This window comes from Mesocricetus auratus, unplaced genomic scaffold, assembly GCF_017639785.1.
Source record: "Mesocricetus auratus isolate SY011 unplaced genomic scaffold, BCM_Maur_2.0 Super-Scaffold_100021, whole genome shotgun sequence".
NCBI classification, from domain to species: domain Eukaryota; kingdom Metazoa; phylum Chordata; class Mammalia; order Rodentia; family Cricetidae; genus Mesocricetus; species Mesocricetus auratus.
In genome coordinates, this window is record NW_024429202.1 from 31,887,703 (window position 1) to 32,031,881 (window position 144,179).

General features: G+C 45.3%; 1 protein-coding gene across 2 annotated transcripts; it reads right to left on the reverse strand.

Moving 5' to 3' along the window:
* Nucleotides 1-4,092: 4,092 nt before the first annotated feature.
* Rfx8 (regulatory factor X8) lies at nucleotides 4,093-62,641 on the reverse strand. Of its 2 annotated transcripts, none has more exons than XM_040729510.1 (15): nucleotides 62,515-62,641; nucleotides 59,918-60,041; nucleotides 54,262-54,323; nucleotides 53,247-53,333; nucleotides 34,183-34,243; nucleotides 28,032-28,142; nucleotides 26,250-26,327; nucleotides 22,399-22,512; nucleotides 20,967-21,117; nucleotides 19,967-20,025; nucleotides 17,967-18,123; nucleotides 15,875-15,969; nucleotides 11,364-11,478; nucleotides 8,673-8,989; nucleotides 4,093-4,448 (listed from the first exon to the last, which is right to left on the reverse strand). In XM_040729510.1, exons 1-15 carry the CDS (start codon nucleotides 62,577-62,579, stop codon nucleotides 4,254-4,256), a joined length of 1,791 nt encoding a protein of 596 aa, XP_040585444.1. In that variant the 5' UTR covers nucleotides 62,580-62,641; the 3' UTR covers nucleotides 4,093-4,253. The 2 variants fall into 2 exon arrangements, with proteins under 2 accessions (XP_040585444.1, XP_040585445.1); XM_040729511.1 differs by lacking the exon at nucleotides 62,515-62,641 and adding an exon at nucleotides 56,745-57,006 and having other exon boundaries at nucleotides 59,918-60,042.
* Nucleotides 62,642-144,179: the final 81,538 nt, after the last annotated feature.

Consider the following 144,179-nt stretch of genomic DNA (forward strand, 5'->3'; position numbering starts at 1 on the left):
TGTGGCAGTTTCACAGGTTGGACGACCCCCATGCCCTCATTAGTCAATGCCACTTTCTCTCTGGCTCTGCGTTCAGCAATGGCACAGGTATAAAATAAAGGTACCATGCTTGTGTGTTTTTTCTCTGCTTTCCTCAGAGCTCCCTCTGTAAGGACAATATACACAGGCTAGCTTGCTAGAAGCTCCCCAGGGGACAGCCAAGTCATCCCAGCCAAGGCTATCCTAGCCCAGTCAGCCCCTAGCAAGCCTATTAGGGACCACATCTGAGATTCGAGGCACCCAAGCAACCTGTGGACTGTAGGAACACTAAGTGAACAGTGGCTGCGTCAGAGCTCGGAGGATCATTCATGATGCTGCAGAACAAAGCAGTGTACAGTGACAGCAGAAAACAAGCTTTGAATCTACTCTGGGAGCTATTTCTGGCCCTTGGGTAAAAAAAAATCAAAATTTGAGGAATGGGGTAGAGAGGTTTCTTGTTCCCATTTGTGATCAAGGAACAGGAGGCTTCCATATCCCACACTTCCTTCTGTATCCCACACTTCCTTTCATACCCCACACTTCCTACCCCACACTTCCTTCCGTATCCCACACTTCCCTCCGTATCCCACACTTCCCTCCATATCCCACACTTCCCTCCATATCCCACACTTCCTTCCATATCCCACACTTCCCTCCGTATCCCACACTTCCCTCTGTATCCCACACTTCCTTCCGTATCCCACACTTCCTTCCATATCCCACACTTCCCTCCATATCCCACACTTCCCTCCGTATCCCACACTTCCTTCTGTATCCTACACTTCCTTTCATACCCCACACTTCCTATCCCACACTTCCTTCCGTATCCCACACTTCCCTCTGTATCCCATACTTCCCTCCGTATCCCACACTTCCCTCCGTATCCCACACTTCCCTCCATATCCCACACTTCCTTCCATATCCCACACTTCCTTCCGTACCCCACACATACTTCTGTATCCCACACTTCCCTCCGTATCCCACACTTCCCTCTGTATCCCACACTTCCTTCTGTATCCCACACTTCCTTTCATACCCCACACTTCCTATCCCACACTTCCCTCCGTATCCCACACTTCCCTCCGTATCCCACACTTCCCTCCGTATCCCACACTTCCCTCCATATCCCACACTTCCTTCCATATCCCACACTTCCCTCTGTATCCCACACTTCCCTCTGTATCCCACACTTCCTTCCGTATCCCACACTTCCTTCCATATCCCACACTTCCCTCCATATCCCACACTTCCCTCCGTATCCCACACTTCCTTCTGTATCCTACACTTCCTTTCATACCCCACACTTCCTATCCCACACTTCCTTCCGTATCCCACACTTCCCTCTGTATCCCATACTTCCCTCCGTATCCCACACTTCCCTCCATATCCCACACTTCCTTCCATATCCCACACTTCCTTCCGTACCCCACACATACTTCTGTATCCCACACTTCCCTCCGTATCCCACACTTCCCTCCGTATCCCACACTTCCTTCTGTATCCCACACTTCCTTTCATACCCCACACTTCCTATCCCACACTTCCTTCCGTATCCCACACTTCCCTCCGTATCCCATACTTCCCTCCGTATCCCACACTTCCCTCCATATCCCACACTTCCTTCCATATCCCACACTTCCTTCTGTATCCCACACTTCCCTCTGTATTCCACACTTCCTTCTGTACCCCACACATACTTCCGTATCCCACACTTCCTTCCGTATCCCACACTTCCTTCCATATCCCACACTTCCCTCCATATCCCACACTTCCTTCCATATCCCACACTTCCCTCCATATCCCACACTTCCTTCTGTATCCCACACTTCCTTCCATATCCCACACTTCCTTCCATACCCCACACTTCCTTCCGTATCCCACACTTCCTTCCATATCCCACACTTCCCTCCATATCCCACACTTCCCTCCGTATCCCACACTTCCCTCCATATCCCACACTTCCTTCCGTATCCCACACTTCCTTCTGTATCCTGCACTTCCTTCCGTGCCCCACACATACTTCCGTATCCCACACTTCCTTCCGTATCCCGCAGTTCCTTCCGTATCCCACACTTCCTTCCGTATCCCACACTTCCTTCCGTATCCCACACTTCCTTCCGTATCCCACATTTCCTTCCGTACCCCACCCTAAGTGTCTAGTGGAGAATAGGACCCCACTCAAAGCACCCTAGTTGACAAACAAGCATCTGTCTCCTCTGTCCTGCTGAGAATGTCTGCAGGCCTGAGTCCAGTAGAGGGAGATTAATATGACTGCACAGCCCTCCCAGCCTCCTGCCTGGCTCAGCAGAAAGGAGCATTGGGAGTTAAAATGCAGCACTCCTCTGGGGCAGGGTACTTCTGTCCACACTCCAGGGCATGCGGCCCTAGTGGCTTTTCAAGCCTAGCTTATTGTCTTTTGGAATCCTTCTGGGTGTCTTTCAGATCCACTCTCTCCAGGAACCTCCAGGCCCGTTCTCATCATGTGGGCAATCCATCCTAGTAAGTGATGAATTAATTTCTGATACTGGAGACAGAGCCCAGGATCTTGCACACGTTATACAAGTGCTGCACCACCAGCCACATCCCCAGTACCTCAATTTCTCCGTTTAGTATTATTTTTAAATTTTATTTCATTACTTTCTTTTACATTTGATTGATTAGTTGTGCATGTGGGAGTGGTCAGAAGAGAACTTGTGGGAGTCGGTTCTCTGCTTCCACATGGGCTTCAGGGATTGAGCTCAGGACATCAGCTTGGGAGCCCTGGCTGTCTCACCAGCCCCTGTTGTAACCCCCCCCCCATGACTCAGCTACCAACTATCTGTGTACACGTGACCCCGCCATGACTCAGCTACCAACTATCTGTGTGTACATGTGACCCCGCCATGACTCAGCTACCAACTATCTGTGTACACGTGACCTGCCATGACTCAGCTACCAACTATCTGTGTACATGTGACCCCGCCATGACTCAGCTACCAACTATCTGTGTACACGTGACCCCGCCATGACTCAGCTACCAACTATCTGTGTACATGTGACCCCGCCATGACTCAGCTACCAACTATCTGTATACATGTGAGCAAACAGGAGACACGCAGAGCCTCTGAATGTCAAGGAGAATCAGTGTCTGAATTCACCTCTAGGAACCTCTACTTCCAGAGAGAGAGATGAGAATGGAGATGATGGAGTTCCAACTGGGTCTAAAATAGGATTACTTCTAAAACTACTATGATGTATATTTTAAACAATTTTATTTGAAATTTTAATTTGTGTGTATATACAAATGCACATGAGTGTAGTGAACATAGAAGCCAGAAGAGGCCAATGGGTCCCCAGACCTTGAGCTACAGGGGTTGCAGGCTGTCTGACATGGGTGCTGGGACTAGAACTCGGGTCCCCTGAAAAAGCAGCAAGCCCTCCCACCTGCCCAGCCATCTCTCCAGCCCCAAGGATGAAAAATTCTGGTGTGACCCAATTCCTGTTTCTTAACATTTCTATGCATATAGGAAAATTAAACTCATTTTTGTAGGTAATTCTAATTCACTTGATATGTGGAACTAAAAGGAATTTAATTCATTTCACATGTAATAAGAGACCAATAAAATTTCTCAAGTCATTTCATTTACACCAGAAATCACATTAATCATGAATTCTAAAATTCATTTGAAACATCATAACCAGATGCAGAAAATATATCTGTATGGCATTGATACACAACATTTCAACAACTTTAGGATTTGTTTCACAGAGGGAACATGGACGCCTGTTGGAGACATTCTTGAATCTACAATTCCACCTCATGTTTTGGAAACTGGGGTAAGGAACCAGGCATTTAGCCACACCCGGGAGATACCCGGAGATCTCAGTGAGCTTCCTCCTGCCTGGTGGAGCTTTCTACAAGATCTGTTTTGATTGGGTCACAACAAAGCGGGAGAGCATCCTTCCTCACATTGTATCCTTCCCTGGAAGCAGCTGTTTCTTACCCCTAATGAGATTTCTTACATTGGCCTTCTGTTCTGTCCCCAACAAGAACCGTCCGACAAGATCCAAAGGAAAAGCAAGAGGCAAAAAGAATTATTCTCCAAATTAGTTTATAGTTTGATCAAAACCAATTCCCCAAAATACGGACAAACATAAAGTGCTTCATCTATTATATACATAAAATCTCTCATGTCAATATAAAAGCTTTAGGATTTAATACATATTTTAAGAATTCAAGCCTGCTTCCTCACGCCCTATTCCAACAGACCACTTTGCATATTCGCATTGATTTTTCTGCAGTAAGAATTTTCCGAGCTTTGGGGCATGTCTGATATGTGAATCACGAATCTCTGTCCATTGCTTAGGGTTATGAGGGCCTCTTGTCCCACAGGAAGACTGAGTTTAACGGTGCTTTCGGTGGCCTTGTCTTCCAGCAATACCTGGATGAGCTGCAAGGGGAAAGCGTTAGAAAGGAAAAGACAAAAGGACAGTGTTATACTAGTCCTGCATGCAGAAGCCACCCACTTGGGGACCTAAGGAAAGTGTGTGCGTGCGCATTTACTATGTTCTTGCTAGAGGATCCTAATTTCTCAGTGGAATCCTTGAGGTCTGGTGGAGATTTCATGGGAGGACACCCGATCGGGAAAAGGCAGGAGAGATGACTCATGTCAATGGATTGCTTTAAGAAAGGAGTGAGGGTCTGTAGTTTTCAAGAAACACCCTAGAGCTGACAACTTCCCATAAAGACACCCCCTCTACCATTCCTCAAACGTACAATTAAATTGGGGGGAGCTGTGAGTTGACACTAGGTTGAGAGGTAATGGATTGCAGAGGTTCACAGGCTCTGATTTACCTCATGCGCCCTCTCTCACGGACCTAACAACACCAGGAAGACCGGCGAGAGTTGGCTGTGATTCCCTCAGCTCTGGGGGACTTGGAAGATTTGCAAAGTTTTGAGTATGACTTTAAAGTAGAACTGAGTGTGTCATCTTGGTCTAATTTCATCAACAAATCCCCCATAAGTGGACATAATTTTACAGAGATGTGCACAAGATAAATATTAGATGTTAAGGCTCACAGAAGCATTTCTCTCCACAACAGTAACACCTTTCCCCGCACCACACCTCAAAAATCTGTCTTTGGACTCGTGAGATGGCTCAACTCGTAAAAGCAGTTGCTACCGAGACTGCTGAGTTTGATCCCAGAGACCTATGGAAGGAGAGAACCAGCTCCCACAAGTTGTCCTTTGACATGAGCACCCCCCTTTGACATGAGCATCCCCCCCCCCCCCGCCTCACCCCCCAGGAAGAGAAACAGAATAGACAAAACAACTATCTTTATCTTTGCCCCCAGGATGGATACAATAGTGTGTTTTCTCTCTCTCTCTCTCTCTCTCTCTCTCTCTCTCTCTCTCTCTCTCTCTCTCTCTCTCTCTCTGTCTTTTACATGCTTGTGCGTGTGGGTGCACATGGGCACACACACTCTCTCTCCCCCTCTCTCTCTGCTTTAAATCTGAGAAGATGAAAGTAAAAAATAGTTTGTCTTCAAAAAAAGATTTTCCTTATTTGACATCATCAACACTTTTGATTTCTCTCTTAAACATGCCTTGGCGTCTTAGCATCTTTGGAATGTCGCCACAGCGCACAAGACTGACAGATGGATCTGTCAGTCTGGAATGCTGACACAGTTGTTATCCTAGGTGCAGGGCAGTGCTAAATAGTTCTGAGAACGAGGCTGTCACAGATGTGCAGTGCACGGGGCGTTAACTCTCAGAAGATGAGTACAGATGGGACTGGGGCGGGCGGTGTGCTTTTTTCTTGTTGATGATGAGCATACTTGCTGAATAATGAATGCAATGAAAATTAGAGGCGTGTAACTTTTCGGTGTTAGCTTGTTTAAGTCATTACAGCTAATTCAGCAGGCGTGAAGAAACAGCGGGGCTTTAATTAATCTCTAATGCATATTACCTTGGATTATCTGTCATTCGTCCGCTTGTACTGCTTTAGTACCTAGTTCAATTAAGTTTTTAATATCTTCTCTATTGTTTCTGCCAATTAAACATAAGTCAAAGCTCATTGTGATGAACTTCTGGGTAGCTATGGGATTGGGTGGAATGTTAAGGATGGGTGCTTGGGGCAGGAAGCTTGATGGGAGAAATGACAATAATTCCTAGTGGTGGGTTGGACTATGTTCTAAGCATTTTCCAGTGATTGGCTTATTGAAACCTTAGAGCCCTAAGGAATTAAGCTGCTTGCTCTGGCTTCTCAGGTAGCAGGTGAGGAGGTGGAATTCTGAAATTTATGTGCACAAACTGCACACTTACCAAATCACTAAATTAAGAATTAATCCCATCAGTGGAAGGCTCACTGAAGAGGGTTGCTGAAAAAGTCAGCCTTGGGAAGGATGTGAACCCTGCACTCTGCTAGATAGTTCTCAGGGAGGCGACCTTGGGAAAAATCTCTCCACCATCCACAAGCCCCAGTCATGTCACATGTAACACACAGCCAGTAACATCATCTTTCCCACATGGCTCAGTGATGCTCCATGCCCGGTCTCCATCCTGTGCAACTGGAAAAGTTCACTGTTCAGCTTGTTGGCTAAGAGGGAGCAGCCAAGCTTTGACATGATTCTTCTCTGCCTGGCCAAACGTAACTCTGAACCTTCTTCTAGAACCATCTGTACGCTTAAAGGAATCTCTAGTCAGTTTGGGGAGATCCTACCAGCCATGATACTCTAGTATCTTCCATATATGGTTCCTCAGCCTTCACCACTCCCCAGAATAAATATGGTCACCATGGTCTATCTTCAGGAACAATCCTGTGAAACTAATTTACCCAGATCCCTCCTGACTTCTGATGTCCCTTCTTAGTGATTTCCATTCACTGGCTGCTCCTTGATCCTTATCTATCCTTTTCATGTTTTCAGAGTTAAGCAAGACCCTACTCAGTGTTCCTTATTATGTTTCAGTCAATAGCATTGGATGATACACCTTTTCTTTAACAAATCCTCATGCTGTAGCAATACTCTTACTAGAAGCTGAATACTGCAGCCCAGTACTAACACTGGTGGTCCTAGTGGGTTCTACAGAACTCCCTAGAACAGGTGCAGATGGGTCATTGTCCAAGGAGAATGATTCTCCTGTTACAGTCTCCTTCATAGAGGTCTAGGCCTCCTTTCTGCCAATACTCCTGGGACACTGGTTCTAGAACTTCCTCATCTGAAGAGACTCAGCTCCCACTATAGTCAGGTATCTGACTTGGGTCAATACTCAGTTTTTCCTGACAGAAGTGTGAGAAGTCAGCTCTTTCAGGGACACACACTGCAACACCACTGTTATGAATTGTAATGTAATCATTTGATATTTCTGATGGTCTTAGGTGACCCCTGTGAAAGGATCAGTGGCACACTCTTGTAATTCAGTGACGGGGAGGTAGGGACAGAAGGACCCCTAGCTTAATCAACAAGCCCCAGGTCTCAATGAGACCCTGTCTCAAAATAAAGGTAGACAGCCCCAAGAAATGACACCTGAAGTTAACCTCTGGCCTACACACACACACACACACACACACACACACACACACACATACTTGCACATGTGTACCACTTCACAAGAAAATGAAGTATATACACATTCATACACCAAGATCATTATTATTATTACCATCATCATTATTATTAAGGGTAGATTTCAAGTGCCATAATGAGAAATCTAAAGTGTTGCTCTTCCATAGCTAGATTAGAAATTAGAATAAACCCTGCACCAGCCTGTCTGTAAATGATAAAGATCCACAGACTGCCTGACCTAATGCCAACATTAAAGATGAGCCAATTGCAGGGGTTTCACACCCGACACAGAACTTAATATGACTAGTGAGTCCTTCCTAGCCCAGAGCAGCCCAAGCTAAAAGGTAAAGTTAGATATTATTCACCCACCTTACATACACCCTGGATTCTAGGCTACACAGGTTAAGCAAACAAACAAACAAAATACTGTGGTTAAATAATTATTCCTTGGTTGGTCTGAATGATGGAATCTGTTTTCCTCCAACCACCTTGGAGGAAGGAGATCCTTTGCTCCCTTGAGGGACAAAGTCTCTGGGCCCCTGTTCTTTCTCTGCCTCAGGGATCTGTATTGCTCCCCATGGCATCTTTTCTACTTTTATTTTAACAAAATATACATTTTAAATCTCTAGACATGACTCCTACCCACATCTTTTACCATTAATCTCAGAACACTCTCATTCCTAGTAACCCCAATAAAGTGTCAATTTCCTATCTCTGTTTTAAATTCCTTCATCAATGAGATGGAGAACTGACGGGGGGGGGAGCTCTGGGAGAAAATGACACTCACAGTCAGGTTACAGTGGGTGAGCACTGTGAATGCAAACTCACAATTTACAAATTTCACCTTTCTCTCACACCAGGCATGCCACTGTACTACACACGACACACCTGTCCTGACCAGCAGTGGACAGACAAGATATCATAACTGCCCTTGACAAAAATGACTACAGAGAGTTCCGGAACCCCATGGTCAGTCTGTGTGGTCTTCTTGAGTTTCCTATTTCTTATGCATTATTAAGTCTGTCTCTCTGTCTTTCTCTCTCTCTCTCTCTCTCTCTCTCTCTCTCTCTCTCTCTCTCTCTCTCTCTCTCTCGTGTGTGTGTGTGTACCTTATTGCCTGTGGCGGTGTCCACCAGGAAGCCCAGCACCTGGAGAACCATGCTGCTCACACCCATGGGACCGCAGCTCTGGCTCATGTGTTTCAGCGTCACCTGAGGTGACTCCACACTCCGGCTCGCACATTCCGATGTTGGCAAAGTTTCCAGAGGGTGGAAAAGGGCCTGGTCGGGCTGGGTGAGGAACTGGTCATCTGACAGCAAGTCCTGGAGACTCCCCAGGTCCTCCTCTTCCTCTTCTTCCTCTACACACGACTCCAGTATATGAACCACATACTCCAGAAGCAGCAAATGAAACAGATGCCAGGCGCCTACATTTCAGCAACAGCAGAAATGAATACATAAGAGAGACGGCAGACACACAGGCGTAAGCCAGTCTCTCCCAGACACATGGCTTTTAACTCCTCAATACCACAGAATCAACTGAATGGCTGGGGTGGTTGGTGGTAAGGGACCTTTGAATCTTGTAACCACACACACTCAAGGAATCCTCCAGGTCAGCCCTCAGACAGAGAGGGCCAAAGCCTGGAGATGACTCCATAAGAAAGAGCTGAAAACCCATTTGGTGTGGGGCAGGAGAAAAGTACACCATATGGGGGATGGGTGCTGTCCCTTCTGCTCTTCCAGAGAGGTCTGCCCTTGATGTTTGCCCAAGAAACAGAACAGGAGATCTAGCCTGTGCAATCTCTAAAGATACCTTTTAGACAAAGGCAAAACCATGTCTCTGATGTGCTTTAATTATGTCATTAGTGAGAGAGAAGATGAGGGAGATGTTGCAGAAGGACGGAAGGAGATTTGGAATTACAAGGCAGCGCAGTCGTGCGGACTGGTGACAAGGTATTTTACAAATAGATGCAGATGTGATCTGTCCTCTGGGCAGTGATCAGCTTCACATGAGGACACCAGCAATGTGGGCATGTGTGAGTGGCAATCATTAGGGTCTCAGTTGACTGCAGTTTATGGAGGTGTAAAATGATGAAAGTATATTCCAGAAGTGTGGATGCCATCTTTAATTTTTTTCTTGAGACAGGGCTTCTCTGTGTATCTTTGGTGGACTCCATCTTCTTATTGCTTCTGTCCACATCAAGGAATGTTTTTGTTCATTTCAAAGCTACCACAGTTTCCTTTATCCAGTGTTCACCCATCCTTGATGGATGCAGGGGGATGGGCACTGCCTGTGAGACAATTGTTGACTTCTCTACAGTAAAGTCAACAATGCCCAGCCTTCTAAACCTTGTGAAGACTACAGTCTACAAGAGCAGGGAGACTGCTGGTGTGAATACCTTGACTTTGAATGACAGGCAGGGAGGGTATACCAGGAGATGGAACGACACCCTCAGAACTGGGCATTCTTCTGTGCCCACACATTGGTTTCTCTACTTCTTTACTAGGCATGAGTGTTAGCAACAAGTTTGGAGCTCATTAGAAGGGAGTGCCTCATTAAAAATGGTGTCACCCACATGGCTACTTCTAGCAGCAATCCCCCGAAGAGCAAACTGATCTAGAAAAAGGCTTGCCTTCTCCCTGCTCTGTTTGTGTGGGGCAAGGGCACCTGACAGCTGGTGGGGCAAGGCTGTGTCTGCCTAGCGCTAGGCTGTAGGAGTGGAGGCTTAATTCCTGTGTTAGTTATCATCAGTGGGACTAGACACCCGACAGAGGCAGCCTAAGGGAGGGAGGGCTTGGCTCACAATTACAGAGGGCTCAGTCGTGATAGGAAGGCTTGATGGAGCAAAGCAGTTCACGCCACAGTGCACAGACTACCCTTTTGCCTGTACTCCGCAGACCCTCCGTGGTGGGAGACAACACCACACATTTTCAATGCAGACCATCCTTCCTCAGGTAGTTTATTCTGGGAGTGTCTTCACAGACACACCTGGAGGTGCGCCTCACCAATCTCCTAGGAGATTCTAAATCCATGAAAGTTGACTTGTTATCTGCCCAGTGCCCGTGAAAATGCCTTGGACATTGTGGGGGTGGGGGGTTGGGGGAGTTGTTCTTCACTAAATGATTCATCCCAGGAAACTGGAGAAAAAAAGGCTCCCTCCTCATAACTCCTGTTTGCTTCATCTTCATCAACGACACGGCTGGCCAACACAGAGGAAGACCAGCAGGAAATCTGCATTACCTCTTCATTCGTCCGTCATGTGCACACAGTGGTGGCTTTACGGATTGCTGTTCCTAACAGTTAAAAACAGTGTTCAAAGAACGCGTTTCCCCTCCACCTCTGAACGCTCGTCTCAAAATGTCACAATTTATGAGTCACAAGCAGGGATAGTTTTCTCTGTGGCCAGCTGTGAGGGACTGAGAATGAATCACAGTCTGTTTATTCAACCGACAATCACCTCGCTACCAATGAACAGATACATAGCCATGGTTCTGTGTCTGTGTTGCACATTATACAAAACATTAAGAGAAAGATGAATAGATTCTACAGAGCAACATTAAAATTTGTACTATGGTAACATTTTCATTTATTTGTTATTTGGCTTATCATTTATCTATTTATTAATATCTATCTAATAAAACATTTATTATCTGCAGTTTTATCATTGCGTTGCTTGCTTTTCAGTGTCAGGACTTGAACTCAGGGCCTTGAACACGGTAAGCAATTGTTGTCTCACGGAGTCCACCCCCACCTCAGTGCTATACTAGCACCTTATACCTGTCTCCGAGTCTTGAACTTACCAAAACTGTCTCTGTGGCTCAGGGTCATGGCTTTGCTCACGGCGGTGAGAAGGAAATTCCATCTTAGCTGGAAGCTGGCGGCCAGCTTGACAAACTCCTCTTTGCTTTTGCTTGGCTATTATTTTTGTGTGTGTGAGAGAAAAAAAGCTGGCATTTATGATAAAATAAAAAAAAACACCACCACCACCCACCAACAAACCCCATGTTTCCAAATGCACATATTTGTCACGAGCAGACATTTTAAAAGGAGAAAGACAAAGAGGCAGACAGAGACGGCTGAGTTAGAAAAGAGGCAGCCGAGGCGTGAGGGCTGTTGCCTTGTCTTACTGTGTTTTGTTTTATCATGTTTGGTGTTGTCTCCTGGAGGCCTGCTCTTTTCTGAAGGGAGATGGAGGAGGAGTGAATTGTGGGAGAGCGGGGTTGGGGAGCCTGAGAAGGGTGGAGAGAGGGGAAACTGTAGTGGGGATGTATCATATGAGAGAAGATTCTGTTTTCAATTAAAAACAAAATAAGAGGACCAAAGCAGAGGGAAGCAGGCGGGCAATTTCTAGTCTTATAAGGAGGACGTAGTGGCTGCTTTTGCTGTTCGTCCTGACCTACAGATACCTATGAGTCCTAAAATTAGGCTTAAAGTTGGGCTCAGGAGACAGCTGTTGATAGTGTTTGCCCCGTAAGCAAGGGGACCTGAGTTTGGTCCCCAGACCACATGTGAGAAAGAAGAGTCCCGACAGCCCAGCCTACTGGTGAGTTCTTGCCCAGTGAAGGACCCTGTTTCAAAGAATTTCCAGGATGTCCAAGGCCAGACAGCCACGGCAGAAACAAAAGAGACCCTGCCTCAAACACAAGATAGAAGGAGAACCAACTCCTAAAAAGCTGACCTCTGACTTCCTCACACAGTCTGCTTACTCACTGCCATCCCCCAGCCTCCCTGCCATAAAATTTTTACAGTGTTTTCAGGGAAGGGGGGCAGGCGACTCTGTCTCAAGAATAAAACATACAGTGCCCGAGGCACAGTACTGCCCCATCCACAAACAAGTCTGAAGCTTGACATTTCTGCTTCCATTTGTCTCCTTTGCACTGAGTCATTTTTTAAGGAAGTCCCCTTTGATTCCAGAAGCAACTCGTGAGGTGGATAAGCCTCTTGTGACAAGACTCACCCTCTGCCCACAGAGCAGCAATCTTCTTATGACTGACAAAGCCCAGCCTGACTAACCCTGACCAAACCACAACTTGATCATGGCTGGTTAATTATGCACACTTCTTAGCCATCTCCCCCACATCCCTACCCGACATCCCTACCCCACATCTCACCCCACATCCTTACCCCACATCCCTACCCCACATCCTTACCCCACATCCCTACCAGGCATCCTTACCCCCACATCCTTACCCCTCATCCTTACCCCACATCCTTACCCCACATACCTACCAGGCATCCTTACCCCACATCCCTACCCCACATCCTTACCCCACATCCCTACTCCACATCCCTACCAGGCATCCTTACCACCCCCCTCCCGCATCGTTACCCCACCCAGTTTTTGACCTTTCCTTATATAATCTAGGAGTGCATGATGGTAATCTAAAAATGGGGCTGAGGAGGCTATTCCCATCTCTCTCTGTCTCTGTCTTTGTCTCCCCCCCCCGTGTGTATGTGTGTGCGTGCACGAGGTCACTGCTACAGGTGTGGAGGCGAATATATTGCTACACATTGGGTCACATGTGAACTATAACCACGGAATGCTGTGAATTTTAACTGTGTATTCCCTATGAGTGTCCCCAAGCCCTTTCTAAGTGTCATGCCATGTGGTCCATTTATGTCTGGCAACTGTATGCCTTTGAAGAGGAGGGGGAAGTCTGGCTGCAGACAGTGAAATGTCTTTTCTTCTTACTGCTTTTCTCCCTGCCCCCACAGAAAACCTATACAGGACAAAGGGCCTCTCTGAAGGACATCGTGTCTATGAAAACGCAGGAGCACATCTATCTATCTATCTATCTATCTATCTATCTATCTATCTATCTATCTATCTATCCATTTTTGAGATAGGTCTCATGTAACCCCACCTGGCCTCAAGCTTGGGGATGAATTTCTAGTCTTCCCACCTCTACCTCTGAAGGCCAGCATGACAGGGGTGCATCACTGAAGGCTGGGATTGCAGGGGTGCATCACTGTGTATAGTTTTTATGAGCTGCTGGGGATTAGAGCTCATCTATGCTAGGCAAGAGTTCTCCCAACGGAGACACATCCTCAGTCCACAGGGCTGGGCTGCTTCCTAAGAGCAACTGAGTGGCCATGAGCACAAGAGAGCATTCGTCCCACCACTGTGGCCCCAAAGTACTTCTTGTTTCTACATTTAGAAAGCATCCTTGGGTCCAAACTGAATAAAACGAGAACAAAGTTGGACATTTGCCTCTGCTAGCATCCAGCCAGATGCTAACAACCAAAGCCATTAGTCATCTTTGACAGGCCCAAGGCTCTGCACTGACTGCTTTATTGACAATCATCTGGATCTCTTTTTTAATCAGCTAAACTATTTCATAGCAACAAGCCCTTCCAGGGAATGCTCTTACAAAAACACCATTTTTCCTAACACGTCTCATTGGTGAAGACTGCAGAGAGGGTGGTGGAGATGGGCAGCTCATGGTGCTAAGTGGTGTCATGTGACTTGCAGGGTGAACAAGTCAGTCTGGCTACTTAGAGACAGGACTGGCATTAAAGATTTCTTGGTTAAAGATGGAGACTGAGTGAGTATGCAGATCCTTGAAAGTCTGTATCCTTGACATGGTACAAACCTCCAGCTGCCCGGTCTATCGCTGTCCAGTATAGAATCTGGAACAATTATTATTAGTTGTTTTTTTTTTTTTAACCACAGGGTTTGTCTATGTAGCACAGGCTAGTCCTGAATTAATAATGCTCCGGCATCAGTTTCTTAGTCATAGGTGTGCACTCGCATAGCTTGGGGCGATTATCTTTTAAAAGCAAAGAATGAGAAGAACAACTGGAAAGGGCTTCCAGACTTTCCTACGGCACTTTTCTGGCTCATCTCTTGGAGATGCAGATCCTGGTCAGGGCTACCAGGAAGATTAGGCGGGGAGGGACAGAGTAGGGGGGGGGGGTGGGAGAACGCCTGGAGCCTTTTCCAGTTCTCAGGCCCAAGGTCCTGGTTCCAGCCTGCAGTGTCTATTCCTTATTCCCCATGCCCTCATCTCTGCCAGGGCTATCATCTCTCAAACTTTGCCTCTCTCGCAGCTAATATTTACGCTGTATACTTTTCACATGTCACTTCAAGTCTCATGTTTTCTCCAAAGCTCTCTTTGTCACCTTGAAGAGGAATCCTTAATTCCATCTAAGCTCAGGTCCAAATCCCCGAGCTGCCCCACTCAACGGGGACCACAGGCATGGTGCTATAGCTTCTCTCTTGGCATTCTTGCCTCTTCATGGCTTGCTGTCCACTTGGATGGTGATGGAAGACAAGCCCAGAACCCTAGAGGCACACTTGCCAGAAGAAGCAATCCACGAAGTCCAGTGACAGAGGGTGTGTATGTGTGTGTGTGTGTGTGTGTGTGTGTGTGTGTGTGGTCCTAGAAGTAGAAATGTCAACTTCACACATACTAAGCAAGTGCAGTGCCACTGACCTACACACAGCTGCAGCCCACCTTTCAGCTCTTCCTTTCTTCTTCTTTTAATTTGTTTGTTGTCGTTTGAGACAGGCTCTCTCTATGTAGTCCTAGCTGTCCTGGATGGAGCTCACTATATAGACCAGGATGGCTTTGGACTCATAGAGATCCTCCTGCCTCTGCCTCTGCCTCCTGAATGCTGCGATTAAAGGTATGAACCACCATGCCCAACCTTTGAGCTTTTCCAAACCACTTTATTGGGACATAAAACACCCAGATGGACACTGGTTTCCCAAAGGCAGACCCTTCCTCCTTCTCAACAGTCCACCTGGTGCTCACACCCGCACTACCTCTCTCTTTCCAATGTTTGTGTGCACAGCCACCTGCATTCATCTGTAGACGAAGCCCGTATTCTAACATGTACCTGTTTACCCAAATACATGTACGTGCACAGCCATGTACCTTGCTTCCTCCCATGTCACATGTCTACTCACACACGTGTGCTACCCCATGGTCACTCAGATACAGTACACACACACACACACACACACACACACACACACACACACACACACACGCTGTGCTATGCCACCTCCTCATTTTGTACCTTGTCAGAGAGGTGAGAGGCCATGTCCCTTTCCTAACACCCACACTACCACAACATACTTGTGATCATCAGGGAGCCTCTTTCTCATGCCCTCAGGACAGACAGTACTTCAAAGGGTTTCTCCCAAGGCCTACACTCCTTGGAAACAAAGGATGAATTCTGAGTTTACCAGTCTGTGGCCATCAAGGTCAGAGTCATACAGGTTAAGTGATGGGTACTTGAGGCTATAATTTAGCTAGAAGGACCAACACCCACTCCTTTCCTGTAAAAATTCAGAGTTTTGTACCTGGAAGACAAGCACTTGGAGGTTTGAAGACACACAGTTCAGGAGTTCAGCAAGATCTGTTGAAGTTTCCAGCAAAGAAATCAGACAGCCCAAGCCTGCAAGGAGACAGCGGAATAAATAAAAGATTGAATGAAATAGGTACTCATGTCCCAGCAGCTGTGGAGACAGACCTGCAGAACAGTCCAGAGGGGAGTCTCAGGATCTTGTATTCATCTTGAACACAAAGGATCAGGTCTCTGGCTGGAAATGTCATTTCTGGGGCCACCTTCTTGGTGATAATCATAGTCCTATCTATGCCACTTGTTGCAGTGGAAAGACATGTTTTGAGACAATAGCTCCACCTTGCAATTATACAGAGTCTGGCTTCAGATGAGCTCATTGCACGGTACAGACATGACTTCACCTATCCCTGACAGTTTCACAAACGAGCTAGTTTATTAGTATCATGCAAATGATGGGGTCATCAAAGGCAGTGAGTGCCTTGCCTGGGGTGATGTACTCACACAGGTGGAACCCCTGCCTGTGTGTGACATCAGGTCTGGGTGTCCCAGGTAGCATTGGTGGAGGATGAACTCCCCTTCCTTCCTGGGGGCTGCAGTCCAGTAAGCAGAGTTTAGGAGAGCAGCAGGGTGCTGTGGCCCTGGATTTCAGAGAACCTGCAGGTACCAACAGTAACTAGCAATGCACCGGCTGGATTCTGCAACCTCTTTGAGGGACACACGGGATGCTAGTGGGCACACTTACACCCTAGGCAGGCCAAGAGGAAGTCTGCAGGCTTCTGGGGCTCATGTGCCTTCATTGGGCTCTATAGATAACTGGGGCTGGGGACAAGAACAGTGTATGGATGCCCTCCTGGGACTTCTGGGGAAGCCAGTGCCCTTGGAGGGAGCCCTATAAAGCTCCTACTATTGGGAACTGACGCACAGAGCACTGAAGCTTGCTGGGCTAAGGGAATTGGGGCATTCCAGGAGCATCTGGATTGGGGACAGCCAAGGTCTTAGGGGCAGGGGACATAAGTGACAAAGGGGCCTGACAGACACTATTACCAAAAGCATGGGTATTTCAGTAGCTTAATAACTAGCACGACCTTAGCAAGGTCACCTCTACTTCAAGGTCAAAGAAAAGGTTATTTTGCAGGTGGTTTCTTTTGTTACTGAATCCATGTGTCCATTGGGTCACAGAAACCGAAGTGCTGCTATGTGGCAGTGACACTCTGTGTATAATAGGTGTTAGTGACACTCTGTGTCCAATAGGAGCACAGCTGACACCAGAAGGAGCTTGGATCTTTGAAAGCAGCTTCAGCCACGTTGAGAAAGCTGCCGAGGGGGTTATGCCTTCAGAGGGAGAAGCTGCTAGATCTTCCTGGGGCATTCTGGCTGGACATGGAGCCCGGCACCCCTTGCCACCTTCTGGTAGAGATCAACTCCCCTCCTGAAAGATCCTCCAATCACTCTCTCCACCCCTGCTTCATCCTCCACACTCAATGTGCCACCAGCAGTTGGGCCTCTTCATAGAGAAGATATTTCCCTTTCTTGGAAGATGATTACAGTTATTGAAAGTCAACTGGGAGGAATCTGGCGCTCTGCATCGGTTGTTTGTGGAGTAGTGCCGTGGTGAGCAGCCGGACCCTTACACTGCGAATTGCTAAAATTCTATGGGGCTAATAGCAGGTCAACAGGACTTGGTAAGGCACAGTGCTAACTCCATCCCATCACACAGGGTGGAAGAGACACTTGGATTTGTGCGTATACAAGACCAACACAGAAATGACTCCCCGCCCCCCCCCACACACATGCACTGTTCCCTTGAGGAGGGCATCTGCAAAGAGACGCTGTCGAGCAGCAACACTGAAGCCTCATCTCTCTCTGCACTGTCTCCTCAAACATGCATTGGCACTGACACCCTGACTGACACTCAGGAAGGTCCTGCCAGCCGATGCCATAGGGGATTTCCTGGGTTGCCTGTCGCCCCCTACAGGAAGACATGCATGAACCCAATCCATCAGGTAACTACTGCTCTGCTGTCCAGAGACCTTCTTAGTGATGACCATGCTCACTCGCCCCAAAGGGAAAGATTTGTGAAGGAGGGTTACATTTCATCTCTGTGTGGCTCTCCAGATCCTCTTCATGGCCCGAGTCACCTGCCAGGACCTTCTTCGAAATATGCAAAGTGCCTTCGCTGATGATGGCACGCAGATCTGACTTCAGGAGGCCAACCCGCCTGCTGTTCTTCAAGACCGTCTTCATTGTCTAAGGATACAGAGGGAGGATAACGATGAATTGGGGTCATGTTACCATGACTGATCCCCATGGACATCACAGAGTTTCCTGCCCATTGCTGTTGAGGGGAAGGAGAAGTGGCTGTCGGTACAGCCATTCACATCAAATCTCAAATGACATGGAATGTATGCTCTCGAAGCCACAGCTGCCAAACTTCCTCTTCCTCAGCACCCCCACCCAGGCTCAAGTTACCCTAGAAAGGAAACTGGAGGGTAACTGATCAGTATCTTAGAGTGTTGTCCTTGATACTAAGCAGATGGTTGTGGGGTTTTGGAAGCCCGCCTTCTCTCCCTCTTCCTTGTTCTGGACATCAGATTCTGGGTCTTGCACATGCCAAGGAAATCACTCTGCCTTGGAGGATTTGCATTCCCAGCCCTGTCTCTGCTTTGTGTTGAGAACCTTCAAATATGAATGTAACCTTCTAAGAGCTGATTAACCGAGCTATTGGGCAGAACTATAGAAACCTTTTCATCTCATGACTTCATAGTATAGGCGCTTGGTCAGCCTTCAGCTGCACCAATCCCCATTTCTCAGAGAAGGAAGCAGCATTGGGCTGTTGATTAAATATCCTTAAAGAGTCATAAGAGCAGAGATAAGGCTCGGAGCAGGGCTCACTTTAGAACCCAAACGTGTCACCCTGATGGGTGAAACCAAGGACACAGTCATTTCCAGACGGATCCATGAATGTGTATATGCTAGGGACTAGGGATGGCCTGAGGACCAGCTCAGAGCCCAGTGAGGGTTTCTTGCTGGATGGAGGGGCTGGGTCACAGAGGACACTATGAGTTCCTCTCCAGCTCTGAGGACTTGGGGTGTAGTGCTGGTGTCCAAGCTCTCTCCTCAAGGATTTCAGGCTCACATCCAGAGTGCTGGCATTATACCACTGCCCATCGGTATCAACGTGGGCTTGGTTCCTAGATGCTGTGTATACCAGTGTACAGAGATTGCCGAGGTGACTAGAACCTCTCGGAGCTTCTTGTTCACCGCCATGAGATCGGGGGGGGGGGCTCCCCAGCCAGTGGCCAGCAGACTTTCCTGTCTACCTTTTGCTTGTGGGTGGGATGGAACGGATGCCAGGTCTTGCAGGTGCTCGAGCCCCCTGTATATGTAGTGTTTGTGCGCAGTCCACGCAGTCTTTCTTACAGCTTAGACCATCTCTAGGGCACTTGGAACACCCATTACAGTAAGTGCTGTGCTGCGTCCTGTTGTTGAGGGAACGATGACAAGGAACGTCTATCCCCACTCGGTACAGATGCAACTCACTCAAAGGCCTTTGAATCGTTTTCAGTCTGAGGGGAGTTGAGCTTGTGGGGAGGAGCCTACAGATCCAGGAGGCTTGAACTGTGTCACCATCCTCCAGCATGTACGCCAGCCATGTAATCACCACAGAGGCCAAAGGTTCCGAGCTGAGGAGACTGGAGCTCCAGACACACGGAGTCCAGAGGGCCGCATGTAGAGGGGAAGGGGGTCTGTCTGTCTGCCCATTCGTCTGTTATAGGGTCTGCTATGGTGCCCTTTCACCTCTCGCCTCTGACACCAGCTGGCCTAGGCCCATGGGGCGCCCCTCCCACATCTGTTAGACGATGTTCTACTTTCTCTCTTGTGCAGAGAGATCAGAGGTGACTGGAATCTTTCAGCGTAATGGGTTTCCCACATTGCACCATGGGACCTGAGGGCTGCCCTGTCTGCCCTCTGCCTGTGGGTGGGATGAAACGGCCTCCCTCCTGCAGGCAGTAACCATCAGGTTTCAGGGAACATGTGGAGCTTCACCAGGTGCCTTGGGAACACGCAGGGATGCTGAGCTGCAGCGTACCTTTGCCATGTTGGAAAGGTACGTCTTTCTCCTGAGTCTTTTGACAAATCCAGTGACTTCTGTGGAGAACAACACATGGGGCTGTTACTAGATCTGCACGTTCTACCAGTGCAGGCGGCAGGGGAGGTACCCATGGCTAAGTGGGAGAGCTGGGTAGCCTGGGTCTGGGCCTCCTCCTCATCACCCATCACCCAGTGGCTGAGGGATTCTGGTAGGGACAGCATGGCTGAGACTTGTACAATCCTAGCATCGGGATTGGGCTGCTAAGGGGTGGCGTGTTCCCCTTATTCACACGGTGAAGCATCACTCCACGGCGATGGTGCTCAGGAGGGATGCCTCTGTGAGTGAATTAGGAATGAACGTGGAACTTTCTGAAGGGGTTGGTAGAGTCCTCACCTCTTCCCCAGTGTGACGGCAAAGCAGACCGTCTACGAGTCAGAAAAGAAGCCCTGCCTAGACCAGCTCTGCCACTGCCCTCACGCTGCACTTCCAACCTCTTCAACATCCTTCATCCATTCCTCACAAGCAGCTGAGGAATGAACCTCACCTGCTTGGGACTGCCCAGGGCCTGATTATTACAGCAATCAGAGCTAGGACGGGCATTCCAAGGAGTTTGGAATTTTTACCCAAGATCTCCAAAATGCCCCAACTTCCTCATCTCTTTGGAAAAAAACTATTTTAGGAAAGGACAGAAGGGGAAAGGTGTGTGTGTGGGGGAGGGGGTAGTTGCTTACTCTTTACCTCTCCTCCTGAATGAACCAGGGTATTCATTTAATGGCCACTGAGAACACACCCAGGCAGTGATTGTTGGGTGTGGCTCAGCCAGGGAACCTATAAGAAGCACTAATGACAAAATCGTCCAGGCAGACAGGGCTCTGCCCCCATTTCCTGGGTGAGGGGCAGAGGGTTACTGCATATGACCTATTGCTGGATGGAGCTGCCTTAGTGGCAACGTTCAGTTCTTCATCTTGCAGAGTCTGTGTTTCGTGTGGAATCCTACCTTTGAGTTTGGAGATCTGTAAGATGGCTGGAAAACCTTCCAGAGCACTGAGGAGCCACAGTTTGAATCTCTTACTGAACAGCCGGACAGATTTCAGGTACTGGATACTAACGTCCTCCAGGAAGTCGGGGAGGAGAGTCTCTTCCAGGCCCTGCAGAGAAAGGATCAAACAGCATGGTCCAGACTGCTGCTGCAGATACAGCCACCAACAGACACAGGGACCTGGTAGGTCATGGCAGGAAGGAGGGAGGTCACTAATGACCTAATGCAGCCACCCTGCCACCCTGTGTGCCAGAATTGGAATCTGGATTTTCAGATATTGATATTGGCGTCTTTATTTTCCCTTTCTGATTCTGTGACTGGATTGTGTGTACCAGGCAAATACTGTGTCATCGAGACCTACTCTCGCCCCTGATTCAACAAAAACAAACAAACAAAAACCCAAAGCAATACCAAGCCAGACAACAAAACAGTCGTCGTGCTGGCTAACACCAGCAGGGTCCAAATCTACATGTGTAAGGACCAACTCGACTCTTCTTAATCTATTTCAGCAGTGAAAAACTAGAAGCACCAGATCCTGAAAACCTAAAAGGTGAGATTTGTGATGAACAGGACAATCCCACCACAGGAACGATGCCTGTCTGACCTTCAAAATCCAGTGACTGCTCTGGAAACAGGCGCCCCATCCATGGCTCTGGATTCAAAAGCATCTTTTGTTTTCTGAAATTCTATTTGCTTTTATTTTATGTGTACAAACAAGTGTTTCCCTGAATGCATGTCTGTGCACTACATGTGTGCAGTGCCCAACAAGGCCAGAAGATGGCGTAAGATCCCCCTGAAACTGTAGTTACAGAAGGTTGTGAGCCGCCATGTGGTTTCTGGGAATCAATCCTGGGTCCTTAGGAAGAGCAGCCAGTGCTCTTAACCTCTGAATCATCTCTCCACTCCCCACCCTGAAAATGCCTTTTTTAAAAAAAGACTGGCCTGGAAACACCTGTAATCCCAGTACTCCAGAGACTGGGGCAAGAGGATTGTGAGTTCAAAGCCAGCTTTGACTGCACAGTGGGATTCTAGCTCCAAGAAACAAACAAAAAATAAAACATCTATGGCTGATATGTTTAGAAATGGCAATTGGCTAAATTCTGAATCATGGATCATTATTTTCTTTGTATAAGGAAGTTCAAAAGAGCAAAAAGCCCTGACCCATTGTGCACTGGTGTGTGTGTGTGTGTGTGTGTGTGTGAGTGTGTGTGTGTGTGTGAAGGGCTAAGGGTTTGTGTGGGCTGGTGTGTGTACTGGGGGTGTTCTATTCTGGGATGGTATCTATTGAGATGTGCTGTTCTGGGGTGGTGTATATTGGGGCTGCTGTTCTAACTTGACCACCGGCATCTGTTTCTGGAAGGGATTCACGGGGGGATCAAGGGTCTCTCACCTTAAACAGCTGCATGTCATAGCATCCAAAGAGCTGGCGCACGTCAGGCAGTGACATGAGCATGACTGTGTCTTGCTGCAGAGACTTCCAGAAGGATGTTATTAAGTCCTCCACCTGATGTGACAGAACACATCATCAGAGACCCAGGCTGAGCCTTGTGGGCCTCACCCCCATGCAGTCAGAGGCCCCGAAGGCCTGGCATGGACTTCACACCAGGGCACACAAAGCCTCACCAGCGTGTTTCGAGACTACTCTTTCTATTTCATGTGCACTGGTGTTTGTCTGCATGTGTTTCTGTGTGAGGGCACCCAGTCCCCTGGAGCTGTGGCTACAGACAGTTGTGAGCTACCATGTGGTTGCTGGAAATTGAACCCGGCTCCTCTGGAAGAGCAGCCAGTGCTCTTAACCACTGAGCCATCTCTCCAGCAGGAACTACTTACTCTCTTTAGCAACCAAAGCAGGCCTGCCCAGCCTTGGTCCCATGCTGGAAAACCTATTTCTTTGAGGGTGTTTCCTAGATGGAAAACTGTTTCTGACCACCAGGGGGCTCCAGCTGATCATAAGACGATGACGCTTGGGCCACTGGGATCAAGGGCTGAGACTGAAAGTCCACTGACCGACTGGACTTGACTTTGCTCATTTTCCAGCTCAAAAGGAAAAGTAACAGCATAGCACCTAAGGCCTCGTCCTCAGCACCGACTGTGATGTCATGGGAGCCTTCTCAGAGATCAAGTGGACAACATGTTGAGGGGCAAAGTGTCAGTTTCCTTCTTTTCCTGTTTTATCCACCCCTTTTCATTTTTTTTAAACGAGATTGGCAGTTGTCAGCCATTAAAGGCTGCCCCCTTTAAAGGTTTACTATTAATCATGTATGTGTACATGCGTATCTGTGTGAGAGTATGCACGTGTGTGTGTGTGTGTGTGTGTGTGTGTGTGTGTGTGTGTGTGTGTGTGTGTGTGTGTAGGCCTGCAGAGTCAGAAGAAGGTATCAGATCCAGGAGTCACAGGTGGCTGTGAGCCACCATGTTGGTTCTGGGAACGGGACTCAGGTCTTCTACGAAAGCCATGGGCGCTCTTAACCACTGAGCTATCTCTCCAGCCCCAAGAGTCTTGTCCTGTGGGATTTCCACAGGCAGAGATATCCTGAGGCATGACAGTGCCCTCCAAGGACACCAGGCAGGAAGCGAGTCCCAGTACAGGCTATTAAGGAAGCGAGAGTCACCCAGAGGACCTTGACTTGGGATCCTATTGGCAGGAGACTTCTCCAAGGAGAGTCAGGAGTCTCCATCCACTTACGGCCTGGGTGGTGACTCATGTCCCAAGTCCCCTGCTCCTGCTCACTAGTGAGTAACATTCACAAGTGTTTCTCCAGTGTGTGCCAACCCCCAATATCTGTTACTGACCAAGATGGAAACCTGCCCCTTCTCATCTTGACCATGATGAACCTTCTGTCCAGACACATCCAAAATGGTGGCCTTCCCTATTTTACCATGGGGTTGGAGCTTTGGGAGCAGAAACCTTGCTAACGCAGCCTCCACCATCATCTCCTTTAGGTGTGGACTCTTTGACCATCATGCCATCTTGGGGAACATCTTGCTGCCTCTGCCCGCAGCATAGGCTCCCCCGGAGTCCCTTCTGTCCCCAGGCTTTGGCTGCTCAGCCTCTGGCCTCTGCTTTTCCTACTGGCACTGGCAGCAGCATGGTGACCTATTTTGGGGTTCTTTCAGCTTATGCTCTTCCTCTCTGGACACCCAGAGCATTCTAACTATGCAGCCTGCTATGGTTTGTCCTCTGCTGAACTTATGCAGGGATGTAATACCTACTGTGGAGAGTGAGGGCATTAGAAGCAGGGTCTTCAGGGAACTGACTTGGATTATAGAAGGCCATCAGGGTAGAGGCCTGATGATTGGATGATCATGGCTCTAAAAGAAGAAGAGAAATACAGACAGACAGATTCTCTCTCTCTCTCTCTCTCTCTCACACACACACACACACACACACACACACACACACACACACACACACACACACACGATCTGCTGTTGCTCTGGGCTGCCAAAAAGAAAGCTATCACCAGATGGAATCTTTAAGACCTTGAACCTTTAAAACTAGGACCCAAAATAAACTTTTTTTTCTTTATAAAGGAGCCCTTCCCAGGTATCTTGTTATAGCAACTGTGACAGTTTGAATGTGGAATATCTCCCAGTGGCCTATAGGTTAAAGGCCTGGTCCTTGGTTGGTAATGCTCTTAGGAGGTGGTGGCGAATTTAAGAGTTAGGCCTAGGAGGCAGCATCCCAGACACTGGGGGTGTGGCCTTTAGGAGGACCCTGGCACCTGGCTCTCTTCCTCTTTCTTTCTCAGTGTCTCTTCACCCAAGAGGAACACTTTGTTCTGTCTTGTACTCCCTGTCTTCAGGTTCTGACTCCTCACAGATGCAAAACGATGAGGCCAATCAAACACGGACCGAAATTTCCCAAACAGTAAGTGAAAAGAAATGCCCCTTCGTATCAAGCTCTTATCTCAGGCATCTGCTGCAGTTCACAGCCACTGGCCAACACCGGCAGGAAAGGTGACTAATGAACAACTAACTCTACCACCCACCAGATGAATTGGGTAACATTATTCCTGTCATTACCAAATTCTACATTTCTCAAGCTTTGGGGGAAATGCCTTCCTAGTCCCAGAAAAGGAGTCAGTCATAGGACACAATTCAAGCAAGCATCTGCTGAGCGTGTGAAGGAAGCTGTGAGACTCAGTGTCACCATCCTGCAGACAGAACAAGGGCGCACTGGTCCTCTCCTACACTGTAATGCTTCACATGGGCTCCACGGCGCGTGTGTGCACGCTGAGCAACTTGTCGCTCCAAGCTGAAATGCTTAGATCCCAAAAGCTTCAGGAAATCTTTCCTTTGAGTGTGCCCCTGTTTGCCTGGAATTTTGTCTCGTACCGAGACAAGTAGAATCCAGGCAGGCAAAATGGCTCAGTGTATGCTGGCTGCCATTCATGGTTTCTTGAGTTCCACCCCTGACCCCCACAGGGGAAGGACTGAGCTGATTCCTGAAAGCTGTCCTCTGACTTCACACAGAATAAATCAACTGTAATTTTAAATTAGTATTTTTTATGTGAGGCAGTGGTGGCACATGCCTTTAAGCCCAGCACTTAGGAGGCAGAGGCCAGCAGATATCTATGAGTTCGAGGACAGCCTCTTTTACAGTTAGAGTTCTAGGACAGCTGGAGCTACACAGAGAAACTCTGTCCTGAAAAGCCAAAACAAAAAAAAATGTGTTTCCCACAGCCAGTTCTACACCCCTCATTCTGTAATAGGGGGACCCCAGAGCTTTACACTATAGGTAGTGATGTCACTGAGCTGCCACACAGAGGTTCTAGAATAAATTCGGCCAGCACCCATGCCAGATCCTGTTTCTTTTTTCTTTTCTTTTTTTTTCTTTTTGGAGCTGAGGGCTGAACCTAGGGCCTTGTGCTTGCTGGGCAAGCACTCTGAGACTGGGCAAAATCCCCAGCCCCTAAATCCTGTTTCTTTGGGCATGGCATGTGCTGATAAAATGGCTTGGGCATTACTGGGGAAAGACAGCTATTACTACCCACACTTTATTCAGGCCCAGCTGAATCTGTTCTTCAAGCACCGTGATGCCCATATTAGAACTCTGTAGGTTTTCCAAATGCCTGTGCTGCGACTAGACCACGTTCCAGACCTCACCAATGACTGGGCAGTTGCGTGATAAGCCGTTTTATGCAGTGGGAAAGCTCTGGGTATCCCTGGAGGGGTCTGATCAAGCTCAGAGGTTGACAGCCGATCATAAGTACTTGTATTTTATAGATAGACGCCCACCTTCTCCAGCTCTTGGTTCCTCACATTCTGTAAAATGTCTCGGCAGTAGTTGCAGTACTCATCGGCAAGGAAGACCACCTAGGAAAGCATTGGACGTTAGCTCAGCTGTCAGGCCGCCCCACGAACAACTGTCCGCAGAGACCCCGTGGAATCGGCTTCTCAGGCCTTTCTTGTCCCCGTTCTGACATGTCTGTAGCCGGGCTTTTCATCCGGCCAGTGCTCTTTGTGTGCATGGAGTCAGCACAGCTTGCTCTCTGACAGCTCGCGGAGCTTCAGCTTTGCTGTGTCAGCGCATACATTGCCAGGGTGTAGTGTGGTTTATGTGTATACGTGTGTGTGTGTGTGTGTGTGTGTGTGTCAATATACACATGTGTGTGTGAAGGCCAGAGGGTGACATCCAATGTCTTCTATAATGTTCTTTATATTTTTAAATTTTTAAAAGAACTTTTATATTTATTCATGCATATGGGAACATGCATGCTACAGCACATAGTAAAGTTATATTCATGTGTGTGGGTGTGTATGGGAACACGCATGCCACAGCACATAGTAAAGTTATATTCATGTGTGTGGGTGTGTATGGGAACACGCATGCCACAGCACATGTGTGAGGTTATATTCATGTGTGTGGATGTGTATGGGAACACGCATACCACAGCACATGTGTGAGGTTATATTCATGTGTGTGGGTGTGTATGGGAACACGCATGCCACAGCACATAGTAAAGTTATATTCATGTGTGTGGGTGTGTATGGGAACACGCATGCCACAGCATATAGTAAAGTTATATTCATGTGTGTGGGTGTGTATGGGAACACGCATGCCACAGCACATGTGTGAGGTTATATTCATGTGTGTGGGTGTGTATGGGAACACGCATGCCACAGCACATGTGTGAGGTTATATTCATGTGTGTGGGTGTGTATGGGAACATGCATGCCACAGCACATGTGTGAGGTTATATTCATGTGTGTGGGTGTGTATGGGAACACCAATGCCACAGCACACGTGTGAGATCAGAGGAGTTGGCTCTCTCCTTCTACTGTGTGAGCCCTAGGAATCGAACCCAGTTTGTCAGGCTTGGTGGCAAGTGCCTCTCTCTGCTGAGCCATTTCACTGACTCCTTTTTGAAGTTTGTTTTTGTTTGGTGTTGGTGTTGACGGTGGGGGATGCAGTGTACTTGTGCAGAGAGGGCATTGGGTATCCCTGTCTATCACTTTTGCCTCGCTCCTTGAGAAAGGGTACCACTGAGCCTGAGCTACTGATTGACTAGAGGAGTTGGCTAATGAGTTCCCGCAGTCCTCCTGTCTTCAGCCACCCCAGCACTGGGATTGCAGACTTGTGCCTCTGTGCTGGCTTTTCAAGGCTGTTGGGATCTGAACTCAGATCCTTGTGCTTGTACAGTGGACACTTCACTGACTGAACCATTTCTCCATAGGCCACCAGGTTTTGACATCTTTCTTCCTAAACCTAGACCCCTGCATTAATCCCCAGCTCCGGTTTCTAGAGAGCCCAACTCTCTTGACTCCTTGTTCTTGCCCCTTCTTTCATGCAGGAAGCCCTCCCTTTAGAAGATGAATGACAGCAGTCCCGGGGAGCCTTGCACCGGCTCTGAGGGGCAGACCTCAATTCTCAGGCCCAGGAGGAATGCTGGTCCTCGATGGTCTGAGAGGAGAGAGGCAGTATCCCAGGTGATGAGCACATCTCAGGCAAAATAAGAAGGCGCTGGTGTAAAACCCACACGGACTGCAAGGCTGATGTCCCTCAGGACGCAAACCTACCAGCTTGCAGGAGTACTTGTTTGCCAGCTCTTGCTCCCAAAACGGACACCTTCTGAACGGAGACACAGGTGATCCCATCAGGTCGGTCTTAATTGGTGAGTGATTTTCACACTGCAAGTCATTTATGCAATGATTATTTCTCTAAAATAAAATGCATTCTCTGGTATATAAACTAAGTCACAATCAGAGATACAAGTAACTCTATCCAGTCTTCGATGTGGTACTGTTTCTGCAACTTCTCGTAGTTCACTACAATGATAATGATTCCTAGAATACTATCAACTACATGGCCACAAAGGTCAGGCTTTGGTATTTAATATTGTCTTAGGTAGGGTTTCTATTGCTGTGAAAAGGCACCATGACCGACCGCAGCAACTCTTAGAAAGGAAAACATTTAGTTGTGGTGGCCTCTTACAGTTCAGAGGTTTAGTCCATTGTCATTATGGTGGTAGAACAGGACCACTGGGAGTTTGGCAGCGAGCAGGCAGACATTGTGCTGGAGAATTTTACAACCTGAGCCAAAGGTAGCAGGAAATAAACTGTAATACTAGGCATGGCTTGAACATATATGAGACCTTAAAGCCAGCCTCCACAGTGACACACTTCCTCAAACAAGACCACACCTACTGCAACAAAGCCACATCTCCTAGTAGTGACACTCCCTTTGGGGGGCATTTTCTTTCAAACCACCACGAATACATTACCCAAACTGATCGTTCTTGGGGGGTCCTGTGTTACAGTCAAGACCTAAGTAGTCATATTCAATAAAAAATATCATCTAGCTTGCCATGTGATCTCTCAGGAGCAATGGTGCTCAGGAGTGTGTCCTCAAAAAGATAAGTTCTTATAAAATATATATTAGTAATTATGGGTTAATAATCAAATCAGAGCTAGCTGATAAGAAACCAAGCAAACGGCTAACAGTTTCATAATTAATGTAGTTTCCTGTGTGTTCAGTTGGGTTGGCATGGCTCTGGGACCTAGGTAGGATCCCACAACAATATGGTGCCAGCAACGTGGGTATTAAGAACTTCCACTCAAACCTTAACAAAGGCTTAAAAAGGAATTTTACAATCAAAAGAACAGAGGCAAACACAGCTTCTTAGTAGCAGCAATTTTCTCAGGTGAGCTCTGTTTTGCTAAAGACAAGCAGAGACTCACGAGGCTCCTTTAAGGGAGGTTTCCTGACTCAGCATAAACGGAAAGAGGACATGGCTCTTTTAAGAGGCCCTGCTACCAACAGAAAAGCATAAATTTTTACAGTAAAGTCAGATTAAGATGCAGTAAAACCTCTGGGAGGTTTACAGTGTGTTTAAAAAAATAAGTAGGCGTGTGGAAAAAAAAGAAACAAGGTAAAGTGGTTAAAGAAAAATAAAAAATAGAGAGAGAAAATGCCTGGGCAGTGGTCACACACACACACACACACACACACACACACACACACACACACACACACACACACCTTTAATCCCAGCACTCGGGAGGAAAACATAAACAAAGAGAGTAGCTGGGTGTGGTGACACACGCCTTCAATCCCAGCACTTGGGAGGCAGAGGCAAACAGATCTCTGATTTCAAGACCAGCCTGGTGTACAGAGAGTACAAGGGCAGCCAAAGTGCCCAGAGAAACCCTGTCTCAAAAAAGGAAAAAGTAAAACTAAAAGAGAGTAATAATAATAAACAGATAAATAAAAAGCCACGTAAAGATGGAAAATACAGAGTCTGGATACTGTATGCTATTGTGTGGTCTTTGAATTGTTTCACTGCTAAGGAAACGCCAGCAACATGGCTTTAGCAACAACTGCTAAAACAAATGCTATTAAATTAATCCAACTTATATACTTTAAATATGCTTTGACTTCTAAATTTAAATATAAGGACAGGTTACTTGGGAAAGGAATTTCTGCTCTTGTTTCCACAGAAAATGGAAAGCTGTGAAGCTGGGCAGTGGTGGCGCACGCCTTTAATCCCAGCACTCGGGAGGCAGAGGCAGGTGGATCTCTGTGAGTTCGAGGCCAGGCTGGACTGACAGCCTCCAAAACAATACAGAGAAACCCTGTCTCGTAAAACCAAAAAAAAAAAGGAAAGCTGTGGATTCCTTCCAGGCTTCTGTGGTTTGATGAAGCAAGACCTCCTAAAGCAATGTCCCAAGTGATCCAACATCTAAAGCAGCTGAGATGACGCAGCCTTACAGACTACAAAAACAAGGTTTCTGAGTTTTGTCATGATCCCCATGGTATGGACAGCACCCTATCAGCAGGAAGCAGTTTTGAATGAACAATGCCCAATTTCCCAAATATTGTTTATAAATTTTTGTTTTCACTTAAATGAGCTGCTTATAATTGGTTAATGATCACAACCAATCTCTTTTTAAAGGTAAAAGGGGGTGGTATGGAAATGAATACTTTGTATTGGTATGGTTTTTCATTTATTGATACAAATTTAAGGTCAATTTTGTGATATGTATATTTCTCCTCTTGTTTAGGTATTGTGTTTGTATAATTCATTTAAAAATGTAATGTATAATTAAATACAGGTTATAGATACTATATAATAGTCAGAACTTATAGTTAGGTAAGTTAGGTTTTCTAGATATACAGAGATATATTTAAGATAGATAGTCTCCAAACCTTTCAAAGATCTTCAGACAATGGCTTTTAAAATGGTTTAGGGTTTTTCTTGACAATGAGAAATGTTTGTTCCTGGCAGCACCAATTATGTCTGAGAAGAAGATGGGCATCGAAGAAACTCGTTATGGAATTTGCTTTCAACATGGCAAGATTAGCTATGTGGGCAAAAAATTGCTCTTGCCTAGACTGTTTGACTGTTGCTGTATAATCTGGGCATGCAGGACCCACAGAAAAGTGACTACTAAATTTGGACGGTCCTTCAGGGTTCCTGCTTCATGGAAGAGTCTACCAGACTTTCTGCAGGACACAGAAAAATGACTGACAGATTGCCAATACAGATGGATAGTTTGAAACTTCCTGCTTTGCTGAGAAGTCTTCTAGACACACGTGGCCTACGGGCTGCAGATGGATGTCCCAATGTTACAGAGAAACTTCGGGTGACTGCCCAGGTAGCAAGATATCTCTGTCAATTCTAGTGTTTATATATTATCCTTCTGTGGTCTTTGATGGAGTTGAAGACAGTTGTAATTATATAGTTTTCCTTAGTTATGATAAAAGATAAGACTTTAGACCCACACAGATAGAATAGATAATAAAATATTTTCTTTAAATCTTACTAAATGTTATGGACAAAATATTGTAACTATAGTTCTTACTTGATAACTGTTCTATTATTATATATAATTTGACTATGTTAAAGTTAAAATCTTTCTTTTATTTTAGACGGAAAAGAGGAGATGTTGGGAGACGACATTCTGTAAATATGTGTCTCATTTGTTTGAATAAAGCACTGTTGGCCAATAGGGAAACAAGATAGGTAGAACTAGGAGTCTAGGAGGATTCTGGGAATTGTAGTGAGGAGAGCTCTCGCCATGTGATCTCCTCGGAGCAAGGGTGCTCAGGAGTGTGTCCTCAAAAAGATAAGTTCTTATAAAATATATATTAGTAATTATGGGTTAATAATCAAATCAGAGCTAGCTGATAAGAAACCAAGAAACGGCCAACAGCTTCATAATTTAAAAAAATATCATCTATGAGCAGCCTAATGTCACTATGTATTTCTAGAACCATCATCAGTAGAATTATTGCTCCTTGAAATAAAGTGGAGTCCTGTCAGATTCATGGTACCTCAGTGGTAAAGAGAGTTAGCTGTACGGGAAATCCTGGGCTGACAGGAAAATGACGGTCATGGGCTTCACTTTTGAATTTCAGGTTAGAAGGGAAGGGGACAGAGATATGACAGAAAGCACACAGGCCCTCCTCACACTGCTGACCATCTGGCCGGGGTGGGGCTGCTCCTGGCCAAAGGACACCAAATTTATTTAGAACGATTTCTTCAGGATTTTTTGAAAGGTTTCTTTTAATCAAACGGGCTGAAGTGAGATCCACTAATTGAACTTTGATGCAAAGCCAGCCACACGGAATTGAGACTTTTCATCTCTCTCCATCTTAAGGGTGTGCTGGTTTCTGGCCTTGGAATTCTGGCCAAACCCCTGGCTTTCTCAGTTCCTATGTGTGCATGGCTGAACTCAGCTTCTAGCTGGTCTGAGGATTTGGGGATATTGTTGTCTAGCAGGCTCCTGAGGGTCAGCACCCCCTTCCATCTCCTGGGCACTCTTGCTCGGGGCAGAGGGTTGTGCTCAGTTATCATCCCACAGTGTGCCACACACAATGGCAATTACCCCCTGGGGGCGTTGCTCCTCCTTAATGACACCTCTTGTCACTTCTGAGTATCACGCTGAGAGGTTGGAGAGACCACCCAATGGCCAGTGCTCCTGAACTCCTTTAGCATCTGATAAAAGCAGTAGGGACATCAGCATCTACACACACACACACACACACACACACACACACACACACACACACGCACGCACGCATGCACGCACGCACGCACGCACGCACACAGCAGTAATGCAGAGTTGGATGCTGCCTGTGCCCCAGTCTCAGCGTTCACTGCTCTAGGTCTGTGGGGGATGGGGAGGAGATCACCTGTCAGGAAGAGCCTGTTTCACAAGCCCAGCAGCCTGACTACTGGAGCTTCTCTTAAAGAGGACCAGAGAGCTCTCCATTCCAGCTCCAGACAGCTTCTCACAGTGAAAACCCCGCCATCTGCTCCAGAGCCCAGGCTGACCTGGATATAGCTGCTCCCTGGCTGCTACTACTGTCCCCAAGGCCATATTTCTCAAAGTGTGGTCCTGAAACCACACCTTGGTAATAGGGATCCATAGTCCTAGTCCCCGGGTGATTCAGAGGAGGACAGAGATCTAGCGTTTCAACCACCTTTCTGGCTGGCACACGTATTGAGAGCAGGTAGGTGTATGGGTGTGCCCACACATGTGCTCCCATGTAGAGACCAGAGAGGACGCCTGGCACCTTCCTCTATTGCTGTTAAACTGGAAGCCCGATGTTTTGTCTAGGCTTGCTGGTCACTGAGCCAACTGGATCCACCTGTCTCTGCTCCTTAATGCTGGCTTTATAGGCATGGGCAGCTGTGCCTGTCTGTTTCTGCGGGTGCTTGGGATCCAGTATCAGATTCTCATCAAGCACCCCTACTCACCCAGCCACCCCAGCCTCTCTAGGCAGATGCTCTCTCTCTCTCTCTCTCTCTCTCTCTCTCTCTCTCTCTCTCTCTCTCTCTCTCTCTCTCTCTCTCTTTCTCTGTCTCTCGCTCTCACACCATGCCAACTGTAGCTGCCTGCCCACAGATAGTGTTTCTCAAGTACAAGGCCATGGGATTTTGTCTTTATAACTTTTGGGTTATGTCCCATGCAGCCCTCAACAGTACTGGTAACAAAACAGATGTTTAAAAAATGATTCTTAGTGAGATGTGTATCTGTTAGGGACAATGTTTCTGTCCCTCCAATTCCCATGCTGATATCTTAATCAAACTGTGCTAGAATTTAGAAGTGGGACCTTGGGAGGTGACTGAGCCAGGAGGTGGGACCTTCATGAACTGGATCACTCACCAGTGAGAAGTCAGAGAAGGCTGTGCTACCCAAGGTCAGGAGGAGCACCCTGATGCTTGCAACTCAGCATGGAGCCCTCGCCAGCATTACCCAGAACCTTGAGAAACAGTGTGTTCAAACTGCTCAGTTTAGAGTAATTTGCTTTAGCAAACAGCTAAGATATGAATCAAAGTACGGTCATGATGTCTTGGCCAACTAAAGCAAGGTTCAACTCAGTGTCACAGATTAGCTATTAATAGTTCTGATGTCCTGATTCTAAGAGTTGAAAGAATACCACAGAGGCTCATTGCAGCAAATTTATCACTAACCACCTATGCATCCTTTAGAGTTATACCTCAAGAAACACATCTCAACCGTGACCGCAGCTGAGCAGTGTGGTCCTCCCGGCCAGGGGCAAGGTCGGTTCTACCTGAGTGTAATATATGCTGGACACTCAACAGCAAGAACAAATGGGTGGTGGATTAAGGATTGTCCAGAACACCACACACAACAAACACTTATAACCCCTAGATACAAGTAGGCCTATTAAAGCCCGTCTATTTTATACCATACTCACTGTTTCTTCCTGTTGGATAACGTTGCTAAAATCAGAAGATTTTCCAAAGGCAACATCACCACTGTGGAAGAACAGACAACAGAGAAATCACATGACTAAGATACCACTCTCTGAACCCAAGAATGGGATTTCTTCTGCAGCAAGCTTATTTGTTTAAGATACAACTCTTTATCAAATACATATCCTCCAAGACCCTATCCACATATGATGATTGTCATGTGCTTGGGATTTTTTTTTTAAATCTATTTCTGTATCTGGGACAACCTTGCCTTTTAATTTTAAATTTTTTATTCCCTTCAGAATCAAGGTTATGATAGCATCAAGGTTACAACTTCATTCCTGTGGAAAAAGAAAAAAACCACTGTGAAAAAGGGGTCTTTACTACCTTTTGGTTCGGGTGTTTTACATTAGCAACCCAGATATGACAATGCCACTAGGTGATGGAGGTAACAGAGCACTGTCGCAGAGCAAGGGACCTGGGGGTTAAGAGTAGACTCTAAGCTTGTTGGGCTGCTGTGTTTAAGAGGCACACATGGTAGAGAATAGATACAGTTCTACTGAGTGGTGGGGAATGTTTCCCCTTTAGTTATGAGCATAAGACAAAGCAAGGTCCAGGGTCTCCCACTTGCACCAGGAAACATGCCTTCTCTGGGTGTGAGAGAGCAGAGCATCTTCCTCCCTTGTCTGCTCCAGGGCTGTGGCTGAGCTGAGGGACAGGCATGGCTCAGGAGCTTCGTCTACTCCAGTCGTCATCATCATCATCATCCCCTTTGCCTCAGAGTGTGGGGCTCTCTCTTCTCAGAGCAGGGAGCCATCATCAGGTGGATACTGAGGGAGTGGGCTGGCAATGACTTTCACGGCACCAGAAAACGCCATCCCTGCCCAGCCTCCCAAAGCCCTGGGTGCTCGCTTGTAAAGGTTTGTGTCATGGTGTCTGTCATTCTGTTCTGCTGCCTGAGTCATGAAAACCTGGGCAGAGTATTTGATATGTATCTGATGGTGTTTCTCCACAGTAACTCTATTCGATCCCCAGTTGTGATGGACAGATTGAGAGCCTGGAGACAACCCTCCAGGGAGGCACACCCTTCATCCTTTAGCATAAATTGTGAATTAATCCTCAGAATAAAACAAGACAGAAGGGCATCATCCATTACACCCTAGGGGTTTTTTTTAAGGAAGTAGGAGGAAATGCAATTTTTCTACAATTGTACATTGTGTCAACATAGAATTCCTAGTATCTTTCCTATGTAAAAATAAATATAAGACCACGATGTGAATATTGGGTCCATTTATCCATCCAAGCATCCTTCTCTCTAGTCACCTTCTAATCCATCCATTTATCTATTCATCTGTCTGTTCAACCATCCATCTATCCACCGAGTCACCATCCATACATTTAACTATCCATCGATCTGTTTCTCATTCAGTCATCATACACTTGTTAAATGTCTACCACATGACAGGCATTTTGTTGGCTCTTGCCAGGTATAGCTGTGATTGAGACACACATCTGTTCTCTCAGAGCTAATCTACTGAGGAAGAAAACAAAACGTAAAGATATTGAATGAGAACCATGGCAGCTGACCTGTGGGGCATCATGATGTATGCTGGGATAGTCCTAAGCCTCTGTGAATTCAGTTCATAAACATGTCCACTAGCAGCTAGATAAGCTCACATGCAACTAGCTAGCCTTATTTGGCTGAAACTTACCCAAGACATCTGGATGGTACCCATTAAACCCTTTGGATGGTGAGAGTGAACGTCACCGGGCCTTCCTTATGATATTCAGGAATAAGAAAGTAGCAGCTAGCAGATCTGGGTCAGACTGAAGGGAACAATGATGGGACATGTCCCTCCTCCCTCTCACCCCTCTCCTACCACTGACTCACAGCCTTGGAGCAACTAGTACCGCTCATTATGGCTGAGTCATGCCCTCAAGTATTTCCAGCTTTTACACGAAAACTCCCAAATTCCTGCCAGGTGATCACTGTTGGATATGGGTTTAACTCAAGGATAACTGGAAGGAGGGTGGCAAGACCAAGGGGACCTTAAGAGAATACAGGACCCGCGTGTGGCGGTGCTCCCCACTATGGGAGCCCCGTTATTCTTTTTTTGTTAATGAGGGATTTTGTGCATTGAAATACCAATAGTGAGAAAGCCAAAATGTTTCAGCCTCATGGAGGGATGGGACCATTCAATAACAATATCCATCGTGTCACAGAAACAGGGGGGTTGTCCCTGCCCTGTCTGGGATGCCCAATCAAGAAAACAGCTCAATACGTAGAGCAATCAATAGGTTTAGTGAGCTCAAACCAGTTTTTTCTTCAAAGTCACCTCCTTTAAGAGCAGTGGTTCTCAATTTCCTACTGCTGCAAGCCTTGAATACAGTTCCTCATGTTGCGGGTGACCCCCAGCCATAAAATTATCTTTGTTGCTGCTTCATAACTGTTACTTTGCTATGGTTATGAATCTTCACATAAATACCTGTGTTTTTTGATGGTCTTAGGTGACCCCCGTGGGGTCATTTGACAACCCCCCCCCACAGGGGTCATGGCCCACAGGTGGAGAACCACTGTTTTCTAGCCTTGTGCAAACAAAGATGCACAGAAGAATGCACGGGGCAGTGGTGTAGGTGGGGTTAAAGGATGTGCCAGACATGCTGAAGGACCCGAGACGATCTCCATATGTGTACTGTCGATTACATAAAATACACATGGAAGTGGAGGGGAGGCGGTCAAGAGAGGGTAACGAGGGGGTGAATGTGATCAAAATACGTCATATCCACGTGTGGAAATGTCATAACAAAAACCATTATTTTTTTTTACAACGAGTATATGCTAATTAAAAAATTCAGCATGACTTAGGATGTGAACTGGAGGTTACCATACAGCTGAGTCACGAGGCCGACGAACAGAGAACCTCTGCTTGGGTCTAGCCTTCAGGTCTGGTGTGGGACCCGGAGGTCTCGGTCAAAAGTGCTGGTGCAGTGAGGACATGGTACACTGGACACTTGCTGTGCATGAACCTGGAAAACTGGGCTAGGAAGTGAGGCTGTGGGAGACCTGAGTCCACTTTTCCTGCACTGGAGTCTACTACCACCCAGGAGCAGCCACAGCGACAATAAGGTCAGAGAGGGTCTGTCCAGGGTGCCAGCCGCAAGGGCTGTGTGTCTTTGCACTCCCTTGCCCCTGAGCCATTTCCCCAGTGTGGTTCTGATTCAGACCATGGGGACATTTATTAGGCTCTGAGTCAAAGCCACACAGAATACTTAGAGGGCCTTGCTGAGAATGCAGGGATCCCCCCCCACCCCCTGTGTCTGACTCCTTAGCAGTTTCACCAAAGCAGAACCAAGAGCAAGTCTACGGCACAGGGGTGGTCCTGTGTTAGTATGTCCCATGAGTGAGGATACATGGTTCTTGTGGGCTAACCCTTTAGCTAACCTAGGCTATTAGGATTTAATAAACAATGGGCAAGGGCAAGGACAGATATATCAGGAAAGGGAGGAGATGACATCCTGCTGTAGTACATGATGGCTACACTTCTTCAGCAAGATTCTTGGGCTCAGGGGTCCTGGACAGGAATGGCGTGGGGTCAGATGATTCTAAGTCCTATTTAAGGCCCAGAGCCTCTAAATACTTGGTAATATGTGAACTCAGACTTCCTTTCCAGGCTCCCCTGTAGTTAGACTCTTCTGAGTCCCCCATGGAGAAAACCCAGGGAACTCTTTGTTTCTTTGGGGACCAGCAAATGCCCACATGCTTTATGTAGTATGAAAATCATATTACTTTAATCAGTTTTCACAATCATTTGGCACCGAGGAGACCAAGACATTCTTCTAGGACAGAGGGTTACTCTTAATTAAATAAATAGATAAATAGATGAGCATCCCCACAAGTCTTTTCAAGTGTGGTGTTAGCTCTAACTCTGCTTTGCCTCCACATTCTCAGGCTTTAACATCACTGCCATTAATCTAGACTTCCATTACATCACTCTGGCACCCCGATCTCTCTCACACATCGCTCTAACAGTGGGGAAAACAACTCGAAGCAATTATAAAGGTAAGAGGATAAAAATGTAGTAAAATCCAATTCTCCGACCAGGCTGGTCTAGCGTGAGCACTGTGGCAGAAGCATGGTCCCCTAGTCACTGTGGGTTCACCTGCAGGGCTCTCACCACATGTGAGATAATTATTCTGGTATTGATTGAAAGGCACTCTTCACAGATAGCTTCGGATGTAGAGTTAAAATGTAAACATAGATTTATATAGGGACATGCTGTTACATCACAATTGCAATATTTGTGCAGCTTTGATTACCTTAACTATAGGTAATCAAATACACCAACCACTTACTTATTTGGTGCTATTCTTTGTTCATCCTAACCCTTAGACCACCCTGCAAAGGTGGAAGCTAAGAACTGTTGTCCCTTTTTTGTCTTTTGTTTTTGTTTTTCGAGACAGGGTTTCTCTGTATTGCTTTGGAGCCTGTCCTGGAACTCACTCAGTAGATCAGGCTGGTATCGAACTCACAGAGATCCGCCTGCCTCTGCCTCCTGAGTGCTGGGATTAAAGGCGTGTGCCACCAACGCCCAGCTGTTGTCCCTTTTTTCATTGGGCAGAAGAATTCAGAGGAGGATGTTTTGATCTGAGTTGAAAGCAATTGCCTATCATCCTGTTCTTGAGGGCACACATGTGTCAGACGAGGTGATAATATTAATATTATAGGAGCTGTGGATATAGCTGAGTTGTAGATTCCTTGCCTACTATGCATGGGGCACAGGTTCCATCCCTCCTAGAACACAGACACAGACACAGACACAGACACAGACACACACACACACACACACAGGGACACACACACAGGTTCCATCCTTCCCAACACACAGACAGAAAGACAGACAGACAGACAGACACACACACACAGACACAGACACACAGGGACACATACACAGGTTCCATTCTTCCCAACACACAGACAGACAGACAGACACACACACACACACACACACACATGCAGAGACACACAAAAAGTGTTTTGAAACTAAAACTGTACAATAATTATGCTACTGGAAAGAACATGCTGGCAGACTGAGCACCGTAGCTTAGTCATTTTCTTCATGGAGGGAGGTTGCTTTTCAACTATTTAACTGTCTCCTGACCCATTAGATTTAATGAACAACTTAATTGCAAAATGATGACCTGTGGGAAAGCCTCCGTAAGTGTTGAAAGTGTAGGTTATCCACATTTGCTTTCTTGATGCAAACTTTCAGCCTCTGGGGGTGTATGTGGGGGGGGTCAAGTTTCACCGGCAGACAGCAAATAACAGCAGACACTGTAGTGGGTGGCTTTCCAAAGATGGGCCAGGGAGGGGTCCTTGGAGCAAATGATAAGTTCCTGAAGGTGTCAGGGAAGCTTGGGGTGGAATCTGCTTCCAAAGCCTTTGCGGAGCCAGGGTGTCATACTGGGGCATGATTCCTCATACACAAGTTTCTTTTCTTCTTTCTTTCTTTCTTTCTTTCTTTCTTTCTTTCTTTCTTTCTTTCTTTCTTCCTTCTTTCCTTCCTTCCCCTCCTCCCCTCCCTCCTCCCCTCCCCCTCCTCCTTTTTTGAAAAGCTGCCTAAACACAACTGGGTAATACATATGTTTAACCTTAACAAGTTCTAACCAGTCCTGGAAACCATAGGGTGGACAGGGCCAAAAAGCTGGTTGCAACTTGGACACCTCATTAGCAGGGAGACTCATCAGCGGTCTCGCTGGGGGGTCCTGGCCCCAAAGGCTCTGTTTTCATCTTGGCCCCTTGTACACTGGCTGCCTAAATAGAAGGAAAAGAGGTGCTTACTGGGTCGGGGACCCTCTGGCAGAGCTGCTGTGATCTGGCATCCTCGTTTGGTGGTGACCACAATTGCCAGGCTGCAGCTAACTTCCAGTGAGTTTGCTTTCCCCAAGGGGTTGGGGGAGGCTGGAGTGCTCTGCCTGTCCTGCTTTGTTGGGACATGGATCCAGCTGTGGACCCACAGTCACATTCCACGGGCTCAGGCTGCCACCCCAAGGCAGTCCCCTGAGCTCATGAGCTGGCAGAAGAACAAAGAAACGGAAGAACAAAGGCTCAGCATTTGAAGGACAGCTTAAACACTTTCAAAGGCCTTTAGCTGGAAAAGCTCTGTGTGTGTGTGTGTGTGTGTGTGTGTGTGTGTGTGTGTACATGTCTGTGTGCTGGGATGGATAGAATCAGTGTGTGTGTATATGTGTTGTATGTGTATGTTTGTGTGTGTGTTTATGTTTGTATGTGTGTACATGTCTGTGTGCTGGGATGGATAGAATTAGTGTATTGTGTGTGTGTATGTACATGTCTGTGTCTATGTGTTGGGAGGTTGTGTGCGTTGTGTGTATGTTTGTGTGTGTATCTGTATATGTGTATGCCCATTTCTGTGTCTGTGTGCTGGGAGGGATGGAATGTGTGTGTGTGTGTGTGTGAGAGAGAGAGAGAGAGAGAGAGAGAGAGAGAGAGAGAGAGAGAGAGAGAGAGAGAGAGAGAGTCTGTTGTGGCAGGGAGGAGGACAAAGATTAGTTCCATTACATCCTGAAGAGAAACATGAGATCACATGTAATTCTTTTGGGAATTTATATTAAGTAGAATGGAAAAGGACAGACAAGTTTTCTTTAAAATGTTTAAACTTGGGATTTAAGTTAAGCAGGGCCACTTCCCCAGGTATGATTAAACACACACTCACATGCATACATGTACACACACACTGCACCCTGACAAGAGAGGGAAGCATTTTGCACCTTGGCTTCAGTCTGATGAATTCCTAGGTCAGCAGTTATACTATGTCCAGGTCTCAGTCTGGGGGCCGGCTAAACACAACGGGACTTTGGGAGGCCTGTGCCCTGCAAAATCACACCACCCTGGAGATGGAGAGGAGGAGAGGGACTTCCAGACTTCATGAGGGGGTCTTTTTCTTATGGTAAGGAGCAAACAAAAGTCTCAAGTTTTTACTCAGGTCTTGGCCTCTCTTGAGCCTAGGGTGAGAGTTACCACACCCATCCCATCCCATAGGTACTTCCGTCTATGCTCTGTCCCCTTTGCAGGTGGTAAGCAGACACTGTGTCCTGGTCCCCAAGATGGCTCTTTATCTTGGGGCATTTCCCCCCAGCACAAGTACGGAGAAAGGGATGTGGTGGTATTCCAAGGACTTGAGTGCAGACTGTTTGAACTGATGAGGTGTCTATATCAAAGAGGTAGAGAATAGACAGGCTTGTCTTGACATCAAATATATTTTAGCTAGGTTACATGCCTCTTTGAAGTGTTTGGGGACAGTGGCATAATGCTGAAAGTCATCTTTCCCATTCTTGGCCAAATTTCTGTAATAATGCATGTGTGCGCCCGCGCGCGTGTGTGTATGTGCGTGCACGCGTGCGTGTGTATCCATCCATTTCCTTCCCTGACACACAGTACAGAAAATGTGTGCGTGTTGGGGCAGGGCCAGGGTATGTGTTTAAACCAGATCCTAGAACAGCCTAGACACAGGTTAGTGTCCCAGCCAGTTGCTTTAGAGAGATCGGATGCTCACTTATCTTTCCTTCAGCTGTGGGGCTGTAGCTTGGGACTTCACAAGTGCACATGCTAGGCAAGTTCTCCCGTTGAGCTACATCGCCAGCCCAAGGCTACCTCCCCGGGGAACTCTCCATCCTACTCCTCAGTAAATATCAGAGCTGCTGTACATTAGCCGTCATTCCTGAACTCATAAAGAACCGCTGGCCTCAGCAAGGCAGACAACTTTGGGGGAACCTCAAAAACTCGCATCTGAAGCCTCGCCCAGGGCTCTCCCTTGAGCTTTAAATATGGGGAAGCAAGTGTAAGCAGACCCAGCTGTGCTCCCTTGTCTCTCCCTTCCCATGGGGGGGGGTGATGACTTCCAGGTGTGCAGAACTAGGCTGCTCGTTGCTGGCTTCCCTTTGCTAATGAGTCTAGGGCACTACTCATATATCTGTTAGAGGCAGACAGTTCATGCATCTCCCAGGCACTATCACCTCGCCTCTCCTATGGGGCGAAGGGTAGGAGAGTTTTGCAGGGGAGCAAGGATTGGAATGGGAGTAGCCTATGCAGCTTTGAGATCCCTGGCCGCCCTGAGGACTGGGCTGGGAGATGTCGTGGGGCTTACCATGCCTTTGCTCCTGGATTATGGAGTTATGCTTGCTTTATTATTTTTAATTGAATTTTTTACTGCTATAATTACAGATTTATATGTAGTTGTAAGAAATAATTAGGGGAAAGATCCCTTTTATGCTCTGCTTAGTTCCACCTGGTGATAACATTGTTTGAAAGCTATAGTACAGTCATCCCCTCAGATCTACTGGGCATTGATTCCAGAACCCACTAACCCTCTAAGGAAACCTAATTCCACGGCTGCCAAGTTCCCATATGAAATATGTAGTATTTGCAGAGACCTTGAACACACCTCTGAACATTATGAATCAGCTCTAGTTGACTCACGGTACCTAGGACAATGGAAATTTATCTGCGACACTATATTATGTAGGGAATAATACTTTAAAAAAACAGTTCTTGTATTCAGTGCAGACAGATTTTTTCCAAATAATTTCCACCCATGGTTGATTAAATCTGAGGCTGTGGGAGCTGCAGGAATGAGGGAGTCAGCTGTATCATATCACAGCCCAGATATTGCCATCGATATAACTCACTTGTCTTACTCAAGTTTTCTGTTTTCTCTCTCTCTCTTTGTGTGTGTGTGTGTGTGTGTTTCTACACGTTTTTATCACCTTCATAGGTTCATATGTCTCTCACCACAGCTGAGATATTGTGCCAGGGAAACCCATGGGACAAGGATGGAAAGACAAGTCACAGAATTCAAGAAAATATTTGCAAACCACATAAACAACAAAGGCATAGTATCTAAAATAGAGGAAAATAACCCAGAAGTACAGAAAGAAGGATGCCTCAAGGGATGACACTTCTGAAGTCAGGCTCGTCTCCAGCTTCCCTCACCCCTGGGCCACTCAGTTCTGTCAACCACTGCTCTGTCCCTCATTTCATCATTTGCACGTGTCAAGTGGGATCTTTTCAGGTTGGGGCTATTTTCACTTCAGCAAAACTCCGCAGAGATTTATCAGAGTTTCGATGTGTGTCAACGGTTTGCTCCTCTTCACTGCTGGCTGGCAGTCTACGGCACACAGGTACCACAGTTAGATGAACCAGTCACCGGCTGCAGGGCATCTAGGCGACTCCAGTTCGAGGCTGTTAGCACTGCAGCTGTCATGGACATTGTTGGGTGGATTCACATGTGGAGAGCAGTTTGCATTTCTCAGGGACAAATGTCTAGGAGATCAGTGGAGGGTTAGACAGTACTCATGTGCCAGTCTTTATGAAAAACTGCCAAACCCATTTTTCAGGGTGACTAATCGTTTTATGTTCCCACCAGAGATGTGAGAACAGTCAGGTTCTCTGCATCCTCTTCAGGATTTGGTCTTCCTATTTGGACTTCCGTTCCTCTCACAGGTATGTAGGCACAGCTCACAGCAGAAAGGGCTGACTGTGTGTGGTGTGTGTTTGTCTTTTGTCTGTTTTCTAACAGGATCATTTTTGAGTTTTCATACTATTGGGTGTCACACGCTCTTTCCAAACCCTAGCTTCAGGGCATCTGACAACTGCGTGCATTGCAAATATTTTCTTTCCATCTGTGTCCCTTCTATCCCCTTTCCAGGGCTTTTGAAATAGATCAACTGAGTTTTTCCTTCCAGGGTTAGAGCATTTGGTACTAAGTTTGGGAACTTTCTGCCTAGCCATGGGTCCCACTGAGCTTATTCTACTTTTAAAATTGAATACTCTTATATTTTTATTTGCCTTTTTGCTGTTAATTTTGTGATAAGATTTTGCAGATATTACCTATCACAGTCTCAAACTCTCAGACTCAAACAGTTGGGAACCTCAGCCTCCCTACTGGCTGAGGTACAGCTTTATTCTTTTGTGGGGGTTGAGATAGGGTCTTTCTACATAGCACTGGATGTCCTGGAACTTACTATATAGACCAGCTTCACCTCTAACTCATGGATGACTGACTGCCCCTGCCCTTTGAGTCCTGGGATTAAAAGTGTGCACCACCACAATTAGTATAGCTTTCTTCTTATGCATATATTTTAAGTTTAAGCCTCTGACCTCTCTTGAGTTAATTTTCATAAAAGTTGTGAAGTTTATGTTGAAGTTCATTTTTCTTTTGCCTGTGATTTTCTAACTGTTAAATGCCACCCTCTTTATCAGTTCTCAACCTGTGGGTCACCTATGACCATGGGAAAACACATTTACATTATAATTTGTAGCAGTGGCAAAAATTACAGTTATGAAGTAGCAATGAAAATAATGTTATCATCTTAGTGGTCATGGTGCACGTCTTTAATCCCAGCACTTGGAAGGAAGAGGCAGGTGGATCTCTGTGAGTTCAAGGTCAGCCTGGTCTACAGAGTGAGTTCCAGGTCAGGCTCCAAAGCAACACAGAGAAACCCTGTCTCAAAAAAACAAAAACAAAAACAAGAATTATGGTTAGGGTTACCACAACATGACAAACCGTATTAAAGGATCACAGCTTTAGGAAGGCTGGGAACCAGTGCTCTTCTATTAGGTGACTTACGTATCTCTGCCATCACTTGAGGGACTGGCAAGGTGGCCCAGTGGGTAAAGGGCTTACTGCCAGGCCTGAGACCCAAAGTGGGATCTCTGGAAAGATCACCTATGACTTAACACAGCATGCATGCACATATAGTAATAATAACATGTAATAATTTTAAAATTAAAAACTGGTTGGTGGCATTTGAGGAGTCTGTTTCTAGATTCTCCCTCCTGCTCTGTGTCCCTGTGCTGCCAGTGAGCCACGAGACCTTGACTGTCGCAGCTACACAGAGCTCTCGGGAAGGTGGAGTGCTTCTGTGTTATTCGGCTTCGTCCAGGCTGTGTGAGCTACTTGCCTTCCCACACAGTTTCTGGATAAGCTTTTATAGGACAAGAGAAAAATCTTGCTGAGATTTTCTTTTTTCTTTAAAACAACCTCAGTGAGAGACACAACTGAATCATTTAAAGAGAGAAATTCAACACTTAGTACATTCACGGACTCGTGCAACTGTGTGGATAAAAGGTAACCCTGCGGGTCAGGGGCACTGAGCATTAGAAAGGCCTGCGCAAGGCTAGCTCTGGCTGGAGTCTGGGAACTTGGCCTGCGGAGTGTTCCCAGTGGCAGTTTGCTGGTAGGAGTGGCTCACCGTGTGGAGACTGTACAAATAATATGGCTTAAGCAGGGCTCCTGCGCTCTTTCGGGGGTTACTTTTGGGTGTTCTTTCTGTTATTTAGACATGTGCTGTATTATCAGCTCCTGATAAAAAGTTGGAATATCAAGTTTCTAGTGTGCTGCCTCTGGCAAACACACACACACACACACCATATGGCTAGCTATATTTTGTTGGCTGAGGAGTGGGCTCTGCAAGACTGAACGTGGAGAAAGATGGCATAGCACAATCTCATAGACGTTCCCTCCACTCTTGCCGTTTCCGTGTGTGTGTGTGTGTGTGTGTGCGTGCGCGCACGTGCACACATACGAGTGCACATGCATGTACACGTGTGGAGACCAGAGGTCAATGCCAGATGTCTCCCCCTATTGCTCTCCACTTTTTTTTTTGACAGTCTCTCACTGAACCTGGGGCTCACTGATTTAGCTAGACTTGCTAGCTAGCAAGCTGCCTCCCAGTGCCGGAACTGCAGCCACATGGCCCCCGCTTTTATGTGGGTTAAACTTGATGCTTTCAGACCTTCCCTCCTTTTCCCTGCAATCTGGCTATCTGTCCACCACTGTCACAAATCTTAGCTGCAATACAATCTTATACCGACTCCTATGAGCCCTTCCACCAGATCCCCCAAAGTGGAGATGGTCTTGGGGATCGCTGACATAGTGGTAGCAGTGATGAGGGACCCCAACTCAATGAGGCCATGCTATAGCAAATTTGGGTTAAAGGAGATGGGCTAGATTATTAGGTGGTACACATTTGGAATGATCATCTTTTTACCATTGTATACGGCCCCCTTTTGTCCCAGGTATTCTTAAGTCTATCTTAATGAATATGAACATAGCTATTCTTGCCTTTATAGAATTGTATATATTGGAAATATATATATATACATACACAAATGTAAATATGTATATGTGTAATTAATTTTATATTATATACAGTTATTTTTATTTCTTTTAATTATGTATATGTGTGTATATCTGTGTGTGTATGGGCATCTGAGTTCAGCTTGCAGAGGCTGGAGGTGTCAGATCTCCCTGGACCTAGAATTATAGCCAGTTATAGGACACATGGAGTGGGTGCTAGGAATTGAACTGGGGCCCTCTAAAAGAGCAGTGCATGCTGGTCACCTCTGAGCCATCCCTCTAGCCCCCTGTGTTAAATAACTTCCATTTTTATGGGGTTTTTTTGGACAGGGTTTCTCTGTGTAGCTTTGTAGATCAGGCTGGCCTCGAACTCACAGAGATTCACCTTCCTCTGCCTCCCAAGTGCTGGGATTAAAGGTGTGTGCCACCACCACTTCATTTTAAAAATCTTTTAACTTGTCTCTGGCATCAAATTTGAAGTATACTTCTTGTCAGAAATCTTTTTCTTCTGAGCAACTTTTCTTTGTTTCAAATCCACTCTATCTTCCAATTGGTCTTTGTAGAGAATTTACAATTAATTGTTGGTATGCAGGCTCTTAATTTCCCCTTTATGTGACTTCTTTTATTTTTCCTTGGGTTCTCGGTTCTGCTGCTGAGTTCCTTCCTTTCAGACAGTTAGCTTTAAGCACAGGATCCCATTTTGCTTTAGTTACAGGGCTTCTGGTACAGGTCACTATTGTTCTCCTGGCAGCTGTTTGAGTATCAATTAGAGTGTTTACATCTGAACCCCCAGCCTGGTGTTCCTGAACTTCACCGTTTCAGATGAAATGTGGAAATCTCTTCCCATTTAGGGCCCATTTCCCTCTCCGCTTTAATGTGTCGTTGTACAGAGTGCAGGTCTCTGCCAAAGTAATGAAATGTGACACAAAGACTCAAAAGAAGAGGACAGCCGATTGGACACTTCTGTGTCTCCATTCTGGCCACTGTTTCTTCTTCCCGACGTCCCAGGATTCCTTCTGCTGCCTCCCCCTTGCTCTTTGAAGGATTTCTTTTCGCTCACCTTCAGGACTGAGCTGGCAAGTCACCGTCCCCCCTCATCTTCATTTTCCCTTCATTCCTGAAGGATACTTTCGTAAAGTTTTATTTTAATGCATATGTGCAAACATGCGTGTGCACGTGCACACGTTCGGCGCACACTTGGCATGCACACATGCCCGTGCAGGTGCCCAAGGAGGGCAGAGGTGTGACATTCTCTAGAGCTGGAGCCTCCCAATGGGGTGGTTGTGAGTCAAACTTGAGTCCTCTGCAAGAACAGCAACGCTTGTTAGCCCCTGAAGGACAATCGTGCTGCTTACAGAAGTTGAATGAGTCTTTCTCTTCCAGCTCTTGAGAACCATGGGGCCACCTCCTGGCTATGGTAGAAAGGAGCTATTGGGAGCTGTTGCAGGTCATGTGTCATCATCTTGATAGATTTCAGGTTTTCCCCTTCCTTCCTTCCTTCCTTCCTTCCTTCCTTCCTTCCTTCCTTCCTCCCTCCCTTCCTCCCTCCCTCCCTCCTTCCCTTCCTTCCTGTCTTTCTTTCATTGTTGTTTGTTTGGATTTTTGCTTTTGTTTTTTGGGGGTTTCAAAGGCTTCATTTTCAGAGGCACCCCCATTTTATTTCTGCTTAGTGGTTTAGTTGGTTCCTGCCAGTGCTATTTGTGGCGTGGGCAGAAGGGTTTCTCTGGCTGGACTTGGGAACTTCTTCCACAGTGTGCTCTGTGGAGGAAGTGCTCATCTTCCTGAAGTGCCTTGGCTCTTTGGGGAGGAGAGACTTGGACTGTGGGGCAGGTGGGCTTCCTACACCAGGAGTCTTACTGGATCTGGATCTCTCTGGACAGACTGGCTCACATTCCTCAGTTTCTTGTGGTTGGAAAGAGGTAGCTCAGGCTCCCGGAGAAAGGCCAGTGCTGCCTGAATGGTTCATTTTTGACAAGAATTCCTCATAACCCCCAAGAATCAGAGAGGACTTCAAAACCTTGGACTCTTACTGGGTTGTGTTTGGGGACCACTGCTTCTTGGTGTAAGGATGAAGGAGGATTGAAGATGTCCTGATCCTGCAGTGGGCCCACAGCCCTGGGGTTCCAAACCAACCCGTCTTTCCACTCCAGGCCCCTGTGGTTGCTCTTGTCTCCAGGGTTTCAAGTTGTGCCCCCGAGAGCAGGGTCAGGGACAAACAGGTACATCTTTATCTGACTGTTGTCCAGCTGGAAGTCCAAACACCACATTTAAAGGCATGTCTAAATGTACTCTGCACAAGTTGGGTAATTAAGCATTCTGCTAATGAGCAGCTTCGGTCTATAAGGTAGACACACTTTGCTTCCTAGAAGTATCTGAAGCGGCTTATGTAGGCAATAAGAGGATGCAGGTTCTAAGACGGTGTGAATTCATGCTGCCTCACTTCTGTCCTGATCCAACTACACATCTGGAGACACAGGATGGACAGTGTGCAGGAAAGGAGCTCTAAGTGCTGTGAAGGAAGGCAGGTGGCTGGGGACTGTGGGAGCAGAAAGAGACCTAAGGAGGAGAGGGAATTCTAGTTCTCTCGGCAGCAGGACACAGGCTGGTGACCCAATGGCATCAGCAGCAGTCTCAAAGTTCTAGCTGTGACAGCCCCTAGACCCCACCCAGGGGTGACCCATCGGCCGACTCAGCGCCCATTCCACACTTGGGAGCACCACATGGGCAGGTTCAGCCCTCCACAAGGTCTAGGAGAGCTGGCAGAAGCCAGGCCCACCTCCCCACTCTACAGGACATAAAGAGAACCGGCCCCTGAGGAGCTACATCCCCATGGAGAGCGGACTGGTAGATGTGCCAGGAACCCTGTAAGGACGAAGCCTAAGGTGGCATGCCAGTATAGGGAGGGGAGGAAGCCCTTAGTAAATGCGTGCTCTTGACACAGGCATTGTCATGTCAAGGACCCCAGAGCCCAGATGCATGGAGGAATGGCATAGCCTTCCTCTGATCCGAGTGTAGGTGTTGACAGTGGGCGCAGAAATGTCTACCATGGCACGTGTGTATGTACACACACACACACACACACACACACACACACACACACACGTACAGCCTAAAGACTGCTCACCCACAGAGACTGCCCCTACCAAGAACTTTAGAAACAACCTCTTCGTGGGCCAGACTTCCAAGCTCACTGATGATTACTCCTGGGTTGGTGACACAGCACAGGGATAGGTCATGTCGCCCTGTCGGTATTTCTGCCCATGGGTGACACTTCTCTCTCAAAGTGATGATGAAACCATTGCCATCCCTCCCCCACCCTAACCCTGACCTTGTCTCCCTCATCATTCCTTATGGCCTCCTGTCAGGATGTCTGTTCCCCTTCTCATGGGGACTTTGTGCATTTCTGACACTTAGGTGATGCTTGGGTCACATTAAACATGCATCTTAGCCCAGCTACTAAGCAGGCAGAGGGAAGAGGCCGTGTCTCAATCAAATGTGACTTCTCAACTTAGGAACTTGCGGCCACTCTCCATAGAGGGCCCCTCATACAAACTTGTTTACTGTGCAAACCAGAGGACTCTGTGAGTGGCCAGGATGCTGCTGCAGCTGGTGACAATGATGGCATGCTACAAGTGTAAAAGAAGTTGCCCTTGGTTTCCAGGACACACAATCACCTGTTTGTGCCAAGGGAAGGCCCAGTAGATGGCTAATGAGCGGAGCAGACTTGCTGGCTGGGTAGTCTGTGAGCAGCGTGAAAGGGTGGGGGAGGGGGCTTCTCTGGAGCTGGCACTGTTGAGGATGGTCCCCCTGATGCCACCAGGGGCGTCAACGGGAATGGCAGATTAAGGGAGACCCCAGCAGAGAATGAGGAGTAGGGCTGTGGGAGGCCAGGATGACGAAAGCAAAACAGCCACGCACACCATGGTCACAGGAAGGCGAGTATGGCTGACAGTATGGCTTATATTATGAGGAAACAGAAAGTATTGTCAGAAAAGGAACCAGGATTGGAAGGCTGCCAGCGGTGCTTAGTGGGTGGTCTCTACCTCAGGTGCTTCTGGGAAGGGAAGAAGAAGGCAAATTAGGAAGCCTGGTCTAGTGGTTGTGTTTGGAGTAGGGGGAGGCTGAAAAGAGGGAGGCCATACGAGGCCCATGGGAATCTAGCGACCCTCAGTATCCACACGATACTGACCCCAGACTTCCTCCAATGCTTAAGTCCCTTATATAAAATGAGTGTCTGCGAAGAATGTAAGTGACTCCTCATGTAGGCTTTAAACCACCTCTCGATTATGTAATACCGAAAACAATGTGCTGTGCAAGTAGCACTTAGGCTGTATAGTTTAGGATACAGTCATAAAACGAGATGTCTGTGCATGCAAAGATCATAGGCCTAACTGCCAGCACATGGTCTAGGTCTGGTTCAATGTGGTTCAATCTGTGCATATTGAATCTACCATTCCTGTAGACGCATCCACTACCTATGTTTAATCTGCAGATATGGAGCCTTAACACAGCCGCTATCTGAGAAGGATGACAAGGGCTTACATGAAATGTCAGTATCCCAAAAGGGGAAGAAAAAACAAAGGTTTATAGTCCAATGGAGTCAGTGATGGTTTAGGGTGACTGTGGGTAACATAAATGGAAAAATCCAGAAGCAGAGACGATTTTCAGGGAGGTTCTGAGTTGAGGTTTCCACACCCTGAGTGTGAGGTTGCCATGGGTCATCTCAATGGGACTGTCAGGAAAACAGCCAGAGAGGGTTTCCTAGGGAGTGGGCAGGGAAAGGACGGGAGATAATGAGATAGCATCACCCTTGTGGAGGGAAGGAATGGCGGAAGACCAAAGGCTCCAGGGGCTGACAGAGAAAGCCTGTACTTACTGGGAAGGGCAGAGGTTTAAAGGGCAGTTCTGGGGAAGGGGACAGCTGGAGTTCTGAGGGCAACGGAGGTTTCTGAAAGGGGTAAACTAAACTTAAGGGCTTCACTTCTAATAATTTAGAAATAAAGGAACCAGACCCTCACTCAGCCCCCTGCTCTAGCAGCCATGCCAGGCTACAGAAAAGACATGTAGGTCTCTGACACAAGGAAACTCCAGATCCTCTGGCCTCCCAGAGTCTAGGGCCAAAACTGAACACAAAGAACTCCAGATGCGGCCGGGCATTGGCGGCGCACGCCTTTAATCCCAGCACTCGGGAGGCAGAGGCAGGCAGATCTCTGTGAGTTCGAGGCCAGCCCACAGAGCGAGTTCCAGGACAACCTCCAAAACAATACAGAGAAACCCTGTCTCGAAAAACCAATAAATAAAAAAAAAAGAACTCCAGACACTCCATCTCCCCAACCTCCTAGATACTTTGTTCCTGGGAACTGTTTGGCCACAAAAGAAACTCCATGGGGGACCAAAACCTCCCCTGTAGTCTCCAGGATATAGTTCTGAAAACTACTGGTATCTATGTACAACAGGCCACCTGCAAGTAACAAGACAATGCATAGAAACCACAGAATGTTCTCTCTCAGCGCTGACCAATGAAAATAATTGGTACACAGGTATTTCATGCCAAAATATGACTTTGAAAAATGTTCCTAATTGTACCCAAATGTCAACCAATCAGAAACCAACCCACACCTACTGACATAATCCTGTAACTTTTGTCTTTAAAACCTAGCAGTAGACAGGGAACTTCACTCCCTGTGGAGGCTGCTGTGACAGCTTGTTAGACGGGGTCCCTGTCATGGGTGGATGAACAATTAAAACCTTGCTTTTGCAGTTTAGTGGGTCTGTTTTGCTGGTGGTCTCTGAGGACTTTACAACTTGGGCACAACAGTTTCCAGGAAGACTTGACCAGAAATGGCTTAGGTGACTAGGAAAATGATTAGAATGAGTTGCCTAAGGAAGTCAACCGGAAATGGGTTTTCTCTGGCCAATAGCATTGCCAAAGGCTGACAAGGTGTGTTGGCCACATGTTGTGTGTGCTTCTGCCCTCCCTAAGGACTTGAGAGGTAGAACAGCCCATCAATCAGTCAGGTACAACTAAAATTGGAATGACTTTCATAGAAACCAGTGTGAGAGAGCTGACCCCAGGGTCACGAGGATGAGAAGCCTAGCCCTCATCTACACCGGCTACAGGACACAGGAGAGCTGAGCCTGCCCCCCACACCCCACCTCCTGTGCCCCCTACAGCAATCTGGAGAGAGGACCCAGCTCTTTGCTGGGCAAAACAGTAGAGTTGGCCCTGTTGATATGAGTGAGGGGAACCAGGGCAGGAGAACTGACCCTGCTTCTCCTTGCAGGTTGCCTTGGGTGAGCCGTGGTGGAGATCTCACCTGAGTATTGACAATGAGAGAAAGCTAATGAGCTGACCAACCCAGCCACCACCCAGGCCCAGAACCAGGACTATCAGTTGGCCCACCCCAATATCCACAGAATCTCTGAACTGTTGGAGCATATGAAGGGGATGAACCTACAGATCATCCCCTTCATATGCTTCACAGATCATGACACAGGACAACAACAGGAGATCCAAGATGAGCTCCAGTGAGAGCTCATTATTGGTGCCTTAGCAGAAACCAGAGGCTTCAAGCCAGACCCGTGACTCATGGCAATGAACATTTACAAGCCAAGATGAAAAGACTAAAGGGTACTGTGTTTCTCAATGGGCCACACTGCAGCTTCCACTACAAGATTCTTCTTTTTGTTGATTTTATTTTTGTTCTGTTTCTTTGTTTTGGTTTTTCATTTAAATTTAATTTTGTTTTTGGGGGAATGTTGCAAGGGCAGAGGGTGGATTTGAGGGGACAGGGAGCTACGTAGGAACGGGAAGCATGATGTGAAATCCACAGAGACTCAATCGAAATAAACGAAGAAAAAGAAACCAGGCTTGTGTCCCGTGACCAAGGAACGCAAGGACAGACACTAACCTGTGACAGTTTTTTTTACCCAGGAGGTAGCAGTAATGGGAGTAGAAGAAAGAACTTTTCTTGATATAGATTCCATCATAATGATACCTGAAAAACAGAGGGAGCTCATTAGGGATGGCCAAGTACATGACTTGTGTACACAGTTCCTATCAGTGAGGACAGGGTAGATGTACCCACCGCACCTCCGGCCCATCGCAAGCCACAGCCCGTCATTAAACACATTTCGACAGCCTACAAAAGGCATTCTTCATTTCAAGCTTTCTCATCTAAAGAGATGTCCCGGGGCAGGCCTCCTGTCCCACTCCCGCCTTTCCGAGGACTCCGACTGCAGAAAGAAAGCCAGACTCCTTCCTCAGGGCTCTGTCTCCTCTGCGGAGTCTGTGAAATGACAGCAGTGTGCCCAGGCTAACAACAGAACCAGACTGCTTCAACTTAATTACTGCCAAGGTTAGATTTGGCAAACTCCCCACTGTCTCCAATTTCTTCATGGGCAGCCAGTCCTTCCTCTAAGCTGGCTTCTGTCCCTGCTCACTGATTTCCTGCCTTGATTTAAAACAAACAACAAATGACACTGATAATTGCCTGGCAATTATGATAAGGACACATTTGATGGCACTGGAATTTCCTGCTAAAACTGTCACCTTAGGCCCCAGCCTCCTGATTATAACTGATAGACTAATTGACCAAATACTTAGACATTTCGGTTCAAAGAGTAAGTAAAACAATTGACATTATTCTCTGTGTGTAATTATTTAAACATTTTGATAAGTGGACATGTTTCTAGGCATTTAAAGTATTTAAAGTGATTTTCATATTTTAATGAGATTTTGAAGGAAATGAATGCGGTGTTGCTGCCTGAATGACTCCAGACACAGGGACTCCGTCTGAGCCACGGCACCACTTGGTAAGAGATGTCACATACAGCTTATTCTGTGTTACACATTTTGTCATTTATTGTGATTTGCCTACATTTCATTTTCACCGTCTAACACAAAAACAATCATCACAACTTTACCTGGCACTTCCTCGAGTGCCCAGCCTCCGGGTGCCCAGGTCAGGGAAAACCAAGCGCACGAGCTGTAGGAACAAGCAGATTGAAAGATGCCATTTGAAAACTGAAGACAAATTCATTTCTATCTATACTTGCCAAAAAGTTATAAAAATTATTACAAGTGATTATAGGAAGAAGAAATGCAAATAAAATTAGGAGACCACATCAGGTAAGTAAAGTATGACACAGAGTGAAAAGTGTCATTTTAAATAAACCTCGTTGTCTGGGCTGCGGTATGTAATGTCCTGGCTTAGCTCCTAGCACCAAACCTCTAAGACAGTCGTTCTCAACCTGTGGGTCGCAACCTGCTTTTGCGGGGGTTGAACAACTTCCACAAGGGTCACCTAAGACCATCAGAAAACAGATATTTACATTAAGATTCAAGATAGTAGCAAAATTATCCTTTTGAAGTAGCAACAAAATAATTTTACAGCAACATGAGGGCCTGCATTTAAGGGTCACAGCACTGGAAAGGTTGGTAACCACTGCTCTAAAACAAAACTCTGTTTCAGAGCCTCAGCATTTGTATGCCTTCTCTGTGTTTGTAGATTAAGTCACTGGCACCTGCCGGCGTGTGTGGCCTTGCATTCTGCTCTCTTCAATGTTACATCGCTGACTGGAGTCATGCAAGTTCTCGAGAAGTTGGATTGTCCACAGCGGCATAGGTCTAGCCTGTGGGCTGCTGCCATTGTTCTACAGCTCTCCTCTTCTTCTGGGGTCATAGTTATTTCACGGTTCACCCCCTTTCTCACTCCCAAGGATTTTTAGGAAGAAAATGGCACTGAACTGTTGAAGTACCAGCTACTTGGATTCAAATTCCCATCTCTGGCTGAGTAGCCTTGATGTGCCCGTGTCCAGGGATGCTCAAGTTCCATCTATCAACAGGAATCTATCATAGTTGCCTTAGTGAGGGGCTAACTACAGGCACAATATCTGGGCTCACACCTGCTAGGAGAAATCTTGCATGTAGGGCCACCTCGGAGGCCAGAACAGGGAAAGCCACACCACTGCCAATGGTGTCTGTGCTTTCTCTGCAGAGCTGCTGGTCCAAGCTCCTGCTTGGCTTTGTACCACCTGCCTCCCTTTTGTATTATCTTCCAGGGGCAGCATTTGGGGGAAATGAGAAAGGGTTTCCTCTCATCTGAATTGTTATCTTTCTTTCATCCCTATCTGTCTGTCCATCTATCTACTTACCTATTATCCATCTATCTATCTATTGTTCGTCTGTCTACCCATCAGTCCACTATCTATCCTTGCAGTAACTCTATAACAGGACAGGGAAAAAGGGGGAAGAGAAGGATGAACAATGATGTGTGAGGCAGGGGCTTGCATCTCTGGGCACTTTGTTATAAAATGGGCATTCACTTATAAAAGTAAAAAAAAATACTGAGCTCACTCATATACAGTGAAGTAGAGATGAGGAAACAGAAGGACTTCTCACTAAGGGAGGACCCTCTCTGCTGTGAGGGTGTGGGGAAGGGTGGTCCAGACACTCAAAGCGTTTGGCCACTGCAGTTGCCACCTTGTGACAACCAAGAACTCAGATGGGTAGTACAAGAGGGGCCTCGAGGCCACTGCTCTAGGTTTTGTGACTGCCGTCCACAGTCTGCTCAGGCCAAGAACGGCCAAGCACTTTCTGTGGCCACAAGTCGGCCACGTGTGACAAAGCTGGAACTGGCGAGAGCACAAACTTTTCCTGTAGAGTTGCAGAACATAAAGAAAGCAGGCAGACACCAGTAAACTTATCTACCAAGCCAAGGGACACATAATGAAATGTGCCCAAGGCAGGTACTGAAGAACCTATCACCAAAGGGTCCAGCTGGGTCTGGAGCGATGGCTCAGTGGCTAAGAGCACCATCTGTTCTTTCAGAGGATCCTGGTTCAATTCCCAGCACCCACATGGCAGTTCACAACTGTCTGGAACTCTGGTAACAGGGTATTCCATACCCTCACACAGACATGCGTGCAGACAAAACATCAATGCCCATAAAATAAAAATAAGTAAATCGCTTTTAATAAAAGGATCCAGCTGGCTCTTAAAAGAGCCTCGCTGTCCTTCCTCTCTCCCTGCTTCCTCCCAGAAAGGTTCAGCCAACACCAGCCAGCACGGTGAGGTGAAGAGGTAGAAAACAAGCCCCCACACCTAGGTCTTTGTGGCATTCCAGAGCTGGGCACTCTGTGAGGCTGGGCATTTCAAGTGCCGAGCTGCTGCGGTTGAACCACATACGTGGCCATACCTTCCACAGTGAGGCCACAGCCAGCATTTATTTTCCCCTTCTTAACACTTTTCCATTTCCACATTGCTCACAAAGGAGATGCAATCCTTTTCCAACCAGAAAAACATTCGTCAGTGTTATTTTTGCAGAGGAAGTCGGTCTCCGGAAACTCCCCAATCCATGGAAGATATGGTTTGCAGCCAGAATGCGCATCGCACACTGCATACCCACCCGAATCATCTGTGCAGGAACTCCTTGGGAATAGACTCAGGTCCCAGGGGAGGAGGGAGGAAGTGAGGACTGGATATTCTGTTGTTTCTCTTGTAAACACGCTCTGTGCTCATATCCTTTTCCCCTTCCCTTCTCCATTTAGCCACGGCTTTGGCACACAGGATACATTCCCAACAATCAGTCCCCATTCCACTGGCCTATTCTCCAGGCAACTTGCCAACCAAACTTCATGTTAGAACCTTGGCATCTTGGGGAGTGGATTCTAAGGGAAACATTAAGACAAAGAATTCAAAATAAATGCAGAGGTCAGACTGGAGTCTCATTTCTTTCCTTTGGAATGCTCTGTAGTGTAACAGCCCACGACAAGCTCTTTTTATTTTTCTGTTTGGTGCAGAGACTGGACACACAGGGGTTCCTCGTGCTAAGCAACAACTCTACCACTGAGCTATATTCCAGACCCTAGATCTTAAGAGGAGGCGGAAGAGAGTCTTCTTCTAGAACTGAACAACTTCTAATGACACCATTCAGAGAGATGGGAAGCCATCTCTGCAATCTTAGCCAAGGAAAGATCAGGCCCTGCTGACGTCACCCATTTCCCTCTGAGAAGACTGGCAAGTGGGCGGATAAGAGGAGGCGGCTATGCCAGGCTACCCAGTACTCTGCAGCACCTTTGATGATGTTTCCTAAAATTCTGAGCGATGAAACCACAAACATTTCGGCTGTGTGATAGCAGGTGGGAATTCCCAGCTGGCTGGAAAACCTTTCTGAGTCACCTCGGAAGATGTTGTGATAAACGGACCTTAAAGGTAGTTTTCCTCTTTGGTTTTGATCTGTTTATTTACATGGGGTGTTTACAGCTTATAAAGCAGTCTTGGGAGACCTAGCTTGCTTACACATACGTGAAAAAATATTTATTTTTGTTGGTGACAAATTTAAAGTGAAATTAAGGGAATGGTAAGAAGACTAAAAGCCCCCAAAGAAAATAAAAAACAAGCGGAAAACAAACAAACCAAAGGAAAAAAGAAAACACTCCTGTGTCTGAGGACACTACAGAGGCACTGGGTGGCATCCCTGAAGCCACTTTTAGGGGGGAATATCCACAAACTGAAGTCACAATGAAATGGGTGGGCAGGAAGGTGGCCTTTTAGGAGCCAAGAGGAGGCATGATCAAGACATGGCGACAGGAGCAGTTGCTTCCTCTATTCAAGCAGCTGTCACATTGGACGATTCAATCACATGTCACAAGCACAGAAAAGTCACCAGAGTCTGGAAGCTTCAGCTGTGAGGACTGAGTTGGAAGAGTAGATCTAAATATACTTCAGGTTTGGGAGAACACACCAGCATCCTCAGGATTACTAGTGAAGGTGAGGAAGCCACCGACAGTGCGGTCCTCATGACCTCACACCTTGTGACGTTCCCACATCACTCTTCAGGTTCATGCCCAAGAGGAGATTTTTCACATGCACACCTGAACACCAGTACATGCTTGGTCACGGCAGCGACATCAGGGAACAGTCCTAGGATCCCCACAGATTGCATGAAGCACAGGAGCACACAACGATCAAGTGAGCTCTTCATATAATATGAAGTGACAAAAAGCTAGAGGTGAATCAGCTAGAGGCCAGTAATCCCCCAGGATCCATGTGTCTCTGTCTCCTCGGTGCTGGGGTTACACACACGCACCACGACATCCAGATTTTTGCCTGATTGCTGGGGATTGGAACTCAGGTCCTTATGCTTGCTCTTCAAGTACTTTTCCTTCTGAGCCATCTCCCAGATTGACAGAGTGCTTCTTCATCAGGCTCTTTGGTTTTCTTACCCAGACAAGACGATGATGCCAATGATTAATATTTTTAACCATCAGGCTATACCTTCACCAGTGTCCTTACGTATACAGAATTGGATTTATTTAGGATGTCCTTACGAAGATGGGAGAAACAGAATTGGCAGCTCTGTGACCCCCATGAGCAAACTCCTTGTCACCCTAGTCATCTAAGATCAGCCTGAGTATGCAGTGCAGGTTGTCAACTGTGCCCAGCCCCCTGATGACAGGGTAAGTGATTTTCATCAGCTTGTGTTCTGCCGTTGGAACCACAAATCCTGCCATGGGCTGTGAATGTCCAGAGGAATAGCACCTCCCTTCCCTTTGCAGAAATGTGCTGTTCTTCACTTAGCGTCAGGTCTTAGCCCAGAGACGTCTCACTGCTCTCCACATGAAGTTCACAGCCATGGTAAGGTGCTTAGAAGGCTCCTTTGTACTGAGCATCCCTCAGACCAGTTGACTGCCAATGTCTCCATGCTCAAGGGTTTTGGTGGAATCAACAAGTGGAGAGAACTCTGTGCCTGCTTCAGGAGGCCAGATCTGCAAGCCATGCATTATGGTCAGCTGTGGGACCCTTCGCTTTAATGGCTCCAGGTTTATTTTGCTAACAATGAAATAGCATCAAGGATCTCTGCCTAGGCCTGGCAGCCCGAACAACTAGGATGCAGTGAGGCCTGGACTTGTTCTCTGTCAACCCAGCATCTAAAGCAGGGTCTACCATTAAGTAGTTGCTCAGAAGAGTTGTTAAATGAGGAGATTCTTGGATTGTCATTTTGTTGTGTAGTAAGTGTTCTCAGATGAAGTTCATGGATATGAGTACCAACTTCCAAAGTCAATGAGTTCTCTAAATCCACCTCAAGTGCAGGAAGCATCAATTGTTGGGTACCAGCATGACTCGGAACTGTGTTCTGAGAGCTTTGGCACTTCTACTCAGGAGTAAGTACCTAGCAAACCAAGCTCTTTCGCAAATGTTGGGGTTGCCACGAAAAGAGCACATCAACTTTCCCCCAGACCACTGTAAAGTGTGGAGATGGAAAGCTGATTTTCAACACAAAGGAAGGCTATTGACTGGTGGCTCCCGAGAGCAAAGCCTACCAGATCTCCAGAGACCCCACTGAACCCAAATGCACGTTAGACTTTCCTCAGAGGCAGTCAGTAGCGGTTTACACATATGGGGTTCCATAAGGCTTTACCATCATTAACACTGTACCTATCTCAGTCTGTGTTTGAACAGTGACATAGCCTAACAACATTTCTCAGAAGGTATCCTCACACTTAAGCCACCCTGGGGCTGTAACTTACAAAACAAAACACCACAGTGAATACAGCTCTGTTAAACCCCCACACTTACCTTCCCGAATGTTGCTGGGTTAACCTGGTTCTGAGCACTCTGCCCACAGGTCTCCACGTAAATCTCATACATGAGACATCGAGGCACACTGAACCCTTCACAGACACAGAAATTGTCAACTAGCCTGCAGAGGGGAGGGAGGGGGAGACCAGAAATGGGAAATTGGCACCTATTTTTCTGAAGTAGTATTTTTCTGACAGAACCAATGACCAGGCACATACGTGGGTCCAGTCACATGACCTCTGTCTAGGTTACCGAATGGAGCAGAAGCTCACAGGCAGCATAGGGAAGATCTCTTTTGTCCTCAGGTCAGTGTTAGGAATACAGACTATGGGTTTTCAGTTGTCTACACTGTAAGGCTTGGGGTTTTATTGGAGAGGAAGTTGCATGCTAAAAAGAGGTAGATACTCTTTGATGAATCTTTACAGAGGCTGTAGCCAAGATTGAAGTAACTACAGGATACAGACTTACTAATCTGGTAAAGCAAAATAATACCACAGTGTACACTCAAGGAGTCAAGGCAGGCGGGAGGGTGTGGACATTAATTGGTCCCAGAGGCCCACTGGCTAACAGCCTGGCCACTACCTTACGGTGCTATGGGGGGGGGTGTGATAGAACTGTCATAAGGAAGTTAAGTCACTGGGGAGGCGCCTTTGAAGGAGATACTGGGACCTGGGGTGGTGTCCATCCCCCAACTCTGCTTTATGACTGCAATTAGCAGCATTGCTCCCCAGGCACTCTCCATGACATTTTGTCCTGCCACAGACACACAAAAAAACAACGGGACCAGTTGACCCTGGACTGAAAGCTCTGGAGCAGCCATTAGTCAGAGTAAGCCATTTTTTTTATTTACTTGATTTTTTCAGGGACTGCCATTTTTATCTCTCTCATCATAGTGCCAAATAGAAGAAGCAAGAAAGACATAGACATCGTAGGTGTTAGCCGACTGCCTCCAGGGAGTGCAACCCCAAGGAGTAACTGCTGGGTTAAGCCTGACCTCTACTGCAAGGGGCTCTGGGGAAAGGATGTGCCACCAAAATGTCCTGTGTTTTACCTGAGGTTGGATGCCGAGGCCCAAGCCAGCCAGGGTCTGTAGCCACAGCACTGTGTCCATTCTTGTGTTCCCCGGTTTGACTGTGTCCCTTCCTGTCTCAGAAATGGTAACCTCTTCCTTCCATTCCCATAGACTAGCCAGCATCCCAACTTCTCTCTTGGGGATAACTTACCATGTGCAGGTGACAATGACGCTGTTGTCCCAGATAGGACCCCACTTGACTGATAGATCATTGTTATCCTACCTAACAGATCACTGATTGGAAGGCATGGGTGAAGTAATGCAGAAACATGGCCCTTCTTCAATGTGACCACGGTTGAGGCCTTTTCCTGCTCTCTCCTGAGCTGCCTGCCAGGTCTCCTGCGCTTGGCTGTTGCTCTCTCTGTAGATCTATATACATATCTATATCCCTTTGGGGAGCCTGGTCTCTTCCATTCCAAGGCTATCTATATCAGAAGCTGGAGCAGTATTTTGAATGCCAGTGTAGGTGAACTGACGTCTTCCAGTCCTCTCTCCCAGCCCGGAAGGACACATTGGCAGAGGCCTACCTACTTAGGAATTCTGGGCATGGGACTTGATTTGCTTCTAAAATACACCATCATGAAGACATCAGTTATCTCTGGGAGAGATAACATGTGGTCCCAAGCCACAAGCTACCTAAGGAGGATGCCCAAGTATTTTAAATTTTATAATCATTCTTTCTAATGTACATAGCAAAATTCAAAACACCAGAAACGCAGTGGTGAGCTGAAATAGTTAACTAAGGTACCAAGCTTACGCTTTCTGCTCAGAAGGCATGCAGTGGGGTCTGGTTATATGCTGCTGTTGTTTTTTTTTTTATTCATGCTGAGAAGGATTATACTTTTGGGGGGGAGAAAGTAGTAACTATAACTGTAAACATACTCTTCATTTTTTTTCTATTTATTACTCAGATGACTGTTAAAAAGAGTTTTCCCTGAGAAACATTTCTAAAGCTTACAAAAATAAAAATGTAGGTTGATATTAATAATATTAGTCACTTTGTAAAGCCACGGCCTAAGGACTGGCTTCAATTATTTTCCTATTCATAAAGAGCCACAAACTCTTGAGTTTAGTCCCACGGACTGGGGGTATAGTTTTTTTTCTTTCTGTATTTAAATAACCAAGAAGTGAATTCACAAATAATATGGAATGCATTGTTGAAACTAAAAGTTGTTTTAAGTTAGGCACATCCACTCTAGAACTCCCACCAGGAGAGAGAGAGAAAAAAAAAAAAAAAAAAAACGTTTCCTCCCCTGGCCAACGCCTGCCTGCGTTCCAGGTCTCCTACCAACAGGCCTAGGTCGGGGGCAAGCTGGATTGCTTCCCACGGGAAGTGTGACCCACGGGGACAGCCAAATGAAAAACCGGAGCCCAGTGCGGATGCCGACCGCGTGTGTGTGAGAACCGGCGTCTTCAGCCCTGACCTCCCGCTCTCGACTTAGGAGTCCTCCTCCTCTCCTTTGGCCTGGGCTTCATGCCCCGCCGGCAGTGACCCTCCCTGTGCCGTGTTCCCGCCGCTCACCATTGGATGATGCCTCGGTGCAGGCCGCGGCCACCCGCAGGGGAGGCCGGCACCGCCTCCGCCATGGCTCGGGCCGGCAGCAGCCGGGCAGAGAGCGGGCGGGCGGGCGGCACCCGTCTCTTGGCTGTGTTTACTTTAGAGCTGGAGCACGTGGGAGGACGCGCGGGGAGCCCTGTGGCATCCATGGAGGAGGATGCTGGGCCCATGCCCTGCACCCAGAGGTACGAGTTAGGGTCGCCCACCCCCTGGGTCGAAGGCCTGAAAGACCCCTACCTAGCCCTTGCCAGCTTTGGACCAACGGATCAAGTCAGGAAACAAGAAAGAAAAGCCAAGGCACGTGCTTCAAACCAGGTCACTCGTTGTGTTTAATCATCAAGGGTCTTCCACTGGACTCCACTTGGAAATTATTTGGTTATTTTGGCACGTTTGAAAAATACTAAAGTCCAAGCAAGGCCTCCTTCCCTAAAGGTGTTTAGTAACACTGGCCCCATGGGGGTGGGACAAGGGGGAGGGGAGTTGACCTGGAAAAAGCCACTCTCTGGATGTGGCTGTGTTCTAGTGAAAAGCTGAAAACAGCCTGGCCTGGGGGTTTAGAATCCCGGGGAGGGGGACCCTAGGTGAGGCCAGTGTGCAGTTTCAGGCTGCCGGCGGCTGCTGTCTAGGCTGTGGTATTCAATGATGCTCCACAGGCATGCGGTGCCGAACAGCAAGAGCCCAACACTGGCTGCCCATTGCCATCTCCTAAGGATGTCTCAATCTAGATGAAAAAGCGATTTGACAATCATCATAACACAATATCAAAAGCTCTACTGAAGAACAAATGGAGGACATCAACAGGTCATTCTCCAGAGAAGACACACAAGTGTCTACTAAACACCCGAAGGGATGCTCGACATTATATATTAAGGAGATGCAAGCCCAGGCCGTGCCCACTGGAATGACTTTTAAGAATAGAAAACAAATGCTGATGAAGCTGTAGAGAAGTTGGGACCCTTGTTTCCTGCTTTTGGGGATGTAAAACTGAGCAGTTGCTATGGAAACCGTATGGCCAGTCCTCTCACCATGGATTTATCAAATGGGCCAGCAGTGTCCAATTCTAGATGCCCACTGAGTAAGCACTGAAGGAGGTACAGCCGAATCCACAGCATCCATGGGGAAGCCATCTGAGTGTCCATGGACAGACACATAGGTTAAGAAAATGTGGTATATCTAAACCATGGGCTAGTATTCATTCTTTAAAAGTAACTAAATTCTGACCCATGCTACAATGTGGACAGATTTTAAAACAGTTACACTAATTGAGGAAAACCCCAAAGGTTGTTCTTATTTATATGAGGTGTGCCTGGTAATCAAACTCGTAGAGACAGAAAAATAGATGGTAGTTACCTAGGGAATTCATGCCTATCAGTGTAGAGTTTCAGTCTAGCATGATGAAAAAACTCTAGAGATAGGTAGATGATCGTTATACAACAATGTGAATGTACTTAATATTACTGAGTTGTGTAATAAAATGGGTAAAATGTGATATATACTTATACATACTTTGAAACAATCTTCCCCCAAACACGCCTATTTGAAAGCCACTTCTGAAAGCAGGGCAGAAATTCATTAAGCACATGAAAGTGCCAACTGCCTCCCACATTTGGGCACAATGTTGGGTAGTGGCAGCCTCCCTTCCATGGGAACACCATCATCACCAAGACAGTTCCAAAGCAGCAATTACAGAACACCCAAGGAGGACCCTTCATCCTGAGGTGTGACTAGGTGGTTGGAGCTGATACAAGATGGCATCTGGACCTTCTTGGGGATACTGCAATACACTGGGGTGAATTCAGCCTTGTCTCGAAGCAGGGAGAATCTATCTATAGGGCTGGATGGGTGAGGAGGGAGTTGGAATAACCCAGTCAACAAGTGATACCACTGCCAGTTTATCTCCTTAGCTCAGTTTCTTTGTTTAGGAAAGGGTGATTTAAAAAGCCATCCATCCTTGGGACAAGTGGCCTTGCATTATGTTCTTGGAGTCAGGGGCTGAGAGGGATACTATACTCTTCCCGCCTCTGCAGAGCATCCCTCACAGCAGGGAAGGCCAGGCATATGTGTAGGTAAGAAGCAGGCTGGAATGCTAGTCTCAAGCTCATCTAGGAGAAGCAGCTGAGTGGGGGAAGGGGAGTCATTGAAGAATTAGCCACAAAAAAAAAAGAACCAAACAAACAAAAAGGAAAAAACACACATACACAGTCATCTTCCTCTAGTTGATTCTCCAAGTGCTGGTAGGTCCTTTGTCGCCTCAACAGGAGCACATGTTTCTCTGAAGTGCTTTGTCCAAGGCCTTCGATGCTGGGCTTTCTGCAGTGAGACAGGTGGCTTCTGCTCACGGGTTCAGGGAAACAGGGCATGGCTTCCTTACCATCTGTCTTAGAGTCCTATTGCTGTGAAGAGACACCATGACCACAGCAACACCTATAAAGGAAAACATTTAGTTGGGGCTGGCTTACTGTTTTCAGAGGTTTAGTCCATTATCACCATGGTGGGAAGCATTGTGGCATGGAAGGGATCAGTAGGTAGCAGGAAGTGAACTGGCTTGAACTTCTGAGACCTCAAAACCCACCCACCAGTGACACACTTCCTCCAATAAGGCCACACCTACTCCAACAAGGCCACACCTCCTAATAGTGCCACTCCCCTTTGGACCAAGTATTCAAACACACGAGTCTATGGAGACCGTTTCTACTCAAACCCCCACACCATCCTGCATGCTGCCTCATCAGCTCAGTTCCTTTCCACTCGGGCAATGTCTGTCCCCAGAGCCGAGATAGAACCGAGGCAAGTGTGTTGTTCTTTTGTTTAAGTTTCTGGCGAGCAATGGAACACAAACCAAGAGATTTATTAACCATAGAGTTTATTAAAGCGGGTGGAGAGGAGGGGCGAAGAGAGAGAGAGAGACCCTAAGGGGGAGGGCAAAAGGAGATCAAGAGAGCATAAGTGGGCAGAGTTACTTTAAAGGGGCACTGCCTGAGCGCATTCTGCCAGGTGACAGGGACAGGCCGACATAATGCCTGAGTCCTTACAAAGTATCTGTTTGTCATTCCAGGTCTTGTTACCCCCCACTTTGACTCTGTAATATTTGCATGTTCAGCGAGCACCAGTAAGTTCCTGGCGTGAGGTTGGACTTTGGAAATACAAGTGACACCATGACCCTTGGGTTGACTACTGGTCTGTTAGTTGTTACTTTCTGTGATAGATGCTACTAAATGCAAACATTACCTCATTTTAGCCCAAAGCTATTGAGGCCTATTGATTAGAGGACTCTAGAAATGAGGCCACAGGGTCGATTTCACACCTTCTACACCCTAAGGGCCTATTAATTTCAGATGCCACCTGTGTCCTTCTGTGATCAAGCATGTTACAGATTCAAACTTTGGTTAGCTACATGCTAATACAGTGACTTTCTTAGAAGGTTTATCCTCAGTCCATGCCTTCTTGATGAATTAAATGTACTAAAGGACACTTATCTTTGCATACCACGTTTTAGCAGCAGAATATTTATGGCTTTTATTAGAGTCAAACACATAGCTACCTAAGCGCTACGTAAAAGTAGGTCTACAAACCATGTTCATTTCAAAGGATGGTTCACAGCAGCTGACATAATGAAAACTTTGTCTTGCAGCCGACGGGGACAGCCTGACCCATGCCTATAACTCATACTAGAGAAGCCCCATCTCTGACTCTAGCCCAGCATCTTCACCCTACTGTGAAAATAAATCCGAATGTTTCCATCCCAGGGTGCTTCAGTTCCATAAGCCGCATCTTAATGCACACAATGCCTTTCCTCCTCCTACCGAGAATGCTTCTCTTACAGCTAAACCGGCTTCTTTTTCCTCCTTCAGGCTAATTTGTTTCTAGATTATCCAATTAGTCTCAATTCACCTTCTAAGAGGGCACCAGCTGTGCTTTATCTTTGCACAAAGCCACCTCCGATGATCCTGGGTGCTTAATTTTGTTCAATTCTTGCAATTATTCACGTTCTGTGGATGGACCCAGGTGTCTCCAGGCAATGATAGGTTTTTAAATAAGGCTAATGGGTACGTGGAATGCAGTGGGCCAGAAATTCACAAGGAAGCAGGCGGCCGCACAAAGGGGCCATTGCGGAGAACGGCCAACTTTCACTGTCCACCTGGGTGTACAAGACACTGTTTAAACCAGCAGGCTGCAAACTCTCAAATTAGATTGAAGAAAAACATTCCCATTGGAGAGAGTCAAAATCACTCCTGCATGTTACAGTTTCATTGATCTGCATTTACCTCTTGAGTAGCTGGGTGTTGTTCTAATTGGAAGCAATAGGAATACTGAAAATCCAACAATATCCCCTCCTCCCCATGGGGGGGGAGTCTCACTAGGTAGCCCAGGCTAGCCTGGAACTCCTGGGCTCAAGTGATCTCTTTGCCTCAGTCCCCTAAGTAGCTAGGAGTATTCAGGTAGACATAACAGGATGACTGCTGTTCTTAATCTGGGGCATCATAGAGACACCCATTTGCCATAGAGGTCTCTCTTCCTTCTCCAGTTCCCGTAGGCCTTATGGAAAGCTGGCTAAGTGTGGTGTAGCAAACAACATTATCTGTGGAGGAACTCTGAGAATGTGCCAAATGAGAAGAAACTGCCCTCATTTGTCACAGAATACAGAGCACATTACGACTCGGAGCGTAACGTATTTGAACTCTGGTACACTGGAAGAGGACTACTCTGGAAGGCTGATAGAAAATCAGGCAAAATGAAAATGGGAGGCAGTTTCCTTTGCCTCACAGGACTGGCAGGATCTTACATGTTGGTGCATAAGAACTATCAAATAAAGGTGGCAATTAGGTACCGTTTCAATGGTAACTGCCCACAAAAGCACGCCTTTGCCTACTTTGTTAAGTAACTTTTAAAAGAATGGGTGAAAAACACTAAATCTCTACTTTAGACGTGTGTAAATATTATTTTATAGGGCTTTAGGGGCGTAGAGATTATTTTGTAAAGTGGGTTTTGAGTGATAGCACTAGGCATGACTCATCTTCCCTTACACGCTGACAGCTCTTCAGTATGAACACAGACAAACAGCTGCTTGCTCCCATCATTTTGCATAGACTCATTCCCCCATTCTGACCCTACCGTGAAATGAATTTTACTGAAGCATCTTCAAACCGCACATGTGTTTGAGATAGCTTCCTGTGGGTCATGTGATGCTCCTGCTAATTACCCACTGGGATTCCCCAGTGGAAGCCGGAAGGAACCATTATTTACAAGGGCATCTGCTTGAGCTTTGCAGAGAACAAAGGTAAACACATCCCAGTGGATGTCTGCAGATGGTAACAATAAGGCAGGCTTTAGAAGCCTGCCTTCATAAACACTACCAATGGTAAGACCCCCGCAAAGTCCAAGATGTAAACGTAGGTTGAATCTCTTAACTGAATGGTGGGACCAGGAGAATTTATGATTTCAGATTTATTTACTATGTATTATTATTATTATTATTTTATCATACCTTGAGGACAGAGGTCTAGTCCAAGCACAACATTTATTCATATTTCAAACACACCATAGACAGTCTGGGGTTGATTGTAAGTGGTTATACCTGGGTATGTAAAAGGCCTCCTACCACTGCTCGGAAAGTTTTGGCTGTGGTGCCTTTCAGATTTCTGGTATTTGGATTAGGTGTGCTAAGCTCGTATGGTCAAGGTCATCTTTAAAATGCAGTTTTCACACCTTGCAGTTGTGCCAGGCTCCTAAGAAGGTGTGCAGAGCCTTTGCCATGGGCGTGCAGCGAGACCTCTCCACCTGCCTCCACTCTGCCCGGCCACGCAGCATGAGCATAGGAAGCTATCTGGGAGACCGGAACAGGCCCAAGAGTTCTCTGGCTCCATGTAGCCCAACTGTCCCTTCTGACGTGAATCTCTGTCTCGGTCGACAGACTTCCATTCCACCTGAGCTAGTTTGAGCAAGTGTGCTTTCCTTTTCAGATGGACGAACTTCTAATAGCTGTCATTTGTCTACTAAAGGGAGGACATTTGCCTTTCAAAGCATCACACCTGCTGTAGTTTGCCTCTTCCAAACCCGATGTTGAAACTTAGTGTTTGGGATGCGGGTATTGAGAAATGAGGCTTTGGGGCATGATTATATCACCCTCATGAACGTTGGTGTCGTAAGAGTGACTCGCTTTGCCCTTTATGCACCTCCAGTCTTCTTACCCTGCTGTGACACACAGACACAGTCTTCAATATCTCATCTTGGGGGCTGGAGAGATGCTCAGTGGTTGGGAGCACTGGATACTCTTCCACAGGTCCTGAGTTCAATTCCCAGAACCCACATGATGGCTCACAATCACCTGTAATGGGATCAGATGCCCACATCTAGCATGCAGGGATACATGCAGATGGAGTACTCATACCTAAAAAAACAATACATAAGTAAATAAAATTTAAGAAAATATCCCTGTCTTGGAAGCAAAGCCAGTGCTCTCACCAGATTCAAATATCCTGATCCCTTGGCCTTGGATTCCTCATCCTCTAGAACTGTGAAAAATACATTTGTATTGTTTATAAGCTACACACAGAGACCGGTACTTTGTTGCAGTAACAGAGACAGGTTAAGACCGGGTCTGCCTCTTGCTTCTCCCTCCCTTATTCCCCTCTGCTTCTACCCTCAACTTGCCACATCTAGAGAAGAAGTCCTGGTATAGCATCTCTGGCTTTGGCTGTAGAAACACTCTAGTCCTTGGGGTGCTAGGTGTGCGTGACAAGCAAGGTTAAAGTTGCATTATTTAGCCCCGTTTTACATTGCCACTGTGGGATCTCGAGCCCCTTTTGTAGATCCTTGGTCCTCTGGGTAAAAGAACCTAAAACAGACACAGAAGGGAGCTGGGGGACAGAGAGACAAAACAACAGGGCAGGCAACCTTGGAATGCTCACAGGAGGAGGAAGACAGAAGGAAAGGGACCGGAAGGGGAAGTGGCCCCTGTGTTAGCAGTCATGAGATTCCAGCTCAGCAATGGGGCTTTCGGAGTAGCTGCATCGAGGGAGGAAGGCTATGGGGTCCATACATGCACATGCCATTACGGTGGCTCTTTTTTTCCTTTGCCTTATCTGGCCCCTGAATTACCACGGTGTATTGTATTGTCTGGTACTATACTGCACACCCTACCATACAGTCCTGTATCACCCCATGCATCCCACGTCACATTACACTGTATCGTATCACACTGTGCCGTGCTACATCATAATTGCCGAAACAGGATCACATCACACCTCGTGTCGTCGTATATCCCGTTTCTTTGCACATTTCTTCTTTATGTTGCAAAACAAGATGCCCTCTTTCCCAGGGGAAGGGGCTTGTCTCAAAGGCGCCAGCCTCAATGGGAGGCACGTGTTTACATCAGTAGAGGGTGCTACTGGCCACGGTGCCTTTTGTAAAGGGTATCCGTAGCATTTTCCCTCTTACTTGTGGCTGGGGGTGCACACACTGATACTCATTTGTCCTGAGTTGGTTAGGAAGCAGACGGCTGCAGAGGGTTCTCTCTTCCTGCCTCAAATTCTGGGTCACCATTAGACAAAAACACATCCTCTGGCTTTCTTCTCAGCCAGCATGGGAACCCATGTTTCAGGGTATTGACACACACTCGGAAGCCTGAACACACTTAGCACAAAGGACTTCCTTGTCTCTGGACTTTTGCTTTATTTCATTTCATTAATTAAGAGTAAGATAACGACATGTGAAGGATGCTTGTTTCTAACTTAAATAAAAAAAAAGGAAGGAAAAAAAAAAGAGTAAGATAACAACTTTGCCGTGAGTCTGACCATACCGGCTCAGGGAATAGGCTGTATCACAGAGTGTGGGATTAAAGACTTTTTTACTCCTTCACCCAGCATGCAACTGACCAGTCCAGCCAAGGCCTCACCCCCGCCGCCTCCTCACTCTCTAGGCAGGCTTTCCTGGTGGTTCCTCCAGAACCCTGGGAGGCTGGAGTTCTCCATGCCCTCTCTCGTCATCCCCATTACTCTACCCATTCCATCTCATCATCCTAGGGGTGGGTGGTGAGGATCAGAACGAAAATAGCGTGAATGCCGAATGGAGTGCTCTGTGATATGACTGTCATTGCCACCCTGTCACAGTCACTCAAGATGCTCATCTAACGCTATGGCTAGGATGCAGATCTACCACAAAGCTCACGCTTAGCCTGACGACTTGCTTCCATCCTTAATGCCACAACAAACAGACACTCACAAAATATTTTTCATGCCCACCGACCTATGGAACAGGCATTTTACACATTTTACTTTTTGGACAGGCTCTCACTATGTAGCCCCAGGTTGGCCTCAAATTCAAGGTCTGTCCTCCCACCCTAACCTGTCAGTGATAGGACTGTAGGCATGCACTCCCATGCCTGGGTTCCTGGGCTTGGATGTTTCTATTGTTTTTTAAATGGGAGGGATTCTGGTGAATGTAAGCAGTTTACTCAAGATGTATCATTTCATCATTTCAATTTATGTTGTAACTAAATCCGAGCCACCACTCACATTTGTAACCTTTGGACCTTCAGTTTACCAAAAAATAAAAACAATCAATGACATGATCAGCTATTGCTTCTTCATCTTCTTCTGGGTCCCTGAGGCTTAGAACCTGCAGGTCCTTGAGGAGTGACACATTTGCATGCTCTGGCCTTTGCATAAACTGCCCTTTCTACCCTGCATGGCTTCTCTTTCTCCTAGTTTACTGGTGCCCACAGTTCTCACCTAATCACTCTTTGTGCTGAAAGCCTTCAAAGATGCCCCAACCTATCCAACCCTGCTCAGGGTGTCAATCATTGCACAGGTAGGTCTCTGACACACGCCTTGTGCTTCACTGTCCTGCTTACCAGTGACAAGGATGAGCCCAGTACTGCATGTGCCAAGGTAGTAATTATTGCATGACCGAAGAAAAGAGAACCGTCTCCCACATAGAAGTGGTAGTAATGGAAGCTGTGTTTCTTCAAGGCGCTGTTTTGTTGGTGTGTGTGTGTGTGTGTGTGTGTGTGTGTGTGCTTTTTGCTGTAACACCATGGTGTGTTTCTCAGGGTGAGGGTCGTACTTTTGTTTGGAGCCACCAAGAGCTGACACTTGTCACTTGAACTTCCTGAGTTTGTTGGCTCTGCCAGGCAAACAGAGGCCTCTGCATTTGATTTCCTCTGTAAGGAAGAAAAACAAAACAAAACAAAAGTCTCCATTTATCATGGGACTCACCACAGGAAAGCTTGCACAATGGCTCTCAAGCTCCCTTGCTTTGGAAAGCTGTCTCAGCCGGCTGAGGAAGAGAGTTCCTCAAATCCAACAAAGGTTGCTTGTCTTCCTGGAGAAAGTCTCGGTGCCAGGAGACATTCACAGTGCAGCGGATGGCTCAGGGGCTCTAGGGACCTGCAAGCCAGTCAGGGAAGGAAGGCTTTGGGTCCCCTGGAGAACAGAACCATTTTACTGGGGTCACTGGGCAATGACAGCTATGAATTACAACTTCTCTGGATAATACAGGTTTGAAAACACTGTGAGGTCATCAGATGTTTAGGAGGAAGCCAGAAGTCCCCAGGGACTCCAGAGTCAGTGAGATAAACATCTGCCCCCTCTTGCTTTGCCCTTCCCCATCTCCCCTTACCCCTCCCTCTTCTATAGTCAGTAAGGAGTGCCTGTTATGATCACACCCATAGTCCCCACCCATTGGCCCATCTGATGTCTGCCTGTTTTAGTTAACCATAGTGATTTCATAACAAAACTTTAAGAACCTTCCTCTATTTTCCTACCTCCTTTTGGATTAACTTAATATTTTTATCACTTCATTTGAAAAAAAAACCCTTGAGTTGACTGGCAATAATAACCTGTTTCTCTGCTATTAATAATTATTAGAGAAACTACAGCGTAAACTGTTATGTCTAAATCAGTACAGCAGCCTCGCCCAGGCAGAACAATAGTATTCTTTACTGAAAGTCAATAAAAACTAACATATGAGATGTTTTTTAAAAATATATTGAAGATCACAGAACTGACATGAGAGTAAGGATCTACCAAACCAAATTTCTAAGTGGGTGAGTGGAATCCTAACACTGTGGGAAAGGTGAGGGCTTTTAAAACCTCAAAATCAGGCCCCAGTGGCACACCTCCTCCAACAAGGCCACACCTCCTAATCCTTCTCAAACACATCCACAAACTGGGGACCAAGATTCAAATATGTGAGCTTTTGGGGACATTCTCATTCACACCATCACAAGCAGTCTTTAAAAACAAGCTTCACATAGCATGAACTATCAACACTGCCCTTTCGCTGTCTGCCACGGGAAGACACAACGCTTCATCAGTCCAAGGGTGCAGCCATATCTTGGAAATAGAAAGCAGCCCTCACTAGACAACTCAGCTTGTCAGTATCTTAATTTTGGATTTCCAAAGCTTTGAGGGAATACACTTCTATTCTTTTATAACCAGTCTCAGGTAGTTTATCAAAGCAACGCAAAGTGAATTTAATACCCAACAACCTCTGCCTGTTGTCTTAGTGGTATTTCCTGTTGTATTAGTTCTTGAATCTTCTTAATTATTTTTTGTTCTCCATGTTGCAGTTAGACTGGTCTGGCCACTCACCTGCTGCCGGCCACTTTACAATTGTATTTACTCATCACATCTAAAGATTAGAAAGATAAAGATTTTTATGTCTCCAGAACTCAGGAGTAGTGTTTAACATTTTTTAGATCTCAATGAATATTAGTTTATCAGTGTATTCCTGGAGTGGGTTAATTCCTCCTGATGTGTCAGGGAAAAAAATTTCAGAATACTTGTTAAGGTCAAAGTCAAGTTTGTAAAATGCAGCAAGAGTAGATTTAGGGGCATGGTCAGGGCCAGATAAGACAATAGCTGTCCAAAATAGCAACACAGGGCAAAAGGAGCAAACCCCCAGCAAACAGACAGGAAGCAGGCACAGGCTGCGAAATAAAAAGGTAGGTTATCATTGCTTATCCTTCAAAGAGCAATAAGCAGGTGCTGTTAGGAGTGTGTGTGTGTGTGTGTGTGTGTGTGTGTGTGTGTGTGTGTTATACATCTTCATGGAATCAATTCTCTCCTTTCTCTTCATGTGTGTGGATTTTGGAGATTAAACTCAGCTTCCCCAGGCTTATGTTTTCAACTTTCTTACCCACTGAGCTAGCTATCTTGCTGGCTATAACGAATGGAGTTTTGTTAATTGTTTTGTCTTTTAAAAATGTTGTGTGCTCAGGGGTCTGGAGATAGAATGCTCACTGGTTAGGAGCTCTTACCACTCTTGACAAGCATCTGAGTTCATTTCCCAGAATCCACATTGAGGCTCACAACTGGCCTGCAGTTGTACACCTAAGTACATACCAACCTCTATATACACATAACTTAAAATAAAACAAATCTGCCAGTGGTATGGTGGTGCATGCCTTTAACCCCAGCACTTGGGAGGCAGAGACAGGTGGATCTCTGTGAGTTCCAGGACAACCTGGTCTACATACTGAGTTCCAGGACAGCCATGACTACATAGAGGAAAATAAATAATAAAATGAATCTTTTAAAAATTCTATATGATCATTATTACTTATGAGATAAATAATACCATTGAGGAAAATGCTTCTTGAGTCCAGGCTACACAGCATCCTTCTGGTGGCCCTCATTAGATGTTGGCTGCTGTTGTGACCTAACAGACCGTGACCATCAGGCTGGGTCCAGGGTAGGCAGTAGGTGACTGTGAATGGAATTCTGAACCATGAATTCATGTCGTTCCCTTGCTCAACTGTGATAAGATGTGCTGCACCCGCCCCAGAGAGCACAGAGCTCACACCTTCCAAACACAGACACATTTAAAACCATGTACTATTCATTCCCTCTTGGGTAATTTTTCTGCTTCTGTCCCAGGACCTGCCCAGTGGGGTTTCTATTGTCCAACTGACTCCCCTTTCCTGTATCTCTTTCCAATGCAGCTTGAACTCAGCCTCTGAGTCAGTGCCTGCCAGTTATGAATTAATTACCTTAATTAATAACTTCATTCAAATCTATTTAATTATTACATAATTATTGCAGATGCCCTGATGCCATTCATTTTCTGCGTTGGGCTAAGAGCTTCCGGTATTGTCTCTTACTGCCTCGAAGAAGCAAGTCCTACTTTCCATCCCATCCAAGTGCTAACCAGCCTGACACTGCTCAGCTTCAGAAACGATCAGGCTGTGCCTACGATCAGATCGTAGACTAACCTGTGTTTTTCTAACTCAATTATTTCTAAATGAAAGGGGCTACCTTCCTTCTTACTGGGGACATGGGGTCTTCTGTCAATTTGGGAAGTGTGAGAAATGTACCCTGTCTTAGTGAATAGCTATTTTATCCGTACCCATAAGGGAGGCCTTGTGAGTGAAACATCGGGTTGTAGCGGGTGAGATGATTTGTCCTGGATGAATTGCAGAGGGCTCCAGTCAGATTTTATGTCTTCTGATGTCACTGAGCCATTCTGATACACAGCACTCCATGTCACACTCCCTTGGAGCCCCAGGGACCCAGCACATGGCCTCTTCAGCCTGATAGTGCTCCACCTTCACTGGCACTTCCTGGGCCTTGATCGGGAAGTCTCCTGTGGCTGGTGGCCCTTGGGATATTGAAAACCTCTCAGGTCTGCTTGACCTAGGATATCACCAGAACTCCTGCCTGAACTGGAGGAGGGCTGGCCAGGCAGCAGGCTAGCTCAGGTCCCACTGGGAAACTTGAAAGCAAAGAAAAAGCCACTGGGAATGCTGATGGCTACTCTGGATAAGGAGGGAGTCAACAATAGCACATTCAGAAATTAGTACGGATGGCTGGATGCCATGCAGGAGGCAGCCAGGGAGGGGATTTTATTGGGTTGTATTTTGTTTTGTTTTTCTCCCCACCTCCCCACTTGTTATGTGTTTTGTGGGGAGGAACTAGGGCCTCTCTTGATAGTCTTGGTTGGCCTTGAACTCCTGATTCTCCAGCCTCAGCCTTCCAAGTGGTGGAAATAAAGGCACATGCCGTCTTGTCTTGCTAGTTTACTGCCGTGGGGGTGTGTATGTGAGAGAGGCGTGTGTGTGTGTGTGTGTGTGTGTGTGTGTGAGAGAGAGAGAGAGAGGGGTGTGTGAGGTGTATGTGTGTGTGTATTTCTTTCTCTCTCTCTTTTTTTTTTGTTTTTGGAGGTTTTTTGCCTTTTCCCTTTCCTGCTCCAAATCTTCTCATGTACCCTTTCCTTGCTCTCTTTCAATTCCTGGTCTTTTTTCATTAATTATTTTACACATGTGTGTGTACATGTACAAATGTGTATGTGTATACATATGTACTCCTAAACACATAAATACAATCTGCTCAGTCTCTACAATGTTACTTGTATGTATGTTTCAGGGCTGACCATTTGGAAAATCATAACTGGAAACCTAGGCAACCACCCAGGGCTAGTGACATCATGGGTCCTGGAGGAGAGCCTGTAACTGTCACTTTGCTGAACCGGCACAATCCCTAACCACATTCTACGTATTTGTCCTTATACCCACAGGTAAGTGAAGTCTTCACTCATCATCAAGGAGACTTCTCTTTGCAATAAACGAGACTATTACAGAAATCCACAATTCATCAAAAGGCAGAGCTGTGGAGCTTGGCTCCATCTGATACATTTTCAAAACAGCCTGCACCTAAGGCTCTGGGGACGCTGGGAGAGGGGCCAGACGGTCAGGGAGTTCGCTGTGTGATTGTGTCTCCTAGGAAGCTACACCCATAAAGTCGCACCCACACGGCTGCCTAAACATGAGCCAAGCAGGGACAGTGCCATTAGAGGTGCCAAAGTGGATGGAGGAAAACCCACAAGGCCTCAGCCCTACATGAAGAACCACAGGAAACTGAGAATGTTGGGAGTGGGAGGAGTCCTCTCTGGGGAAGAGCTTACCAATTGGTTATTCAACACCAAATGGTCAGCCCTGAAAACATACATACGAGTATATGTGTTTAAAGCATGTCAATTACAATGTTCAGTAGGTAAAAGCAAACACAGAAGTTGAGAATTTATTCAAGTGCTGGAGACACGTTAATAACTCTGGGCAGAGAACTTGTAAGTGTGGTTCCATTCCAGCACTGTAAGAAACAAAAGGAAGTGTCATCCATCAGTCAGGCAGGGCCGTCTGAGAGAATTGGTTTTCTGGGGAAGCAGGATGGCTTACACATCGGAAATGTATTTTCCCACAGTTCTGAAGCCCGGAAGTTTAAGATCTGGATGTTGGGAGGGTCCTTCTCAGGTCTCTTTGTAGACCAGGCTGGCCTCGAACTCACAGAGATCCATGTGCTCTGCCTCCCTAGTGCTGCTTAACAAGCAGTGGGTGTTGTGTCCCTCCTCCCCCACCCAGCAAACAATGAGCAATAGATGAAAGTCTATGGCCAGCTACACGCTGCGTGGATCATCGGTATATTTTCCTGGAAATGGAACTGTTGGGTTAAAGGGCATGCATGTTTAAATTATTTGTTTATTTTTCTTTATGTATATGTGTCTGGGTCTGTGTGAATGTACTTGGTTATGAGTGCAGGTGCCTGTGGAAGTTAGATCCCTGGGGCTGGAGTTACAGGAGGCTGTGAGTCATTTTAACATGGGTGCTGGGGACAGAACTCAGGACTCCATGAGGGTATCAAGTGCCCTGCCCGCGGAGCCATCTCTCCAGCCCTGTGTTTAAAATGTAATGGCAATGCCAGATTGTTCCCATAAAAGGTTGCGATTATTTTTCTTGCCCGCTTCTGAATATCGTGCTCAACGATCTTCTGGACAACAGGTGGTTTGGACTAGTCTTTAGAACCACAATAGATGTTACCAATCAGTGGACTCCTGCCCTCCTGTTCCCTTTACATGTGGCTTTGCTTTCTTTTGTGTGTTTTGGATAGCATCTTGCCTTGCAGCCCCATCCTGGCTTCAAGTGTGGCGTCCTCTCGGGTACTGGGAGTACAGGTGTGCCCTCTTCCTCCTTATTCTGTTGCTTATTTCACACATTCTTTTGTGAATCGATTACATTTGCTTCCCCCTTTCCTGTCACAGTGGTTGATCGTACACTGATTTCTAAGGGACCTTCTACAGTGAGGATTGTTGTTGTATAGTAACCATTTCAGTTAGAAATTTTCCCCCTAGTTTTTTTAATTGGTTGATTGATTGATTGTCTTGGTTTTGGTGAGTTCTTGCCATATACAAGTCATATATATATATACATATATATATATATGTATGTATCATGCTAAAATAATGTTTTTAAAGTAATTTCTTATAAGGATGTAGGTTTCACCTTTATCTGTATCCAGCTGGAAGCTGGATAATGATGAAACAACAAATTTGGGTACAAAACCAAAAATCAGTTGCATAGCAGTAAATGGTGTCAAGCTAAGAAGAAGAAAAAAGCCTGACAGAAAAAAACAAAAGACTGAAAAAATTTCCAAGGTTGTAATGTAAGAAGTAACACCCCTGTGTGAAATGGTAGATAGATAATGAAAGTAGCAATTAGTTCATTTCAGACATTATGCCCATGTAATCGATCTTGAAAATGTTGAAGTCTCTGGAAAATAAAGGCTTGGGAAAGTTTGCTAATTTTGTTTAAAAATGCATGAAGCCCTTTGATAATAACGGCCTGTTTGAGGGGACGCCAGGAATTGAGACTTAGCTACAGAACAAAGCTTAAGTGTCCTAACGTCAAGAAACAAAGTGGAAATGTTGAAAGGAGAATTCCACCAGCTTCCCAGCTTTTTTCCAAGAGCTTGCTCACAACCACAGCACAGCAGCTGCGACCAGGAGTTATCCGGGCTCCCTCAGCACAGGAGGAGAAGACAAGGATGTCTCTGGGTTCAAACAAGTCCCGAGTTCACAGCCAAGAATAACTCAAGTGACAAACCAGCCATAAAAGAAAGTTTCACGCTAGCATTTAAAGGAATGAAATGGAGTGTGAATTTGTGGTCTTAAGAAAATCTGGGAGAACCAAAAAGATAAACTATGTTGTCACCATTGCCTCTGTATTTCCTAAGTGCTGCTGGAAAAATCCTGCAGGCTCCTCCTCAAACAACAGGTGCTCAAATGAGTCCAGCCTGAAATCTGGGCTGATTCCAGCTTCATTCACCCGTGATGTCTAGGCCAGAAAGGCTGGAGTTAGCTTGGACACCTGTCACCCTTTGTTTCCTGCTCTTTATCCAAATAGCAGACATGATGTTTCATCTTTGGGGCGTTCTCAACTTTCGGTGAAAACCAGTTGGTTGTTTGGCTATGATGCTCTTTCTTCTTAAAAGACTTTATTTTAAAGTGTGTGTGTGTGTGTGTGTGTGTACACGCTTGCGTGCACACACATGCTCGTGTGCATGTATATGCATGAGTGCAGGTTACCTCATAGGTCAGCAGAGAGGTTGGCTCCCCTGGAACTGAAGCTACCAGTTGTGGGCCACCTGGCTTGGGTGCCGGGTCCTCTGTGAGAGCAGGTACAGCAAAGCCACCTCTCCTGTCATCTTCTTTAAAAACAAAGATAAATGCACACTCATTTTATTATGTTTTTCATCCATCCTTGCTGGTTCTTACAATCTTCCCACCTCCTCCTCCTCCACAGAGATGCCTGATCCCTGAGGGGAGAGGTTTGATGAAGGCGTCCCATTTAAGACTGAGTGTTCTAAAATCGCTCAGTCTCTGCACATGGTCCAGTTGTGGGGCTCTTTGTTAATAACATCTACTGCGAGAAGTGTCTGATGACGGGTGAGCATCATCCGTCAGTATGATGCTTCATCAGTAGGATGAGTTCTTGTTGCATCTGTTTCCCCGGCAATGATGTCATTGCATCTTTATGGCTGAAAAAAACTACATGGTGTATAGGTACCACATTTTCTGCATCTGTTCATCCTCCAACAAACAGCTAGAATAACCCTATAACTGACTTTGTGTATACTTAACCATACTAAAAGTGATACAATGATGGGCAAAATAAGAAACACATCAGTTAAAATAAACATAGCTAAATAATTTGTAAATAAATGTGCTGGAACACGGTCCAGGAATGGAGCCCCATGAGGAGGATTCTGAGTGCTTGTGAGAAAATGCCAAGTTTCTTCAAAGGCATTGCTCTTGTAATGTGTTTTTGTGCTCCTCCCAGGTATGGCGTCTAATAATGAGTTTCCTTCAAATTATTCATTACCACTGCCTATTGCTACATGTTTCTATGCCTCTATGAAAGAAAGTGTGGCTTGTCCTCGTGATTGTACACTTAGGTGACTCTTCTTAACCCTCAGAGTATAAATTGTCGGATGCTCTGAATAAAGCTGGCTATTTCATGAGACCTTAGTCTGCCTCATTTTTAGGTTCACGGCACCAACTGGAGTGGTGAACATAAATATACCCCTGAATTCCCTTCACAAATCTCTCTTAATGGCTACCCAAGAAAATGAAATAAAGACCAGCATTTTTCTAGCCTATCCAGACCCTTTGGGCGAGGGACTGAGACGTGACTAACTCGTGCCAGCAGCCTCCAGTTGCCAGTTATATGGCTACCTACTGTGGGGAGATGAAGAGAACAGAGCTCCTCCCCTCCCCCAGAACCTGGGTGTTTGCTTCTTTAAAGAGGGAGAAAGCAATAGTATCTGGTTAGCTTGGGTTCTGGGGAGGGTACGGCTTTTTGGAGTAGACCAAAGCTGATATCCTTCAAGTTGTAGGGACCCCAAAAGATGGCACTTGATTTTGATTTTGGAGGCCATTGTTCTTTGGGAGTGGAAATGGCAGTTGTGGAGGGGAAGAGAAGGGCTTTTCCTTCTGCTCAGCCGGCCATGCCGAGCTTGGAAACAGGCTCTCTTGGCTCTCCTGCGAGGGACAGCTGCAGCAAAGCAATCAGACTTTCTGTGGCTGCAGTGCCCCAACGCAGAACCGGGGACACCATTTCCTGTCCACTGTGACTGGACCCTGATGCTGCTTGATTCAGTCATTGGTTTCTAACATAAACAGGGAGGGGGAGAGATGCTGCTTGATTCAGTCATTGGTTTCTAACATAAACAGGGAGGGGGAGAGATGGGAACACGGGAGGGACCTGGAATGTCCTCTCTTGTTTTAGGCTAACAGTCAGCCCCCAAACAGCCCGCTGTGTTTCTCAAATGTTTGTTATAATTCAGGATCTTTCTTTACCATATTTTCCTTATGTCCTGACGATAATTCTACTTGTAGAGACGGGTTGTCTGTAAGGCAACCAGCGCAGAGACTGCAAGAACAGGACTGTCTGCCAGGAATTTGTCTTCATCTACTAGACCAACAGCCCGTCTGTTGAGCACAGAGATTAGGAACTTTTTAACTTCTTGGTGGGTGTCCGTCTTAGCCTATTTCCTGTTGCTATAACAAAATACTGGAGATTGGTAATTAATACAGAATAGAACTTTGTTTGGCTTATAGTTCTGGAGACAGGGGTCTAAGAGCATGGGTCAGCCTCATGTGAGGGTCCCTGCTGAATGATGGCATGGGTACCATGTGGTAACAGAGCTGGCTAAGGTCTGTCAGAGACATCAATGTCATCATGAGGGTCTCATGTCTAGTTCTAATCAACTCCCCAAGGCACCACCACAAGTACCAGTAACATGAAATTAGGTTTTACATTTTCCAACATAGGAACATAGGGGGACATCCAAACCATAATAGCAGCTGAAGGAAAAAATGAAGTTGCCACCAATGGCCTATTGGGCTATGTTGACGCCAAGGCTGAGACCTTAAACATCTGTTCCGCATCATGCGAAACATATTTATTAATTACCTATGAAGCACTGGGCATTATGTGGGGACAATGGTAACACTTAGATCTTACGCCCAGTGGGCTAAAAATGGGACCCAAATAAGGAAAAACAAAACAGTGTTACAATAACAATAGAGAATCCCTATTTGGTTTTGGTTTTCAAATTCATTCACTCATTCACTCATTCATTCATTTTCAGTTCTGATGAAATGCAGAGATCCCAGGCACCATATGACAGACAGTCCTACTGGGCTCACAGAAGCAGCCAGGCAAGCACAATGAGGCTTCTGTGCACAGAATGTGACGATGACTCACAGGATGCCATGCAGGCCCTGAGGAGAAAGGTTTGGAGAAGGCACTGTTTTGCTAGGATAAACCCTGCTTAGGGCTTAGCCTTGAGACAGCAAGCAAATAGATGGAATTGGTTTTCTCCTGAAAGAGAGTTTTGTTTGTTTGTTTGTTTGTTTGCTATGCTACAGAGAGTATGCTCTCTCTTCCTGCAAAGCCAGAATGCCTTTCTGCTCCAGAGCCTAGATTTTGCCCCATAGAGGCGAAGACCAGTTAAGAATGATGGGACACTGTGACCATTGGGAATGGAGACTTCTGGGGCTGGCTCTGGGCTCCCTCCCCTTTGCAGATAATGACATGAAGGCCCCAGATGAAAGCTCAGGAGATCTGCCTGTGCTTGGGACATGGAGGATGCGGAGACCAGGGAGCATCGCCACAAGAGCTGCTAGGGATTTAGGTGGAAGCCTGGTCTCAAGTGAGACTCCAGGGTAGTCTCAGGGTATACGAGGGGGAATCGGAGAGGACAGCTAGAGCCCTTTGAGTAGACAGTGTGCCAGCCAGTGGGTCTCAAGGGTGTTGAGAGTACTGGTGTCCCTGAGACCCTCCGGGGTATTTTCATAGTAACACGGAGCCTTTGCTACCCTGTCGCCTCCATCTCTTCATTCTGTGAAGTATGCTAGGAGCCATTTGATACACGATGCTTCCCACCAGGCTGGGTACAGAAACAGATATGAGGACCCAGCTGCCTTCTGGTAAGATGGACTTCAACAGATGTGCAGAAAATGTAAAACAATTTGACTATGTTTTCTTTTTCTTTCTTTCTTCTTCCTTTTTTTTTTTTTTTTTTGATAGTCTCACATGTCCCAAAGTATCCTTGAACTAGCTAAGTAGCTGGGAGTGACCTTGGGCTTCTGAGTCTCCTCCCTCTACTCCCTGAAAGCTAGGATTACAAGAATACAGAGAAACCCTGTCTCGAAAAACCAAAAATAAAAAAATAAAAAAGAATGCACCACCAGGGCTGTGTTGAAGTACCAGAGGATCAAACCCAGGGCATTGTGAACTCCACTAGTTGAGCTAAAACCTCAGCTCCTGTTAAAGTTTTTTTTTCTAATACATCTTGTTCTTTTTTCTCCATAGTAATGCATTATTTAAGTCATGGATTTGTCGTTGTCTGAAAGATTTATTTTGTTAAATGTGTGTGTGTGTGTGAGAGAGAGAGAGAGAGAGAGAGAGAGAGAGAGAGAGAGAGAGAGAGAGAGAGAGCGAATATGTGCAAATGTGCTTGGATGTTGATTCCCTGCAGGTGGAGTTACAGGCAGTTGTGAACTCCCCAGTGTGGGTTCTGGGAGTCAAACTCTGGGTCTCTATAAGAATTCATGCTCAGCTGAGCGGTGGTGGCACACGCCTTTAACCCCAGCACTCCGGAGGCAGAGGCAGGTGGATCACTGTGAGTTTGAGACCAGCCTGGTCTACAAGAGCTAGTTCCAGGGCAGCCTCCAAAGCCACAGAGAAACTCTGTCTCGAAAAACAAAACAAAACAAAAAAAGAGTACATGCTCTTAACCTCTCTCGGTCTCTCTAGTCTTTATTGTTGTTTTAAAAGTAAATTAAAGATTTTCCCAAAATTCCCAGTTCTAGTAAGGCAACATCAACAGGTAGAACACACACAAAGACTGGTAATTTGAATGAGAAATCCCTCAAATAGGCTCATGTGTTTCTGTGTGTGTCTTGGTATTGCTGTTTCGCTTTATCTTTTGATACAGTCTGACCATGTCTCCTTTGTTGGCCTAGAGCTCACTATGTAGACCAAGCTGGCCTTGAACTCAAAGAGATCCTCCTGCCTCTGCCTCCTAGATGTCAAGATCAAAAGCTTGTGATACTGCACCCAGCATTATTTTAACATTTGGCCCCCAGTGTGTCATGTCGTTTGGCAAGGTTTAGGAGATGTGGCCTTGTTGGAGGAAGTGTGTCACTGGGGACAGGGTTTGAGAGAATACAAACTCCTGCTGTTTCTATTTGTGTTTTCCCTCCCTCCCTCTCTCCCTCCCTCCCTCTCTCCTTTCACCCTCCCCCCCCGCCCCACTTTGAGCCTCCTGTTCAAGATTGAACTCTCAGCTCACTGCTTTAGCTGCCTGCCATGCCTCCCTGCCATGGTGAACTCTCATCCCTCAGGAACCATAAGCCCAAACAAACTCTTTCTTCTATAAGTTGCCTTGGTCATGGCGTCTTATCACAGCAACAGAAAAGTAACTACCGCACACACATGGGCTTCTGAGGCACACACTAATATTAGGGGGGTTAGACTAAAAGCTTGATAACTCGTGTAGGTGATAAAACCACACCTCTTCTCATTTTGGAGGGCTCTACATAAACAAGGCCATGTGGGCTGTTAACTTCATCTTGATCATCCTCAGGAATTCAGAGAGGATCAAAAGAGACATGCCATCTACCCACAATTCTCTCTGAAACATCCGTCAGCTGTCTGTTACTGCATTAAGCATCTGAGGTCATCAACTTGGAGAGACAGTTTCCTTTGGCTCACAGTTTTAGGGGCTTCTATGCCTGACTGCTTTGGTTCTGTGGTGACACACTGTGGTAGAAGCTCTCTGGAGCCAAAGCCTTTTCCCTCATGTCCAGGAAGCAAAAGTGAGAGAGGGAGAGACCAGGGTGTCACTATCCACTTCAAGACGATGCCCACAATGACAGAAGACTGCCTACCAGGTCCATCTCCTGAGGTTTCTACTACCTCCCCACAGGACCAAGCTGGGGATAAGCCTAACACATAGACCTCTGTGGAACATCCTAGATACAAAGCACAACACTTGTGTGTCCACAGTGTTCTGGTTCCTGGGCTCCTGAGCATTCCTGAATGCTTGAATCTTAATATAAAATTGTGTAGTACTTGCATCTATCCTATGCGTATCCACCTAAACCCGACACCATCTTACCAAACTCACCATTGCACAATGTTCATGCTGGGTAAGGAGCTGCTGCCCTGAGCTCTTTAGAGAGTGTCTTAGTTAGGGTTCCTGATGCTTTGATGGAACACCATGACCAAAAAGCAAGTTGGGCAGGAAAGGGTTTCTTTGGCTTATACGTCCGTGTTGCTATTTGTCACTGAATATTTGCCACAGGATCCTGGAGGCAGGAACTGATGCAGAGGCCATGGAGGGGAGCTGCTTAATGGCTTGCTTCCCCTGGCTTGCCCAACCTGCTTTCTTATAGAATCCAGGACCAGCAGCAGCCCAGGGATGGCCCCACCCAGCATGGGCTGGTCCCTTCCCCATTGATCACTAATTGATCAATCAGTGACCTCATTGAGGCATTTCCTCAACTGAGGCTCCTTACTCTCTGAGGACTCTAGTTTGTGTCAAGTTGACCCACAAAACCGGCCATTACAGAGAGCAAAGATGAGAAAATGGTCTGTGAGTGCTCAGCATTGAGACAATTCTTTGAAAATCTGCTTGGTTGAGTCTGGGTACGTAAAAGCTGTGAACACAGTGGACTGACTGTGTTGTGACTGTTATTAATATCCAGCATCATCCGGAAATCCAAATATTGCCCAAAGGCTTCAGGTGCTGCCCTGTTTCCGGTGTTACTGGATGTTATGGTTTGAATGTGGAATGTTCCTCACGGGCCCCTGTGACTGAACACTTGGTCCCTAGCTGGTGACATTGTTTTGTAAAGTTGGGAAACTTTGGGGACAGATATAGACACTGACGGACACAGAGGATGACTCAGGGTGGAGTTTATGGGTTAGAGTTTACAGGTTCACCTGAGGTCTCTGCTTCCGGTCCTGCCCCTCGGATATAGGAGAGCTGCCTCGTGTTCCCACCAACACAGGTAGGAGACACTCCTGTCAGCACAGCTGGCTTCAGCCAGTATAACGTCCCTTCCATGGAGGACAGTATTCTCCCAAACCTAAATCCACCTCCTTAAGTGGCTTCTTGTCAGGAATTTGTCTCAGTGACAGAAAAACAGGTTGGTACAATTCTCACTGGGAGACATATCGCTCAACTTTTAGCAAACAGGTCCTCAAACTAATAGTTCAGGGATGTGTTCTCATGTGTTACCAGGTTCCAGGGTTGAGAAATGCAGCTATCTGCAAATTAGCAATGTGTTCAATTGCATAAGACTAACAAGGCGCTGCAGTCCCTTGAAGATAAATTGCACCGCGTCTCTGAATGTTATGTGGCCTTGTGCAATGTGTGTGGTGGCCAGCCAGCTCAGGCTGTCTGTTGCTCTGTGACCCCTGAAGCATGTATGGGGCAATGACTGTCACATGACCGTGTGAGTAGTGATTTTATTAAATGGAAACACCTCAAGGAAGAATGAGAAACAGAGTAGAGGCATTTGCTGCCGAGCCTGATAACCTGAGTTTGATTCCTGAGACCTGAACAGTGGGAGGAGAGAATTGAGTCCTGTAGATTGTCCTCCAAACTCATATGCACCATGATGCACATGTGTGCGCGCACATAAACACACATACTAAAAGTAAAAACAAAGCAACCTAGAATGTGCTATGCGTGCTTTCGTGTGTGCGTGCATGCATGTGTGTGTGTGTGTGTGTGTGTGTGTGTGTGTGTTTATATGGTCCCTCACACCTGCTAGGCAAACACTCTACCACTGAGTTATATTTCTAACCATTGGTGTAAGATATCTAAGGTCCTTTCCAACAACACAATCTTGATACAGTCTATCCTCCAGTAGACCTGAAGTCTGCCCACAGTATAGGGGCACAAGTATAATGGTGACACAGTCTATCTCCAGTAGACCTGAAGTCTGGCCACAGCACAGGGGCACATATATGGTGTTGCTGTGTGTTGGATGTTCACACACTCCATCCCAGTTCATGTGCAGAAGATATAATCCTTGCTGAGTGGTAGTATTAAGTCATGGAGAGGGAGGGGTACGTAATGGAGTTAATGTCCTTATTAAAAGAGAAAAAGATCAATACTTAACATTCCTGCTCTACAGGGGGCACAGTGAGTGTCTGTAAGTCAGGGAAGACAACCAGAGGCCAGTGTAGCAGCATACATGCTTGGACTTCACGACTCTAGATCTATATACAATAAACATCTTGCTGAAGCCACCATGCTTTGATGTTCTGTCCTTTCTCTCAGCCTGCTCGCACTAAGGCAGATGTAGCCTGAGCAGCCTCCTGTTGTATATATGATGTCAAATCAACTTCAATGTTGCTTTAGACAAGAGTTGGCAGCCTTTTGTTAGCTGGTTTCCCCAGAGCTTCCAGAGCTTTCAGAAGACTTGGGTCAACCAACTTATCTGAACACATGTGAAGCCTTAACCTAACGAGAGGTCACCCAACAAGGAGGAAGACTGGAGTGGAGGGCCGTGGGTTAGGTGTCCACTCTGCTGCTCTGTAGATGCCTGATTAGGAACATTCTTCATCTGTGTTCTTCAGGAGCTACCTACTAGTAGCTCACCAAGAGCAAGACAAAGGCACCAATCCCACCCCCCCCCACCGTAGGTACTATCTATGTGCTCATGAATGTCTTCCTGTAGGGGGTGGTAGGCAACAGAGGGAATCCCCTATGGCATCTGCTCCCAGGGCCTTCCAAAGTGTCAGACAGGGGTCAGTGCCATTGCATGTTTAAGGAAAGAGAGCACAGAGAGATGAGGTTTCAGTGTCACTGCTTGACAACATTACTTTGCAGATGTCCTCCTCAAGGGAAAGGGGCGGGGGTGGTCATTTCTGCATCGGTCTTGTATACACACAAATCCAAGTGTCTCTTCCATCCTGTGTGATCAGATGGAGTTAGCACTGTGCCTTACCACGTCCTGCTGACCTGCTGTTAGCCCCATAGAATTCTAACAATGTGTAGTGTAGGCGTCCAGCTGCTTGTTCACCATGGCATCACTCCACTCTTGATGTTTGAGGAGCTGTATTGAAGGGTCACAGCATTAGGAACACGGAGAGCCACGGCAAAAGAATCTGAAAGCAGAGGCCTGGAGGAGATGGCTCAGGGGGTGAAGAGTTTTCTATGTCAACATGTGGGCCTGAGTTTGGACCCCCTGAGCCCACATAAAGCCAGCTGTAGTAGTGTGCATCTGTAACTCCCTACCTACAGCGGCACCCAAAATAGAGACAGGACAACTCTTAGAAGCCCATGGGCATATGCAGTGGTAAGCAAGAGAGACCCTGTATCAGACAAGGTGCAGATGGACAGACAACCTAGGCTGTCTTCTTATAACCTCCACACATACACCACACATATACTCCTCTGCATTTACCCAGAAACACATTGTGCACACGTGTATATACAAAAATGTAAAAACATAATCTTAAATCAACAACAAAATCAAGCAGTGGTCAATTCACTCATTGTATCTGTGTGCTCCGGCAGGTCAGAACAAGTCAGCAATGAAATACTGCTGCCCCCATCCCTAATGCCTTTTCTGTTTAAATCCTGAGCAATGGCTGTGGTCACTGTAGACAAGATGTTCTTATGGTTGTATCTGCATGCTTGTATTTATTATCCATTATATTGTGTTGTTTGGTTTTGTTTTCGATATTTTTGTGGCATAATAATATTAGTTGCCTCAAACTCAATGGCTCCCAACAACTAGCTCACACGTCTACAGGTCCAGCCCAGTATGTCTTTTGTAAGTCTCCACAATGGGACACAGGGTCCTCACCTAGAGGCTCTGGAGAGATCATTTCTGTTCTTGCCACAGGACTGAGGTCCCACTCCCTTGATGACTGCCAGCCAAGGCTATTTGTAGCTCCTCAGACATCCACATCTCCTAACCGCACTGGCCCCTTCATCTTCAAACCAACCATGTGTGTTAAATCCTTCTGAAGCCTTTGATCTCTGGTTTCCCACAGCTTTGAACTCTATATTCAGATCTAAAGGGCTGGGGTCCACAATGAACACCGGGGTACCCTTCCCAACACTATGTGTTGTTCTTTTTTATTTCAAAACCCACCAGGTCCATTTTTTTCTACCCATGTATGCATGGGTGTGGGACTATACACTGGAGTATGGTTGACCTTTCAGGGGTTCACATGCTCAGATAAAGCTTGAGTCTCCCTCCCCCAGCAGCCACAAACTGTCAATAGCTCTTCAGCTGGGAGAGGGGGCTAACCCCACCCCTATGCATGCTGGAATGTTGATTCGATTGATCTTGTGTAAGTCTTGTGAAGGCAGCCATGGCTGCTGGGAGTTTGTGAGAAAAGTGTAGACTGATATCTTTCCCTTATTGCCAGCTTTGCTCCTGGGCTTTAGCTCATCCAGTACAAGCAAGCTAGGTTTCCCCAGCTCCCTGTCCATGTCTTCAACCAGCGGCATCGATATCCCAGAGGTATTGAGACTGTACATCAGGTAAGCCTTGCTTTGGATGGATGTTTTAAAATATGTCTGCCTTTGTGTTTGCACCAAAGTTCTTTCACTCGGACTGTGTGTGGCTATGAGTGATCTCAGCACCTCTTAGGGTCCTTGGCCATCATCTGGTTCAAAGGGATGTTTGTAGAAACTTACCCCGGTGGCCAATTGAAATGTACCGGATTGAGAAGCTGCTCTGGAATTCTCTGGAAGTCTTGTTTAACAATGTGAGTATAATCTCCCTAGTGGATGAGCAGTTCCTTCCTCTGGCAGGAAGTAGCAGTCTGCATCCATACTCCGAGTTTCTTCCCCCGTGACTGTAGGTGTATTAACAGGCAAGGAGCAAGCCAGTCTCAGAGTCGCGAAGGCCAGCTAAGGTCAGCATGATTGACACTCAAGTCCAAGTTCAAATGCATTATTGATTAAAGGATAGTCTGGTGGCTCTAAAAGCCATCCTTGAATAGTCTAGTCCCTGTCCCCTTCTGGTGCATGGTAGGAATATTCTTTTCTGTACCCGCTTAAGTCAGACATGGCTGTCAGGTTTGCTGGGGTCATTGAAACATGAGCAGAAATGGTGAGAGTCCGTGTGACTCTCCACATTGCTTCCTTTTTATGCCATGGTGGTCATGGTGTCATGGGCAGAGAAGAAGACCCAGCCACCCAGGTCCTTACCTTACTGTAGAAATTCCCCACTTACACATACTGAACATGTAGCACCAGGAAGATGAAAAGTTATTGTGGCAAGTCACCAAGGTCTCTGGGTTAGTGTTTTACCAACACAGCACCTTGCGTTTCCTGATTGACACAGAAGACCGGAGGCAGATAAGACACCAGGTTGGGGGGGGATCTATGAGGTCAGCAGCAGACTTGGTTATTTTAAGTGTCCAGGATAAAAAGGGTCATCGCATGCCAGAGAGTGACTCCCGGCTAAGAAGACGGTTTTGTGGCATATGCTGACTGTTGGTAATGAGTGACAGGGGAGGGGGGGGGTGCCAGGAAAGGCTCCAAGGAAGATGTTTGCCCTCAGACACTGCTCTTTCTTCTGGATGAGTGAGCTGGCTCTTAGCCAAGGAGGTACAACTCAGATTTCCTGTGAGGGGAGTGGGGGCTGAGCCGTGGGTGAGTTATCATCTAATCACACATGTTGAGAAGCTGAGGTGCTGGCTGTGAAGCGTCTCCTACAAGACAGAGTTTCTTTTAGGACGGCATTGTTATTAGTACCTTCCCTCTTCGGCTTTTTGCAGTCCCGGGGCTCTGAGCTTGCCACGGTGAGCACGCGCATTTCCTGGGCAGCGTGGAAGGCGCGTAGCAGACAGCTAGCCGCCGTGTACAGTGTGGACTGTGAAATACACCGTCCAGGAGCAGGCACGTAACTGATCTAGGCCGTCTCCAGAGAATGAAGCTGCTAGTCACTGAACCAGGACTTAAGGGCCCGCCCCTGCGCTCAAACATCCCCCACAATTACAGATAAATACAGCCCTTCCTTCATGCCTGCAAGTGCAGGGAAACTCAGAGTTGCCTGAAGACCTGAATGCAGCATGAAAAGTTCTCAGAGTTCAAGGTCTTGGAACAGATTGTTCATGAAGCGAGTCTTATGATTCACAGTCCTGGGTTCACTCTGTGGTCAAGCCAGAAAAAAATTAGAAGGAAGCCAGGTATCTGGAATGAATTAACTCTCCCTCCCTTCCTCCCTCTTGCCCTCCTCCTCTCCCTTTCTCTTCCTCCTTTCTCTTTCTCTCTCCCTCTCTCCTCTCTCTCTTTCTAATTATGAGGAGCACTAGAAATTCAAACAGCTGGACCTTACACTCAAACCCCTGTATCTGAGTTTTCCACATCAGTGGTTTCAACACTAAGGAACAAAAATCTTTGGGAAGAACGTCAGGACTGAAGATAGAAGAATCTCCTCTTGTTCTCATCCCTGAGGCATGGCCTTCCCAGGTACCCAGGGTCTAAGGCATCTAGGGATGACAAAAGCATCTGGAAGATGTAGGCTGGTTCTGTGCAAACATGATGGTATGCTGCATAGGGACTCTGGTGCCACAGGTCCCAGCTGTGACCACCTCCCTGCAGAGAGAAGAGGGTTCTATGACAGAGGTGTTTTGCAGTGGTGATGGGACCAGGTCCATCTGGAGTTAGTGCTGCCCCTTCCTAAAGGTACCACTGTCTCTCCCACTGACAAAGTGCTCTCATCTTCTAAGTGTCCCTCAGAATCTGTCTCCAGAAAGGATCTTACACCAACCCAGCACATTGGTAGCTGCTCAGGAATGGGCATGCGTGTGTCCAGGAACCACACACTTTTCGTTTATTCATTTTTATATTTCATTTTTTCAGTTTCTATATATATTATATATATATGCTGTTCGTGGCACTATATTACATATTACACAGATTGGATATTATAAATTATATGTTACATGTGTTGTGTAAGGACAGTTTCATATAAACATACTTTTTATTGTGTTTTTAAGACTTTGTCTAAGCATGTATTGTTTAAATACAAAGAAAAGTCCACGTGGGAAATCAAATTCTACCTCCTTCGTGAAAACATCTCTGGTTCTGTATTGCTCAGTGACCTATGACGTCACATCCTTCTACCTGCACCACACCCAGGTCTGCAGAGCTAAGCCTCCTCCCCCGTTTGGACTCTATCCTAGCTCTGTCTGTAGACAATCTCAGCTGCTACACTAGGGCCTCAGTTAATAGTTGGCGGATGAATAACATCCTGTAATGTGTGTCCCTCGACTGAGGAGCGGTGGGGTGTAGGGCGACGCTCTGGTCCAGAATTCATGCTAGTTCAAAGTTAAGGCCCCATCCCCCAGCAGCTTAGTAAGTAGACAGAGCAACTGCTCCCGATTCTTGCCGTGGTTCCCACACACCCACGCCAGGAAGAGGGAAGAGATAGGGCACCCAGGGGTCGGGGGATTTGTGGCTCTTCCTCCTGTGAGAACGCCAGTCTCTGAGCTGGGCCCAGCCCCCTGTGCCTCGGGGAAATGGTTTTCTTGTCTCACCCTGGGCACTTTTCCCAGGAGGGTCCACTAGATGGCCTGCAATGAACACAGTGACTTTCTCGAGCAGGCTTGGAGGAGGACCAGGGACCGAGTGCCTCCTGGACCGTTTACTTGCTTGCTTCTCTTTCCCGATTTGTTCAGGTAAATCTCCTGCGCTGTAACCATATTAACAATGTAACAACTTTTACATTTGACAATAGACAAAGAACTGGGACTAGGACATCATTGTTGAAACTGGTCTTTAGGCAAAGAGGTCTGGTTGAAGCCCAGTAATTGATTTCTTAGTGTTGGCATTTTGTTAGAACACGAACAGCACCGCGTTAAAAGAAGTGGTTAGTAAAATAAATCCAAGGTCTACTACACAAAACTAGTTTGAATGGGGTGAAATAACAGGACCTCACACTGGCAGGGCCATGGCAGCAAAAGCCCCGTGGCACTTTGGGGGCAGGCACATAGCATCACTGAGCATGTAATTACGGCTTTTGCAATATATATGCCCATAGTTATAAAACTAAAGGTGGTTTGAACTCTGACCAGGAAACTTGGAGGGTTCAAAACACTAGAGAAAAGCAGTCGGTATGAAAATGCTCATCTCTGCTACTTGTAGCAATGAGGACTTGGAAAGAACCCCAGGGGCTGACAGTAGGGAGATGACGCAGCCAAGTGTGGCATATGGGCACCGACAGGAAAGTGGGAACTGCCCCGCGTCTGGATACAGGAAGTCATGCTAAGCGGACGTTTCCTCTGGTTAAACATGAGTTTGCTGGTTTAGGGATGAGTGTGAGAGCAGACTTTTGTCCTAGTAAGCTCTTACACAGACAATGAGTGTTGCTGCTGAATTGGAGGGCTGAAGAAACGGAAACCCAAAGCTGTGCGTGGTGCTGCATCCAGCAATCCATCCCAGGGGGCCAAGGCAGAGGACCACTGAGTTCTAGGCCAACATGGGTTACTCAGTAAACGAAAAAACAAACACACCAACAGCAAAGTCAACTCGGCAGCCATCTTCCATTGGTAACCATGGAGGAAGTGAGCTGATTCTAGAGTAGATCCACGGAAGCAGCATTGGGGGTATTGTAGTCAGTTCGGTCTACTGTAACAAAATGCCTGGCAGAGTGACACGAAAGCTTGCTTCTGGAAGTTGTTCGAGGCAGACAAGTATCATAGGAGTGCTTTTGAAGAGAGGATGAGTCAGTAGTCATCGCTCTGTCTTCTGTCTGTGCTGTCCCCTGTCTGCTGTGCAATGATGCGGCCAGAAGATTCTTGATGGATAGAAGCCCCTTGGTCTTGGGCTCCTAGCCTCCTGAACGGCTGAGAAGGACATCCCAGCTTTTACCAATTCTCCAGTCTCATGTACTCTGCTATAGCCTCACAGACCAGACTGTGAAGCTATGCCACGGGAGATTAGGATCTGACAGGCAGCTTTGGAGAGAGGGATGCACACACTCAACCCTATCAGGAGACACCTCCATCAACATGGTAGGTGGTGCACAAAAATACCTGGGTCACAGAGAAACCCCAAAGCTACATCTCCTGTGGGCCTTGCCGGGAGTGGTTAAGGCTCCCATGGGGAAGGTTGGGCACTCATGGGCTAGCCCACACATGCTAAGATAAATTACCATCTGCTCATTGTAGCACTAACTGACAGTCATGTGCTTTTAATTTAGACCCAGCATTTGAACCAAAAATCAGGCTGTTACAAGATTCTGTGCAGTCCCATCTTGTCTAACTCGCAGTCCACCATTAATTCAAACCAGTTTTGGTTTAACTTTAATTTGCTTTCTGTTAATAAATATTTTAGTAGTTCTTTGAGAATTTCATACAATATATTTTGATCATATTCACTTTTTTCTCTTTGTAACTCTTTCCAGATCCCACCCCTCCCAATTTTACGTCCTTATTTATTTACTTTTGGTTTTATGAGACAGGGTCTCTCTATGTAGCCCTAGCTGTACTGGACTAGCTCTGTAGACCAGGCTGGCCTCGAACTCAGAGTTTCACCTGCCTCTGCCCCCTGAGAGCTGGGGCTGAAGGTGTGAGCTACCACCCTTGGCCCTTTTATTTTTAGTAGTTCATCAAATCCAATGTGTGCTGTCTACTTACTTGTGGGTGTGTGGCCAAGTACTGAAGCATGGGCCTACTAGGGGCCATACCCTTAAAGCAAACACTGGCTCTCCCTCTCTTAGAAGCCACTAACTGCCTCAGCTAGGGGATTCACCCCCTCCCATGTCCAATGGAGTGTCACTTGGCTTGGTGTCATGCAGGTCTTAGGCAGGCAGCAGCAGCTGCTTTGTGTTCATGAATGCAGTGGTCCCATTAAGGCCGGAAGACACAGTTTCGCTCCCTGACTTCTGGCTCCTACGCCCTTTTTGCCTCATCCTTTGTGGATGAGAGGGGCTGTGGCGTAGATGTCCCATTTGTGCCTGGGCACTCCACTGATGCTTATTTCCTGTGCTTTGACCAGTTGTGAGTTTCTATGTTAACCACCATCCACTTCCAAAGAGACGCCTCTCTGATGGTGTCTGAGAACCAGAGAGTAGAGATATGAATTCAGAGGGCTATTTGATTCTATGTCAACTTAGCAGGATAATAGAGTCACCCCAGGGCCTATGAGCTCCCTAGCCATGGATTCTTGGCATATTTAAAATGCTAATCATGCATTTCTTCTTGTAGAGCAGGCCTTGACTATAACCAGAAAGTGGTTGGTTACTCCCAAAACGGTCCCACCACTATCACACCCACGGACTTGCCATGCCAGCCATTATTGTAGTTCACAGGTGGGTAAGATTCTTGATCACCACCACTCCCATTCCCCCTGTCCCCGTGTCCCGTCCCTTCCCTCCGCTCCCCCCACCCGCAGCCTACGTGGCACCTTCCTGTACTCTGAAAGTCAGTGGGGAAGCAAACCTGCTAGTCAGTACCACCTTGATGTTTCCATATCCTCTGATGAAAGCTTGTGGTGTTTTCAGCAATTCACTCATACCATCAGGTTCTGATGGGCAACCAAGAGTGATGATGGCAGGGCTGGAGAGATGGCTCAGAGGTTAAGACCACTGACTGCTCTTCCAGGGGTCCTAAGTTCAATTCCCAGCAACCATATGGTGGCTCACAACCATCTGTAATGAGATCTGGTGCCCTCTTCTAGCCTGCAGGCATGCATGCAGACAAAACATTGTACTAAATAAACAAATCCTTTTAAAAAAGTGATGATGGCAATAGTGTGTGCTGCCTTGGGGTCTCCTGGACTCTCCTAATTTGAACTCATTTAAGGGATAGTCTAACCAAAGAGGAAAAGTCAAATGGAGAGACACCATCTGATTGGATGGATGCTTCCTGTAAGGGAGACTTTCCCAGCATCTCCTCTGTGCAGTAAAAGGCAGAAGACAGCACAGATCTGGTTACTATAGATGTTCCAAGAGTATGGTTACTATGACACACAGACGAATCTTTGAAGACTTGCAAGCACCACACATTAAAGGGGGCAATATAGTTATAGACGGTTTCTCTTCTTTCTCCTCTGAGATAGTGGAATGATTTTTTTTAAAAATGTAAAAAGAAGTAACACATAAAATTTAGACAAATTTATGAGGGCTGAGAAGATAGTTCAGTTGGTAATGTTTGCCTAGCAATCATGAAGACATGGGTTCAATACCCAAAACTCACACACACACACACAAAACAAAAACCAAAGAGGTGTGTACTGTAATTTCATCCCTGGCGAAGGGAGAATCAGGCACATGTCTGGAACTTGCTGGTCAGTCAGCTGAGCCTATTTGATGAGTACCAGACCAAGGGTAAGAGTGTCTCAAAACACAGGTCAGCACCGGAGGAACAGTACCTGAGGTTGACTACACACACACACACACACACACACACACACACACACACACACACAGAGAGAGAGAGAGACATACATACAACAGAAGTATTTATCAATTAGCTATTATGTTCTGTATCCTATGATAGTGCATTAGCCCATTTACTATTGCAATAAAAATGTGTGAGGCTGGTGAGGAAATGGAGGGAAATGTTTAGTCAGCTCAGTTCTGTCCAATCACCTGGTCCCATCAGGTTGGCCTCTGGTGAGGGCCTTCTGGCTACATCACAACATGGTGCAGCATCATAGGGGGAGAGAGAGAGAGAGACAGAGACAGAGACAGAGAGACAGAGAGACAGAGACAGAGACACAGAGAGACAGAGACAGACAGAGACAGACAGAAACAGAGAACAGTCACACACAAAAGTAGAGGATGTGAGGCTCGCTCTGTGCCAGCTGGTTCTTGCAGAACCTAGCAGGAATCCTTTGAAAACCACATTTATCCCTTCAGCAGAAGGGAGTGCCTGTGTGACCAGTCACTGTTCCTCTAGGTGCCACCTCTTAACTGTGTCTCTACCTGGCAGTATTTCTATACTAGGGAACAAAACTTCCAGCATGTTAAACTTCCAGGGATACACTGAAACCACACTCACTGTGACAGCGGACAGGTATTGACACATCCTTAGACAAGACAGATGTCCATCAGTATTGACCCAATGACTGCTACTGTGACAGGCATTACAAAGGAGAGTACATATACACTTAGCATCAAGAGTAACTAGCCAAATAAAAAGGCCTGTGTGAGTGAGATATCAGAGCAGTAGTGATTCATAGGGAGGTCTGAGGGATAATGAGAGGTTGCCTGAGTACAGAGGAGAAGAGGGTGGGGGTGAGGAAAGATGGGTGCAAAGGCCCAGGGGCAGGGTATAAAGGATCATCCAAGTTCTGGGATGGCATGTGTAGAAGCTGGAGGAACTAGATTGTTCACACTTTCTGGGCCAAATTAAGGATTTTATTCTATCCTAGAAAATGAAAACCCAGCAGAGGGTCTACAGCAGAGGTCCAACGATTGGGAAGCAAGACATGATGGGGGAGGTGGTCAACTTGTGAGCTATTGTGAGAATAGACACAGCAGAATTTAGCAAGGCTTGGACATGGGAGTTGAGGAAAATGGTTTAATTTGAGGGTTACAGATGTTAGCTATTGACCAGAAAGGCTTGGGAAGAACAAACTTGGAGAGGAAGTGGTGAGTTTAGGCTTGGATGCACTTGGCTGAAGGTAGTACAGCCACAACCTCCTAAAATGATATTGACGTAGAGAGAGGTGTGAGTTAGAGACCACATCTAAGAGTCAAGTACGCTAGAGTGGCCAAGGACAGTAGGTGGGGTAGATAAAAACAGGAAGTCTGGGCCTGAGCATAGAGCTCTTAGATTGAGTAGGAGAGGCTGGTACAGGGAAGGAAGCCGAGAACAAGTCAATGAAATCTGAGAAAGTCTATGAGAACACGATGTCATGGAACCTGTATAAGAGAGCCGGGTTAGCTTCCGTGCCGTGACAAAATTCCATGGTAACTTGTAAAAGGACACATGATGGTGTAGACATAAAATCTCAGCTATTCCGAAGGCTTTGGCAGGAGGATTGCAACTTCAAGGCCTGCCTGGGCTGCACAGAGTCCAAGGCTTGCCTAGCTGGGGCTGGAGAGATAGATGGCTTAGTGAGTAAAAGCACTTGCTGCTCAAGCTTGAAGATCTGAGTCTAAACTCCAGGGCTCACAGAAAAAACTGGGTGTGGTCGCTTGTAACCTCAGGACTGAGTCGGACAGAGATAAGGATTTTGGGTGTGTGGTGGCCATCAGCCTAGCTCTGGGTTCAGTGAGAAACCTTGGATCATCAAGGGATTCAGGTCGAGAGTGATAGAGCAGAACATCCAATATTCTCATTTGGCCTCTGAACACATATATGTACCCCCTCCATCTCCCTCCCTCCCTCCCTCTCTCTCTCTCTCTCTCTCTCTCTCTCATATATATATGTATATATAACATATATATAATATATATATGTGCACACAAGACTAGATGAGTCTGGCTAACTTAGTCAGACTTTACTTAAAAAAAAAGAAAGAAAAGAAAAGAAGCTTAGGCTGTCAGCTTAGTAGTAGAGCATTTTCCTAGCATGTGTGACCCTTAGGCCTTGAGTTTGCTTCCCAGCACCATAAAAAACAAACAAAACCAACAAGTCCCTTATAAGGCAAAAAGACTTGTTTTAACTCAGGTTTTAGTGGTGTCATTTGATAGTTGGGCAGTTCCATTTGAACCTAGGAAGGAGGAACATTGTAATAGGAATAATAAAAACCCAGAGACAGATATTGGGGTTCAAGATGAAGATCAGAGAAGCAAGCAGCCAGCCACTAGCTCTTACCTCTACCTCAGACTGAAAGGGTGATCCAGCTAGCTCCACAAATCCTCAGAATGCGATGCTCTCTCCATGAATCCTCAGAGGCAATAGTGCTCCCTGTTTGGAAACTAAATCTCTCAATGCAATGCTCTCTCCATGAGTCCTCAGAGACAATAGTGCTCCCTGTTTGGAAACTAAATATCTCCATGCGATGCTCTCTCCATGAGTCCTCAGAGACAATAGTGCTCCGTTTGGAAACTAAATCTCTCCATGAGATCCCTTGCTTCTTCCTTTTTTACCTCTCAGCCCAACCATATCATTCTTGTCTTCAACTCCCTAGTGCTGGGACTAAAGGTGTGTGATCCCAAGTGCCGAGATCACCTTTCTGTGAGCTGTTTCTCTTTTAGACTAGATCAATTTCATATAGCTCAGTGTGTCCTTGAACTAACAGAGATCTGTCTGCCTGTCTCCTGAGTCCAGGGATTAAGGGTGTATACTACCATTATCTAGCTCTACTGCTAGCTAGTATGGCTGCTGGGATTGAAGGCGTGTGTCAACACTGCCTGACCTCTATGGCTTGCGGATAGTTTTGCATTCTGAATCCTTAGGCAAGCTTTAATAAGTCATAAATAATGGACCACCACAGAACATCACGGTGGGGAGAGCTCTATGCTTCATGGTGGCCAGGATGAATTGAGAAACAGAGACCCAATGTCCCCTTAAGGGCACGCCTCCAATGATTCAACTTCCTTCCAGTAGGCTGCAGCTCTTAAAGGTCCCTTCACCTCCCAGCTGTAGGATGACAAACAAGCCCTAGCATTCGGGCCTTTGGCAAAGCAACGCTGAAGATCCAAACAAGAATATTTCAAGGCGGTGGTGGTCAGTGCTGTTGGGTGTTGTTATGTCAACAAGAAAAGGATGTAAGTGGCCTCCTCTTAGCAGTTGACATCATTTTCCTTGTGGGTTGTTGGGGGTATAAAATAGTATAAAGTGAGCTGAGGAGCAAGAAGGTGAGAGAATTTGTTTAGGAAGGGAGAAGAGGTGGGGTATGAGGTCTGTGATGACATGGGTCTGAAAGACAAGACTTAGAAGACTTGATGGCATTTTCCATGCTGAATAGAAGGGTCCATTACTTATCAGGAGAAGGCTCTGCTGAGACAGCAAAGGAGTGTGGGCCTGGAGACCACTGGACTAACAGTCTTAGGTCTGGGCTTGTCAATGGAAGGAAGGGGTAAGAAAGGGGGCAGGAGAGGAGAGGGCTGGCCCAGCGTTCTGCTTTGGGGGTGCAGGATGGCTGGATGTTGTTGACTACTAGCCTCTTGGGAGGATGACCTAGCCAGGTCACATATTGGGAACTTGACATCAACCTTCAGATCTCTCCTTTTGGGTCATCTGAGAAGCTTCCAGCATCCTGTCAAGCATGTGAAAACCTGCCTGATCTGCAAGCTGAGAGAATATATTCTTACTCCCCTTCCCGAGGTTTCTATGCTTTTCGGACTCTGGCCCTTTGCTGTGTCTGATGTTGCAGTCTTGACACTTCTGTCTCCATAGACTGAACCTCCAGCCTCCTGATGGAGTCGGGGGAGGTATCATCAACTGCTTCTCCAGCACTGTTCAGGTATGTTCCATAAGATGCTCTTCCAGTGGAATACGGGGCAGCCAATTTCTATTTTAGGATGCTGCATTTAAAAGCCATGGGAGCTCACTGCCCTGCACTTCCAGACCTAACTCCCATTTGCTGCTCAGCTTTGAAAGCCTTGCTGCTCAGTATCTTCTTTTCTCCCACCCTGCTATTTACCTTAGCATGGTAGGCTTTCTGGAGAAGGTGCAATAAAATTTGGGCATTCAGTCTATTGTTTGCATCCAGAAATCCACACGAGAGCTTGTCCATTCTGAAAGCATATCTGGCTTCTGTAGAAGAGGAAAAGCCCCAGCAAGTCCTGTCCCCTCAGCTACTATGTATATATCAATATCCTAGACCAAGCTTCCTCACCTAGCTGTGTAGAAGCCAGACAACCAAAGCAACCCACACGTGTGACTGACTACACAGTCTTAGGCTTTGGAGTACGTACCTGGAACTGTTATCATCCATTGCAACTCATGGGGAACTGGCTCCAGGACTGGAGTTGGAGGATGCTGAAGTCCCTGATCTAAAATGTTGAGGTCTTTGCATACAACCTACAAACCTTCGCTATACACTTTGTCAAAATAAAACAGAAAAGGGCTCTTTTTATAAAAAAAATATTATTTTATGTGTGTGGTGTTTTGTTGTTGTTTGGTTGGTTGTTTTGTCTTTTGCTTTTTGAGACAGGGTCTCACTTTGAAGCTGTGGCTGGCCTAGAAGTGTGTAGACCAGACTGGTCTCAAACTCACAGAGATCTTATCTGACTGGTTCTGCTTCCCAAGTGCTGGGATTAAAGACATGCACCACATAGCATGGGCAGAGGAGAGATGCCCTCCCTGCCACCTCCCACACATCAGTGCCTCAGGAGAAGCTGGTCCTGGAGTCATAAGAGCAGGAGGGCTGTCCCTACAGGATATCCAGGAAGAGTTCTAGTGGGGACCCTGCATTGATAGTGTATTAGATACCAGAGACCTCAAGCCAGACCAATGCTTCTGTGCAATGAACACTTGCAAGTAAAGACATATAGGCAAAGGGGTTTATGGCATGACTCACTGTGTTTTGCTGTGTGTATGTATATGTACTACACTTGAGCCCGGTGTCTGTGGAGTTAAATTCTCTGGAACGGGAGTTACAGATTTTTGTGAACATACGGGTTGTGGGAATTGAACCTGGGTCCTCTGGAAGAGCAATCAGCACTCTTAACTACTGACCCATCTCTGAGAAGGAGCTTTAATAATGGAACTTTAATTTGGGAATGAAGACCAAGAGTGATTGTAGGCAGTCATCTCTAGATAATGCCTAAAGTGCATTGATGCCTTGCAAATAGCTGTAGGCAGAGAATGGAATCAAGACTCTCAGTTCTTCAACAAATGAAACTAAGCACTGACAAGATGGTTCCGAGGGTAAAGGCACTTGCTGCTAAGCCTGACAAGACCAGAGTTCAATCCCTAGAACGTACATGGTGGAAGGACAAAGTTGACCACTTACAAGTTGTCTTCTAACCTCCTTCACATGCACCACATGACACACGGATGTGCACGACATGGCACACGTGCACATACAATGAATAAATAGCCAGATGTAAATTGTTTAAAGGCATGAGAGTGTAGACCTGGGTGTGTACACAGGCTAGAGTGAGCTCTGGTATGTCAGAGACTGCAGAACACTGCGGGTGGAGCAACAGAGGAAGCTGTGAAAGTTTCCAGATTGCCCTCCAAGGTCTGACTGGGGAGTGTGGGGCTATTATGGAAAGGCAGCCTTCAGGTCCAACTTGGCAGTTCTGTGGTCAGCAGCTAAAGGAAAAATATGGAGAGACAGACAGACAAACAGACAGAGAGGCAGACGGGGAGAGAGAGAGAGACAGAGAGACAGACAGACAGACAGACAGACAGACAGACAGAGACAGAGAGAGAGAGAGAGAGAGAGAGAGAGAGAGAGAGAGAGAGAGAGAGAGAGAGAGAGAGAGAGAGAGAGAGAGAACCTAAGACTGACTGCTCAGCTGGATTGGCCCAGCAGGGCATTTTCTCTGACACTCTTTGGACTTAAAGCCTTTTTCCCTGACCTCTTAGCTCTGTCTTAGAAAGAAATGACAAGCATGTTTTCATTATTGTGCTTGCTGACTGCTTGAAATGATGTCCAGACACCCCAGTGTCTCACACACACACACACACACACACACACACACACACACACACACACACACACACGTACGTGGAGAATTTTAAATCAGCTTAGTTGAAGACAAAGAAATTTAGATTTAGCTGAGGCCAGTTGGGACTGCAAACTTGGGAAACACACACTCAAGCACTGAGTTTCTGTGAGATGGCTGTTGTAGTTACAGTTTTGAATGGAGGAGAGTGGGAAATGGAAATGGCATCACTTGTAGGTCAGGAGTCATGACTGGTGCTGGCAGAGTTAAAATGGATTTGCTCTCTGCCTTTAGGTAGCTTGGGGAAAGGAGGGTCCCTTGTGTGGAAGATCAGTGAAGGTAGGCAAATAAGGATTTGGGAAACTGCTTTGGCCACATGGGCCTGAGAAAATGTACCTGTGGTCCAGCATTTCCCCATAGTCCTGCTGAGACCTGATTTAACAATGGCTTCCCAACTCCATGTTAAGTGCTCAGAACCAATGCTAATCTGTTTTGACTTTCTCCCTTAGCGTTTGTAGAGCAATACAACCAACACTATAATCACAACGCAATGGACACTGAGAGGGCAGAAGAGCTGTGATTATACACACACACACACACACACACACACACACACACAGAGTTTAGTGCAGATATGTTTTCTCAATGAATTTATTTTCCTAGCCAAAGTCAGTTGAACGTGTGGACAAGGGAGCCATGGGATGGTGACATATGGACCTAAAGCCACCAGACCCGTGGTGACATCACCAGAGACAGAACAAGAAAGTTTAGAAATGTGCTCTGAGTGTTTAGCATGGTGAATACTGACACACTCCTTAAGCTCAAGAAAATGACTGAACTTCCCTTAAAATCTACAAAGAAACTATAAAAAAAATATTAGCAGAAATCTAAATAAAGGTGGGGAAAAAAACAGAAACAAAAAACAACCTTGCCATAATCCTATCTGTTCAACACACAAGGTTTGTCTGTTTGTTTTCAAGGTCTCAACCAGTTTTTGTCTGTGTCTTAGGGTTTCTGTTGCTGTGAACAGACACCATGATCACAGAAACTCTTATAAAGGAAACATTTAATTAGGGTGGCTTACAGTTGAGAGGTTCAGTCCATTTTCATCATGGTGGGACATGGCAGTGTGCAGGCAGACATGGTGCTGGAGAAGGAGCTGAGAGTCCTACATCTGGATCCACAGGTAACAGGAAGTGAGCTGAGTGTCATACTAAACTTGAGCAAAGGAGACCTCAAACCCCACCCCCAAAGTGACACACTTCTTCCAACAAGGCCACGCCTACTCCAACAAAGTCACACCTCCCAATAGTGCCACTCCGTATGAGCTTATGGGAGCCAATTACAGTCAAACTACCACAGTTTCTAAAGACAAGTTCATACTTTTCTAAGTTTCTAGTTCAAAATCAGTTGCAGGGTGAAACTGGGTATTTCCCCCAGCTCCCATCATCACCTTAGGCAGGTGACTCTGGGAAAACATTAGCTGCTTCAGAACATTAACAGTGAGTGTGTGCTACGATGCTCTAGTTATCTAAGAGGTGTGGGAACATTGCCTCTTCCTCTATGAAGGTCCCTTGTTCAGGTGCCTACATGTCATCCTCAGGGCCCAGTAATGAATGTAGGACGCCCTTTCCCTGACTCCCACCTTTCTGTCTGCTGCTGCAGCGATTCCTTCCCTCCCTCAGAGAGTCTTTCTGGGAGCCTAAGACTTGAAATCTCACAGCAGGGCCTGGATTTGCCTGCTAGGAAGGGTAGAGGCCATCTGGCTAGCATTCCTGCAGGAAGGCAGCTTGCTTAGTCTCTAGAGTCTGGGAACTCACTACCAGAAAACTCCCACAGAGCCTGAGCACACCACTAGGAGAGATTCATGAAGCCCTTGACTCTTCCTGTTCATCTTAACATGAATTAATTATAATCTGATCCAGGAGTCTGGTCCAATGAGGCTGGGCCAGGTTGTTTACTACACTAGAGTTTAGGGGACCCAAAACGCAGCTTGGCGTCCAGATTGAGAGCCGGGCCAGGCATGAATGAACAGACTGACAAGGAGTGAAAGACTATCTGTTAACGATCCCTGGAGGCCCTGACAGCAGTCTACAGGCTCTGTCTGTGTGCCAGCACCCCCACCCCCACCCCCAGTCCCATGTCTACAGCTGCCATGGGACTCTTAAGGCCTGCCTGCTTTCTGTGAGCGTCTCCTGCTGCTCTGTCCTCATTCACAAGCAGTACCCCTCCTGAACCCAGGCCGAGGCCCTGACAGCGGAGTTATCCCTGTGGGACCTAGCAAAGATCTGCAGCTCACTGTGGAGGATGCTGTAGGGACTGTCCCTGTTCCCTAGTTATTGGAAAGCCCCAAACTACATTTCCCAGATTTCCTTGTAATCAGGGCTCTGGCATATCATTCAGGCTACACCAGTAAAAAACAGCAGGAGCTTAGAAGGCCCAGAGAGAGCCAGGTGGTTGCTTTGCCAGCTGGGAGCTCCGGGGAGGAGGAGATGCCTGGTCAGCACTGACAGATGACTTTCTGCTGGGAATTGTCCCAGGAACCCTACCCTGCACTCTCCAGCTCCTACTGTGACTTTGTGAAGTATAAAATACTCTGTCATGTGGACACTGAGCTGGCCGGAGTACTTTCTGAGGATTCCAAGAAAACCTTTTCTTTCTTTTTTTTTTAATGTAACTTCAGAAACTGTTTGACGTATGTTCCCATCACACTATTTATGTTCAGTGCACCTTCTGTATCCTCAAATTCAACCAACCCAGACAAAGCACACTGGAGTAAAACCATTTCATCTGTATTGAACATATGTGTCCATGTCGTTATCGCCCCTGAACAATACAGTGTGGCAGGGATTCCCATAGCATTTGCATCACAGCAGGTATTGTATTTCATCTGGATGCGATTATCCAGGCAGATGTGCAAGGAAGGGATAAATGCAAACATCACTCTATTTTGTAGAGAAGACCTGAGAACCTGTGGATTTCTAGCATCAGGAGCCCTCTGGTACCAATTCACTATGGACAGCAAGGGACATCTGCATGCAGATACATGCATATATGGATATGTGCATATGTATGCATAGATGTATATGCATCGCCTTTAACTTAGAGGAGTCTAAGGTGCAACATTTGCTATGCTTTGAAGATAAAACACTGAGCCTCTTAGAGTTACAACTAACCCACAGTTTTGTAGCTAGTCTATGGCTGGTCTATAACCTAAATCATTTTAGGTTTAAACTGCCAGCTCTGTATGTCCCCAGGAGAGGCAGGCTTCCCGAGTCCCAGCTAGTCATCTCGGGTGGCCTGCAAGGCTGCCTATCAGTAGCTGTCATCTTAAATGCTTCAGAAATGTCCTCCAAAGAGTGAGCAGCCAAGTACATGGGATCCGCACACCAGGGCACCTGGCTGGTCCTCAAATTCATATGTACCGCCATATCCATTCTCTGGAATTTCAGAGGGAGCTGTATCCCCAGTACATCTGTCCGAACTCCACTTCCTGCATAGCTGGAAGCATGGTGCTGCTATTTCTGTTTTCATACCAAGAAAAGAACAAGAATAGGTCACATTTCCTCTGAGTCAAGGAAGAAATTAGACTTGGGCCGGGTCTTGAGGCCTCAAGTGTGTGGTCCCAGCCAAGGCTGCCACCTGTGAACAGATGGTTCCTCGGTTGGGCAGGGTAGCTGTGTGACATGCAATGCTACCTCCATCCCTCCTTTCCTGGAATTGCTATTGGTTCACACTGGTAAGTGATAGACTTTATTCTTAAAGGCACAAAACAATGGGCCTTGAACTGAAACTAGGAAGTTGAGCAATAAGCATATTTGAAAGGATGCCAGTGGGTCTTTTGTCATTCTGTGGACTAAAAGGACTTTTGCTGTTCTTCTAAAAGACAAAGGGGGTCTGTGTCTAGAGCATGTAAAAATAAACAGTGGGACGCTGGGTGTTGGTGGCGCACGCCTTTAAACCCAGCACTCGGGGAGGCAGAGGCAGGCGGATCTCTGTGAGTTCCAGACCAGCCTGGTCTACAAGAACTAGTTCCAGGACAGCCTCCAAAGCCACAGAGAAACCCTGTCTTGAAAAACCAAAAATAAAAATAATAATAATAATAAAATAAAACAGTGGGCATGGACTTGGGCTGTTTGTACACGGAACCTCCAGAGAAAATTGTTTCCAGCCTCGAAGATGGTGTCCATTCTGAGGAATTTAGGACCCCAAGATTCATATTCCTTCCCTCCATCCCTCTCCAACTTGCATTTTGGTCATGGTGTTTTATTGCAGCAAAGAAACCCTAAGAAGGACATTTCTGTCTTAGAATGGTATCCTGTTGACTCTGTTCTGTCCTTAACACAGTGAAGATCTGTCCCTACTAAGGAGTGTAACTGGTTCACTGACTTACTTTACTGCTGTACAGTGTTCCAATGGAGTAACATACCATACCTTTTATAGCCAAGGAGCTATTTCAGTAGTCTTAAGTGTTTGCTATGGTAGACGTTGGGGTTAAAATCATTATCGTATTTTTCACTGAGATGTGCATGAGTGTGTAATAGATTAGATATGAAATACCCCCACAGAGACTCAGGTTTTGAACAATTAGTCCCTAACTGGTGGTGCTATTTGGGGCATATATGGTTGTGGAAACTCCAGGAAGTGGGACCTAGCTGGAGGAAGTATGTCATCGGAGGCCCTAGTCACCTATTACCTTGTTCTTTGCTTCCTGGCCAGCCATGTTCTCGGCAGCTCTCCCACACGCTCCAACCTGCAGGATGTATCAAGCATGTGGGACCAAGCGATTAACAGGCTAAACTAACCCAATAAACCATGAACTGCAGAAGACTTTCCTCTTTGTTAGTCTTTGTGTCAGACTGACAGGAAAACTAACTAATGTGTTCTCTTCAAATGTTTCTGTAGCCGATACCAAAGAGTGGGATTTGGGGGGGCGGTCTTTGTTGCAGTTTTTTTTCAAGACATTTTACCAGTTAATCTCCTCACTAGCATTCTGAGTGACCTTACCACAACTGCGAGCATTTTGAGTGCTTCATAGCCGTCCAACATCTGCCGGATATGCTGCTCAGTTTTCATTGTCAGCTTGATCCAACTTAGCGTCATCTACGCAGAGGGAACCTCAGCTGAGAGAGTACCTCAATTAGCTTGGTCCCTTGGCATGTCTGGAGTGCATTGTCTTGACACAGGAGGACGCAGCCCACTGTGGGCAGCACTGTACACTGTGCCTAGGCAGATGGGCCCGTGCTGTAGGTGAAAGCCAGCCGAGAAGAGGTTCTAGAAGCAAGCCAGTGAAAAAAGCAGTAAGCCCCTTCCTTCCTCCATGACTTCTCCTTGTTTGTGCTTTGAATTCATGCCTGATTTTCTGTCAGTGATAGACTGTGGCCTGGAGCATAGATGGAATAAACCCTTTCATCCCAAAGATCCTTTTCGTCATGGTATCTATCACAGAAACAGAAGGCAAACTAGCATACGAGACGATTGGGAACAAAATATTATCTAGCTATGACCTAAATTTCTAATATTCTTGGGATTAATAATGAAGGTGTTAATCATTTCATACGATGATGATGATTGGTTATTTCATCTCCTTTTCGGCAAACAGGCTCTGTTATCCTCTGTCCCCTTTCTATTAGGCTTGTCTTATTTCCTGTTGTAAGAACTCTTTATATTCTGGTTATTAGTCTTTGGATGACTTTGTACCTGCACATATTTACTTTAGGCTTGTGACAGGCTCCTTTGTTTCTATGTCATCTTTTGATGGAGAAACATTTTCACTTTAATAGAGCCTAATTAGTCATTTTCTTTTTTGGGGCAGCACATTATTTTTATATAAGAAAGCCATCTTTATACTGACAAGATGGTCATTCTCTTACATTTCCTTCTTCAAGATCCTAAGTTTGGCCTCTTGTCCTTAAGAACTTAGTAAATATGTGGGCATCAGAGGAACTGAACTTGCCCTACCTCCTTTGAAACATTTTTTAAGTCAAACTGGTTTTATTTTCAAGCAGAAGGGTGTGGAGCATTATACTGTTCATAGCTTACTTGTATTTTCCTCCCTCCCCTGAAAGAGCTTGTTTATTACCTAGTTCATTTCCTATTCATTTCATGTGATCATCGTCCTGTTGTGCTGCCTGTATTCCTACTGATTTGTTGATTGTTTTATACTCTAATTCTCTATTATTTACACTGGTTTAAATGGTATCCTCCAACACTATCTATCAGGGCTTTTCAACGCAGACCTTGCTCCTTGGATTGTTTTTGTACAGCCCTGAGCTCATCCTAAAGTAGCTGAGTGTTTCTATAGTTTTACAAGTTGCATGTTGAATGGAAGGTGGAAAAGTGAGAGGAATCAGTAGCTGTCTTGGACACAGGGATGTACTTGGCCTGTAGAACCTAAGCCATTTACAATCTGCTCATTCACACAATCCATTTGCTGGCATTGCTATTGACCGTTTCTAGTTGAGTTTTTACTCACATCTCTGCTGCTGAACAGAAGCTTTTAATCTGAATAGAGCACAGTGCATGTTTTCATCTTAATACTGCAGAACGTTATGACTCTGGTTCCCTTGGCCTAGTGTGTCTCTCAATTCTAAGGTCACCTTGAAATTACCAGGGCTCCAAAATAAATAGCGACATCTAACAGGAAAAAGGAAAGCCTGCCCTCTTCCAAAACCATATTCTTCTCCAGTAGCCCCAGCCCAGTCCCCTCCTTCAGTCATGCTTGAATTGGCTTTTTACCTACACGTTTCAGTTGCCAGTGTGTGAAAGTCAAAGGTTGTTTAGCAGTTTCCCTTTTCCTTTTTTTGTTTGCTGACTTCTGGCTGGTTCATCTTCCCGGTACTTTGCAGCGTTGGCACAGGAGATTTGCTGGAAGAACCAGATATGTTTGGAGGGCACCTGTCTGCTGCTCTTCCCTCTCTGCCCGCCTCTTGTGCAGGAGGAGGCGGGTGCTGAGCGGGCTGATGACTGCTTGTGCTGAGTCCAGACACCTCTGAAAGGTGGAATGCCATGTGCTGGAGGAAGTGTAGAAAAGAATGAATTACCGTAAGCAATAGCCTTTACCGCACATTCATTTCTTTAATTATTGTTAGGTACAGAAGACCATCCTTCAAGGCCAGCTGCCCATCACAGTCCCGTGATCATTCCAACTCAACGCCTTCAGCAACAGCAATGATAAGTAGCAAAGTGGGGCCAAATGGGCTCTAATTAAATTTTAGGCTTCTGTATTTCCTGTTTCCATATTGTTAAAGAGCTTCAGAGCTTTAGATGGATCCACTGCAAGTGTTTTATTCAATGGTTTTTAATGAACTCGTGGAGCTGTGCAGCTATCGGCAAAACTCAGTTTGAGAATATACCCATTAACTGGAGAGCCCCTCCTGGTAACTAATGTTCCCCGACCATGGGGATGGCTAGTCTACTTTCTCTATATGCAGCTATCGGCAAAACTCAGTTTGAGAATATATCCATTAACTGGAGAGCCCCTCCTGGTAACTAATGTTCCCCGACCATGGGGATGGCTAGTCTACTTTCTCTATATGCAGCTATTGGCAAAACTCAGTTTGAGAATATACCCATTAACTGGAGAGCCCCTCCTGGTAACTAATGTTCCCAGACCACGGGGATGGCTAGTCTACTTTCTCTATATGCACACTCATCTTTTCTGGATGCTTGGCATAAATCAGTCAATTGTTTAAAATGTGGCCATTTGTGTCTGGTTTCTTTCACTGTATTTTAGCGTATTGTTTTTGAGGTGATTGTATCAGGTGTTACTGTGGAATAAGCCCTTTGTACACTGTGAAGATTTGTGACTGTGATTGGTTTAATAAAAAAGCTGACTGGCCAATAGCTGGGCAGGATAAAGTTAGGGGGAGAGAGCCAAACAGGGAATGCTGGGAAGAAGAAGGGTGGAGTCTGAGGAGTAGCAAGCTGATGCAGAGAGAAGAAGCAAGATGGGCATGCTGTACTGAGAAAGGTGAAAATCACACAGCAAAGCATGGATAAAAACATGGGTTAATTGAAAATGTACGAGTTAGCTAGTAACAAGCCTGAGCTATTGGCCGAGCATTTGTAATTACTATTAAGTCTCCATGTCAGTTATTTGGGAATTGGAAGGCAGGAAAGAAAAGTCTGCCTCCGGAATGTTTTTCCTCTTTTGATTGCTGAGGCATGTTCCATTCTCTGGAGCATTCTAGATGAACTTACCTTTTTGTTGATATTGTTTGGGGTTTTCCCATTCTACTGACTAAAATTGTGTGTGTGTGTGTGTGTGTGTGTGTGTCCCTACTATGTGCACATGAGTGTGCAGATGCGCCAACACATGCTTGCACATGTGCAGGCAGAGGAAAAGGTCAGTTGTCTTCCCGTGTCCTTCTCCATCTTACCATGTTAAGACAGGATTTCTCACCAACTGACAGCCTGCGATTTAACCCCCATCTCCCAGATGCTGTGCCTACAGGCATGTGCAGCATGATCAGCTTTTTAGGTGGGTGTTGGGGATTCAAACTCGAGTCCTCATGTTTGTAGAGCAAGTAAGTGATTTCACCCAGTGAGCATCTCCTATAGCCCCAAAGCCTAAATTTAAAAGTCAGATAGATGGGCTTGCCCTGCTTTTGCTTTTAGAAGGTAGGCATTTACTTTTTCCACCAGTAAGCATGCCAGATTTGGGCTTTTCACAAATGGTCTTCCTATTCCTAATTTATTGAAAGAGGATTATTTTTTGGTCAAATGAGACTATTTTGTGGGGTTTTTCTACAACTTTTGGGACAATAACTTAGATCTTGTCCTTTATTTTGTATTATAGTATAGTATATTGTAAGAGTATTTATGAGAATTTGCCTATTTATTTAAGTTGTTTAGTTAATTGGTATAAAGTTCATAATGCCTTCTTGTCCTTCTAATTTCTATAAGATTAATGGTGACATTATCTTTTTAGATTCACAATTTTGGAAATTCATCCTTTCCTTCTTTTTAATTTATCAGTCTAGCTGAATTTCAGTTTTGGGTTTTTTTTTCAAAACACCAATAAAGCAATTGTGGTTTCATTGATGTTTTTCTGTAGTTTTCTACTTTTTGCTGAATTAAGTTCTCCTCCTAGCCTTTTTTCCTTGCTTTTCTTACTTGCTTTCAGTTTATATTAATCATCTTCTATCCTTTTAATGTGGAAACTTGGGTTATTGGTTTGGGAGGTTTTGTATTTCCTGGCATAGTTATGCAACTATATAATGACCCTTTTTAAGACTGTTTTACTGCATTCCACGAGCTTTTACATGAACTGTTCTCACTTAATATATTCTCTAACTTCCCCCTTTGGTTTCTCCCTTGACCTATAGGTTATATGAAAGTGTGTTTTTAAATTTTCAAACATAATGGGATTTTGCCAGATTCCTTTCTTCTCATTGATTTGTAGTTCTGTTGAGGTCACAACATGCCCTTTATACAATTTCTCTGCTTTGATATTTGGGGACTTACTTCAGGGCCTACCAAATGGTCTGCGTTAGGGAATGTTCCATATGCTTTGGAAGAGAATATGCATTCCATAGTCAGTAAGGCTGAATTGAGTGTGAGACTGCCCAGCTCTCCCACGGTCTTGCTGTCTACCTGGTCTTTCTAGTTCTCAGGAGGAGACAAGAAAAAAAACTAGTTTGTAGAGTTCTCTGCTTCCACTCCAGTCATATCAGTTTCTGCTTCATGCATTTGAAACTGACTTTCGATATTCATGCGCTTGAAATTGCCTTCTTTACTAGCATATTGACTCTAATTTATTCCTTTTTCTTTCTTTGTCTATCTTATTGTGATGATGGATAGGGGTAAAGATAGGCTTTTAAAGTAACCTCATTTTGTTTACACCACTCCCCATGTCAGACTAGAGAAGGCTCTCCAGGAGCCATATAAACACACAGTAGACTAAGTGATGGTGTCTATACCTATACAGATTGGACAGGACTCTTAATTTTCTGTACTACTTTCTATTCCAAGATCATAGTGAGGTGTGAGGCATCATTTTGGTCTGCAATTGTTTTCCAAAGCGGACTTTTTATATTATCATTGGCTGCCTGACACATGAACTTCAAATAAACTTTGCCCCATCACTCATAAGTAAGAACCCTCTGTGGTTGACATTCATGTCTTGCAACACACAGAGACAGAGCGTGGGTGCCTGTTTGAAATTGTTAGAAAGGCATCAAAAGGTCGCAGGCAGAACAATTCCGGCTTACACTCTGCCATTGACCTTTCTTATTTCTGTCTTGGGAAATAGGTGCTTAATACTAAGTTGAAACTCCGAAGAACAGAGGCAAGACAGTAGCATTCATCAGTGCGGTGAATGCCCACTGGTGTCCAGCAAGCCCATGGGTTACTGTGCTGGCACCAGGAACACTGCTGTGTACTTGAGAATGCTCCTGGCAACAGTCTGAGAAAAGCTGATTGAGCTTAGGCGACCATGGTTGTAGTAACCATTTATATTGAGGAGAATCTCACCAGTAGGTGGGCAGAATTCAACATTCAGGCAATGCATGACAGATGTTGTGGTGACCTGGGCAAGCTAATCCTGACACATTGTTTTTTCTACTATTGGTCATACTTGGTGATCGTACACACACACACACACACACACACACACACACACACACACACATGCACACACGCACACGCGCGCACACACACACACCTATACAATATCCTATCTTTATTATCTGTTTTCTAGCATACAGCTTTGAAACCTTTTGTAATTTCCTAAATCTCTCTCTCAGCCTCTCTGCCTGTCTCACTGTGTCTGTCTGTCTGTCTGTCTGTCTGTCTGTCTCTCTCTCTCTCTGTGTGTGTGTGTGTGTGTGTGTGTGTGTGTGTAGGTCAAAGATCAACTTAAAGCATCTTCTTTAAGTGAAAAAGGATCCTTTATTCTAACATTGGGTCATTGACAAAATACTAGTGAGTATTTGTTTTCTTTCTTTTTTTCTTTTTGGTTTTTCTAGATAGGGTTTCTTTGTGTAACTAGCTCTGTAGACCTGGCTGGCCTTGAACTCACGGAGACCTACCTGCCTCTGCCTCCAAAGTGTGGGAATTAAAGGTGTGTGCCACCACCACCTGGCTGTGAGTGGGTTTTTTCAGTCACAGGAGTGGGTGGCTTCTGTCTTGCCATGATTCTTTTGGATCTTGGACCTGCCAAACAACTGTTTTCTAAAGTGGAAACGGGAGAGTTCGGAGGCTTTTTGAATTAATGTTTCTGACTCTAAAGCCCTTGGGATTTCCTGTGTTACAGGAAGATGTTGTTCTGATGAGGTGACCCTTGGTGGTCTCCTACAGATGGACTGGTTCCCAGATAGTCTAAGCTATGATTTAAAGATTGGATCTTCCATCACCGCCTTATTCTAGGGACAGGAGAGAAGCTGAAGGTTTAGTTAGGGATTCTTTGTGCCTGCAAAATGCAGCCTTCATATAATATCTCTAAGTCAAGAGGTTCAGGGAATATGAGATGAGGGTGAACCTGGAGAGTGAAGGAAGCTCCACACCCCTCTCCTCTTCCTACTCCTTACCCAGAGCACCTCTAGCTTCTAGTTGCTGCTGGGTTGTGTCATTTTACAACAACCTGGTGATCTAGTTCAAGTGTTGGCTTCTATTCTATAAACTGTTCTACCAAATTAACAAACATGAAGATGAGTTGTGTGAACTTCCGATTTATAGTTGGTGAGTCAGAAGCACCTGGAACAATGTGAATTTGCAGCCAGGATCTAAAGGAAGCAGGAACAGCATTGTGGGATTGATTCCTGAGCCTGTTGGATCTGTGCTAATGCCAAATAGATAGAACTGTACGAACTGTAAGTATTATATGCAAATTGTAGATAATGTAAGCAAAACACACATTTGGTACCAGAAGTGTTGCATGTGGAAGGTAAAAATATGCTTATGCTGTTTAGTTTTGCTTATGACCAAATGATTGTTGTCTGGCAGTGTTCTCAGGAGAACTTTGGGTTTCTGTAAAACTGTGCATCACCAATGAGCAACAGACTACCATTGTTCAAGGGTTATTAGATCTGGGCCACTAGCTGGAAACATGTTTTAAGAAGTTATAAGAAGTGGGGTTTGTGATCAAAGACAGTTGAACATCAAAGCAACCTTAATGCTGAGTGATAGGTTTTCTTAGCTCTAGGTAAAGGCAGATTCCATCCAGAATGGCCTTAGCTTGGGAATCCAGGTGGTTGAAGATGGACAAAATCTGAGAGGCTCAAAAAAGTGTAAATCCCCCACACTACAGTGGTCTGATCCCCTGAACCTTTACCCACCTCTCATGATGTGTGGGATATGAGCTGGAGTGGAAAAGGGGTCAGGGAAGACAGAAACAAATTAGGCAACAAATGCTAAGTTAAAATGCCTATCAGATGCATGCCTCATTACTGAGAAATTGGCACAGGAGTGTCTTTAAACTATATCAGATTATCACAGCACCACAACTTCCAGCAACATAGGCTTATTAGATGGAGAAACAAGTATTTTAGATGAAGGAATGGAAGAAAAGGATATCTTACTCAGACACTGCCAGGGTATTGAGGGTTAAAAAATTTCAATGCACTTTTTGAAATATGGTATAGTTGGGTTTTTTTAATGTACCATCTGAAAAGCCTTTGTCTTTTAAGTAAACTATTTACACCATGTATATGTGATGCAATTAGTGATATGTGTGCATACAAGTCTATTGTCTTGCAACCTGCTTTTATTCATACACCTATTCTTTGTTCCCTCGTTTCTGTGTTCCTTTGGGTCAGTAGAACATTTTAAAATAGTCCTATCATAGGACCACAGAGGGCGGCTAAAGGAGCTTCCTGTGTAGGGGCCTAAATCCAGTCCCTGGAGTCTACATCAAGGTGGAAAGACAGAACTGACCAGTAGCACACCCTCTCCAATACACTTACATGCACACGCATGCGATAATAATAACCAATTCTCTTTAATGAAAATTCCATCATATCTCCATTGTTGGTTTACTAGCTATGGTTTATTTTATGATGCTTATTTGATGATTTATCTCATCCCCCTCTAACTTCGGGGGATGTTATTTAGTTTAGAATGAGAAAACTGCAGTAGGCTTCTATCCCTCATTTCTCAGGCTTTTTGGTGTCATATATTTTATTTTCACATGCATTATTAACTCCATAGCATATCACTTTGTCTTTGGACTGTCAATCATCTCCTAAGATTAAAATGTAACAAAACCCTTCTGTTTAGCCACACAGTTGATATTTCCAGGTTTCCAGCCTTCTTCATAGAAAGCATATGTCATAGTTACTTACAGCACAGGCTCACTGGTGACCATCTTTCCAGCTTCTGCATCTGAAAAAATATTTTATTCCAGCTTTGTAACAGTAAGATACATGGTGGAGTCAGCACTTTGCGATACTGGTTTTTTTTTTCTTCTCATGCTCTCTCCATTGTTTTCCAACTTCCCTCATTTCTGAAAGAACATGTCATTTCTGTCTTGATTTCTTTGTATAGTGTATGTTCCTTGCCATGTTATTTAATGCAATTTTCTCAGCCATGGCTAACAGCATATGGATTACAGTAAGAATCAGTGCAGTTTAATCAGTGTTTCTTGTGCTTGGGTTCACCATGTCATTTCGTCTCTGCTATTTACAAAACATTCGTTCATTATTTTCTTCAAATATTCTTTTCTTATTTTTATGTGTGTGCTCTGTACACACACACACACACACACACACACACACACACACACACACACGTATGTGCATGCCTGGTACTCACAGAGACAAGCAGAAGGTATTAGATACCATAGAACTGGAGTTACAGACAGCTGTGAGCCAGCATGTGGGTGTTGAGAAACTAACCTGAGTCCTCTGTAAGAACAGTCAGTGCTCCTAACCTACTTAGCCATCTCCCCAGCCCCCTTTTCAGATCAGGATCACATTTAGACCAACTACATGAATATTAGGTTTTTAAATTTTTTCCTAGAATTTATAATTTTTTTCTAGTTTTGAGTCTCCTTTCTTTATCTTGGATAACGTCCTGTGCTAGGGCAAATTCACTAATGTTTTTCAGCGTCTAACCATTGGTTAACCTGATTCAGTGTATTTTTCATCTCAGATATTAAAATTTCTACTTCTGGACATTTCATTCCTGTCTACATTTACTATACCCAGTCATTTCTCTGTGTTGTAAGGCATACCGAGTACTTCTCTGTGTTGCAAGGCATACAGAGCACATCCACAGTGTTTTGAAGTGTTTGTGTGGTAATTTCGCCATAGCTGCCACTTCTAGGTAGGTTTCCATCAACAGCCACAGCTCTTCACGGGTCCTATATTTTCTTGCTTTTCCTTATGTCCTATGTATTAGTTGCTCGTCTTGTTGTGATAAAATACCTGGCAAAAGCGACTTGAGCAAGGAGGATTTTGATTTGGCCCACAGCTCAAGGTCACAGTCCACTACGGAAGGGAGGTTACGCAAGCACCAGCTGTGACAGCGGGTCCCGTGGTATCCACAGTCAGGAAGCAGAGTTACAAGTCCCGGGGCTTTGATCAACTCACTCCTGTTATTCAGCCGGTGGTCCCAGCCTGCAGATAGTGCTGTCCACATTTAAGTGAATCCTCCCACTTCACTTAACTTAGTATAGACAATCCCTGACAGATGTGTCCAGAGGCTAACCTAATCCAGTTAATCCTCCGAGGCAAGCCCGGGGACTTGTTCCTACATCTGGACAAGCTGACAATCAATACTGATCACCACACCGCCACTCTTTTTCAACATGACACCCAAACACATCACTTTTAAGCCATGACCTTCTACCCCTTGGCCCCAAAGACTCATGACCCTGTCATAATGCAAAATGGCAGCCAGTTCACCTTCAAAAGTCCCCATAGTCTTCAATAGTTTCAAAACTATTTAGAAGGCCACAATTCAAATCTCTGAGACTCAAGACAATATCTTCACTGTGATCTCCTGTCAAACTAAAACCAAATCATATACTTCCAAATACAAAGGCAAGAATAAGCATTTCCATTCCAAAAGGGAAGAATGGGTACATAGCAAGAATTGGTTCAGGCTAAATGGAGATTAAACCCTAGCAGAGTCAACACTAACTCCTGCAGGTCCACGCCAGGCATCTGGGGCTCATGATGGATTATCTGGGCTCTGAAGGGTTTAGTCAGCCCCACCCCTCAGCTCTGCAGCCTCCAGCACATACAGCCTCCCTCTTGAGCCAGCTCTACTCTGCGCATGAAGATTTTCTGGTTGGATGTCCCATGTTCTAGTACCTCCGGCATCCTGGGGTCTGCATTGTAACTTGAGCTTAACCTTCATAGCTTCAGACAGTGGCCTTCCATGGCCTCCTTTTAGATGCTCTGACTTTTCCACACGTTGCCTGGCCTCAGCAATTCTTTGGAACTGTGAGACAAGACTCCATGATCCACTCAATCTTGCCTCTTTCATGGCTGCAAAACCAACGCCCATGAATGATAATGCCTAGTTTCACAGCCGGCTCCTGATGGAACCTGTTACCCTTAGACCCCAGCGGTGATACTCTCTGTCTGCCTTTGGGGCTAAATCTGGAACAGCAGCTTCCCAGGGAACTCCCTCTGTGACTTTTTTTTAAGTTCTGGCTTTTTCCTTTCAGAGGAATTTGCATTGTCACAAATTAGAGTCCTTTGGATAGGATGGGTCTTGCCTTCAGGGCACCTTTCCTGTTATCTCAATGAAGAGTGGGGTTTCTTTTTAACAGTTATAGAGGTATTGTCGTCTGAACTTTCTTTGTCCACAATTTTAAACTCATCACACATTTTCCTTGTTAAACTTCACATTTTTTTCATGTCCCTTTGAGCTCAATGTAGATCTGGACAGGAGTAGTGAGCAACCAAAGCACCGTAGCCTAAGAAACTAGCTCATTACTTTTGAGTTTAGCCTCAGAGAGGTTCTCAGGACACTGGCAGAAGGTAACTAGAATGACCTCCCGTCCAGGCCTCTGCAAAGTCTTTGTTTGCCACTGAAACCTTACGAACTAGGCCTCCACTTTTCAAGTTTCTCCCAGCATTCTTGTCTTCCAAGCTCCCACCAGAATGGCCCATTGAGGTCTGCTTACAGTAAGCAGGGGCTTTTTCTAGCTCGCACTTCCAAACTCTCAAACATGCTTCCTGTGAACCAGTTCCAGAGCCTAAGAGTTCCACGGCCTAGGTGTGTGAAAGTAACAATCCCACTCCTGACACCGATTTTCTGAATAGTTATTTATCTCACTATTGTGATAAAATACCGGACAAAGGTGACTTACAGAAGGAAGGCTTTGTTTTGGTTCTCAGTTCAGAGTTGTAGTAGTCTATCGTTTAAGGAAGTCGAGGCCACAGGAACTTGAAGCAACTGGTCACATTGTGTTTGTAGCCACGAAGCACAGAGTGAAGGATGCCCAATTAACCTAATCCTTTCTATTCAGTCCCTGCTTTCATGGAGTTATTCTAGGTACTCCTGATCACATCTAGATTTGGAAGCGGGAAAAGACAGTGGAGAGTGTGTTGCCAAGCCAGTGCAGGCTGCTCCAGCATGCCAACTATCTTGTAGCAATCAGCAGGGCTATTATGCTGACTTCTATGCGCCTGATTCCTCCACTTGCCGTTCAGCTGGGTCCTGATTCAGAAGGGAAAAAAGTGTCTTTGGAAGCATTACCGACGGTGGACAGGTGGAACATGTCAATAACTGGATGATTAAGAACCATATACATTGGCGATAAGCCGCCGTGACTCACCGTCCGCATGAATGTGTGGCTGGGACGGGGTGGGGGTGTTAATAAGTTATGAATCCCCTGCCACTAAGAGGCAGATAGACACTCTCAAAACTAGCTTATTTCCTGGAAGCTGCTCTGTTGCAGGAGATTTGTTCTCAGTAAACTAAACCTTGATTCAGCGGGCCGGAATAAACCATAGAGATTTTTGGAGGACTCAGATGGGGAAAGAGGGACACAGGGAGGAAGGAGGCGGGGCTTAGGAGTTCCGCGGACCTTTTTAGATCTTGGAAAAGCAGAGAGGAGGGTCAGCTGGGCTTTTCTCCATTGCTTTTTGGATATGCCATCTGACTCTACGATCTGACTACCGAGTTTTTGTTAATAATAGAATGATTTAGATGATCGTTACCATCACACACTGTGACCCGGAGAAGAGGAGGGTGGACAGCAGGGAGTGAGAAGTTTGGACAAAGCCGTGAAGAAACTGGTATCCAAGGGATGTCTCAAGCCTGGGCTCCCATGTTACTCCTACAGGGCTCTGTTTCCTTCCCGCAACTGCGGAGAATTCTGTGTGCAATGCTAACGGTAACTCTTGATGTAGTGTTTCTAGGCAGGAAATACAGGGAAGTGATAAACATGACCTTAGACAAGCCAGAGGTGAAAATCAGAGCCCTCATTCTGAACTAGAGAAGGCTTTGTGCTTTCTTTTTGTTTTTTCTCACTTAAAAAAAAAGTCCTTTTGTTCTAGAATAGTTAACAGTAAGGAGTGATTCAGAACTGAAACAATTCAAGACAGTTTTCCCTGAGGAAAAACGTTACCCTTGACCCAGGTAGAGACTGGTGGAAACAGAGCACTGGTTGTGTCTGCTACCTTACGGTCCACACCCTGAGGTGTCCTTTTCACCACTGACTGTCAAGGCCTTCTGATGCTACTGGATGTTGGAAGCCGTAGTCGGTCTTTGAGGACATGGGGCTCTCTTACTTTTGCAGCTCTGTTGACTATGCTCTGCATAGCCCAAGATCCAGATCATGTTCCAGGGACCTAAAACCAACGGCAGCGCATGCCTTACTCCAGGTCCATGGCCGCACTCCATTCTCTGATTCTCACTTGCTTGGTGGTATAGCGCCAATAGTGCAGGCCTGAATCAGCAGCACCATGAAATTAGTTTAAAAACTTTACTCTCTGGAAAATGTCATGATATTAGCCTACAGAGACTGCCAACTGAACTTTTTTTTCTCTTTTTGTTTACGTTTACTGAATTTTTTTTTGCATCTAGTTGGTACCAGAGCAAAGCATTGTTTGTTTTTCTCATACTAATCAAGACATATGTTGGAATCAAGAAAACGTTTCAGCATTGAGAGACAAAGAAAAATCTCCTTTTCTTTTTATCCGGAAGAGAAGATGTAAGAGTAAAATTAACCACTCTATGAAGGTTTGTGGGAACTGACAGGAGGTACCATCTGGACAAGCTTGTTATGAGGAGATATTTGAGTACTGGTTTTATAACTTTAAGGACTTATTTATTTTCGCTTTGTGTATTTGAGCATTTTGCCTGCTTGTATGTCTGTCTGTGCACCGAGTGCATGCAATGCCCATGGAGGCCAGAAGAAGGCATTGGATCCCCAAGATTGGAGTTAGAGAAGGTTGTGAGCTATACTGTGGGTGCTGGGAATGAAACTGGGGTCATCTGGAAGAGCAGCCAGTGCTCCTATCCTCTTGAGTCTACCTCCAGCCCCCTTTTTTATTTTTTCTTTTTTCTTTTCTTTTCTTTTGCTTATGCTTGTTTTATTATGTTTTTATTATTTAAAACAATTGTTTAATTTAAATATATTTTATCATAACCCCCCATATCCTTCTAGATCCTGTCCTACTCCCTACCCATCCAATTTTAAGTTCTTTTCAAAAACACAAACCAAAAGCCTAATATAACAACCAAATCCCCTAAAACTAGAAAATAAAATACAACAACCCAGAAAAGCAAAAAACAAAACAATAACAACAACCACATCAAACTATAACCAAATAAGAACACACACACAAAAAAAACTGTGAAGTCTATTATTTGTTGGTAAATTACTCCTGAACACGAGACCTTCCCTGGAGTGGTTGATATGCCCAGTGTCACTATTAGAGAACAGCGATATTTCCTCTTCCAGCAGGTATAAATGACAGTTCAGGTGTTAACCTTTACCATAGTGGCTAGGTTTTTATTCATTCATTTTATACACACACACACACACACACACACACACACATGCACGCGCAAGCATGTGTGTATGTGCCTATATGTTTGTGTAAAAATGAAATATAATAAGATAAAACAAAAACTATTATGTCAAAGTTGGATAAGACAAACCAACAGAAAGAAAAGAGTCCAAGAGAAGGCACAAGAGTCAGAGGTCCACTCATTCACACTCTCAGGAATCCCATCGAAGCACTAAACTGGAAGCCATGGCATTAATGTGGAGGACCTGGTGCAGACTCATTCTACCTTCTTAACTACCTGTATTCTAGCCCCTCCATGACCTGTAATCCTATCCTACTGCTCATGGATACTCCATTTTAAACACACATCAAAACATTCAATGCTGACATATTGATTTCCACAGTAGCTGATTCCCCAATATCCATGACAGCATTTGTCATCTTTTTTTTTCTTAGCCATTCTGACAGGGGTAAAATAAAATCTCAGAGTTTTAATTTGCCTTTTCCTGATGGCTAAGGATGTTGAACATTAAAAAAAAACACCTTTCAGCCATTTGTATTTCTTCTTTTGAGAACTCCATGCATAGTTTAATGCACCAATGTTTAATCAGGGTTTATTTTTCTTGGTGTTTAGTGGCTTGTTTTTTAAAGTTCTTTGTATGTTCTAGACACTAACCATCTATCAGATGTATAGCTGGTAAAGATTTTTTTTCTCATTCTATGGGCTGACACTTCATTCAAATGACAGTGTCCTTTGCTGTACAAAAGCTTTCTTAGTTTCACGAGGTTCCATTTGTCAACTCTTGTTCTTACCTTCTGCACATAATGAGTTCCTGTTCTGAAAGTTTTTTCCTATGCTTATAAGTTGAAATGAATTCCCCACTTTCTCCTCTATCAGATCTGGAGTATTTGATTTACTTGGAGTTGAGTTTCTTGCAGGGTGAGAGATGAGGATTTAGTGTCATTCTTCTGCACACAGACATCCAGTATGTCCAGTACTGTTCATTTGTTGAAGATGCCTTCTTTTATCCAATGTGTATTGTTAACCTTTTTGTTGAAAGTCAGGTGGCTGCAAGAGCATGGTCTTATATGTGGGTCTTCAATTTTATTCTACTGATCAATGTGTCTGATATTCTGCCAACATCATGCTGTTTTTCTTTATATAGGTCAATAGCACAGCTTAAAATTTGTCACAATGATGTGCCAGCAGGTTCCTTTCTCTTTTATTTCTTTCTTTCTTCCTTCCTTCCTTCCTTCCTTCCTTCCTTCCTTCCTTCCTTCCTTCCTTCTTTTCCAATTATCTTAGTTAGAATTTCTATTGCTGTGATGAAACACCAGGACCAAGTTGTAGAAGAAAGAGTTGATTTGGCTTATACTTCCACATAGTAGTCCATCATTGAAGTAAGTCAGAACAGGAATGCAAACAAGGCTGGAACCTGGAGGAAGGAGCTGATGCAGAGGCCAGGGAGGGTGCTGCTTACTGGCTCGCTTCCATGGCTTATAGAACTCAGGACCACCATCCCAAGAATGGCACCACTCACAATGGGCTTGGCCTTCTCTCATTAAGAAAATGCCCTACAGCTGAATCTTATGGACTCATTTTCTCAATTGAAGTTCCCCTCCTTTCAGACAACTCTAGCGTTTGTCAAGTTGACATAAGACTAGCAACCACAGCTGTCCTCAGTCTTTTGTATTTCCACAGAAGATTTAAGACTATTTTTTCAATTTTGTGAAGAGTCGTGTTGGAATTTTGATGGAAATTACATTGAAGGTGTAGACTGCTTTTGGTAAGATGGCCATTTTCATATTTATTTTATCAGTTCATGTGCATGGGAGGTCTTTCCATCTTCTGGCATCTTCTTCAGTTTATTTTTTCAGTGGACAAGTTTATTATGTCCTTGACTAGATTTATTCAAAGTAAGGCTATTGTGAATGGCAGTATCCCTGTTTCCTTTTTCAGTGTGTCCATCATTGGTATGAAGGAAGACTATCAGTTTGTGTGTGTTAATTTTGTTTCCTTCTACTTTGCCAAATGTATTTATTAGCTTTAGGGGATTCCTGGTGATGTCATTAGACATTTATGTATAAAATCATATCATCTGCAAACAAGGATACTATGATTTCTTCTGTTCTGCTTGTACCTCCTCTTGTCTTACTGCCCTCACTAAGATTTCAAGTACTATGTTGAACTTGAGTGGAGAGAGTGTCTTGTTTCTACTTTTATTGGAGATATTTGAGTTTTTATCCATTTATCATGACATTGACTATGAGCATTCAATATGCTACCTTTATTATGCTGATAAGTAGCCCCTGTATTACCAGGTTCTCCAGTTTATATTTTGAATAGCTGTCAGATATTGTCAAAGACCCTTTCTGCATCTAATGAGATGATCATGTGATTTTTGTCCCTGAATCTATGTATATGGAGGGATGTACTTATTGACTTACACATATTGAACAATCCCTGTGTCTGAGATGAAGTCAGTTTGATCATGATGAGTGATATTTTTATGTGATCTTGAGCTCCATTTGAAGTATTTTATTAAGATTTTTTGCATCTAAGAAAACATTTGAGCCGGGCGGTGGTGGTGCACGCCTTTAATCCCAGCACTCGGGAGGCAGAGGCAGGCGGATCTCTGTGAGTTCGAGGCCAGGCTGGACCGACAGCCTCCAAAACAATACAGAGAAACCCTGTCTCGTAAAACAAACAAAAAACAAAAACAAAACGAAAAAAACATTTGAAGGAGATCAGGGCATATAAATAGGAAAAAACTCAAAATATCTTCATTTACAGATGGTACGATTTTTTTTAATCTTTACATTCCTTTATTGGAGCAAGGTGGTATGCTTTTATACATAAATTACCCTAAAAATCCTATCAGGAAACTTCTACAGCTATTAAACACCTTCAACAAAGTAACAGGATATAAAATTAACACAGAGAGATCAGTAGCCTTCCTATATACAAATGACAAAAGACTGGGAAAGAAATAATGGCAATATTACCTTTTGCAATAGTCTTATACACACACAAACACACACACACACACACATGCGTGCGCGCGCACGCATCTCTTGGGGTAACTCCACCAAGGAAATGAAATATTTATATAATAAAAACTTTAAGACATTGGAGAAATTTAAAAAGATATAAGAAGATGTAAAAATCTCCCTTGTACATGGATTAGTGGGATTAATAAAGTGAAAATTGCCATACTACCAAAAGCAATCTACAGATTTAATGCAATCCCCATCAAAATTCCAACACAATTCTTCACAGAAATTGAAATTTTTCAGCTTCATATGAAAACACACACAAAAAAACCCTAGGATAGCTAAAACAATTCTGAATAATTTAAGAACTGCTGGAGGTATCATCTGACCTCAAATTGTACTACAGAGCTTCAGTAATTAAAAAACAGCGTGGTATTAGCATAGAAACAGACATGTTGATTAATGAAATCAGATCCAACACCCAGAAATAAATCCACACACCTATAGAAAACTGATTTTTGACAAAGAAGTCAGAATTACACACTGGAAAGAGACAGCATCTTTAACATGGTATTGGTCAAACTGCATGTGTATTAATGCAAATAGACCCATATTTATCACCCTGCACAAAACTCAACCTCAGATGAATCAGGGCCTCAACTTATATCCAGGCACCCCAACCCTGATAGAAGAGAAAGTGGAGAACAGTCTTGAACTCATTGGCACAGGAAGGTTTTCCGAACAGGATGCTGATAGCACAGGCACAAAGAACAATTAACAAATGAGACCTCATGAAACTGAAAAGCTTCCATTTGGCAAAGAGCACCATTATTTGGACAAATTGGCAGGCTATAGAATGGGGAAAGATCTTTGCCAATTATACATCTGATAGAGAGCTAATGTCTAAAATATATAAAGAACTAAAACAAAAATAAAACTGAACATCAAGAAAACAAATAAACCCAATTAAAATGAGGTATAGAGAGTTCTACAGAAAACTAAATAGAGAGTTCTCAAAAGATGAAACACAAGTGGCTGAGAAACGCTTGAAATGTTCAACATCCTTAGTCATCAGGGAAATGAAAATCAAAACTACTTTGAGATTTAATCTTATACCAGAAAGAATGAACAAACTCAGTAAAACAAATTACAGCTCATGCTGGCAAGGATGGGAGGTAATAGGAACACTCATCGCTGGTGGGAAAACAGACTTGTACAGTCCCTATGGAAATCTGTGTGTGATTCCTCAGGAAGCTGGGAATAGATCTGCCCTCAAGATTCAGCTCTACCACTTTGGGGCATATACCCAAAGGACTCTACACCCTACTATAAAGACTCTTGCTCTATCCATAATACCCAGAAATTGGAAATGGCCTAGATGTTCATCAACAGATGAATGGATAATAAAAATGTGGTATGTTTATACAATGAAATATTACTGAGCTGCTAAAAAAGGAAACAAAATCGGGAAATGCTCAGGTGAATCATTGGAGTTAGGAAAAAAAACACCCTTAGTGAGATAACCCAAACACAAAAGACAAATATAGTATATATTCTCTTATATGTGGTTGCTAGCTTTTAAACCTTCCATAGGTATGATATTGCCAGTATTGTCATAAAGGTTAGGTGTAAAATAAGAGGCTAGGGGGAAGGAAAGAAACTCTTAAGGGAGTAAAATAGAGATGAGGGGGGACTGGAATGAGATAATTAAGGAGGGGAGATAAGAGGGAGTAAGGGAGGGAATACAGAGAGGGACAACTAGCATTAGGTGCATTTGAGGGGTCATATGGAAATATATTACAGTAGAAGCATCTTAAAATATATATTATATGAAATAAATAAAAACTGAATCATCAAATAATGAAGAATACAAAGCCCCAACTTGCTACTAAAATGAAAACTCTGGATCCAGGAATGGGTCACATCTAATTGAGTTGTTGGCCAGTGGGGCCCAGTGAAAACCCCCAACTAATGCAGGATATTGCCAAAGCTATTGGTTGCTCTCTACAAACTGATGGTAAAGCTCTGTTACTGAAGACAACACCTACACAACTCATTGAACACAAAGAAGTCAAGCTGACATCTAACTCAACTCTTCACCCTTACTAACTATTGTTCATGACACTGGTACTGGTACTGGTACTGGTACTGGAACATGGTATTGCATACTACCAGAGGAGAAAAGTAAACACCAACAAAGCTACAAGCCCTTTGATCTATGATGGTGGCCTGCATACAAGATATGCTGGTGCAATATTGATAAAAAAGCTTGAGAGTAACCAACCACTCTATGATTGGATTTAAGGCTCACTTCATAAGGTAGATCCATGCCTGATACTGCTTGGGTGGCCAAGAACCTGAGACCGATAAATCGTGGACCTAGGGGAAAACCAAATACTATTGTTCTTCTGAAGGAACACAGCAATAAAATGACCACTAATGTCACTCTGATATGCCCATATATCAGTGCCACATTCAGCTAGCATCAAAGAAGCTTCCTATTGCAGAAGATGGGAACAAATAGAGAGACCCATAACTGGACAGTGTGCAGACATCGAGAGACCTTGGAACACTCAGTTCTAAATGAGATAAGTTCATCAAAACCCTCCCCTCAGGGCTCTGGGAGTAATGTGGAGGAGGAAGGAGAAAGATTAAAAGAGCCAGAAGGGACAGAAAACACCAAGGCCTTCTAGACATAGAAGAAGACCAACACACATAAGTACTCACAGGGACTGTGACAGATGCATAGGGCCTGTATAGCTCCAAGTCAGATAGGGTCCCGGTGCTGAGAGGGGAAGTGAACATAAGTTCCCATACTTAACCCAGGAGCTATCTCCAGTTGACAGCTGCTCACAAAGGACAAATTACTTTTCTCCAGTGGAGTCTCACTGGGGATACAAGCGACACTTAAGGGAGACCCCATGCCCAGAAGTAGATGGCTAACACAGATGGTTGTGAGCCTCCATGTGGTTGCTGGGGACTGAACTCAGGACCTCTGGAAGAGCAACCGGTGCTCTTAACCTCTGAACCATCTCTCCAGCCCTCTTCCTTGTCACGTTTAATGCCCATTCTTTATTCTGTGTTCTAAATATTTTAGCTATAATATGTCATGAGGATTTTATTTTCTGATTCTGTTAATTTAGAGTTCTGTAGGCCTCTTATACCTGGGTAGGAATCTTTTTTTCCTAGGTTTTGGACCTTTTCTAAGATTTTCTTGGAAATATTCATGACTATTTTGCTATAGTCCTTCTTCTATGCCCATAATCCTAAGATTAGGTCTTTTCATGATGTCTTAGAGTCCTCACACTTCTGTCCATATTTCTTTTAAAATGCATGGTTGATCTTTACTCAGTGATCCAATTCCTCTCCCTTGGCTTTCTCTGCTGATTCTCTGTTTTCTACATGATCCATTATATTGTTGATTTTTTTTTCCACCAAGATTTTTATTTTTACTTATATTGTTGAGTTTTTCATTTCCAGCATCATTTCAGTTTTGTTTTCTTTGGCCATTCTGTCTCTACTTTCATGTCTTGGGTTGGCATCCATCCTTGTTTAATCCACCTCTGTTTTTGTTCTCTTGGAGTATATTTATATCTTCTTTGAATTATTTGAAATATTTGTAATCCTTCATTTGTATTCTCTGTCTGGCACTTCATTCAAGTCATTTTCATATATATATATGAACTTTCATATATATATACGTATATATATATCAACTTTATTTTCTTTTGTGGTGGCATTTGCAGTGTTTAGTGTGTTGTGTTGTGTTGTGTTAAGTCCTACCAGGTTTTCCTCTGGTTGGGCTGGTGTTTAGGGTCAAAGGATGTATCTCAAGTGTTCCTCCCATCTAGGTGTGCAGCAATGGTTGTAGTTGTGGAAATCTCCACATACCTGTGGGCCTAACTAGGAGTTAATCTGGTCCCCATCGTAAGTCCTCAAGCTTTCTCTGAAGCCTCTGGGAGATATGGAACTTCCTGAACCTCACTCTGGTTCAGGACTCTCGTTTCTGGAGTGGTTAGTACCCGGCCAAGTGTTAGGAAGATCATTGTAAGCAAAATCAGACGCTGCCTCTTCTTGTAAACAAGTATTGTGAATAACCCCAATGACAATAATCAATAATCATTGAAATTTACACAGTTGGCCTTAAATTACTGACATTTTTTTAATTCCTCTGTGTTCATAAACCACCTCAACAGTGATAATCTCCACTACCCACAACTCTCCACTGCTCAATTTATTTTGGAGCAAATTCAAGAAGATACCATGTTATTTAATACTACTGATACCATCATGCATCTGAAAAATGCAGACATCTAGGAAATTACCTAGGGTACTATTTTTATACCAGAAATATCTTAACAATTTCTTAGCATGCTGAATAACTTCGCTGGATTGTTTGAAACAACAAAAAAATCTCATCTATGAATAATTAGTTTTTACCTCTAGAAAAGAAACACTTTTTAATTTTAAAACTAAAGTATGATAATACTATAATGTTTAAAAACAAGTCCCTTCATATTACCACATTTTCAGTTTATGGATACCTTTTCCTGATGTTTTAAAAAATGTTGTTTTACAACTGACTTGATTGAGTCTTGATTCAAGTAAATCTATATAATGTATTTGATAAACCCTCATATCACCTTTCATTGATTAATTGTCCTTCTTATTTTTACAGATAATTATTTGCTGAAAGCTGTATATGTATCTGGCTTTTTTAAAGATTTCAGTTCAATAGTGGTGTGGATTTTACCCCTTTACTTAGCCCTCATTCTTTTGCTTTTAAAGGTTTTACTGAGGCATTTTTGACAAGCAATAAACTGAACATACTCAAGTCTACAGTCAGCCCTCCGTATCTGTAGGCTTTGTAAATTCAACCAACCATGAATTTAAAATATTTTAATTGCACCTATGCTGAATACATACAGACATTGTCCCCTTGTGATCATCCCCTAAACAATACATTTTCACTAATGCTATTTACATAACATTTACAATACATTAGGCATTATGATTATGATTAGAGGTGGGTTCAAGAACAAGGGAAAAGATGACTAAATTATATGCAAGTGGTACAACATGTTATAAATGTCTTAAACATTTTCAGACTTTGGTATCCATTGGGGGTTTCTGGAATCAACCACCTGTGGCTAGAGAGGGACAATTGCCATTCAACAAGTGTTTGCATATGTCTACACCAAGAAGCCACTAGTTCCATTAAGATAATGAGCTTACTTGTTACCACCAAATACACCTGGCTCTCTCAGTTTCAACACAAAATCACACACACACACACACACACACACACACACACACACACACACACACACGCACACACGCACGTGTCCCCACTCCCATCTCTGTTCTCTGGGGGAAAAATTTGGATAGAGTCATAGAGCTAGCTGGTCATCAAGGCTCTGGCAGGTTATAATGTTATTCTCCCCTTCTTGGTTCATCTTTCTGTGAGTTCAGATACATCTGAGCCCAGAGTTTCATCTCTGTAAATAAAATCTACCAATGGAAACTGTAGGTCTAAATTTTATATATTATGGGTCTTTCGTTTAACTTGAATAAAAGTGGGGCTATTTGGTTTCTTTCTCTCTTCTATTCCAGGAGAATTTCTAAGCCTGCTGCTCATTGTCAAAAGATAGCATATTTCTATACAAGTTGTCACATCACACATCTCTCATTTTGAACATTTGTCAATCATCACTGTTCTTCAAACCAGAGCAAACATGATTTAGGTACAGGGCCCTGCCAACTCTCATCATTTTCCAGGCCAGAACGTGCAAGATGATGGCTGAAACTCCTTGTGGAGAAGAGTTCGGGAGGTGTGATGTTAAAACATCCAAGGCATGATCAAAAAGAATTCACCAGGAGGGTGTTGAGTAAAGTGATATTTATACTCTCATGTCTGAGTAGAAACTGGGGACAGGGCCTTTAATATAACAAAAGTATGGTGAAAATGTTCCTCATAGTTTAATTTTGTCAAAGACTCTACAGCCAATTGAGTAACATATTGGCTTGTTCATTTACTCACCAACTTGGTGCTAAGTATCTAATTGGTTCAGGAACAAAAACATACATAACTCATGGTTCTCTAAGGAGCTTATTCTCTCACAATGGATAGAAGACATGTGCTTGATAAGGTCTTAACTTCTCATGATTTCAAAGGCAGAATATCCAAAGATAATTCAAACAAAAGCCAAAATATTCACATTATTGTATTCTCAAACATATGAGACCTTACCTGTGATTATTTGGTTCAAAGATACCATGTTGATAATTCAACATCCATCATCCACCACACATTTATGCATCTATTCAGCTATCTATCCCCTTTATTCAGTGCTCATTCATTCTAGGACCTCCAACTTTCTGGACCCAGCCCCTCCTTTTCAGAAGTATTCAGTAGTTCCTTCTCCTGTTTGTGTCTTCCACTAGGGATCTCTTGCTTTGGGAAGCCTGCTCTGACCTCCAGGTCTTGAGTAAAACCTTCCATCGTGCCTCCACCATTACATTCTCCCAAGTGACACTTGTTGCTCATGCTGTGTACTGGGGAGGAGTAACTTATGGCCATCTTAGTTAACTGCTTTTCCAGTCAACAGAGAAATTGCCATACAAGTGCTTTAGAACAACTGCTGCCCATAACTGAGTGTTTTAGTGGGCAGGCCAGTCCTGCTGGAGTCTTTATGTTCTATAGTCAGCTGGTAAGGCAGGAGTCAGGGGGTGTAGGGACCTCATCCTAGCAGGTCACCTCTACTCTGTGTTCTCCCACTTAAGAGCAGTATTCTGGAAGCTTTGGACCACACAAAGCCACCACCGAGAATTTTACCATCTGCTTTCAGTTTATCTAGGCCAAGTGAAAAGGTTATCCTTGGTTCAAGATGCCAACAGGTAGACTTCATCTTCTGGTGGGAGAGGCTGCATCATGTTGTGGCCATGGTTACAGCCTAGAGCCTTGATTTTTAAACTGAGAGGGCCTTCCTGTGGGAAAGCTCTGATTCCTGTAAGAAGCCCTAGGGAAAAGGTCATGGCAGGCTTGGAGTGAGAAAAGGGAGGTGAGTTGCTTTGAATATATTTTCTGTTGTTGACACTGGGGAGTGGGGAGCAACCAGGAGAGTAGGAAAGAGAACTATGGAGAAGGCAGATCTTCTGGGAGGGCCAAGGTGACCTGGAGCGTGTGCTCTTCACTGCACAGTCAGGCCTGTAGTGCTCACAATGACATGGGATTCGAAGTCATGAGTGACACAGTGAAGATGTGAGGACACACATGAACTTAGACCGTTGACACTAGTGAGTTGTTCCTTCAACACAGGAAAAATTTAGAGGCATCACTGGATTCTATAATGTTTGATATGCATTTTGATACTATATATTTTGTGATTAATGATCAATACATGGCTATTTTGTGTCATTGCCATTTAAGCCTCCATCTGTAGTTACCATGTTATTTGTCACACACACACACACACACACACACATGACACAGAGAGAGAGAGAGAGAGAGAGAGAGAGAGAGAGAGAGAGAGAGAGAGAGAGAGCGCAGCTATGCATGTGGAGATCAAAGGATAACCTTTGGGAGTTGAGTCAGGGTCTCCAGCTACTTTTGCCATGCTGCATACTCCTCTCATCCCCTCTCCTCCCCTCCCCTCTTCTCCCCTCTCCTCTTCCTCCTCTTCTCCTCTCTCTTCCCTCTTCTCCCTCCCCTTTAGGTCCTCTCTAGATTGGATTGCATGTAGTACCTAACACAAAGTAAATACTATGCAAAGAACAGTAAACTGTACTGTTGAGGGAATGATGACAAAAGAAAAGTCCTTATACATCCAATGTGATGCAATTTTGTGCTCCAAGTATTTTCAGTCCATGACTGGTTGAACCCCAGATCCTGAAGCCCCGGATATGAAAGGTTACCTGTGCTGAAGGAACCAGATCAGAATGCTGTGGCTGGCAAATTCCTGTTGCCATCTGAGTTTATTCATCTCCTCAATCTCCTGCAAATGAGTAATGAGAAATAGAAGGTTTTGTTGTTCTTTTTTAACGTTTTGATGTTTATTTATTCTTATTTTACATGCATTGGTGTTTTGCCTGCATTTATATATCTGTGTACGGATGTGAGATCCCCTGAAACTGGAGTCACAGACACTTGTGAACTACCATGTGGATGCTGGGAGCTGAACCCAGGTCCTCTGGTAAAGCAGCCCTTAACCTCTCTCTAGCCCTGGGAACTAGAGTTTTGCTTCATCAATTTTGGAATAACTTTATAGGAATGTGTGTGTGTGTGTGTTCTCATGTGTGTGCGAGTGCCCTCAGAGGCTGAAAAAGATGGTCAAATCCATGAGAGTTGTTAGTCTCCTGTTGTGAGTGCTGGGAACCAAACTCCTGGCCTCTGTAACAGCAGCACGGGCTCTTTCTCACTGCTGAGCCGTCTCTCCAACCCTCACTGTGTTCTGAAAGACCTCTTCCACCACCATCACCATTCCTTGCTTTAAAATCCCATGCTTCCAAATATGATAATTGGTACCTTGAATAAATAACACATTCACAGCTTTTTTCTTCCCAATTAACAGATACACTTTAGCTTTTCCATGTTTACTGGCACAAAGTCAAAAGTAAAGAATCCATGTGGTTTTTGAAATGCCAGAAAAATCAATTCCCACATTGGCTGAGCTTGGAAATTCGTCTGTGCTGGGTTCCAGAACTGGGCAACTGGACATCATGAGGAGATCGGATAAGCTGGCCAACACACAAGGCTAACTAGTGAAATAGGAGCTACTGGGTAAAGAAAGAGAAAACCACTGTGGGAGGACTGCAGCTCTCAGAAAGTTCTGGCACTCCGTGTCAGCATCAGCTATGTAAACAAGGCATTTCTGTCTCAGTCAGCCACCAGCGAATGCCATGCTGGTGAAAAACCATTTTCATGCTCGTGGTTAGTACAGATCTAGGAACCCAGACATACCATGTCTGTAAACACATGTGCAGAGCACAGATCTAGGAACACAGACGTACCATGTCTGTAAACACATGTGCAGGGCCTCGGCCTATGTTATGCCTTTAAATAGAAGCACCTTCCCTAATTGAAGCATGCAAGCTATGAAAGCAATACTTCTTTTTTATTATACACTTTAAATAACGTTCTCTCTCTTTTTTTTTAAGTCCGTGACTTTAAGAGCTGACTATACAACCAAATATGAAGAAGAAAACTGCAGGCAAGAGCAGCCCCCCTTCCCAGCATTCCCCCAGGGTGGGGATCTGCTGCAGAGCTCAGAGCAGAGCAACCTCTGGAGAAAAGCATGGTCTAACGGGCATGCCTATATATAGCAGCCAGGAAGAGAGGGTGACCTCTGGGCTTTGGATCTGAAGGATATCAGGCAGTGGAGCTGGAATTTAATATGCCCTTGGTCTTACCAGCCTGGTCCCTTTGTTTGATCTTTATGAGAATCTGTATGGGGCTCACTCTTCTTTCTTTCTCTCTTTCCTTTTGAAACTATACTATTGTCATATTTTTAGGACCCAGAAAGCAATGAACAGAGGTGCCATCCGTGACAAAGCTCTGAAAGGCTACGTTTTTAATCCACCACCCTTGACAGCCCCAATGGATGGCACTGCTGGTTAATGGTGGTTTCTGCCAAACAGTCCAGGATGGCGTGTGGTATGGGGGGAAATGCACCAGCATTTCCACATCCTAGACAATGGCCAGACGGGAGGCACAGCACTGGGAAACACACACAGGTTCTAAGTTCAGACACAGAATCTGTTGAGGGCTATGGGAGTAGGATTTGAGAGCTTGGAGTTGTCAGGGCTCTCTAGAGTTACAGAACTTCTAGAATGAGTGAATGAATGAATGAATGTATACATATAAACATATGTGCATACAAATACATATATATTTATATTTGGGGCTTATTAGAATGGCTCACAGGCTGCTATGACTGCCTACAAACAGAAGGTGCAAGAATCTAGTAGCTTTTCAGTCCATGATGTTGGATGTCTCAGCTGGTCTTCAGAATACATAGGAGTCCTGGAGACTCACTGACAGGAGTCAGTCACTCTGATGCCAGTGAAGGAATGGGCTTGCCAGTGAGAGCAAGCAGGCAAAGGAGAGCAAGCTTCCCAGCTTCCTGCTTCCATGTCCTTTACGTCCGCTGCCATAGATTGAAGGTGGCTCTTCCCACCCCAAAGATCTGGATCAGGAGTCTTCCCATTCCAAACGATTTATGTTGAAGTCTCAGTGGTCAGGAGCCTGACACAGTTATCATTAGCTTTAGATCAAGTTTGGGGGCTGGAGAGATGGTTCGGTAGGTAAGAGCACTTGCTGCAGAGGACCCGAGTTCAGATCCCATCACCCATTGTAAAAGCTGTGCCTGACCTTCGCATGAGTCTGCGGCTCCCGCAGTGGGAAGTGCACATACACACTAAGTTTTCACCAGAGCTGGGTTCCTTTCGGGACTCAGAAGACAATGATTCATTTCTTCACTTTTCTAGACTGACTCAGACCGTGGTCACCGCCTGCATGTTCAAAGCCAAGAAGTCCCACATCTCCCCCCACCGTGTGTGTGTGTGTGTGTGTGTGTGTGTGTGTGTGTGTGTGTGTGTGTGTATTAATCCAGCCAGAATAATCCATGGTAATCTTCCCATTTTATGTTTTATTAGCTTAATCAACTCTACAAACGTCTGCTGTTCAGCCCCTGCCTGTCCACAGTTTCCAGCCCCTGCCTGTCCACAGTTTCCTGGTACCAGATTTGGACCTCCTTGGAGCCATTGTTCTGCTATTAGCATCAGGGTTTCGTCAGAATGAGGGAAAAGGGAATAGAGGCAGAAACCTTCCAGGGGTTTCTAAAATAAACAGTTTTTACTTGCTCTGTTATTTAAGACCTGAAGCCCACCTTTCTTTAAGTATTACCCAGGACCTTGGGCTGTTTTGCAAGCATTTGTCCCTAGAGGTCTGTATCCTGGGGGGTGTGGTCTCTGTGAGGCAGGGTTGGTGGGTTTTGAGGAGATGGAGTTGGGTGGAAGAGGGTTGGGTTGTTGGGAGTTCTGCCTTTAGAGGGGGTTAGTGTTGTTCTATGGAATTCCAGTTAGTTCTCGTGAGTGTGGGTAATCATAAAGTGATTCTACCCAACGTGACTGGTTTCTTCTGCAAACAGCCATTTCCCTTCCCTTTTCTCTGCCATGTTGTGACGTAGGCAGAAAGCCCTTACCACAATCTAGATGACAAAGTGACTTGATCTTGGGCATTCAACCTCTACAACCATGAGTTTAACAAAACCCTTTCCTTTCCAAGGTTCCACCGCAGGAATTTTGTTACATCAGAATCTGCTAGTGTGTTTCCTTGAGCTGAGCTACACATGCCTTAGCACTGTCTAAACTCCTCTGTTCTCTCTGCCTTAAAACCCCGGGCCACCCCATTCCTCCTAGTTCCAGCTAATGCACTTCCCTTATGATGCCTTTCCTGACACCTCCTCCTCAAGAGGAAATCAAAGCACCCACATTCTGACATTTTGTGTTGACAGACCTGCCTCTTCTGACCATCCCTGGGCAACCATCCACGAGACTGAAAATTCCCAGTTGCTGATGCATGGGAACTGACCCGAAGGTTATTCCAGTTATTTTGCAAGACAGCAGGTTGTCATAAAGTGATTCCATCCAACGTGCCTGACTTCTTCTGCAAACAGCCATTTCCTTTTCCCTTTCTCTGCCATGTTATGATGCAGGCAGAAAAACCTCACCACAGTCGAGGTGACAGTCGCTTGATCTTGGGCGTTCAGCCTGTACAACTGTGAGGTTAACAAAACCTTTTTCTCTGTAGGATTCAGACTCAGGTATAGCATGTCTCATGCAAACTAACCTCAAGGTTCTCATACAGAGAACAGGAGGAACTGCTTCCTTCTGCCTTATGTGCTGGAGGCCTGAAATGAGCCTGGGAAGGGTAAAAAGGCCGTTGGGATAGGAACATCCATCACACAGGTGACATTCTGCACCATTAAGTCCTTCAATTGTGTGTGAAGCTCCTCAGCAGGTGTCTGCACTCACACTTACACACAGAGAAACTGGAAGTCCAAACCAGAGGGACATTCTGTATACCCTCCATCAGAAACAGAGGCAGCCTGGTAGGACAGGAGGTCCAGCAGTTGGGGGAGGGGAGCTGTCACAGCCTCCCTTTCCTCCTCCATCCTGCAGAGAACACACACATGTAGCAGGAAGGTGTTTGAGAGTAGAGAGCCCGTTTCTCAAAACAGAGAGTCTTGCAACCCTACAATGCCAAGCTGAATTATGCTCCCTCACCCTGAGTTATCATGTTAAAATACTTACCTCCAGTACTTTAAAATTGGCTTCATTTGGAAATAGGGTCATTATTGATGGAATCAGCTAATTCTAGGCCACTCTGGAGTGGAGTGGGACCCTGGACCAATATAACTAGTGCCCTTTTGGAAAGGGAAATATATAAATATATATATATATGAAAAATACTATGCAAAGGTTGAACTTATGCCCCCCAAGCCCAGGATTATCAGGAGCTAGGAAAGAATCCTAGGACAGCACATGCTCTGATGCCTGTACAGGGACCCCTTCTCAGCTAATGCTTTGGTCTTGACCTTCTGAGTTCTAGCTGGAGAACCGTTCCAAAACACTGGGTAGTCGCACTTTGTTCTGCAAACAAAAGAAATGTCAAATTCCACAACAAACACAACCATTGACTAGCTTTTATTCTTTTCTATTTTCCTTATGTGTGTGGTATGTAGTGTGTCTGCGTGTGTATTTTTGCGTGTGTATGTGGTGTGTGTGTGTGTATGTGATGTGTGTGTGTGTGTGTGTGTGTGGTGCACACACATGTGGAGGCCCAGGGCTGATGCTGAAAGTCATCCTCCATTACTCATCTACCTCCTTCTTTGAGGTAGGGAATATCAATCAAGCCTAGAGTTCAGGGATATAGCTAGTCTCACCATCTTGATCTGGGGGATCATTACCTGTTTCCCTTATTCCAAAGCTAGACTTATCGGTAGAATACCAGCATTCACGGGGCACTTTTGTGGAGATTCAAACTCCTGTCGTTACATTTTCATGACAAACATTTTAACCACTGAGCCAGCTGACTATATTTAAACTGTTGGTTTACCTTTCAAAGCCACAATTTTCCCTTTATATAAAAGAGGTGTTGAGAACTTCTATTTGGTATGAGGGGATGGTGAGGATAAAAGGTGACCTTAAGCCCTTGGCCCTGCAAGTGGGAGGTTCTCAACAAACAGCAGAGACTGTGCTAGTCCTAACTCACATGGTAGTCATCAGTCAATGGTCAAAGCTGGCTGGAGCACCAGGCGTGAAGAAAGTGTCAGAGAATGAAGAGCGGGTGAAGCCAGATGACAAAATTAAGGATGTCACCATGCCACCTGACACCTCTTCAGTTTGGCTTAAATCATTCACTTCATCATATGCCTCCACTTTACCTCATCCCCTCCCCTACTGGCTCTTGTATTTCGCAACCGTCACGTCCAAAACAGGCTCCCAAAATGGCAGTGCTGGTGACAATGTCCTAAATGGAAGGACTCTGGCTAGTAAACAGAAGGATTGTTACTGAGTAGGGCCTAAATCCAGCATTCCTCAAAAATCTTGTAAGGTTTCTGCTTACCAGGAAAACCACCATCTCCCTCATCTGCCCCAAAGGTCAACTATCTCAGGCAAGGGTGTTTAGTTCCAGGTCAATCTGAACAGTTTGGTGTCTCAAAGACTCCCCCTGTCCCCTGAACCTTGCTGACTATGATAAAATCTACTTGCTTTTCCAGCATTTTGCTTCTTTCTGCCCCATAACCTTGGCAGTTTGATCCCCAATAGCCCTTTCTACCTACGGAGTGGTCCAGTTCAGTGTTACACTGCACCCTCACTTAAAATGATCATCCCAGTTTATTAGCCAGCTAATGGGTGAGGTCTAACTTATACACAAATATCTGTGGGAAATAAATAAATGATGAACAAAAGAGCCAATGAGGTGATGGGTGAATATGCTTTGCCTCCATGGATTTAATCAGATTTACCCTCTGGCACTTCATGGAAAATCAGATTATGTCAGCACCCATGTCATTAGTCACTTTTCTTGTGTGTGACCATCATGCAATACACTTGCATGTACTAAGGTGGCTACAAATACCACCACTGTCTATGGGGTTTGTGGTTGAGCAGGGTATTATGGTGGCATGTGACCATACTTTAATTCGTAAGGATAATTTGTGTGTGTGCTGTGCAGGGATTTGTGCTTGGCAGACATGGGATCTAGCCTAGAGCTCTACCCTCAGCCTAGACATAACCTTCTGGTTTAACTTTGTAGGCCTTTGACGAAAATGTTTCCTACTCTCCCCTCCTTCCTGTATTTTCTTTACACAACCATTTGCCCAGCCTGACTCACTGCTGGATAACCCACCACCTGTTCAGTCTCCACACACCCATGCACATATTTGTTCTGTGAGCATAAGAACTGGGTCTCTGCTACCCCACCCCCACCCCCACCCCCTGGGGCTGCCATTCCAGCCAGAAGCATTAAAGCAACAGTAGAAAATTCCTCTTTGCGTACAGCCAGCTTCACTTTGATATGCCTAAAATAAATTAGTCTTGCTTAGCATTCCATGTCCCTGCACACTTGGGCTGCTGGCACATCTGCTCCATTCTGACTCGGCCTACGGTGGGTCCTCGTGGATTTCTTGGGCAGATTCCCCACTCCCTGCTGGGTTCTTTTGCTGATGGTGATTCCTGGGACCTTAGCTTCCTCCTGAGTTCTTGGAACTTTCTCCCTTTTGCCCCTTCTTGCCTTTCCCCAATCTCATGGTCATTCTCAAATACCCACAAAACTTCCATCTCCCTTCCAGGGGGTTCCCAGCTTTATTCCCAACCCTGCCCCCACACCCCGGGCCTGTGGGCCTGTGCTTGCTTCTTAAAGGAACCCTTCCCGTGATGATGATGTGTGCTTTCAGGAGAGATGTTTTGCTCTGTTTTCCAAAGGTCCTCTACAACTATTAAAGGAGAATCTGAAGAAATTTCCATGTCCAAAGCTTTTTATCGTAAAGTTAGTTTTTTAAAAATCCCATTTGAATGCCGCCCTTGTGACCGGTGGAGACTTAGGGATTATAGTTTCCCTGAGATAGAAGAGTCTAGACTCATGTCTAGACTTGTCAGGGAACAGTGGCTGCAACCACTCCCTATGTCCCCAGACATGCAAGCCACATGTCTACCAGCTTCAGGGAAGGAGGCTTTGTAGTTTTGATGGACTGGAATCTCTAGTGTTGCTGGGGACTGTGAGCACTGCTCAGCTGACAATGACCTGTCCCTCTTATGTTGGACCCACCTTCTGTGAGGCTCCAGGTGGGTGGGAAAGATGGAGGATGCTGGGGACCAAATGACAGTGCATGAGTTCTCTAAGAACCATTACTTATTCCATGATGGCATTCTATACAGAAAATGCCTCCACAAACTGAATTATTTAACGAGAACTGGAATTGCCTCACTAGGCTAGATTGTCCTACCTACTTAGATCTCTCTATATAGTAATAATGTAGAAACCCTGTGTATTCCAAGGGGCAATGGGGGGCAGGGAATATGTTCTAAGACCTCTAATAGATGCCATATATATGTGAACCTACAATTCTACAATAAAGTTTAATTTATAAATTAATCCACATTGACAGTAATTAATAGTAATAATATACTGCGTAGTTAGGATTGTTATTGCTTTGAAAAGGCACCATGACCACAGCAACTCTTATAAAGGAAAACACTTAATTGGGGTGGCTCACTTAGAGTTCAGAGATTCAATCCGTCATCGTCATGGCAGAAAGCAAGGCAGCATGCAGGCAGACATGGTACAAGAGACGAAGCTGAGAGTTCTTAGATATTGGCCCCCCGGGCAACAGGAAGTGGTCTGAACTAGGCCTTGCTTGAGCATAGGAGATCTCAAAGCCCACCCCCACAGTGACATACTTCCTCCAACAAGGCCACGCCTACTTCAACAAGGCTATACCACCTAATAGTGTCACTCTCCATGAGCTTATGGGAATCAATTATATTCAAACAACTACATACTATGATAAAAGTTACTTAAAATTTGTGAAATTTTTCTTTCTGGATTTTAAAAAATCTATGTGTGTACACACATATATCATGGCACACCTGAGGAGCTCAGGGTACAACCTCAGGTGGGAACCTGTAAGAAATGAGGTTGGGGGGATGGAGGTGTGGCTCAGTTGGTACAGCACTTGACTTGGGGTCAGTCCCCAGTACAGCATAAGCTAGGTGTGGCAGTGCAAATCTCAGTAGTGAGGGGGTGGGGACAGGAGGATCAGAAGTACCAAGTCATTCTAGGCTGCACAGGAAGTTCAAGTCTTAGGTCATCGTGCGCGCCTTTGGAGAGGATGCTGGAATCCCAGCCCCATCTTTCTTTTCTTTCTCAGTTCCCAACCATGCTCCACACGTGTTATCACTGTGATGACATGCTGCTGCCTCACCACAGGCGCAAGGCAGCCAGCCAGTGTGAGTCAAAAGAAACCTTTCCTCTCTATACATTGATTATCTCAGTTATACTGCTAGAGTAACAGAAAGTTAACACCACAGGCACACACACACAGACATGCCTACATGCATACACACAGACATACATAGATACACACACACACACTCAATTTTTAACCCACTCATCTGTCGATGGACACCTTGCCTGACTCCCTCACTTGGCTTTTGTGGGACGTGACATAATAACAATTTTGTGCAGGTACCTTTCGGTATGATGAGTTAGATTCCTTCAGGAATATATCTAAAAGTAGATAGCAGGATTCTACAGTGCTCCTATTTTCAGGTTTTTGAGTAATATCCATACTGATTTCCATAATGGCTGGATTAATTTACATTGCCACCAATTGTGTAAGGATTTCTTTTTTTTTTTTTTTTTTTTTTTTTTTTGGCCTGGTGTTGGTGGCACACTCCTTTAATCCCAGCACTCTGGAGGCAGAGGCAGGCGGATCTCTGTGAGTTCTACAGAGTGAGTTCCAGGACAGCCTCCAAAACAATACAGAGAAACCCTATCTTGAAAAAAACAAAAACAACAACAACAACAAAAAAGAATTGCTTTTCTCACCCCTATATCATTGCCAGTACTTGTTTTGTGATGATTGTTATGATACACTTTGCGACTGCCAAGATGGAATCTCGCTGTTTTGATTTTTTTCTTGTTGAGATGGTCTCATCCTTAGCCCAGGATGACTTGGACTGGACTGCATTATGAAGTCCAGGCTGGCCTTGAACTCATGGCAGTCATTCTGCTTAGCTTCCCAAGTATGAGATTGGAAGAGTACCAGTGTTTCTGTTTGTTTTTGAACCAGGGTCTCATGCATGCCAGGCTGGCCTTGAATTTGCTGTGTAGTCAAGGAAGCCCTTGAATTTCTAATCACTCTACATCCATATCCTAAATGTGGGGGCTTCAGGCAAGCAATACCACACCCAGCTTGAGCGGTGTTTTGATCAAACCTAGGACTTTGGCACACTGGGGAAGCACTCTGCCAACTGATCTGCATCCCCACCCCCTCCTCCCTCAGTGTAATTTTGATTTGAATCTTCCAGATGGGGAAGACTGGGTGTTTATTTTTTCATGTGTTTTCAGCCATGTGTTTCTTTTGAAAGCCATTTGTATGTCTTTGTAATTCGTTTGCTCACCTATTGATTACTTTATTTATCCTTGTAGTGATTTACGTTGTTTAGTTCTTCGGGATACCCATCCCTGGTCAGATGGATAGCTGGCAATGGGTTTTCTGTGGTCCCACAGTCTGTCTCTTTCCCTCTGTCATCATGGCCTTTGCTGTACAGATGCTTTTGAATTTGACATAATCCCGTTTGCTGGCTCCTCCCTTTTCTTTCCTGGGCCTTGGGGTTCCTGTTCAGAAAATCTTCCCGGAGCTTGGAGTGCTTCCCCACATTTCTCTCCGGTGAGTCCCAAGTTTCAAGCTACACATTAAGCGTTTCATCCTCAGTGCTACTCTTCTGTGATACGGTCCTCGGGGCCACCATGATACGTGTGGCTCATTTTTAACCAAAATACCATTATACAACATCTGACCGCATCACAGGATGACTTTGTTTCTTTCCATTTTCCGCATTCAACCAAGTACCTGTAAAGGAAAAAAGAGAGGAGCGAGCCCCTATCCCCAAACTAAGAATTCTATGAGTGTAAACATACCCATCAGAGCCTGGGCTAAAATGTCTGTGTGTCAAACCCACATATTACAGTGTCTTGATTTGGACAGATTTAGATAACTTTTAATCAATTTCATTTTTCCCTTCTTAATACTTCTAAATTGAGACACGCATATATTACCTGTACCTCAACTTTACGTTTCTCTGAGTTTTGAGTGAGCTGTCCACCCTTGGCCTTTGAACCACTCCTGAGCTGACAACCTGGACTCAGAAACCTGTCCTGGGGAAGGTGGAGGAATGTTCACCACTCCTAACAACTAGAAAATCTCTCTTTGACAAACTTAGCAGCTACCCGAAAGGTTGCCCAGGCAGGCTCCTGCAGTCCTCATCCAACACTGAGTGGGCACATGTCCTGACGAGCTTTTGGCCCTGAGGAGAACCTCTGCTTTGTCTCCCCTGCTGATCACAGAGGAGTAGTAAATCCACTTTCAGGAAAAGAAAACGGTTTCCTTCCCATCTTCCCCAGCCTGTCACCAGGGGGGACCGCACGAGGATATGGCTGAAACCTGCCAGATACCTGCAGGCACCACAGAGCGAGCACATGTTCACTCTCTGTTTGCTTATTCTTGCTTTGAAAGCAGGGTCTGGCCCTAATAATCTCCAGGCTGACCTCATTCTAGCAATCCTCCTGTCTCAGCATCCCCAGAAGTGGGATTACAGTTTTGGACAACCATACCATAATTTTACCACTACTGGGTTGTGCAAGCAAGGTTGAATTGAATAAACAGAAGTATCATTAAAAAAAAAAAACCAAAGTTAGAGTGAGTGGATGCTTTAGAATTCAGGCACGCTGAGAATTTGTCCAAAATTCCTTTTCTCTCACTAAAATGTTCTCAGACTCGGCATAGTGCGTAAGGAGGTCCTGGGAAGGAGGGCTGATAAAATGTAAGTGGCAGATACCATGGAAAGCACACTGGCCAAGCAGGCACCCAAGCTCTGTTTAGACTTCAAAGAGGCCCAAGGACAGCACAGCTGTCCCCTGGCAGCTTTTGCTTTGATAATGAGACCTCTCACCCAAGTGCACTGAGGACAAGCCAGGAACCTGTGTGCAGAGCGAAGGGACAACATCCCTGTGGAATGCAAATAAGAAAGATCAATATCTGGGCCCTGTCTAATATGGCGGGCAGGCAGTTGACACATGAGCAAATACAATCGATCAATGCATGGCGGCAGCTTAGAAATGGCATTATAAAAATACATGTGCATCTGGAGTGCCTATAGAGGTTACAGATATGCCACTGGGTATAATAGCTATAAATTAGTTTTCTGGTTTCTTACTGATGCTTTGAGAATTATACCTCAAAATACTCTTTAGATTTTATTATTTCTTACTTTTAATTATGTTGTTATGTGAGAGCGGGGTCTTACATTTAGGTTGCAATCAATCATGCTTAAAAATAATCATAGTAATAAATCGTATTAACATGTAACAAATCACATTAATTATGAAAATTATTATTGTAATAGGTATTCTCAATTACAATTGTAATTAAAATCCAATGTGTAAGAAAAGTTCTATAATATTGTGGTTGCACTGGAATGGTGTAATCAGAGTTTTCTCACATTTATTTTGTATTATGGGATAGACGGTAAGATACTTTCACATATAACGACATGTTATGAAGACAAAGGCTGTGGAGAGGGTAAAATGGAAACAGGTTCAAGAAAAAACTGTCTTAGTTTATTTTTAAAATGGATATTCTTGAATATCAAATTGTTATCATTCTGAAATTCCAATGGAAATCGTGTGTGTGCGTGTGTGTGTGTGTGTGTGTGTGTGTGTATGTGTGTGCATGTGTGTTTACATATGCACACAGGTGAACATGGAAGCCACAAGTCTGCATCAGGGTTCTTCCTCACCCTCTGTCCTCCTCGTTCTCCCAGGTGGTTCTCTCACTGACCCCGAGCTTACCCATGAGGCTTGGCTGGCTGGCCCACTAGCTCCAAGGGCCATCTGTCTGCTGTGGCCATGTGCCATGGTTCTTGGTGTCCTATGTCTCTTCTAAGAACCTGGACTCCTGTGGTCATGCTTGCTAGGCACACCCTTTACTGACCAAGCCACCCACTTCCACTGAAACTTTTAATGAATTATATAATAGTTAACTTATATGCCCAATAATTAAAGCTATCTAACCTTCTATAAAAATTGTTAAT

Coding starts and splice junctions, on each gene's coding strand:
- Rfx8 (XM_040729510.1), bottom strand. CDS start 62,579: ATGGCGGAGGCGGTGCCGGCCTCCCCTGCGGGTGGCCGCGGCCTGCAC. Junction 28,143..34,182: donor TTATCCAACAGGAAGAAACA/GTGAGTATGGTA, acceptor AATGACTTGCAG/TGTGAAAATCACTCACCAAT. Junction 18,124..19,966: donor ACCTTTCCAACATGGCAAAG/GTACGCTGCAGC, acceptor CTGTATCCTTAG/ACAATGAAGACGGTCTTGAA.